Consider the following 144,179-nt stretch of genomic DNA (forward strand, 5'->3'; position numbering starts at 1 on the left):
AGATTGCAAATAAAACAGGTTTTCCCCTTTCTCTTTGGCCGAAAGCAGAGAGATTCAGGCGTGTCTGTCTCTGAGTCACTCGTGGGCCTGTTTCAGTCTTTCCTGAGGCTTTCTCAGTGTTTTTTCTCTTGTTTCTGGAGCCTGGCATGTTGCGGGTGTTTCCGTAACATTTTCTGGCAAACAGGGAAGTGGATGCTATAGAGGCTGAATGGGAGGACAGACAGGCTGATGGCTGACTAGGGAGCTTGGGGAGCTCAGGCTGGCCCGCAGGAATTCCTTGAACTCTCCCCTCCTTTAAACTTCCTGGAGGGAGGGGTGTGCCAGCCCTCACCCCACCCCACCCATGCCCCGGAGCAGTTTTTCCTGGTCTCAACCCCGAAGGGCAAGCAACAGCAGGCTGCCCAAACTGGAGAAAGCCAAACACTGGCTATTTGGGGCCAATAAAGCAAGCTATTCGATAGTTATGGGTTAAAAGGGTGTTTTTCCAGGTGAGGTCTCTTGGGAGAAGGACAACTAGCAAAATTTCCAAACCAAGTCCCAAATCCTGGGTGTTCACGTTCACAAAGCTGGAGCTCATAGAGATCAAGGTGGACGAGTGGTCAGCACTTAAAGAGGTGTCACTGGATATCAGGGGATTCTGGTGTCCAGGACTAGAAAAACCAGTTTGTTGAGATCTTGGGTCTGGGCAGAAGTTTATTTGCAGGTGAGAACACGCAGAATTAATACCAGTAGGAAACTAGGCTTCAGGCCAATGATTCACTGCCAGGGAAACAAAGCAGAAGAGAGAAACCACAGATCCCCGCAGGGCGGCTCCAGAAGGACTGGGGTCCAACCAGAGGGATGCTGGCTGGGGCCCCACTTCCCCACTGAGGGCTGTGGGCAGGGCAGGGCCCCCAGAGGCTGGTGGTCCAGGAGAGTTTTCCATCCTTGAATCTAGTATGTTAATTACCTCCTTCATCTTTGAACATTCCCATCCCATCGGTTCTTTCTTCCCCTGAATATCAACCTGCCCCAGGCCCTCTTATTGTAAAAGAAAGAGGAATCCTACATTGCTCTCACTTGACTACCAGCACTCATGTTCCCTTTTATTACCAAAATTTTTCAAAAAGGCATCTACACTCAGTGTCCCTCCTCCACCTTCCTTAATTCCTTAGAATATGACTTTCTTGGAGGCTTCTTAACTGGTATCGCTACTAAAGGTCACTATGACCTCTAAGTCCCCATTTGGGACTGGCCTCTGCTCAGCTCTCCTTATTGACTTTTTAAAGAAGACTTTTCCTATATATATATATATACATATGTATGTATATAAATACACATGTACACACACATATATATAATTTTAAAAAATACTGACATTTTGGTTCTTCAATTTTATTATTGGAGTATAATTGCTTTACAATGTTGTGTTAGTTTCTGCTGTGCAACAAACTGAACCAGCTTTATGTGTGCATACCTCCCCTTGATCCTGAGCGTCCCACCCCGCTGCCGCCCTCTAGGTTGTCACAGACGCTGAGCTGCTCCCTGAGCTACACAGCTGTTTCCTAGCAGCTATCTATTTCGCCCTCTCCTTTCCCTACTGTGTCCACAACTCCTTTTTCTATGTCTGTGTTCCTATTCCTGCCCTGCAAATAGGTTCATCTGTACCACTTTTCTAGATTCCACGTGTGCGGTGCTACGTCACTCAGTCGTGTCCGACTCTTGCGACCCCAAAGACTGTAGCCCGCCAGACTCCTCGGCCCATGGGATCCTCTGGGCAAGAATACTGCAGTGGGTTGCCATTTCCTCCTCCAGTCTAACTCTTTAGGACCCCATAGACTGTAGCCCTCCAGGCTGCTCTGTCCATGGAATTTTCTAGGCAAGAATACTGGAGTGGGTTGCCATTCCCTTCTCCAAGATTCCACATATATGCATTAATATGTGGGTTGTTGCACAGCCATGTCCAACTCTTTGCAACCCCATGAACTGTAGCCCACCAGGCTCCTTTGTCCATGGGTTTTCCAGGCAAGAATACTGCAGGGGAAAAAAAAAAAAGAATACTGCAGGGGGTTGCCATTTTCTCCTCCAGATATGTGTTAATATACAGTATTTGTTTTTGTCTTTCTGAAATTGCTACCAAAGGTCATGGTGACCTTTAAGTCCCCAATTTGGTCACCTTTGCTCAGTTCTCCTTTCTGACTTTTTGGTAGCATTTGACAATGGTAAGCATGGCTGTCACTTGAAATTGTTTTGTTTTTGACTGCAGGGGCATCTCAGCATCTTGAATTCCTGCCTCTGGGACTGTTCCTTCTGTTTCTTTCTTGGAGTAGTTTGTCTGCTCTGCGTACAGAAGGCAGACAGAACCTCCTGGGGTGAGTCTGCACTTAGCTGAGCTTCATCCCGTGCCTGGTGTTGTAAGCACCAGGAAAATGCAGGCCTGAGAGAAAAGAGCCTGCCCTCCCCGCCGCGAGCTGTGTTCCCACAGCTCCTCATGCACCTCCACTGTGGGCAGTGCTCGGCCCTGGATCTGTTACTGCAGAGTAGCCTGTTCCCTCTACAGACACGAGCATTCCACGAGCTTTCTGACTCACTCTGACCCCAGTGAGCGGCACTGGTGGGGTACTGGAGGTTCTCCTGTTGTTTGCTTGCTTATAGAAGGACCTTGGCCTGAGCAACCCAAGTGTGTGTGTTTCTAGGAGGCTGTGGCTCTCCAAGATGCAGGTTTGTTTTTCTAACTGCCTACTGGGCACAGTCACATAAATGTCTCAATGTCCCTAAGACCGAACTCATGGTTCAAAACGGTCATTCTCCCAGAAAGACTCAAGTTCGCAGCTGCTCTCCATTACATCTGACATGCAGCCGCCGGATCCGGGGGTGTTTTGCTTCCCTACAGCTCATCCAAACCACTTTTCTGTTCCCAGAACCTCTTCCCGGCTGAGGCCCTTCCACCTGGACTGACACGCAGGCCTCCTGACTGCTCTCCTCATTTTCTGACTCTCCATTCTCTGATCCAAGCACGTTGGGGCCAATCAACCTTGAACCGTTTTGGTTCTGTCACTTCTGTATCCTCAGTTAGTCATCAAATATAGTCTAGGTAGTAAGAAAATCTGCCTGCAAAGCAGGAGATGCAGGACAGATGGGTTTGATCCCAGGGTCAGAAAGATCCTCTGAAGGAGGAAATGACAACCCATTCCAGTATCCCTGCCTGGAGAATCCCATGGACTGAGGAGCCTGGCGGGATACAGTGCATAGGGTCCCAAGCAGCCGGACATGACTGAAGTGACTGAGCCCGCAGGTAGGCCTCAGGCCTCATGTCCCATCTCCCTGTCCCGTTCCTCTCCTTTCTCCACAGACAGCAGGCCTCTCACCTGGGTAACTTAGTCTTGGAAAACCCTCTCCCTAGCTTTCACCAGCTAAGTGCCATCTGCCCGAGGCCGCCTTCCCTGTAACCACGGTTCGAAACGGTCTTCTCTTCTCTGGTCTCCTAAGAAGAAGCCTTGTTTGTTCCTCCCCACACGAAGGAGTGGAGATACCGCAGTCTGTGTCATGTCTTCTCCTGAGGGCAGCGCTGTGTCCACAGCGCCCGGCACATTAGAGGAGATGGACGTTCATTTGCATGATTGAGTGAATCACTTTATGGAAACTTTTCTCCAGAGATCTGAGATTTTTCCACAGTTACCGTTACCAGCTCTTTCCACCCGAGATAGGTCTGTGATGGTTGGTCCTTATGGAAAAAAAGATTCCATTAGGATTAGGCTCTGTGTGCCAAGTATATACAATCTAAAGAATGAACCAAAGGGATGCAAATGTTTCTCAGACATGGGGGTTATTGAGGGCCAGTGAGAGGAAGGGGAGGGGAATTTTATGGGGACAGTGGAGCAGTTAAGACCTGTTTGGAAAGTTTTCTTGAGGACTGAGGTTTTACACTCACAGCACACCTGATTCCCTGTTGGGTCCTCGGTCTGATGCTGGATCAGCCTAGGAACGTACTTAGGAGTTCCTCCTGGCTTTCTTCTGAGTATCCTTGTTTCCTTTCCCCTTTTTTCTGTCCCTCAGCCCATCCTATAACCCATTTCTACAGAATCTTAGTTCCTGAACTCGATATTTCCCAGGAACTATTGTACAAGGCGGAGGATAAGAGAAGCAGCAGATCTTTTGCCAACAAGAGATGTTCTCAACCCTCTACAATCTGACATCATTCAGTCCTTCTGCCTCCTGGCTTCGAGGGAGCACAGGAGGTGTCCAGTGGGAAGCCCTGGCTGGATCAGAAGAGCCGTGGGGCAGGAGAGAAGACTGCCACCAGCCTGCATTTAGTGGAGTTTTATAGGTACTGATTAAACTCTTGTTAAAAAGCAATTACTAAGTGATTACACAACCTGTGGCTGAGCCCTTCCCAAGAGTGTGGTGTGAAGCCCACCTCATCAAGTCATCTAGGATCTTGCTAGAAATCTAGAATCTGAGGCCTCTTTCCCAGGCCTGAGTCAGAATCTGTATTTTAGCTCGATTCTATAATGATTTCCATTCACATCAAAGCTTAAGAAGCACTTTCATGGACATCTTATGCTGGGCTCTTAAAAATGTGTTCTGAGAGCTGGTATAGAGATGCAGCGACCAGTCACACTGCAGAGGCAGAGAGGAGGAGTCACAACTGAACCGCCCCATTTCCCCCAGTCCTCACAGGGTCGCCTCTCTTTCTGGCTCAAATCAAGGGGCAGTTGCGATTTGAGAGGCCACTGGAAAGGGAGCAATGGGGAGGAGGAGGGAGCGGAGGGGCCCTAAAGAGATGTCCGTGCTCCCGACTGCTGTTCTCACATTCTGTGGAATTGTTTTCAGCAGGTGAGGGTCCTCATCTGCTTTGAAGAAAGAATTCATTACAGTGACCAAGATTGCAGAGCAGACAAGGAGTTTATGAGAAGTACAGTACGTGTGATATAGTGCCCCAGCAAACTTGCCGAGTGAGACACACTCTGCAGGGGAAGCTTAGGTTATTAATACAGATTAGTCTTCCAGGATTTAGATGAGGAGAGTCCCTTGGACTGCAAGGAGATCCAACCAGTCCATTCTAAAGGAGATCAGCCCTGGGTGTTCTTTGGAAGGAATGATGCTGAAGCTGAAACTCCAGTACTTTGGCCACCTCATGTGAAGAGTTGACTCATTGGAAAAGACCCTGATGCTTGGAGGGATTGGGGGCAGGAGGAGAAGGGGACGACAGAGGATGAGATGGCTGGATGGCATCACCGACTCGATGGACGTGAGTTTGAGTGAACTCTGGGAGATGGTGATGGACAGGGAGGCGTGGCGTGCTGTGATTCATGGGGTCGCAGAGTCGGACAAGACTGAGCGACTGAACTGAACTGAACTGAACTGACTCCCTTTTTCCCTCCCCTATGATCGCCTTATCTATAATTTCTTATTTGGGCTTCCACTAGGCACCATCTTGAATCTTTCCAGAAACAAAACCCACAAGGGTGTGTGTGTCAAAACCACAATACTAATGATATTGTAATGATATTACGAAGAAACCAAGGTTACTAGAAGATGTCTTAAGACCCTTTCTGTGTATCTGTCAGTCTGGGAAATCCTCTCGACCACAAAATTGAGGCCGCTATGGAGGGCTGTTTTGTCTTTCACCCGATCAGGGTGCGTCATTCCCACTGATCCTTTATCTTAAAGGGCGAGCGTGAAACTGGCTGCGGAAGATTAACCTGAGTCTTATCTATCTGCTACTTTAGAATGACTCCTGCCATTTCCATGGGGCAGGTTAGGAGGGGGTCGAGGCAAGAAGCCAGTGTGAGGAGCTCTGGGTGTTTCCTAAAGGACAGCCAGCCTGACTGGTGCAAGAGAAAGGCGGCTCCAAACCTTGAAACAATTGAAATGTTGATCAAGAGATGAATGGATAACTAGATTGTGGTGTTGGAGAAGGAAATGGCAACCCACTCCAGTATTCCTGCCTGCAGAATCCCAGGAACAGAGGAGCCTGGTGGGCTGCTATCCATGAGGTCTCATAGAGTCCGACATGACTGTAGCAACTTAGCAGCAGGAGCAGATTGTGGTGTAGCCATATGGTGGAATCCTTTGTCTCTGTTTAGTTGCTCAGTCGTGTCCAACTCTTTGCATCACGCCAGGCTTGCCGGTCCTTCATCTCCCAGAACTTGCTCAAACTCATGTCCATTGAGTCAGTGATGCCATCCAACCATCTCCTTGCTGAGATGGAATGAATTTTTGATGCATGTGGGAACATGGATAAATCTTAAAATAATTTTTCTGAAAGTAGCAAGACCCTCCCCCACAAAAGAGCAATTTTGTATGATTGCATTTATGTAAAACTGTAAAAATGCAACTAACCTATAGAGACAGCAGGTTGGTGGTTCTTGAGACTGAGGGGCCAGCAAGGGCGGGAGGAGGGACTATGACGGCACAAGGAAAGCTTTGGGGCAACAGCTTCTCTGTCTCGATTCATGTGAGGGCTTCCTGATGTGGTTGTAGTTCAGTCGCTCGGTCGTGTCCGACCCTTGCGACCCCATGGACTGTAGCCCACCAGGCTCTCTGTTCATGGAATTTCCCGGACAAGAATACTGGAGCAGGACACGACTAACACTCAAGATGCCGCCGACAAGCTGACATTCCCATCCCGATGGGAGAAGAGAAGCAGTGGTGTGGCCCTTCAGGAGAGGCTGACTGGAAATGTGACATCGCGGGTGTTTATGCAGCCTGCTTAGAGACAGAGTCCATCTCTGGCTTTGTATTTTAAAATTTAAGGCACAATTGACATAGGGGAAAATTCATCCTCATGTAAAGTTCTGGTGGATTTTGAGGAATGTGTACAGTCGTGTAACCACCACCCTAAGCGGGACCTAAGCAGGGTCTAGAACCCTCCACCACGCCCAGAATCTCCCCACGCCACTTTGTAGTCAACCCCTCTCCTCACCCCCAGTCCCTGGCAACTACTGGCCTGTTTTCTGCCCCTAACGTTTTGCCTTTGCAAGACTCTCATGAAAATATCATAATAGAGGAAAAGCAGACATCATGTGGACTTTTGAGTCTGACTTCTTTCACTTAGTGTAATGGTTTTTTTTTCGTTTGTTTCCTCAGAATAATACTTTAACAATCTGAAAATCTGTTGTTTTGGTTTTAAGTCTTGCAAAAGGAGTGGCAAATCAAATGTTCATTCACTATCTCTGTGTGGGTATATGTCTCAGTGTGGACAAATGTCTATGTCTGTAGATACTTTTGCCTTTTATAGTCATTTTAACCCCACTTAATTGGTAAACTCTTATTATTTTCACAATGCTAAAACCTAAATTTATATTCTAAATCTAACACTCTCTTCTTCCAAACCTGCCTCTGTCTCTCCTGTAAGTCTGCTCCTCAGCCTCCATTAACGGTAGACCTTTGGAGACCACCAACATTCGTAGTTTGAGAAACCAGAGATGAATGCTGGATCTTAAGTCCCTATGACCTATATCAGAATAATGTTTTTGAGGGTCACTCCTGTTGTGGAATGTATTATTAAAAATATTCCTTACTGTTCATTGCTGAGTAAAAGTTCATTGTGTGGGTGCAGCATCGTCTATCCATTCCCAGTGAAAGGGCCCTTAATGCTGTTTCCAGCTTTGGGAAATTTTGAATAAGGCTACCATAAACATTCACATCAAGTTTGATATATGTCCATAGGTTTTTATTTCTGTTACGACTGGGGTGGTTGGGTCATGTTGGGTCATCACTGGGTATGTGTTTAACCTTATAAGGGACTGGCAGACTGATTTCTGAAATGGTTGTACCATTTTACATTCCCAACAGCAGTGTGTGAACATTCTGGTTGTTTCACATCCTCAGTTGGAGGATGGTTTCATCCTCAGTTGCGAAACCAACTGTTCTGCACTGGTAGTTGGTATCGTTGGTGTAGTTTGAGTGAGTGAGTGAAGTCGCTCAGTCGTGTCCGACTCTTTGCTACCCCGTGGACTGTAGCCCCCCAGGCTCCTCCGTCCATGGGATTCTCCAGGCTATTCTAATAGGTGGTGGTATCTCAGGGCGGCTTTACTTTGCTTTTCTCTAAGGACAAGGGGTACTGAGCATCTTGTCATGTGCTTGTTTGCCATCCATCTAGCTTTAAAAGGACCCATTCAAATGGTTTGCTCTAGCTTCATTCTCAGTGGTTGAGGTTGAGGCTCTATATAACAGGGCTCTCTTAGCTGTTGATACAAGCGGTTTTAGAAACTCAAAGTACAGCAGTGCACCCTGAGAAATAGGTGGGGAGGGGGAGAGTGGATCAGAAGGATCAGTGTCATGGCATTTAGATAAACTATAGAGGGAATGTGTTCTCAGTGGCTCTCCTGCATGGAGGAGGTCAGGTAGAGAAGAGGGCTGCCGGTTCTGTAGAGGAGGAAATGTACAATTAGCCTATGGACGGCAAGAAACACTGCTATTCTGGAAGTCAGCTCAGTGAGACTCCACTTCCTTGGACCTTTCTGGAGAAGTGGGAGGCAGAGTGATAAAGTGAGTGGTTAGGAATTACAAACACAAAATACAGACCTGCAAAAATGTGGCTAGAAAACTACACTGTATTCAGCCTCATGGTATTTAGCTTCTTGTCAAGGTCCCTAAAGACTCTTTCTGAGAGCTCTCTCCTCCTTGGTGGATTCGAGGTGATGGTTTGCTTCTCTGCTGAAGTAGAGACGTTCCCATGATTGCTGTGCATTTGCGTCCTAGCTTAGACTGCTCAAGAAACATCTCAGTGCGTTTCGGTTGAGGACCCAGGGTGTGAGGGGGCCACCGGGTGGCTTATTTCCCTGCTGTTCTGCCCAGCCCCACTTCCTGGGGCCTCAGTCTGCACAGACCCTCTGAGTCCTGGGATGGGGAGAAGGAACAAGCCACAGACAGCCCGGGGCATTGCTAAGGTGGGGCTGGAAACGTGGATTTAATTCACAGCAGGCAGGTAGCCTGGGCCAGGAGTGGATGCCTTCCATGAACATCTGTCCCCAAAGATCACCCCAGAGAGCAAGCGAGTCTGGGGCACATTCATCCACAACAGGGCCAAGAGAGGAGGCAGAGGGAATCTGTCCAAGTGGGATCTGCCTCGTGGAAGTGCAGCAGTGGCGCACCTTGCTCTGGGCACCAGGCACCCTCCTGCAGATGGCTGTGCTCTGGGCACCAGACGCCCTCCTGCAGATGGCTGTGCTCGTCCCGAGCCTGCAGGAAAGGGCCTGTGGTCATCCTTTTCATGTACCCTGTGCCTACAGCACCTGTTTAATGGCAACAGGACAGATAAGGCAGGAGGAGTGCCGGGAATCCCAGAGGCTGGCTCTCCCAGGAAGAAAACTTGAGAAGCTTATATGACTTTTGCTCTTCACAGAGCTGTTTAGAAGACAATCAGCGTTAAGCAACCAGCCCCCAGGCCAGGCCCCATAGGCCTAGTGGGTCACTTTCTTTGTTTTGCTCAGGAAAGCTGTCCCCATGAAGCAGTTAGGGGTTGGGACCTGGGCCAGAAATTACTTTCACTCTCATAATCCTATTCTGAAGGTTTATAGATTTTTTATTTGCAGGCTTAGAGACAACCTAGTCTCAAACATTTCTCTTTGCACAGTGAATAATTCCCTGCCCCCTCACTCCCCACTTCCTGACGCTGTCCTTCCTATAAACTCACATGAAAGAAGGCACATTCTTTCCCTTTTCTGGCTCTAACCACCTTAGAGATCAAAGGTGATTCTGTTCCTGATGATCTACTCCCTTTAACTGGATGGGTGGATTGACCCAGAGGATCACGTGTAACCGGGTTCCCTGACCCAGGGCATCAGCTGGTCATTCCCGTTTCACCAGAGAAAGATCATTATTAGAAAAGGCCTGGGGACTTCCCTGGTGGTCCAGTGGTTAAGAATCTACCCTGCAAGGCAGGGGATGTGGGTTTGAACCCTGATTATGGAACTAAGATCCCACATGGCAAGGAGCAACCAACCCACGTGCAGCAATTAGAGAGTCCGTGAGCCACAACCAAAAATGCACGTGATGCAGTGAAGACCTCGCCTACCACAACTGAGATCCCATGCAACCAAATAATAAATTAATACTGAAAAAAAAAGAGGCCTGGACCTGGGGCTTATTCCTCAAGGGGCCCTGGCTTCACACTGCAAAATCTTCCTTCTTCAGACCTACACAGCTTTGGCCCCTACTGTACTGGAGTCTCCAGCAGAGTCACTTGGGCGGAGAGTTGCTAGAGAATTTATTCTATAGAGGCTTCAAATATCAGCTCTTAATTGTTTAGGCATTGCTGCCACATGTAAGTTTAGTTCATTGATTCCTGTAACTATTTATTACGGTGTATTTGCTGTTGTCATTAATCATTTAGATTTACAAGTAAGTCTAAGTGATTAATAAATTCTTATGCATAGCTTGCCCAGCCCTGGAACCTGGAGAAATCATTATTACACATGTTCTCCCCTTAGATGCCCTTGAGCAGCGCTCTCACTGCACATACAAAATGGGAGTCCAAGGGCGGCTGCTTTGCTTTCTCTCACTTTTTTAAATTAGTTTTTATTGGAGTACAGTTGCTTTACAATGTTGTGTTAGTTTCTACTGTACAGCAAAGTGAATCAGCTGTGTGTACGCATATATCCCTTCTTTTTTGGATCTCCTTCCCATCCAGCTCACCACAGGGCACTGAGTAGAGTTCCCTGTGCCATGTAGGTTCTCATTAGGTGTCTACCTTATACAGAGTATCAATAGCATATGCACATATTAATCCCTGTCTCCCAATCCACCCCACCCCCCTTTCCCCTTGCGATCCACGTGTTTGTTCTCTTCATCTATGTCTCCGTTTCTGCTTTGTAAATAAGATTGTCTATACTAACTAGACACAGGTGGGAGGATGGGTGGTGTTTTTTTTTTTCCTTTCTGCTCCCAAAACAACTCATTTTCTGGTGTAGAGAATAACATAGAGCTAAATATTTCATTAGGAGAACACACACCAGGAACACATAAAGAACTTAATGTGGAGAGAGAAGAGGGAAGTTTTAAGGATTGGCAAGGAGGACCTTCCTACGAAAAATAATACACACCCATGGAAGAGAAATTATAAAATTCAGAGAAGCTAACTGGATAAAGTTAAAAAGTCACCCATTATCCCCTGATTCTGAGTTAATTACCATTTGCTCCAAGTGTGTATATTGGAATGTGATTATTTGCCCTTGCATAGCCATATGTGTGTTTACATAGTTTTTCTTTTACAAAAAGCATTCTGTGCATGTTTCATAACTTGCTTTTAAAAAATCAAATATGTCATGACAGTCTTGTCCTGTCAATATGTACTAAATAAGACATCACAGTATGGCTGTACCACAATTTCCTAATTAATTTCCTCCTAGGTATATCTTTTACATCAAACTAATCAGCCAACTCGGAGAAGGCAATGGCACCCCACTCCAGTATTCTTGCCTGGAAAATCCCATGGACGGAGGGGCCTGGTAGGCTGCAGTCCATGGGGTCGCTAGGAGTCGGACACGACTGAGTGACTTCACTTTCACTTTTCACTTTCCTGCATTGGAGAAGAAAATGGCAATCCACTCCAGTGTTCTTGCCTGGAGAATCCCAGGGACGGGGGTAGCCTGGTGGGCTGCCGTCTATGGGGTCGCACAGTCAGACACGACTGAAGCGACTTAGCAGCAGCAACAGCAATCAGCCAGCTAACAAGTTCTAAATGATTCTGGCTACAAAGTCCAGGAAAGAACTTAATGAACTAGAATGAAGTTAAGTACAATGCCATAGACTGGGGAAAATAACTAACCATGTGGAATAGGAGAAAGAACCATTGTGTAATATGCTGAGGACCTAACAAAAATTAGGCTGAGAATAACAGAAATCAGGTAATGGATCTAAAATAAATCTATGATGCCAAAGAAAAGTAGTTTTGAAACTGGAAGTTCTAATTCTTTTCTTAGGCAAGTTGCACAGCTTTTTTTGAACCTCAGTTTCTTAAATCTGTACAATAGGAATAATTGTGTCTATATCAAAGAGTAACTGCAAATGTAAAATGATTATAAAAGACCTGAAGAGTGCCTGTCATAGAAGAGGTATAAATAAAAATAATTTTAAAAATTAAAAAATAAATTTAAAATAATTTTTAGAGAAGAATAGAATAGATGCTGGAAATGTCTGCTTCCTGCATCACTTCCGGCCTTTGGGCTGTGCTGCTCTGCGGCACTGTTCGGGCAGGAGGGTGGCCCCCTGCGCTGTGAGCAGACGCCTGTGCTGCTGTGCTCTGATCACCCAGGGGCCTGTTGTAAAGGCAGTCAGAAGCTGATGATTTCCATGGAGATGATGTTTCAAGTTAAATACCACTTCTATGGATCTAAGGCCTTTATGAAATTTTTTCTACTGCTAGTCTAGTTGGCTGGACAGCGTGAGTGTGGTTCCCAGACAGCGGCATCAGCTGTGCCTGGGAACTTGTTAGAAATGCAAATTCTGACTCACTGAATCAGAAACTGTGGCGGTGGGCCCAGTGACCTGTGTTTTAACAAGCCCTCCTGGGGATTCTGATGTGTGCTCAAAGCTGAGAACCGCTAGTGCGGCAGGAGGCCCGGAAACCAAGAACCTCTAGGTCTAGAATATACTCTACCTCCCAATTCACTTTGAGACCTGGGGCAAGTTGCTTCCTTTCCTTAAACCTTCATTTTCCTCATCTGGAAAATGGGAAAATAACATCTCTTTGTGACCTCAAATGATTCTTTCATAGACTGAATGAACTTAGGCAGGTGAAAGATATACAAAAATATATCATATACTGGGTTGGCCAAAAAGTTCATTCAGGTTTTGCCAGAAAACCCCAAACAAATTTTTTGGCCAACCCAGTATAAATGGAAGGTATTCTGATTAGGCAGGGTGATGTATAAAACACCCCTATTTGATGACACACGGTCTTATTTTTATTGACCTTTCAAAGAAGAGTCTGTGACCTCCACGGGAAATCTCACTGGATGCTTTTACAACCCTCACAGCTTTTTCTCCTGTGTAACCTAAATCCCATGTGTGAGCTCCTTCAGCGTCTCAGAGATCAAGAAAGAAAGAAAGTCATCGAGCAAAGTAAAAAGCCCCTACACGGGAGAGGTACCCTTATTTGTTTTCGTGTCTTGGTCCTTGGTGAAGCTGGAGAACGGCAGGTCACCCCGTGGGACAAACCCTTCATCTCCATGAAGGCTGCTATTAAGTTGCTCCTCGCTTCACCTCTTTCCAGGCTGAAGAGGTCTGCTTTTTAGCCTCTGTTCAAAGGCTTCATCGTGCTCCCTTGGGTCATCTCTGCTTCTCTTCTCTAAGCCTTTGCCCTCTGCTACATATAGCAACAGCCTCTCAGGAAAGTGCTGTCCAGTCCCCTGAGTTCTGGAGCCTGGGATGTACACAGAACCCTGGTCCCCATTGGAGGGGATGCGGGGAGCATGGCCTCATGCCTCTAGTCACCTCCCTCCACGGACAGAGCACCACCCCAGTGCCTCCGAGGCAGGCTGCAGCTCCGGCAAGGCTCAGATGCGCTCCACTCTAACTTACCTAGTCATTCCTGTTTTCATTTTCATATTTCCTTGGTGTACCACCTTTTATTTGCACCCGATGGTCTTTTCTATTCTCCCAGTATCTTTAATTTCTCTAATAGAAAAATCAATTTAATATTTATATATGCATAGAAATTTAGAATATATATGCACAAAAAGAAGGGGAGGAGAAATGCTAGAATCTTAATAAGTAGTTAACTCTAGGGAATGAGATTACACATGATTTCATTTGCTTTCTTTTGCTTCTCTGGATATTTAAATTTTTCTATGATTGACACATTAATTGCTTAATATTTTGAAAAACAAAAAGACAAAATTGGAAAATTAACTCCTGCATGGGTACAGAGCAAAAAGAAGACAGAATATGCTTGCATTAAGGAAGGCTCTCTGCCCCACAGGAGTTTCCATTCCAGAAGGGTACAAAGCCATAGCATGGCCTATGGATCTGGCTTGTCCTAGATTGCCCTAGTTTTCACACTGAGACAAGCAAGCCGGGACAGCTGGTCACCTACCTCCAGCCCTCTCCTCTGCTGAACCACTGTGGCTGCCTGCCGGTGCCCACGAGGCATTTCTCTTACATGTCTCACTTTGCCAGCACTGCGAGGTTCCGCAAAGCTGGCCTCAGAGACAAGAAGCCTCAGGATCATCAGCCGTGTGTTTGGTTCCAGGGAGACTTAGCAGTAGGGGTAGGTGTAAAGGGTTCCCTACTGAGGCTGGGGAGTGTGAGCAAAACCTTCGGGCCATGATGGAAGATGAAGGTTCAGTGGGGGCGTCCTCGTGGCTGTGGAGGCTGCTGACAGTGTCTCTGTGAGGCTTCTGCAGAGGGTGAGGGCAGAGCAGGCCACTGGCCACAACTTCTTCCCCTGGACATGAATCACATGGGGACTTTTGTTAGCTGTGTTCCTCCCTTTGCTTTAAAGATGTTATATTTATCTTATCTAAAAATCTGAGTTTACAAAGGTTTCATTCTAAATCAATGGTTCTCAATCCTGGCTGCATAGGAAGATTACCTGAGAAACTTCTAGAATGCTCAGATCTCACCCTAGACTGGTTAAATCAGAATCTCTAAAAAGGGAACTTAGGGAATTTATACGTATATGTATAATATAATATAATATAAACATATATGCTATATAAAATAAAGCATAATATCTAAAGGACTTTTTATATATTACCTTGAGTATAAGTGAATTTATATAGACTTTATATACACAATAATATATAATCATATGTAATTAATATCTCATTATTATATTATAATACTATATAAAATTCCTTTAGATATTATATATCATTATAATACATACATTGTGTCATTATATTATGAAATCATGTCATCATCATATATAGTGACATAATATCAAAGGAATTTATATATAATTACATATACTATGTAATTATATATAATTAATATACCATATTATATCAATTATAATAGAACCTTATATAAAGCATTATATATAATTTCTCAGAAACTCATGTATATGTATGATTATACAACATATAAATGAAATTTATGTAACATTATAAACAATATAATACTAAATTATATATGATAGATAATATTTAATTATATATATGAATTCTTTAATATAAACTTACCTATTACCTGTCGTGACATTATACATAAATTCCTTTGTACATGCATTACATACATATTATATAGTATATATAGTTTTACTATGTATATAATAAATTCCTTACTTTTCCTTAGGCTCCTCCCTTCTTGGCTTCCCCTCTGCACTCACCATCGCTACCACAAAGCACTATCAGTACGTATGTATACACGTAATCTTCTCAGGGGAGTCCAGCCGTGATCAAGAGTCACTGATTCAGACGTTTAGGATGTGTGATAAGGGGATCCTGCAGGTCAAGTTCGCTGACTGAAGGACACGTGGGGGAAATGAGTCAGCAGATCCCAGGGCAGAGTGGGTAAGGCAGACAGGCAGGAAGGGGTGCAGGGAGATGAAATCTGTCTTGAAATTCAGGGAAATGACTCAGGAAAGGACTTGAGATTCTGGTCTAATGTTCAGGACTCCAGAAATCTTTCTCCAGGTGAACAGGAAGTGTCTTACCTCGTAGGCACTGCTGATGAATGAGAGGTCAGTGGTGTGGGCCGTGGACCCTGGAGTCAGAGCTTAGGCTAAAGGATCAGGTGAGAGGGGATGAAAATGAAGGGGAAGGATAACTGGCTACCACACCTGCCCAGGACTGAGATAAAAGGGCGCCGCGCTCTTGGAGGAAGAGTGAAGCGCCAGCTCAGCCTGCTCAGGGCACTCTTCCGGGGAGCGCTTGGATGAATTGCTGACCACTACTGTGGTTTGCTTTTATTTGCCACGCCCAGCCTCCGTCCAAAGCAGCTGCCCTGATCTGATGCTGCCTTGCTGGACGGTGCTGTGTTCCCCGCAGGTGTTTAGGAAACACAGAGGACAGCGAGGACTTCAGCTTTGGCCTGTGCTTTCCGCACTGGGCAGCCTGGGATTCAGATGGAGTTATCTGAGGGTCAGATGAGTGTTAGGGCAGGACGTGTAGACCTGCTAAAGAAATGAGCTGCACACGTGCTGGTTTTCTCTTTTCCTAAACGTTCTTAGCCAGGCTGTTGGGATACGAGCTGCAAAGGTGAGGCCGTCGGTGCCATGGAGAGAAGGACGCCTCTCTGACCCTCAGCTATCAGCTCAGAGACTCTAAGCCAGCGGGTCAAAGCAATGGCATCAAGAGCATCACCTAAGGATTTCTTAAAAATATAGATGCCAGGGCCCCACCTCTAGGGATCCCGACTTAGTTGGTTTGAGTTGGGATCCAAAGTATAACTTTATTTAAATATTCTCCAAGTGATCCTAAAGCATAGTCAGGGTGAAAGGCACTGATTTTAGCTTTGGCTGGGCAACTAAATAGGTGATAATCAGGAAGGGATGTAAAGGGGGGTTTCTAAAGAGGCTCAGAGGGCTGTTACCCTGGGACTGGTCCCGGTGCTGGTTTTTATCTTGCTCTTTTTGCCTGTTGATCTTTTCAGTTTTATAATTTTTTGGCTGTGTTGGGTCTTTGTTGTGTGGCATGTGGGCTTTCTCCAGTTATGGTGCTCGGGCTTAGCTGCATGGCATCTCGCTTCCCTGGTGGCTCAGTGGTAAAGAATCTGCCTGCCAATGCAAGAGACACGGGTTTGATCCCTGGGTTGGGAAGGTCCCCTGGAGAAGGAAATGGCAACCCACTCCAGTATTCTTGCCTGGAGAATCCCATGGAGGGAGGAGCCTGGCTGGGGTCACAAAAGAGCTGGACTTAGTGACTTAGGACAACTTAGTGACTAAACAGCAATAGTGCTTCGTGAGCGCCTCTGAAGTCTCTTTTCAGCTTTATTGAGGTATAACTGACAAATAAAATTGTAAGACACTTAAAGCATACAGAGTGATGATTTGATATACGTATACACTGTGAAAGGGTTCTCATCTAGTTAATTAACCATCTGTCATCTTCTATATTTATCTTGTGTGTGTGTGAGAGAGAGAGACAGGGAGCATTTCATTTGGCAAATTTCAATTATATAATACAGCGTAATCAGGTGTGACTCCTGATTAGGTGAAACCAATAAAGGTAATTGCATTTCCCTTGCAAGCGACTGATATAAAAATGGCAATACCTGTGAAAGGAAGTCAGCTGGGTGGTCTCTGGGAAAGGTTCCCAGAACTCAGAACATTCTCTGTACCAGTCTTCAGACTGTCGTGTGAGGTTTGATCCTGGGAGGAGATCTATGAGGGAACAAGTCTCAGGATCAACATCAACACCTTGAAGGTGGCAGAGCCCAGAGATGGGAGGAACTCGGTCCCGAGACTTGTTGAGACTGACTGAACCAACCAGCCCTGGACCTGCCTTATCTCCAGATTCTGAGTGTGAGATGTGAGATTCTCTTTATTCAAGCCGTTTGAGCTAGGTCTTCTGCTTGTTGAAGTCAAAAGCGTCCTAAATGATACATGTTATTTTAGCCATCTTAAAATTACTGTATTTTTATTTGTCTGCAGATATTTGTGTGTATATCTCATACATTCCTTGAGACAGAATCATGCTTTTTTCGTATTTTTTCAAACAGTTTCAGGTTCACAGCAAAATTAAGAAGGTACAAAGATTTCCTATACACTCCTGCCCTGACACGTGTATAGTCCCCACCCCCTACGCCCCACCTCCATTAGAAGATCTCCCATCAGAGTGGTACATCTGTTACAGGTGGAACAGTGTACCAACTGTACAACAACAAATAGGGAATCTACATGGACACATTATCATCCCTCAAAGACCATAGTTTACATCAGGGTTCACTCTTGGTGCTGAACATTTTATGGGTGTGTGTGTGTGTTATTCGTTCAGTCATATCTGACTCCAACCCCATGGACTGTGGCCTGCCAGGCTCCTCTGTCCACGGAATTCTCCAAGCAAAAATACTGAATTGGATTGCCTTTCCTTTCTCTGTGTTCCCTGATGGCTCAGAGGATAAAGCATCTTCCTGCCATGCGGGAGACTTGGGTTCGATCCCTGGGTTGGGAAGATCCCCTGGAGAAGGAAATGGCAACCCACTGCAGTATTCTTGCCGGGAAAATCCCATGGACGGAGGAGCCTGGCGGGCTACAGTCCATGGGATCGCAAAGAGTCCGACGTGACTGAGTGAGTTCACTTCACTTCACTTCCTTTCTGCAGGGACATTTCATGGGTTTAGACAAATGTAAATGACATAAGTCCACCATGATATTTAATAGTATCCTACAAAGTAGTTTCACTGATTTAAAATTTTCTGTGCTCTATGTATTCATCCCTCCCCCACTCAAACCTTGGCAACTACCAATCTTTTTACTGTCTCTATAGTTTTTTTTTTCCCAGAATGGCATAGAGTGGGAATCAAAGAGTATGTATAGCCTTTTCAGATTGGCTTCCTTTATTTAGTGATAAGCATTTAAGGTTCCTCCATGTCTCTTCATGGCTGAAGAGCTCATTTCCTTTTAGCACTCAATAATATTCCATTGTCTGGATATATCAGAGTTTATTTATCCATTCACCAGCTGAAGTACATCCTGATTGCTTCCAAGTTTGGGCAATTATGAATGAAGCTGCTAGAAACATCCATGTGCAGATTGCTCTGTGCACTTAAATTGTTTAACTCTTCCAGGTAAATACCAAGAAGCATGATTGCTGAATCACGTGGTAAGAAGGGTTTGTTTCATTTTGCAAGAAACTGTCTTCCAGAGTAGCTGTACCATTCTGCTTTCCCACCAGCAATCCAGGAGCCTTCCTGTTGCTCCACATCCTTGCCAGCACATGGTGCTGTCACTGTTCCAGATTTTGGTCATTCTAATAGGTGTGTAGTGGAGTCTCATTGCTACTTTCATCAGCATTTCTCTAATGACATATGTAGAGCCTCATTCCATGCACTTATTTGCCATCTGTGTATCTTCTTTGGTGAAGTGTCAAGGTCTTTGGCCCCTTTTTTAATTGAGCTGTTTGTTTTCTTATTGTTGAGTTTCATGAGTTCTTTGTATATTTTGGATGACAGTCCTTTAGCAGATCCTTTATCTTTTGTAAGTATTTTCTTTCAGTCTGGGTCTCGTCTGCTAATTCTCTTGAGATTGTCTTCAGAGTCATGGCATTTTATGTGGGATTTTTCCAAAGTCTTGAATGCGATGTGTTTGAGAAAACAAATGAATTATTTATTTCCATAAACATTAAGACTTACTTTGTGTCAAGCTTATGCTAATCACTGTGAACACTAGAATGAAAACAAGCTTGGAGCATTTTTGATTGTTCAAAACAAAAACAAGGCATTTCATCCTCTTAAAGAGAAAGTTGGTGTCTTATAAGGATGCGAGCAGATGGACCACTCACAGCTCAGTTTGTCTTCTCCTTGCCTCCAGCTTATCTGACTCACGTGGTCTCCTGTTTGTGCCTCTCTTTCTCTGCTTGTGAATTCTCCTTTCACTACCCACTCACCAAGAGATCACATGTCATTTAGTCCAGATTTCAGAAGGAAGAATTTTGATTAGCTTATGATCACCTTTACAGGGTCAAAGCCTTCAAGCCCACTACCTTCTGGGTCACGGGACAGCATTAGATCGCGTGTCCATTCGAGTGACAATGACGGTCTCTAAACAATACAATATTCTGATGTGTTGTCCTTGAAACTATAAGAGGAATTTAGGAGTGAAAGGCCCTGTGACCTGGATCTCTAAAAGGATGACTTAGAAATAACTCCAGGGACTTCTCTGATGGGCCAGCTCTGAAGACTTCACCTTCCTACTCGGGGGTATGGGTTCCACCCCTAGTCGGGAAGGTAGGATCCCACATGCCTCATGGCCAAAACACCAAAATATAAAAAACAGAAACAATACTGTAACAAGGTCAATAAAGACTTTAAAAAAGAAAGAAGGAAAATAAAGTTAGGCTCTCCGTCAGCAGTCTGATACCTTCCAGCAGCCCCTGTGTCTCTGCATCCTGCAGTGCTGTGACTGAGTGGGGCCCACGACTGCCCACCGCAGGTTTACTGCTGCTGCTAAGTCGCTTCAGTCGTGTCCGACTCTGTGCGACCCCATAGACGGCAGCCCACCAGGCTCCACCATCCCTGGGATTCTCCAGGCAAGAACACTGGAGTGGGTTGCCATTTCCTTCTCCAATGCATGAAAGTGAAAAGTGAAAGTGAGGTCGCTCAGTCGTGTCCGACTCTTCGACACCCCACGGACTGCAGCCCACCAGGCTCCTCCGTCCATGGGATTTTCCAGGCAAGAGTACTGGAGTGGGGTGCCATTGTCTTCTCCAAACACAGGTTTACAGCATGAAGTAAAATGGAATCAAAGTCTCTCTTTTAGAAAAATCAGCAACGATTCTTAACCTGTTTTGGGGAAAAGAAATAGAAACTGAATTATCAAAGCTGGAAGAAAAATGTGTTCCATAGGAACAAATCATCCACAGTGTTATCGTTTCTGAAGGACTAAAAATACTTGGAAATGTTAAATTAACTAGTTAAGATAAAAGCAATGTATGCGGCAATGTTGTCGTTTTTTTACAGTCAGATACTCCTGGACATGCAGTTATATTTCCAGAGAGGTGATCACATTGGCATGAACTTAACCAGGAAGCAGAGTTAACCTGATGGATTCAGTGTACATAATCACTTAAATGGAAGATTTTAATTTTTAAACAGGAAAACACAAGTGTGATTTCAGAATTACTAGGAGAAAATTCTTGGAAGAAAAAGATAACTTACCCTTATTAATTTGAAAACGACTCTAGAAAGAAATAGGGAGCGACACTTTCTGCCTCTTACTTATCTGCATTTTCTATTGTTTCTACAGTCAGAATGTATCACCTGAGGAAAACTTAAGTGTGGTATTTTATATATGAATTGTAAGCAATTAAAAGGAAAAGACAGCAATTTATCTGGTGTAGCAGCCAGCATGGCGCCATAAGTAAACAGAGGCTTTCCTTTCTAATGCCTTTGATGGTGACGATCTCCATTCCAGAGTTAGCACATGGAGATGACACAGACACCCTGGAAACACACTGGAGCCTATTTTGGTGCATTTGAATTTAGAATTGAAGTACTAAACCCATGTAGGTAGTGTCAGATGACGGTTGGTCATGTGAGCATTTTTGCGGTGACTTCACTATGTACTTAAATAGAAGATGGACAGCTGTGCAAGACACTATTTTCATCTGCCTCCAGTCTCGGGTAAGCAGTTTCATCTAGACTGTATCTAAGCACTCAGTCCCCAGTGAAAACCCACCAAAGTCAAATGTAGCCACTTAAAAAGCAACCCACTTTGTAATAGGAGCAGGAGGAATAAATGTGCTTTAAAAGACAGTGTTCTCTGAGGAGTGGGTTGACTGAATACCAGTCAGGCCATGTCACCGCTGCTCTTAACAATGTCCAGAGCTCCTCATCACTGACAGAATGCAGTTCTCTTCCCCACTCCATCTCCAGCCCTCGTCCCAACTTTTTCTCTAACCTTATCACCTCCCAACATCTCTTGATACACCCCACTTTCTGACCATCTGAGACTGCCCTTTCCTGAGCAAGCCTAGCATTTTCTGATCTCTGTATGTTAAAGTATTCGTCCTGTGAGTGTGACCAAGGACTGAGAGGGTAACAGGCAGGAAGGCCAGAGGTCTCCAAACGGAGGAAATAGGCTGCAAGTGTCAGACATTTTCATCTCTCTTAAGCGGCAGGAGGAAACAAACTAGCGATATATTTTTCCTTCTCTATACAAATTTAAAAGGAGGTTTCTCTTAAAATACTGTGTTGCCATAATGACACCTGGTTTCACCTGAAGTTAACTATTCTCAAACCTTGAGATAACCTATGCATTTTTTCTTATGGGAATGTTTGTCTTAAGCTATGTTAATGTACTATGCATTTACCCCAAACTCTGTCTTCAAGTTGGTTCTGCCTAATGGCTCAGAACCCACTTGACAAACCAGTATGCTATACTCAGATATTGTTCCCCTAATCTATGTAATATCTGTGTATAACATACTGGTTAGTCAAGTAGGCTCTGCCATTGTTCCCCTAATCTATGTAATGGAGAAGGAAATGGTAACCCACTCCAGAACTCTTGCCTAGAAAATTCCACGGATGGAGGAGCCTGGTGGGCTACAGTGTATGGAGTCATGAAGAGTCGGACACGACTGAGTGACTTCACGACTTCACGAATCTATATAAATGAAACTATTTGTATGGTAATCTGCCCTTCTACAAGATTCAAGTTAATCATGTTATGGCCCGGGATGAATCGTCTGGTGCCAAGACTATCCAAAAATGCATCTTATGGGTGAGGGGCCTGGTGCCATTCTGAGTTTTAAGACATTCCTTTCTTTCATTAACAGACTGTTAGTGACTCTATAACATCCAGCTGAAGACAAGCAGGGGGGTGCTCTTTCTGCCCCCTTCTGATGCCAATGTCAGAAGCTTTCTCTATCTCCTTTATACTTTAATAAAACTTTATTACACAAAAGCTCTGAGTGATCAAGCCTCATCTCTGGCCCCGGATTGAATTCTTCTCCTCCGGAGGCCAAGAATCCCAGCGTCTTTTCATTCAGCAACAACCTTTCAGGACCATGGTAAGGAGAAGACTCTGCAGCTATGTACTGACACTTGAATGATTTTCCATCAGTTTCCTCCAATCATTACTGCCAGGAATGGGGACCCTCCAGCCATGCCCTTCAATAGCAGCCCTGTTCCCTGAGGACAGCATGTGTTCACTGGACCATTTGGTTCCAGGAGGACTTGGGAGTGTCCCCCGGGTTCCACGAGAGTCAGATGAGCATGGAGGTAGAGCCCAGAGTCTGGATTCCAAGCCAAGGGACCTTGGGTTGGTCCCAGACTTCAAGTCCTGGACTTCTGCTTCTTCAGCTGACTCTGAGGAATCAGGATGCCTGCTCTGCTTCCCTCAGAGTTTGGGATGAAGAGTACATGGATGTGAAAACAGGCATTCACGTCTCAGTAAATCTCAACTCTCACGTTAGTTTAGCACAGGGGTTTTCAGCCTCAGGGCTGCTGACATCTCGGATGGCTGGACGATTCTTTGCGGGTGGGGCACTGGCCTGCATGGATATGTGCTTACTAGATGCCAGCAGCACCACCCAAAGTGTACGCTGCCAAATGTCCCTGGGGAGAAAGTGCCCTGGGGAGAGCACTGGGTGTAGGATGAGCTTTCAGAGCTGGGTTCTGGTCACACTTCCATCTTTCTCCCCATGCTGCTCCCTCAGCCCCGTCTGCAGGCTTTTGTGGTCATCAAATGAACAGACCTTGAAAAAATTCCACGTCCAATGCCTTCCCCCACTCTCAGTCAGCCTGTTATAAAGATGTTTTTGCAGTTATCCATGTGCAGACTTCGTAGCTTCTCTGGATTCTGTCCACAGAATCTCCCAGAAGAGAACATCATTTCCTGGGTGCTAAATTCAAAAACACTTCCTCTTTTCTAGTTCATCCTTCCATCTTTATTTACTAAACAATCCTACTTTTGACACACAATCTCCCTTAAAAATCCACATTTTTTTCCAACCTACCTGCAGACCTATTGTGGGTCTCTTTTTTTCCCTCACACATCGTTTTTGTTCTGTTTTTTAATATTAAGAAGGTAACACATGTATTACATTTTTTCCCAATAGTACCGAGATGTATTAAAGGAGCTCTGTCCCCTTGGCTTCCCCTCCTCCTCCTTGCCCCTCCCATCCAGCTTTCACCATCTCTCTCTAGTAAGGTGAAAAGTTGAAAGTGTTAGGCACTCAATTGTGTCCAACTCTGCGACTCTGTAAACTGTAGCCCACTAGGCTCTTCTGTTCATGGGATTCTCCAGGTAAGAATACTGGAGTGGGTTGTCATTCCCTTCTTCAGGGGATCTTCCTGACCCAGGAATTAAACCTGGGTCTCCCACATTGCAGGCAGACTCTTTGCCGTCTGAGCCATCAGGGAAGCCCCTTCTCTCTCCAGAGATAACTGTTAATTCCTGGTGGATCTTATCTTCTAGTGGCCTATCCAGAAGCATATTTTTTTCTTCACTGTTTTTTCAACATGCTAATGTTTGTATATGAAGATGATAAGATTTCTCTTATTCTGTCCCTAGCCAGACTAATTCTCCATCGCTGAAGATGGTCAAAGAGGAGGTTTTATTAGTGCTCTGCAGGTGTTGAAAACAGATTTCCTTCCTGCAAGAGCCCCACAGGAGCAGCCACCGAGCTCTGGAAACACCGGTGGCCCAACATGGCCAGGAGAACCCCTGCAGGTATTCACACCCTAACCGGCATGTTAAGACCTCCATTCTGTTCTGTTCCATTCTTTTTTTTTTTTTCCCAAAGAAGAAACACGTTTTGCAAAGGACCCTGATGAGAGAGCACGGACAGGTTTATGCAATAGCAAAAAAATAGCTACACCAGAGGAGGACAATTAGGCACGGTGTGACTGGAGCTCATTCCAGGGACTGTGCTGCTTTGAAAAGGCTCACGGATTAAATTCTTGGCTGGGAGACAGTAAGAATTATTTTGTTTCTGGTTCAGCAGCTTGTAACCATTTACAAACACAGGTGTCAGTGTGCAAAGGAAAGATTTTTTAAAATACCATTTGAATAAGGGCCATTTTTAGATTCTTTCTCTGATTCCTTTGTTTGTTCAGCACGTATCATCGGTTTTGGGCTGTCTTGTGGGGCAGAGTTTTGAGGAGGAGGAAGGCATCAAGTTGACTGAGTCATGGATACTGCTCTCTTTCAGGGAAGAAAGAGATTGTCTACATTATAAAATGCAAATATAATGTGAAAAAGGTCACGAGGGCGGCTAAGATGCTGCAGACGCTACCAATATACTTGTTTTCCGATGAAGACTGCCGTTAACAGTGTTTCTAGCACACCTAGATGTCCACGGACCAAGAAATCCAGAAAGGCCACGGGCGACAGCACAGCACAACTCAGCCGTGGACATCTGCCGGCTGCAGATGGAGCACGGGTCCCGCAGGTGGGGGTAGGAAGAGGAGACGGCGAGTTGAGTGTGGACAGCCCTGTCTTCACAGGCCTTATCCTTACTGTCTACAGGATGATGTGGCAGTCACATTTCTCCGCGCTTTCACGGTGCTGCCAGAAGCAGCTCTGATTTTCTTGTCTGACTTTTTCTGCTCAGGTCTGCCACTTGTGAATGAAGGATCTTAAGAGCTGTATTATTAGTCAGCTACTGCTGCACTGAAGCTCTGTGAAAGACAGCCCTAAATCTCTCTGCAGTTTACAATCCTAAACATTATGTCCTTGTTTGTGGTTCTCTCAGTCAGCTAAGATTTGGCTGATCCAGGCTGGGCCGGACAGGGTCCCAGGTTGCCAGTCTTGTTGCGGTCTGCTTCACATCACGGGGGTTATGATGTCAGATCACAGAAATGCAAGGTTCCAGGAACAAACATGAGCCGGCGAGCCGTACTGTGTGATGGCGCTCAGAGAATTCAGCCCACACTGTCTCTTCCACTCATGTTTTTTTTGGTCAGAGCAAGTCATACATGGCCTGGCTCAAGATCGGTAAGGCAGGGAGGTAAACAGTGCCTACGTGAGTGAGAGAGACTGCCAAGTCACAGGGCAAGGAGGAAATTCATGTCATTCAGAGACAGCATCCATAACTGGGAACAGTTATCTAATCAGCTATAAGGAGTTGCCATTTTCCTCAAAGAGCAAAACCTCACAGTGAGACCTAGAAGGAAGTAGCCTCTTTCCATGGACTGGAGTTGATGCCAGCCTGTGGTGCTGAAACCCGTGTCACTGCCCCTGTGTGGTTGGAGCTGAAATGGCCTTCACTGTAGAGACTTGATGAGTCTGGTCCCTGGCTTCAGATAAATTTTGGGCCTACTGCTTCACAGTCGGTGAAGGAAACGTGCCATCTTTCTTTGCGGAATTCTTGCCTGTTTATTTCCTTCCTCCTGCCCCAGACCCACAGTTGTCATGCTGCTCCAACCCGCTCGCTGATAGCTACTCCTGCTCGGCTGCCAGGCCGCTCTGGAGGCCCTCTGCCCTCCCCTCTCATCTGGCCCAGGGCTGTGATGCTGCCAATACTGGCTACAACTCTGGAGCTCAGTGATGGATGACAGGCTTGAGGGTGGGCTGAGGGGTTTGTTGCAGGGCCTGTCTTTAGACGTGGAGGCCTTTTTCTCCACTAAGAACCTTTATATGTGCCCACCCCCAAAAGAATCTCACAGACCCATAGGACACGATGCCAGGGTGATAGTGACTGTCTAGTCAGCCCACTGTTTCACAGATAAAGCCAATGAGACCAGAGAAGCGAGTTCCTGACAGAATGAAGACGGGGGCCTTGGACTTCGGCTTCTCAGTTTGGTGTACCCCTGGCGTCTCACCATGCCCATCCTTCCTCCATTTCATGCACACTGTGGCAGGATACTAGATGAAATTCCAAGAATAAGCGGTTGAGGAGCTCTGCACTCCATTTATACATCTGTCTAAAGACCCCACGACTAGCAAATTAGGCTACTATTTGGGCTAGGAAAAGGAGGACTCAGTTAAAATGCAAAGATAAAGGGTTAATTCTTCAATTTTGATCTTCTAAAGGCCTGAGGCGGAGAAGGCAATGGCACCCCACTCCAGTACTCTTGTGGAAAATCCGATGGATGGAGGAGCCTGGTGGGCTGCACTCCATGGTGTTACTAAGAGTTGGACACGACTGAGTGACTTCACTTTCACTTTTCACTTTCATGCATTGGAGAAGGAAATGGCAACCCACTCCAGTGTTCTTGCCTGGAGAATCCCAGGGATGGGGAGCCTGGTGGGCTGCGGTCTATGGGGTCGCACAGAGTCGGACACGACTGAAGCGACTTAGCAGCAGCAGCAGCAAAGGTCTGAGGAAGGAGATAGTCCTCCCTACCAACTCTGGCATTCCCAAGGCAATATCAGAGAAAACTAGAGGATGGATGGAGGGACCCGGAAACAACTGAACAGTGAAAGTTTCCATCGCTTAGTCATGTCCGACTTTTCGCAACCGCATGGATTGTAGCCTGCCAGGATCCTCTGTCCATGGAATTCTCCAAGCAAGAATAACGGAGTGGGTGGCCATTCTCTTCTCCAGGGGACTTTCCTGACCACAGGGACAGAATATGGGTCTCCTGCATTATAGGCAGATTCTTTATCATCTGAGCCACAGGGAAAACAACTGAAGCTAATCCTGAGTAACTGAGAAATCACTGAACCGCTGACAGGTTGCATTTGTGACTGTATTCAGTTTACCACGACCAGAACGGAAAGTCAAAACTGATGCTCTAATAGAAAAATAGAGCAAACTACCATCTTTCCATACCTGAGTTTGTGTCTATAGTCTGTTGGCAGGATAGTGGCATGAATGGCTGGTACTACAGGTGGAAGGAGGGGTGAACTGCCAGCTAATATCTGGAAAAAGATCTGGAAGGGTTTAAACATGGAATAATTTTGTTTTGCTTATATGCACTTAAAATTGTTCCACAATAAATGTATAATATATATAGTTTTTACTATAATTTAAAAATGTACTATTTCAATTTAAAAATAATTACCTCCCAGCCTCCCCTATTCTCTCCCACTGGATTCAAACACCCTCAATTTTTGCTTATTTTGGCATGACCCACATACCCTGGAACTGGAGTTGTTCCTCCTGATATCTTTCTTTATTCTGTTATAACTTGCCATCTTCCCCAAGCCTTTGTGCTTTTGCATTTTATAGTTTCGTGGGTGTTGGGACTTAGTTGGCCAGCACATCATCAACTGCAAATCTGGAAAGTCAAATTAAACAGGAAAACAAAAGAACCCACATTAAAGTCACTCATCTGTGTTTATCATGCTAAAGTGCAGTCTAATACAGATACTCTGTATTTGTTAATAATCTATGTCCTTCAAAAATATTTAAAGGGACTTAGAAAAAAAAGCTATCGGTATATGATCTGATCAAAGCTGAAACAACAGTGGGAGGAAGTCTGATTTCCTTTAACAGGCATGGAAGGCTGCAGATGAGTGAGATCAGGGCGGTCAGGTGGGGAGACCAACCAACCAGATCTTCTTAGTAGGTTCTGATGGGTATTGTGGGTTGGAGGGGAGGCTGTTTGACCAGTGTGGGGGCGGGGGAGGCTTCTGAGAAGGCAGTCTGGTGGAGATGCTTCCTAGACTAAGTTCTGGAGGATGAATCAGGGTTAGCCAGGGAAAGGGATGTTCCTGGAAGTGGTGAGGAAACCTAGGCTAATGGAAGTTCCACCCCCAAGCTTTACTTCTAGTTCCAGGCTTTTGGGCCAACAAAGTGAAACCAGAAAATAAGTCATGCTATTTATTTCTTACCGTGTGAGAAAGGGTACATAACTTTCAGGGAACAAAAATGAAACGCTATAATAGTGATTCTTTAGTTTTATCATGAATGAAAATGCCCCCAAACATCATTAAAATTGCAGAGTTCTGGACCTCAGCTCAGATTCAGTCATGCTGTTATGGGGTCCAAGGCTACATATTTTAACAAATTCCCCAAATGATTCTGGGGTATGTACCCTTTACCCCCAGTCCACCTAAAAAAATACTGCTGTAAAAGGAATTTTTTTATTCGCCTACTCATTCATTCATTTTTTCATTCAAAAACAAAACTATGAAGTACTGTCCTAAATGCAGGGGATAGACTACAGAACGAGGCAGAGAAGCTCCCTGCCCTCGGGGGGATGTTGGCCACTGGGATGGGACTCCTACCTCTTTGGGCCGGTCAGCCTCTTCTTCCTCGAGTGCTCCCCACAGGGCCATCCGGACTAGAGACCACAGGTCACTGTGGCTCCTAACTGCAATCCTTCTCAGTTTCCGTTGTGGTGACCAGACATCTGCTTAGGCCCTGGAGACTCTGTCGTGAAGGAGGTCCAGGCTGAGGCCGAGGGTGGAAGCTGCTAGAATCCCCCCATCCTGCAACAGCTCCTCCGAGCAACCAGCTGAAGGGTGAGTGACCAGGGGCAGCAGCCAGGATGCAGGGGCAGAGCCACCAAGGGTTCTGAAAACAGGTCAGTAGGAACCTGGTTGGGAGAACTCCCAGCTTCAATGGCACTGTGCTACAGACTGAATACTCGTGTCCCCCTCAAATTCAGATTTGAAGCCCTAACCTCCGATATCTATATTTTTGTCTCGGGGGGAAAGGTGATTAGGGTTAGTTAGGGCCATGAGGGTGGAGCCTTCCTAACAAGATCAGGGTCCTGTAAGAAGAGATGCCAGAGGGCTTGCTCTGTCTCAGTGCCATGTGAGAACACAGCTACAAACCAGAAAGAGGGTCTTCACCAGGACCCCACAGGCTGGCACCCCGATCCCAGCATTCCAGCCTCTGAACTCTCAGAAAATAGGTGTCTGTCGGTGGTATTTTGCAGGGCAGCTGGTGCTGACTATGACACAGAGGAAATGCAGTCAGCTGCTGTCCTGGCTGGAATTCCCGGCATGACCTGGGGTTCCACCCCAGCTCCAGCCCTAGTGCCTGCCCATTCATCTCTCTGGGTGCTTCTTTAGAACCTCCGACCTTAACCTGCACCACCCACTCAGTGGGCTTCAGAGTGATCTACAGGCCCCACCTGACGTGACTATTATTACATTGTGTGAGGGCCCGCTTCCTTTTTAAGCAGAGTGCACACCCTTAACTACCACCAGCTAGCACTGAGAGAAAGAGGGGCGCCCCAGAAAGTATGTGTAAGCATGTCAGTGTGTTTGTGTGTGTGTGAGCATGCATGTACACTTATGAGTATGTGACTGTGTCTGTGGGTGGGTGTTGAGAGTATACAGACCATGGCTAGGGTATATACATATACATACATATATATATTTTACATGAAAACAGAACTCAGACCCTACCTGTAGCAGCAATCCAAGAAGCCGAGCACTAATCCCTGTAACACTGGGTCTAATTTTTCCTCTGCTTCTGATTTAGGAGAAGCCAGATATGCATCTCTATTGGAGAAGGAAATGGCAACCCACTCCAGTGTTCTTGCCTGGAGAATCCCAGGGACGGGGGATCCTGGTGGGCTGCCGTCTATGGGGTCGCACAGAGTCGGACACGACTGAAGCAACTTACCAGCAGATATGCATCTCTAAGCAATGGCTGGAACCCATCAGTAGAACTGGCTTCTGGTACCCCATGCCAATGGCTCCCATCAGGGTACTGGAGCCTTTACGTTTTCCACTGTAGAGCTTTCCCCACTCCTCTACTAGACTTTGAGTCTCTGCCTACTGCAGGAGATGGTGGCTGACTCCCTGGCTGTCGCAAGCTCTCCATAAATGGCCTGTGCTTGTTTTCTGGTTGCTGCTGCTGCTGCTAAGTTGCTTCAGTCGTGTCCGACTCTGTGCGACCCCATAGATGGCCTCCCACCAGGCTCCCCTGTCCCTGGGATTCCCCAGGCAAGAACACTGGCGTGGGTTGCCATTTCCTTCTCCAATGCATGAAAGTGGAAAGTGAAAGTGGAGTCGCTCAGTCGTGTCCAACTCTTTGCAACCCCATGGACTGCAGCCTACCAGGCTCCTCCGTCCACAGGATTTTCCAGGTAAGAGCACCAGCGTGGGTTGTCGTTGCCTTCTCCGTGTTTTCTGGTTGGCCTTCCTGTATTTTCCACAGTGCGTGAGTGTGTTAAGCATGTGTATGAGGTGTGTCTGTGTGTTGGAGATGGTGAAGCTGGGGGATGGAGGGGAAAGTTGGGGTGGGGAGCCCTGCAGTCCCTGCAAGATAATCCCTTCTGGGATGTTCTTGAAAGGGGATGATCCCTTTCTGACTGGAGGGGTGGGGCAAGAGGGAGGGGAGGAGGAATTGGATGACAGTCACCTCAGAGAGTTGATTGTGAAAGCCAGACTCTTGCACAAAGTCATAAAGAGTGGCTCCAACCAGTAATGGTCTTCTCTTCCCACCCTCCTGAGCATAAGGAAGAACAGGGCATCTTCCAGGTACACTACCTCCTTTCTCTCCTCCCTCCCCTTCCCTGAAGGCTGCCAGCAGGCACACTGACCCCACCCCCGCCTGCAGGCCTTGCTCTGAGGCTCCCCGCTGCCTCACACCTACCTGCGACTGGGACCCTGACTTCCTGCCAGGAGGTGTCAGGATTTAATCTGAGGCCAGGTGGCCACTGCCAAAATGAATGGTTGGTAAAATTAGAACAAACGGAGGTAAATAGCCCTTTACCTCACACGCATCACCCTGGGATTTAACTGCAGTGAAGAGATCGCTGAGGTGCTGCAATTTTCTGATCAATGATGGTAATTTTCTCTCCCTTAAGATCAGCTTAATCACTCTGAGGGTCTTAGAGAGCACAGGGGTCAAAAGAAAATTACAGAGTGGTGCAGGGCTTCTCTGCAGCTTATTTTGCACATCGTTCCGAGTGATGCAGTGCTGTCTGCTCAGAAGCAACACGGGGGACCCTCAGAGAAACTGTGAGACACTCATAGGCGGTGTACACGCTGCAGAACAGGAGTCTGTGCTCTAGCTGCAGACAGACACCTGCCTCTGCAGACCTTCCTGCCAGACGAATCTTAAAATCAAAGAAACCAAGGCTTACACCTTGCCAACCACATGCCTCAAGTCTGAGATCCAAGATGGTTTTAATAGAGTGTAAATGGCAAAATGAACAGAACGTTCAGGCCCTGGGCCTTTTCTCTGGCACATACGCGGTGCAGCGGGAGAAACGCCTGCTCACACAGGAATGATTGCCCTCAGACTCGGTGCTAGAGGAGCTCAGAGCCAGCAGTCAAGGTTTTGATTAATAGGTCCTTGCCTGTTGTTTCCAAGTTGATCATCCAGTTTTGAATTCTTTTCTTCTGCTGTTTGTTCTAAATTGTTACCTAAAGCACAAAAGCATATTTTATCAAGACTTGACTTAACTTCTGGTTAAAAATATTAAAATGCATACTGTCAATCCATTAACACTCTGATTATTACATAAACCATCAACCTGTTTCTGTGGATAAGAACTGAGATAAACAGTGACCGTGGACAGGGAAGCGCAGCAATGCACTAAACGAAAAATGGCCAAGTCCGGGGCTGAGGAAGCCAGTCATTTGTGCGCTCACACCGACCCGGCCACTGCAGGTGGTACGGACCGGAAGTTGATGCCTCACGGTAAGCTGCAGGCAAAGGTTTAGAGGTGGGATGGGCGTCTGCAGCCTCGCTCTGTCTGCCTGTCTCTCTTGTACCACAGCAAACGTGATGATGAAATTCCATTCTTTTTCTGTTGTTGTTCTATGAACTTATTTCTCAAAAACAGTCTTACGATATTTGTGGAATAAAATACCCAATATTTATGTGGAATTCCATTCTGCAGTGCTTAGACCCTAGACCTAAACCAAAGAAAGGCCTTCAATAGAACACAAAACACCTAGCCTACTCTAATGGCTCTCGACACTGGTATAAACTGTCGTGTCTTTCCTGCAGTTTTTCATTCGGGTAGGCTTCCCACACCCCCTTCCAATCCAACTCAGTCTACTTTGTTTTGTTAGGTAGTTAGAATAGGAAAAAGGAGTCCAAAATGGCAGTGGCTAAAAGACAAAGAAAGGGAAAAGCCCGTGAAAAGGGAACAAAGGAAAAACCCACCTCACGCCTGGAGAGTGAGACCCTCAGGTGAAAAACCACGTCCCTTCTGGCTAGCCCTGCTTTGCACAGGGCAGGCTCAGGGCGTGGGAGGCAAAGCATATAAAAAGAGGGAGCCAAGATGGGTTGAGGCCTCTCCTCTGGGGTCAGCTGACCCTCACGCCTCAACATTCAGAAAACGAAGATCATGGCATCCAGTCCCATCACTTCATGGGTAATAGATGGGGAAACAGTGGAAACAGTGTCAGACTTTATTTTTCTGGGCTCCAAAATCACTGCAGGTGGTGACTGCAGCCATGAGATTAAAAGACGCTTACTCCTTGGAAGGAAAGTTATGACCAACCTAAATAGCATATTCAAAAGCAGAGACGTTACTTTGCCAACAAAGGTTCGTCTAGTCAAGGCTATGGTTTTTCCTGTGGTCATGTATGGATGTGAGAGTTGGACTGTGAAGAAGGCTGAGCGCCGAAGAATTGATGCTTTTGAACTGTGGTGTTGGAGAAGACTCTTGAGAGTCCCTTGGACTGCAAGGAGATCCAACCAGTCCATTCTGAAGGAGATCAGCCCTGGGATTTCTTTGGAAGGAATGATGCTAAAGCTGAAACTCCAGTACTTTGGCCACCTCATGCGAAGAGTTGACTCATTGGAAAAGACTCTGATGCTGGGAGGGATTGGGGGCAGGAGGAGAAGGGGACGACAGAGGATGAGATGGCTGGATGGCATCACTGACTCGATGGACGTGAGTCTCAGTGAACTCCGGGACAGGGAGGCCTGGCGTGCTGCAATTCATGGGGTCGCAAAGAGTCGGACATGACTGAGCGACTGATCTGATCTGATCTGACCCTCACGCCGCAAGGGTGTACTATCCTTTGCTTGCCGAATAAAACTCAGCTGTAACACTAGTCCACCATTTCCAATCTTTACTGTGGCAAAGGAACCAAGGAAATTACACACTCTCCCAACCGTTTGTTGTTAACAACCTCTGAGAAAATTGTCATTCAAGTATGAAGAAAGGTAAAATACAGATTTTTCCCCTCCTGAGAGCATATTCTACTTTGGAAATGGGCCTTTTAAAAGACTGTTTCTCTTTGACTATCTATCTAGCAATCAAGCTGTTTGGTATTTTCCCAAAGGAGTTGAAAATTGATGTCCATGCAAACAGCTGCACGTGGATGTTTCTGGCAGCCTTATGCCTAACTGCCAAAACTTGGAAGCAACCTCGATGTCCTTCAGTAGTGTGTGTGTGTGTGTGTGTGTGCCAAGTCACTACAGTCGTGCCTGACTGTGCGACCCTGTGGACTGTAGCCCGCCAGCCTCCTCTGTCCAAGGGGTTCTCCAGGCAAGAATACTGGAGTGGGCTGCCATGCCCTCCTCCAGGTCCTTCTAGTAGATGAATGGATAAATAAAGTGCAGTACCTGCAGCCAATGGGATATTATTCTGCACTAAAAGGAAATGAGTTATCAGGTCATGAAGAGACAAGGAGGAAGCTTAAATGCGTGTTACTAAATGAAAGAAGCCAGTCTGCAAAGGCTATCTACTTTGTGAGTCCAACTATCTGTCATTTTGGAAAAGGCAAAACTATGCCAACAATAAAAAGATCAGTAGTTTTCAGGGGTTGGGAGGGATGAACGCGTGGAGCACAGAGGATTTTTAGGGCAGAGAAACTACCCAATATGATACTATAATGAGAATACATGTCATTATTATATATCTGTCCAAACCAATAGAATATATGGCACCAAAAGTGAACCCTAAAGTGAACAATGGGGCTTGGTGTGGTTGTGATGTGTCGATGTAAATTTATCAAGTGAAACAAATGTACCACTCTGCAGGGATATTGAGAGTGGAGGAGGCGCTGCAGGTGTGGGGACTCGGGGTTTAGGGATAATCTCTGCCCTTTCCTCTTAACTTTGCTGTGGGCTTAAAACTGCTCTAAGAAATAGTCTTTATAAACAAAAAGCGAAACATGAAAAGATGATTTCTCTCTGGAGCAGCAGAGCACGCCCTTCAGGCATATAGTATACCTTTTCCTTCTAATGAGCTGTGGGCGTGGGGCATGCAGGACCCAGGACCCAGGGAGAAGGGTGTGGGTGACCCAAGAGAAGGGTTGGCCTGTTCCTGGCTGGGCACAGTTCCTGATGGCACAGGTGTCCCTGCTGAATGGGGTCCAGTGTGGTAGCCACCAGCCACAAAGAGTTACTTAAATTTACATGAATGAAAACAGAAACTGACAATTCAGGGCTCGCCAGCCCTATTTCGAGTGCTTAGCAACCTATGTAGCTAATGGCTCCTGTACTGGATCACACAGATTCAGAACATTTCCATCATCTCAGAAGGTTCTACTGGAGAGCGCAGCTCTAGACTCTAGGCAGAACGGGACACTGACTTGGGGATGGAGTAAAATCACAAACCCAGAAGGCGAGTGGTCCACGCCCCCCAGCCCCAGATCCTGAGTGACATCTGAGAGCAGGACACTGCTCCTACTGGGGCGATATCAAAAGGCGGGGTCCCACGCGGCCGGGGTGGGGAAAGGCCTTGCGAGGTGTGTTAACTGAATCAGTGCTTGAAGAGCAACTTCTCTTTTGCAACTCTTGCTGGTCTGACAGGCTCCTGCAGAATTACATCACTTCCTAAAAAACAGGCAAACACCTCTCCTTCAAGTTAGCACCGACCCAAACAAGCAGGAAACAGGAAATGTTCACGTTTCAGTGGGACTGAAACTTCGCGCAGCAGCATCACGATGCCGGGGCGCGCGCCCCCCGAGGCTCCGCGCGCCGCCCTTCTCCTCGCCGTGGTCCTCGCGGCCCTTGCCACCCGCCCGGCGCAGGGTAAGCACCCCTCGGCTTTCCACTCCCGGCGAGGAGGACGAGGAAGGCTTGTCTGGTACCCGAGGCTACAGAACTCTGCCGGGGAGCGTAACACTTAGAAAAACCTAAGCCTTACTGTGAAAAAAGTGGAGGAAAGTCTAGCTGTCTTTTTGTGGGGGGAGGAGGGAGGAGGGACTTGGCTTCGTTCTCTGCCGGCTGATCCAGCTGCAGTTCGCTCCTGGAATTTAAGCTCCCCGCAGTCTTTGTTTTCCAAGATGTAATTTACCGGTCCCAGTCATTTACCGGCTTTAATGGGCATATAAAGAAAATGACCAACTCTTTGGCAGTTCCTGGAAAAGACCGTTTCAATCAGCTGAAACAGAGAAATCATGAATTAACTTTTAGTAATGTGGGCTGAGAAGTCTGCTGGTTCCAAAAAGTCCTGGAAAAACTGGGCTATGGAAATTTAGGACTGGAAAGTAGACTAAAGAAACACCATAAGTTAAAAAAAAAAAAAGTAAGCAGGAAATTGTCTGAGGAATCCCCAGGCATCCATTCCAACTTGTAAGGGCTTTCATCAGCTTTCCTTTGATCTTGTTACCTTGGGAGAGATTTTCTTTGTGTTGATTGTGACTAATGAAGCTTTGGTTTTAAAAAGTTATGTGATTGTAGTGAATCAAAGGTATCAGAAAAGACAAAGTATTAAATCTCATAGTGTTGAGCTAAGAGAAGCATTTGACAGTTGCTACAACCAGCACAGTCACTCCCTGCTTCTTACCCTTGTGTGGATTCGCTCTTGGGTAAACGAACTGGTTGCAGGTGCTTCCCGTCAGTGGACACCTCCTGCTGCTAGCTTGGAACAGCATTGGACCCACAAGGAAGGTTCTCAAGCTGAGGTTCTTTAAATAGGATGTGGGGAGGAGCATCAGACACTACCTCACAGACAGATAACCTCCTGGAGATTAGAAGTCAGCACACAACCACCCCACCCTACCAATCTCCCTTTCCCTGGGTGTTCCCAGCGTGGTCTCTAGGGTTCCAGGTGGAGACTGGAAAGGCCAAGCATTCCAACTGGAGAGATATTTGGTTGAAATTGAGGGTCATGTTCAAAATGAGTTTGGTGGACGCTGTGCTTTTTAATGCATAAAGTTTTGGAGCAGGTGTGCTGTGCGCTTAGTCTCTCAGTGCTGTCCGAGTCTTTGTGACCCCATGGACTTAGCCCACCAGGCTCCTCTGTGCATGAGGATTCTCCAGGCAGGAATACTGTAGTGGGTTGCCATGCCCTCCGATGGGGGAATCTTCCCAACCCAGGGATCAAACCCAGGTCTCTCTCATCACAGGCAGATTCTTTACTGTCTGAGCCACTCCCTTCCCCATTTGGAGCAGGAAGGGAGCTTAAAGATGATGCTCAAACTGTACTGAGTGTTTAGCTGTGCTGGAGGTTCAGCTGTACTGGGGGTACAGATGAAGAAACTGAGAGGAGAAAGGTAAGACCCACCGCCAGTCAGCTTTTCTGACTTGGACTCCAGGGTCTTTCCTCTGCAGCCAGGGAATCCACCATGCCCTCTGCTAAAACCTCTGGACCACGTTCCTTTCCCTGACAGGCATCCCTCAGCACCCATGGGAGCAGGGCCCAGCTATCCTTCTTCCCCACTTTTAACTCTCACTGCTACCACACTTGCCTCAAACAGGCTCCTGAGAGTGATATTTAACCTTAGCTGAGTACTTTTCTTGAGCGCCTGAAAATGATGGAACCAAAGTGTCTGCAGTCCAGGAGCTGCCAAAGGACTAGTGAAGAGACTCAGTGCAAGGTCTCCCTCTGGGCTCTGTATGTGATCGTGGCCCTTCTCTTCACAGAGGTGGCTCCTCACTCGTGGCCCCTGGCCTCTCCCTGCAATCTCCTTTCCACAGCATCTCCTTGAGTCTCTCCTGCTCCCCCGCCGCAGCCCCAGTCACACGAAATGGAGCGTGTGTTCCAGGCCTCTGTGGCTTTGGCTGCAAGTGATGACAGGTTCCTTTTTTTTTTTTCTTACAAGTGGATGCCTGTGTACTCTTAAAAGGCTCAGACGGAATGTAGCCTCGTTGCTGGTGTCTGTCTCACTGCCCCTTCTGTGGCACCCTGCCTGTTGTGCCCCCATAGACCTGCTGCTGCTGCTGCTAACCACCTAGAATCATACCCAGGCCTCCCTCCAGGCTGTGAACACCTCCAGGGAAAAGAAAATTCCCTTTTGTTCATCTTTGATTTCCTCCAATCTTGTAAGGGGTCAGCATAAATTAGGAACCCGGTGGTTGTTGAGAAATACTGAAATCATCCTAGAGTGGGTGTGAGACTGGTCACTAAAACCGATGAGCTCCTGAAGGCAGGTAATGTTAGGATGTCAGGAGAAGGACGAGGTGAAAAGTTGCATTTGAGGGGAGCACGGGGCTTGTCTGGGTCAGCCTACCCTCACTGGGCCCTGTCTCCATTCTCAGTGCCTGAAAATGCAAAAATGCCCACTTGCAAGCAGCTGGATAAACCAGAGCTTATTACTTTGAGATTAGCCGAGGGAAAGGCTGTTCTTAATTAAGGACTGAATGAATATACATTGTAAAATTAAGTAAGATATATATCCTTTTGAGGGGCTTCCCTGTGGCTCAGTAGTAAAGACTTTGCCTGCCAGTACAGGAGACGTGGGTTCAATTCCTGGGTTGGGAGGATCCCCTGGAGAAGGAAATGGCAGCCCCCTCCAGTATTCTTGCCTGGAGAATTCCATGGACAGAGGAGCCTGGTGGCTACAGTCTATGGGGTTGCAAAGAATCAGGCACAACTTAGTGACTAAACAGCAACAACATATTCTTTTGGGCTAACGGTGTCTGAGTGTCACATGCGTGCATGCTAAGTCGCTTCAGTTTTGTCCAGGTGATCTTCCCGACCCAAGGATTAAACGGGCTTCTCTTGTGCTTCCTGCATTGCAGACAGGTTCTTTACTGCTAGTACCACCTGGGAAGCCAAGTGTCATAGTTACATCTAAGTATTTCCTTGAATTCTTCAAAAACTATCACGGAGGTGTTTGGTAGAAGACTGCAGTCTACCAAACAGGCTGATTCCTCTTTGCAAGCATAATCCAGGTTTATCTCACATCAAAGGTGCGACATTATCTAATACCTGCCGTTACCTGAGACCAGCACCATTGCTGCTGAGTCAGCATCTTTGAATCTTTTGCTTTATATAGCTATAGAGCCTGGTACAGAATGGATTACTGTCTCAAGAGAAGTCATCCACTTAGAAGTCACCAGGGGAGAAATGAGAAAACAGCTTTTCTGGGATTTTGACCAAACAGATGAGAACAGTTACAGAATAGCTCTGGGCCTAGGGATCTTGGCCAGTGTCGGATGCTAAGAAAGCTCAGAACGAAGGCAGCGTTCTGCCTGCGGGAGGAAGGGCCACCTTGTTCCTAATCCTGTGTCCTGCCAGTGTCAGCGTAACACTGTCAGAAAGTTCAGAGCAACTTCCCAGATACCGCTGCTAAAAGCAGAGTGGTCTCTGGAAAAAAAGAACTGAGAGGCATGAGGCAGGAAGAAGGCAGCTATAAATGTTTTGATGGCCAAAGTTAAACACTGGGTTTGATGGAGAGGACTGGGAGGTTTTCTGGGCTGTTTCAGAAGAGTAAAGATCATGTAATGATTGGATGAACCTTGAGAAGGGGAGAAAGAATAGAAGAAAGTTCTAGTTGCATAAATGAAACTAAACTTTCTGAAACTGCTCTTGTTTCAATGACTGTGGGGCTGCCATGTGCTATTTCCTGGGACAGTCCCCGTACTAATAATGATGATGGCCAACAGAGATAGCGCTCAGTATATGCCTGTTCTGAACACTGTACATGTACCAGCTCATTTGATTCCTTTAATGAATGTTATCTAGTGGGTACTATTATTGCTGTTTTTCAGAGGAGAAAACTGAGGCACAGAGGGGTTAAATGACTTGCCCGAGGTCACACAGCTAAGTAGTGTATCTGAATAAGATTTAGCCTCATGAGTCCATGCTCTAACAAGATGCCATGTTGCCTCTGGTTTTGAGGCTCTGCCAGGCTGTGTGTGTAACTTTCAGGTTTGGAGAAATCTGTCTCTGGTGCCTTCCTGCCTGTAGGTGCGTCACATCAGCTGTTGGCTGGGCTCTAAGACTGTCACACTTGTGGCCGTGTGTGTTTGGTTGGACTGGAGGCGGGCTCACAGGAAAAGGGACAGAGGAGTTGGGTTGAACTTTGGCCTGTGGAGGGGAAGGGAGGGGCCGAAAGGTACAGGGTCAGCAACAGAGAATCAGAAGTGAGTACAGTTAAGACCAGAAGCGGGAAAAACAGAATGTTGAAGTCACCGGGTAAGAGGCTGCAGGGTGTGGGAAGCAGGGAGAGGAAGCACAGCCTTCATCAGGCGTCAGGCCGAGTCACTGTGGGAGAAACCTGCTGAGATCTGACTCCCAGGATCAACCAGCCCTCGGGGGCAAAGAGAGGAAAAGCAGGCCGAGAGAGATTGATTAAGGCTTAAAGTCCTGTGTCTGAAGGCAGACCCAGGAGACCAGAGGAGGGCAAGACCTTGGCTGGGATGGGCCCAGTTCTGTAAAGCAACAACGCAGCCTGTGATCTGCCTGCCTGTGTGTGCTTTGCACCACCCTCAGCTGCTGGCAAGGGTGTGGAGAAGCAGGAGCCCTGCGCCGCCCGTGGGAGGGCAGATTAATGCAGTCATCTCCTGTCGCCTGCTGCTGAAGCTTTTCATTCCAAGAAAATTTGAGAATATAGAATATTCATAAATATATGTGTATATCTATAGTCTTGGTTTTATTTTTTCTTTATGTTCTTTATTCCTTCTTTTATGTCTTTTAAACATATTATTAACTATTTGACCATTTCTGTCTGAAGTTTATGTAGATCAAATCTTGTATCTGTCGACTCCCATCATGATGGAAATCTGGGGGGCCCTGAGGGCAAAACCCAGCACGCAGAGTTGGGCCCACCCTATTTAACAGAACTTCAACTTTTCTGATACATCATCAAGCTACTGTAAATACTTTCCCAGCACAACCACAGTCCTGTCACCACAAAATACGGTTTGGAAAAACTCGGACAGGGATGTGCACGGGGCTTGAAGAGAGTGGGAGCTTGGACCTGAGGCTTAAACCCCAGCCCTGGGGTGTGGAGGGAGCAGCCCCCAGGGGTCGGCCTCCAAGAGCTGTGTGAGGTGCCAAAAGCTCGTTAAAGGGGCAAGCCAGTAACCAGAAGCAGGTGACCAAAGTGAGCAAAGAGACTGCCAAGGAGCACGAAGCAGACAGAACCAAATTCACAGCCGGGTCATGGGCCAGGGGTCCACAGTGTCAGGATGATGGTGAGGTCAGCCTAGGGGAAGCACTCCTGACTTTGACCTTTGCCAGAATCATTGCAGCTGCTTTTCTTTTTTTCTTTATTTTTTACAACCATGACCTGGTGTTTAAGCTTTAACTTTTGACCCAGTGGGTGGACTGGAACCCCTAAAAGCACTATAGAACCTCTGATATCCCTCTGGGGTTCTGGAAAGTCCTCGTAGGTAGGTAGGTATGGCTGTGAATTTAAATTTCCCCTACAAGCTGTTGTTTTGCTTTATCCATGTTTTCTGGGCCCTGGGGATTGCCTTGCTTTTTTGTGATTTCTTTATACATTCAAGAAATTTCTTATATAGTCAGTCCCCTACGTACAAACCTTCAAGTTGCAAACTTTCAAAGACGCAAACTTGTGTTCTGTCATCATCAGGCATGAGTGAAATTGCAGCTTGCTCTCCATCTCCTGCTGCTGACAATCCTTCAGCTCTACCATCTTCCACCTCCTCTCCCTCCTCAAATCTGCCGTTCACTTGATACCAGCTCCTGTATGCCAGCTATTGTACTGTAATGTGAGATTAAAACCGTTTTCTTTATTCTGTGTTTGGTTTTTATGTATTATTTGTGTGAGAAAATATTATAAACCTATTACAGTAAGTGCTATATAGCTGTTTGTGTTAGTTGGGTACCTCAGCTAACTTTGTTGGACTTATGAACAAATAGGACTTATCAATGTGCTATTGTCAATGAACAAGAACGCTCTTGTTCATATGTAGGGGACTTACTGTATTTCATTTGTATCTCTAGGTGTTGCATATTGGGAGAATTTTTCAGGTTACTTACTATATGAGATTATTGGAAATGGAAACTTTTCTATACAACCATTCTAGAGAACTATTTGGAAACATTTAGCCAACTGAAGATGTTCATACCCTTACAGCTTCAACAGTCCTCTCCTACGCATATACCCCAGACCACTCACAAGTGTAGAGCAAAGAAGTTGGCTAAGATGCGGAGTGTAGCCTTGTTGGTAAAAATGGAAAAACAGAAACAATCTCAATATCTATTAACAAAAGAAAAATATGAAGAACTTGATATAGAATGAGATTATCATAGAGTAGGTAAATTTAATAAACTGTAGCCAAATGTATAAAGATAAATCAGTCTCAAATGTACTGTTGACCAAAAAAAAAAGGAAAGTTGCAGATTATTATGCACAGAATAATTATATTTCTTTAAAGTTTTAAAAACACTCCAAATTCTGCTTCTATGGCTTAGGGACACAGGCATATTTGAAAAGTATGGGATTGATACAGGCTGACTTGAGGAGAGTAGTTAACTTGAATGAGATCAGGGGAAGGAGGGCTCCAACGATCTACAATGTTGTGTTCCTTTCAGAAAAAGCATGGTGGTCCGGGGTCAGCAAACCAGGCCTCATGGCCCCAGTTCAGCTGTCTTCCTGTTTTTTTCCAACCCTCGAGCTAAGGCTGGTTTTTAATGGTTATATAAAAACAGATAATAGCCTCTATTTGGCCTCTTGGCCCACAAGGTCTAAAACCTTCACTCTCTGGCCCACTAAGAAAAAGTTTGCCAACCCCTGTTCTCGTCATTATGGGGAAATAGAAGAGAATCGGGGTGGGTCCCCTGTTATTTGTTATACTTGTTTCTGTTCTCTTCGGTAGGTGAATGTTCATCATGAAAAGTGAGTTCTTTTCCAGTTCTCCTGGGTCCCTGCTGGCTGTCTGCCCTCTTTTCTTTCCATGGCTTCCAGTCTCTTTGAAAGACAGCCAGCACGTCTTCATTTTCTCCCTCTTCATTCATCTTTCAGCCCCCTGTGATCCGGCTGCCACGGCAAGCACAACACTCAGCCGCTCTGCCCGAGTCAGCAGTGCCTCCTGAGAGCTGAACCCAAACGGCCCGTTTCCGTCTTTATCTTCGGTTTCTCTCTGTAGCCCTTAACGTAATTAATCAGTTATTGAAACCCTCCTCTTCCTTGGCTCTTATGAGGTCATTTTCTTCTTGGTCTCCTGTGAGTCTGGTTGTTCCTTTCAGGTTTGGGGTTGAGATCTTTCTCTTCCACCTGTTCCTTTCATCTTTTTCTTTTCTCTTCTTACTCTTTCCATCATTTCAGGGCCATGTCTTCCATTTTCTTGGCTTCCATCTCAGTCCTTGGCTGATGACTTGCCCCGTATCACTTCCAGTCAGGTCTGAAGGCCCAGCCCCAGTCCTGCATCTTGATCATCTATCCTCCTTGGAGATGTCCCAGGGGCCTTGGGCTCAGCCTGGCCAAAACAGAACTCTTTCTCTACTCCCTGCTGGTTTAAGCCCTTCTTAGCTCTCACCTAGGGTACGTCATCAACTTCTTAACTAGTCTTCTTGGCTTTGTCTCCTCTCCAACTGCATTTCATATAACCTCCAGAATGATGGTTCTCTAACAAAAATGTGATGATTTTTCTCTTGTACTTACCCCTTCAGTGGTTTTGCGTTTCCTTTGGATAGATTCCAGTCTCCCTGGCATCATCACAAGGCCCTTTATAAGCTTGTGCCGAGCTCCTTTCCTGCTGGCCCTTCCCACTGCACATCCCGTGATACATGTACTTGAATGTGCCAAGCTCTGTTGGGCCATGGAGTCTTTCCACGGGGGCATTTCCAGCTGCAATGCCTTTGCAGCCATCATTGCTTGACGAATCCTGAGATTCAATTCAGTGATCACTTCCTCTGTGAAGATCTCCTGAATCCCCCACCCCTAATGCAATGAGTGTCTTCCCCTCCCGAGTCCTCATGACGTTCTGTACCCAAACCTGTTGCAGCTTTTATGAAACTGTCATGTGACTATTAATTTGGATGCCGTTGTCCCTGCTTACCCACCGCTTCCCCGGGAAATGGTCTCATTCACCTTTATGTCCCAGAATAGGGCCTGGTGCCTAGCAGGGACATGAATGACGTGAAATTTATTCAGTCGCCCAAGACATACTTGTGTTTCTGACAAAGTTATAATCATTTCAGTAATACAATGTGGTGAAAACTGGATGCATGTGATTTTTTTGTTAATCCAGTTTTATTCTAAAATGTTAACTCTCTCAAATCATTTGGTCCGGGAATCGTTCAGTTCTGGCTCCTCACACCAAACAGGCCACAGCCATTCCTCCTCCTCCTGCGGAGAAAGCTTCATGGCTGCATCCGTGAGTAGTTCCGAGAACGCCTTCTGTCCACCTCCCTCTCAGAATATGGAGGGAAGTTCAGGAGAGAAGCATTGAGTGGCATGACAATTTGCAGAAAATCCAAGTAGTTTTAGAAGTACTTTTGAAAAAAAAATGGAGAATATAAGTTTCGTAGACATGAAATTTCAAGCCAGTAAGAACTGATTTGAAAACTTGAAAAAAAAAATTTGTAACATAAAAAGGATGGAAGAGTCTGCCTCAGGTGCTGAGGACATCACAGAAGGACTTCCTGAGAAGTTAAAGAGGTGGTTGGAAAGGAGAGCTATCCACCAGAGTAGGGTCTGATGGGTGGTAGTATTTTTTTTTCCCATAAAACAAAACCAATTAATCTAGTTTGTTTTAGAAATCTGATTTTTTTCTATATTTCTTTATTTTATATAAATTAAAACCATCTTTATTATTTCCTATTTCCCCATTCCATTGTGGTTTTCAGAAACAGGAGTCCAGCAATTAATAGGGTTTGCTGATTCCCCCCCTCCCCCCGACATCACTGTTTATTAATTTAAAATCTATTTATTCTTTTCTAAAAATTATGCTTATTTGTCTATGATTAAGATGGCTAGCCTAGTGGTAAAAAAATGCACCTGCACTGCAGGAGATCTGGATTCAGTCCCTGGGTTGGGAAGATCCCTGGTGAAGGGCATGGCACCCCACTGCAGTACTCTTGCCTGGAGAATCCCATGGACAGATGAGCCTGGCAGGCTACAGTCCAGGTGGTCGCACAGAGTTGGACACGACTGAAGTGACTTCACTTTCACTTTCATGCATTGGAGAAGGAACTGGCAACCCAGTCCAGTGTTCTTGCCTGGAGAATCCCAGGGGCGGGAGAGCCTGGTGGGCTGCTGTTTATGGGGTCGCACAGAGTTGGACATGACTGAACTGACTTAGCAGCAGCAGTAGCAGCAGAAGCGACTTAACAAGCATGCAAGATGGCCAGAAGGCTTCCCAGGTGGCGCTCGTGGTAAAGAACCCACCTGCCAATGCAGGAGACAAAAGAGACTCTGGTTTGATGCCTGGGTTGGGAAGATCCCCAGGAGGAGGGCACAGCAACCCACTCCAGTATTCTTGCCTGGAGAATCCCATGGACAGAGGAGCCTGGCGGGCTATAGTCCATGGGGTCGCATAGAAATGAACATGACTGAGGCGACTTAGCTTGCATGCACGCAAGATGGCCAGATTTAGCAAATAATATAAAACACTCAGATAGATATAAATTTTAAATCAACAAAAAAATTTTAGTATAACTATACCCCATGTAATTTATTGTAAGTATACATATAAATATTACATATTTTTAAAAAATTATTTGTTGTTTACCTGATATTCAAATTTAACAGATGTCCCATATTTTATCTAGTAACTCTATTTATGATTAGATGATCTTTTGCCAAGCAAAGACTACTCCTATTTTGGAGCATCGCTAAACCCAGAGACATATTGACTATGTAGCCAGTTAACAAATACTAGAAGAATATTTAAACTGAGTCCTAGATCAGTCATTTAAATAACAAGGAATTATCACTATAAAAAAAATAATTAAAACAAACAAAAAAATCTTGGTGATAAAGTAGAAGAAATCAGGACTACAAGGGTGGATCCACTTTAAAGCATATTTTGATGTAATTAGTCTCATTAAAAACAAATTGAGAAAAAAGTCATGGGGTATATTAATAAATGCAGAAAGGATGTGGACAGAAGAGAGTGAGGCTAGCACATCAGAAGGTCAACCAGCAGTGTTAAAACTCTGAGGGGGCTTCTCTGGTGGCTCTGTATAAAGAACCCATTTACCAGTGCGGGAGACACGGGTTCGATCCCTGGTCTGGGAAGATCCCTCATCCACAGAGCAACTAAGCCTGTGTGCTCCAGAGCCCAGGGGTCACAGCTTCTGAAGCCTGCCTGCCCTGGAGCCCGTGCTCCGAAACCAAAGAAGCCACCGCAGTGAAAAGCTGTGGCACCACCAGAAACAGTAGCCCCTGCTCTCTGCAACCAGAGAAAAGCCCACGCGACAACAAAGACCCAGCACAGCCGAAAATAAATCAATAAGATTCTAAGAAAAGACGGGTAGAATTGTCATAAAAATAGTACTTATGACCAACCTGAATACTTTTCCATCACTTAAGAATCTTTTTAAAATTTTTAAAAATACTTTTCACACTGCTATATATAAAATGGGTTATAAGGACCTACTGTAGAGCACAGGGAACTCTGCTCTGTATAACCTATATGGGAAAAAAAATCTGTAATGCTCTGTAATAACCTTTATGGGAAAGAAATCTGAAAAAGAGTGGGTATATGTCCATGGATAACTGACCCACTCTGCCGTACACCTAAAACTAACACAGCATTGTAAATCAACCATGCTATGCTATGCTAAGTCACTTCAGTCGTGTCCGACTCTGTGTGACCCCATAGACGGCAGCCCACCAGGTTCCCCGGCCCCTGGGATTCTCCAGGCAAGAACACTGGAGTGGGTATTCTGCCACTAACCTTCGCTGATTTTGCACTGAGTCTGTTCAACCAACTTTTTATTCTTCTTCAAGCATAATGTCAGAAAAAACATCCTGAGTGAATATTTTCACTTATTAAAAGTTGTCCAGTATGTAGTGAACAGAGCTTACAGAGGAATTAAGAGTCCCTCCACCCCTAGTCCTGCTCCCCAGAGAGGGTTCAGTCACTCGGACTTTATGGGGGGAACCCTAAGACACACCTGATTCCAAAGCCAAAGCCAACCAACAGAAAGAAAACCCCAAAAGCTAGAAATGTGAAATCTCATTATTAGAGGTTCTTGTCTTTTCACTCAGTTCCTCTCAATTCCCAGTGTTTTCTTTTTTTAAATTCAGATGCGTTTCTGAGAAAACTGCTGTAGATCCCTTTTCTGTCTCTGACTAAGAACACACTGTGCGTGTTCCTGGAAGGGGGTTGATTGAAGAAGAAGATATCCAACTCTTGATAAAAAGGCGTGATGCCTGTCTAGCACTTTGCCTCCAACTCATCTGGCCTTTCTCCTAAACAACTATTCAATAAACGGCAGCCACCCGGCAGACAGGGCTCCCTGTGCTGCAGAGAGATGGGGGGGCGATGGTGGAGGAGACAGCCAATAAACGAACAAGTACAGGGGAGAAATCACATCAGATAATAAACAGTTCACAGTACTATTTCAAAACCAAGTGAACTGGAGAAGGGACTTGCCCTTGAGAACGTGCCCCATGCTCCCACTGGCATGGTGTCCCAGGGCAGCCTCTGGTCCACGCCAGAGCCCTGACATCAAGGATGTGGTCCGTCTGCTTGGCATCAGTAACCCCTGCATCAGCATAGCCATCCTCCCCCGCAGCCTGGCTGGGGCCTGGGGTGTCTGGTAATGTTGTTTGTTCCTGTTTTATTCCCATTTTGCCCCTGACCACATCACAGTCAGATGTCACAGATGCTGAACAACTGATTAAAAAAAAAATAGACTGTTTGACAAGTACATACACAGGTATTTTTATTGTTAAGGTATAGTTGATTTCAGTTCAGTTCAGTTCAGTTGCTCAGTCATGTCCAACTCTCCGTGACCCCATGAATCACAGCACGCCAGGCCTCCCTGTCTATCACCAACTCCCGGAGTTCACTCAAACTCACGTGCATCGAGGCAGTGATGCCATCCAGCCATCTCATCCTCTGTTGTCCCCTTCTCCTCCTGCCCCCAATCCCTCCCAGCATCAGAGTCTTTTCCAATGAGTCAACTCTTTGCATGAGGTGGCCAAAGTATTGGAGTTTCAGCTTTAGCATCAGTCCTTCCAAAGTAATCCCAGGGCTGATCTCCTTCAGAATGGACTGGTTGGATCTCCTTGCAGTCCAAGGGACTCTCAAGAGTCTTCTCCAACACCACAGTTCAAAAGCATCAATTCTTCAGCACTCAGCTTTCTTCACAGTCCAACTCTCACATCCATACATGACCACTGGAAAAACCATAGCCTTGACTAGACGGACCTTTGTTGGCAAACTAATGTCTCTGCTTTTGAATATGCTATCTAGGTTGGTCGTAACTTTCCTTCCAAGGAGTAAGCATCTTTTAATTTCATGGCTGCAGTCACCATCTGCAGTGATTTTGGAGCCCCCAAAAATAAAGTTTGACACTGTTTCCACTGCTCCCCCATCTATTTCCCATGAAGTGATGGGACTGGATGCCATGATCTTAGTTTTCTGAATGTTGAGCTTTAAGCCAACTTTTTCACTCTCCTCTTTCACTTTTATCAAAAGGCTTTTTATTTCCTCTTCACTTTCTGCCATAAGGGTGGTGTCATCTGCATATCTGAGGTTATTGATATTTTTCCTGGCAATCTTGATTCCAGCTTGTGCTTCTTCTAGCCCAGTGTTTCTCATGATGTACTGTGCATATAAGTTAAATAAGCAGAGGGACAATATACAGCCTTGATGTACTTCTTTTCCTATTTGGAACCAGTCTGTTGTTCCATGTCCAGTTCTAACTGTTGCTTCCTGACCTGCATATAGGTTTCTCAAGAGGCAGGTCAGGTGGTCTGGTATTCCCATCTCTTTCAGAATTTTCCACAGTTTATTGTGATGCACACAGTTAAAGGCTTTGGCATAGTCAGTAAAGCAGAAATAGATGTTTTTCTGGAGTCGATTTACATTATTGTATTAGTTTTAGGTGTACAGCATAATGGTTCAGTATTTTTATAGATTATACTCCAAGTTATTACAAGATAATGGGCTTCCCTGATAGCTCAGTTGGTAAAGAATCTGCCTGCAATGCAGGAGACCCCAATTGGATTCCTGGATTAGGAAGATCCACTGGAGAAGGGATGGGCTACCCACTCCAGTATTCTTGGCCTTCCCTGTGGCTCAGCTGGTAAAGAATCTGCCTGCTGCTGGAGACTTGGGTTTGATCTCTAGGTTGGGAAGATCCCCTGGAGAAGAGAAAGGCTACCCACTCCAGTATTCTGGCCTGGAGAATTTCATGGACTGTATAGTCTATAGGGTCGCAAAGAGTTGGACACGACTGAGCCACTTTCCCTTTCTTCACTTTCAGTGGCTGTGATTCCCTGTGTTGTACAATATGTCTGTACTGCTGATCTATTTTATACAGTAGTCTGCCTCTCTTAGCCCCGTATCTCTAATCTGTCTCTCCCCACTTCGGTCTCCTCACTGTAACCACTAGTTTGTTTTCTGTATCTGTAAATCTATTTCTGTTCAGATTCCACGTATAAGCGATATCATACAGCACTCTCGTCTGACTTATCTCATTACGCATCATATTCTCTCGGCCCATCCATGCTGCCGCAGAAGGCGGAATTTCATGCTTTCACGGCTGAGTGGCACCCCACTGTCTACATGTCCCGCATCTTCACCTGTTCGTCTGTTGATGGACACTTGGGTTGCTTCCATATCTTGGCTGTTGTAAGTAGTGCTGCTGTGACGATTGGGATACATGCATCTTTTTAAATTAGTATTTTCTGAATATATACCCAGAGTATATATTGGATATATATATATATAGTATATGCTGGATCACATGGGAGTTCTATTTTTAGTTTTTTGAGAATATTTCATATTGTTCTGCACAGTGGCTGCATCAACGTATGTTCCCACCAACAGTGTAGGAGGGTTCCCTTTTCTCCACACCCTCGTCAACATTTGTTATTTGTAGATTTTTTGATGATGGCCATACTGACAGGTGTGAGGTAGTATCTCACTGTGGTTTTGATTAGCATTTCCTTATAATTAGTGATACTGAGCATCTTTTCTTGTGCCTGTTGGTCATTGTACGTCTTCTTTGGAAACATATCTTCAGGTCCACTGCCCATTTTCTGATTGGGTTATTTGTTTTTTTGATATTGAGTTGTGTGAGCTGTTTATATATTTTGGATATTAATCTCTTGTCAGTCATATCATTTGCAAATATTTTTGCACATTCTGTAGATTGTCTTTGTTTTGTAGGTGGTTTCCTTTGCTGTGCAAAAACTTTTCAGTAATTAGGTCCTATTTGTTTATTTCTTTTGCCTTGAGAGACAGATCTAAAAATATATTGTGGTGTATTCTGAAATCTGGGAGGGTTTGCTTCCAGCTTTGTTCTTTTTCTTCAGGATTTCTTTCATGATTCTGGGTCTTTTATGGTTCCATATGAATTGTAGGATTAGTTGTTCTAGTTCTGTGAAAAATGTCATGGGTATTTTGATAGGAATTGCATTAAACCTGTAGATTATTTTGGGTAGTGTGGCCATTTTAATAGTATTAATTCTTCCAATCCAAGAGTATGGGATGTCTTTCCATTTTTTTGTATCGTCTTCAATTTCTTTCATCAGTGTTTTATAGTTTTCAGTGTATAGGTCTTTCACCTCCTTGGTTAAGTTTATTCCAAGGTATTTAATTCTTTCTGATACAATTTTAAACAGGATTTTAGAAAACTTTCTGTTTCTGATAGTTCATTATTAGTGTATAGAAATACAACAGTTTTCTATATATTCATCTTGTATCCTGAAACTTTGCTGAATTAATTCATTAGTTCTAATAGTTTGGAGCTGGAGGCTTTAGGGTTTTTATATAAAGTATCATGTGATCTGCAAGTAGTGACAGTTTTATTCTTTCCTTCCAATTTCAATGCCAGAGTACACCTTATTAATTTTGCTCCCAAAGACGTCTTTCTCTGTAGGGTTCTCCAGTCATCTTTGAAGCGAATAGACTGTCTTCATGAATAACAGCAAATTAAAGTTAATTGAATTATGATTTAACTCAGTAATTTTCAGCCCAGCATAAATACTTAATGGACTCACCTAGGGAGCTTTAATAACATACCATTGCCCAGGCCACGACCTCGGATGTCCTCGGGAACCGGTTTTGAGTGGACCTTAAACAGCACCAGGCGCTGTCAGTGTGCAGAGCGCCGTGAGTTGCCATGGGTGTGACTGATACCTAAACGCAACCCCATGAGGTTGTCTGCGCCACTCAAACCATGGTTCTCAAGGTATGGCCCCTAGACCAGTAGCATGAGCGTTTTATTAGAGGTGAAAGTTCCTGGTCCCATCCCAGACCTGCTGAATCAGAAGCTCTGGGGACAATGTCTAGCCGTGAGTGTTGGGGGGTGGGGGCACCCTCCTGGTGATTCTGGTACACGCTGATGTAGGTGGACTGCTGTGTGGGTAGTCCAGCGGTTACTTTTGCTTGAGGTGAGGTTTTAAGCTCCGGCATGATCTCTCGTTAATGCCTCGAAGTCACATAATAAGGCATGATTGTCACAGCTCTCTCTAGTATATCCAGGCCAGAGGCTCTCAGAGGGTCAAGGCTTCAGCGATGCTTTTTAAACAATCATGTTCTTATGACACAGTGGGCAGCTGCTGGGAGCTGGGAATCCACTCCCTATCCCGATTCTCCTCCGGTTCACCAAGAAGGAACATAGAGAAAGAGGTTGTAGGCTGGGGAAGGTCAGGAGTGGACAGGGTTTGGAGCCATGGTCCTCAAGCTTGGCTGCACATTGGAGTCTGTAAAGGATTCTGAGACCTGGGTTCAGACCGAATACCACAGGTATTCGGATGTACTGACTAGGGCTGGGCTGAAAGGTCCCCAGGTGACTAATACTCAGCCGAGGCTGAGAAGCTGGAGGGTGTCTCAGTTTGGTTTGATCCTGCCTTCCTACGAATCTGGCTCTTTTCCATAGACAGAGGTACAGGGTTAATGGAAAGTGGGTAGGCTTCTTTGGCTTGGTTTTCTTGAGCATCCTGAAATCCTAAATCAAGTTTCTCCACCGAGCAGGACAGCATTTGACTACCTGATACCTGCTCTGTGGGTGTGTGTGTGAGTGTGTGGGTGTGTGTTTCATTTCACTACCTGAATTATAAGATGGTTTCAACCATCTGCGTGTTGGAATCAATGTAAGTGAAAGAATGGGGCATCTGACAGAGGTCCAGTATGCTTCTGACATTCTGAGTTTAATAATATTCTCTCACCAGTGTTATATTTTACGTTGTAATACGAGTGTGCCAACCTTTCAGTGGCTATATAACACTTTCGTTTAAACTTTAAACATGAGAGCTTGATTGTGCATTTGTTCCACTTTCAAAAGGAGAAGTTAGTGAGTTTGCTTCACCAGGAAGCAGAGTCACTTCCACTTGGGGACAAGGTGTGGGGCTGCAACAAGGGGGCGAGGTGCCTGCTTGGTTGCCGAGCTGCCAGGCTCACCTCGGGCATTTCCTCCCTTTGCCCACGTATGAGGATCCCCCCCAGAGTCCTCACCGGATGTCTGAGACACACATCCCAGCTGTGTTTGTATGGATATTATAGTCTTTTGTGACTCTGTGCACTGTCCAGTTATCTGGTAATTTTAAGATTAAAAGTAAAATGAATATTGCAGCTTAATTTCATTGCTTGAATGACCATTCCCATCACCTCCTGTTAATGCTCCATTTTGTGAGGAGAGAGAGAGATGGTGAAAAGATCGCTCTGGGGAGGCTTTGCATGGGAGGCCCCTGGAAGAGGAGAGTCCTAGCAGACCTGCGTTGAGTCCCACCCCCTCCCCCGCCCCCAGCGCTGGCCAGGTTCAAGGTCACATCCGCAGCCCTGCCCACAGCCCTTCTGGTTTCAACAGTAAGTCCGGTTCTTTCTTCCGCTTTCTTCTCTTCTGCACTTTGCCGGCGGCTGCCACTATCCCTTCTCAGGCTTGAACCTCTTTTTTTTCTGCAGCTTCTTCAGTTTTACACTCTGCCCCCACCCCCAGGCCACACCCCTTTTTTCTGAAATACGTCCTCTTGTAGATAGAAAGACAATAATAAAATAGAGAAGTTATACCGGACAGATGAGTCTCCTGGGGAACAGAGAACAGATCAGTCTAGAATGGGAAAACAGACTGGGCGGAGGATGAATAGCGACCTTCCAAGGCCAGTGTGAAGGAGGCCCCTGTGGGACACACAGCATCTCGCAGCTGGGATGCCTGTACCCTTCGTGTGATCACTGTGGGGTGGGCTGGGCTGGTGGCCCCCTTTGGGGCCTTTTAGGAAAGGTACAACTGGAGGAGAAAGAGGCTCTTTCCAGGCCCCACGATGCAAGAAGACATCCATCCAGTCGGCGCTCAGCACAGGAACCGGCCCTGTACATTATGCAGGCGACGCGCTGCAGACTCACTTCCAGAAAGAGTGTGGGTTCGTCCATAGTGGAGGTGGACCTCTGAGTTTCTAAAATGTTGTACTTTTACCAAGAAGCATGGGATGGGAGGATGGCTTCCACAGGAACTCACCACTGACGGTTATGGGCCTGACCTAGTGTTTCCTAGAAAAGGCAAGGTGCAGGGGGCTGTCTGGGCCACACGGTGATCCACTGGTTTAGGAGCTGCTCTCAGCCCGCAGGTCACAGGGGGAACCGCTGTCATGCTTGGGAGAAATTCCCAACCTGCCCTCCTTGGCTCCACTCCCGCCCTGCTCTTGTGACCTCGGGATCCTCTCTGGTCTCCACCTCTGTCCCCCGTGTGACTTACTCCTGGCTAGGGACTTGATCGGAGAAGGCAATGGCACCCCACTCCAGTACTCTTGCCTGGAAAATCCCATGGATGGAGGAGCCTGGTAGGCTGCAGTCCATGGGGTCGCTAAGTGTTGGGCACGACTGAGCAACTTCACTTTCACTTTTCACTTTCATGCATTGGAGAAGGAAATGGCAACCCACTCCAGTGTTCTTGCCTGGAGAATCCCAGGGACAGAGGAGCCTAGTGGGCTGCCGTCTATGGGGTCACACAGAGTCGGACACGACTGAAGCGACTTAGCAGCAGCAGGGACTTGATACGTGGCCCGCCCCAGGTTTTCAGCTCCGCCTTTGAGGACATTTGATGCTCTTGGCACAAACTCTTGGGCTGATCCCCAATGTTTTCAACTTTCCCATCAGAGATGCCCTGGGTACCAGCCCTTCCCCAGTGTAGTTTCTGCCAGTCCTCATTGTGTGGGCACTGGGCTGGTGTTGTTGTGGAGTAGATGTTAGGGCAGACCCCCAAGAGTAGTTTGGCGCTGCACGCTCGCCCTCTCCCCACTCTGGAGATGGTGCTGCACACGAGCAAACTGGCAGGTGTGCTGGTGTGACTGTGGCCATGGGAAACACAAACTTCCAAACAAAGAAAGGACCTGAGTCCCCGTCAACAGGAATAGATGGCGATACAGCAAATAATGGGAGGAAAAGGCAACTCTCTAGATACAGACATGGAATAATCCTCAAAATCTAATTTTAAGTGGAAAAAAAAAAAAAAAAAACAAGGGGCAGCACACTATATAACGTTTGCTACCATTTGTGTTAAAAAAGGAAACAGGAAATGATACTTATACTAGTATATGCAGAGAGTTTTCTGGAAGGCGGCAGGAAAGAGTGGTTACCTCTGGGGAAAACTGAGGAAAGGGTGTCGTGAAGCGTCCTCTCTCAACTTAGCGCTGTGTTTGCAGCGCCTGTCAAAAAGTCAAACTGAAGACAAGATAAATGCTTCCGAATCAACACAGAGATGTGGAACTAGAGGGGAACTTGGGGAGATAGAGACGAGCCTAGAACATTTAGCCAATCCTTAGTTGTACAGATTAGAACATTTAGCCATTAAGGGGATTTACCAAATCCCCATAATTGCTGAGTGAGTAGAGCCCCACGGTCATGGGCAACCGTGCTCAAGGGTGGGCAGCCTCACAGCCCTGTGGGTCACCTGCACTCCTGCGTTCACAGACGCACTGTCTACAGTGACCAAGACGTGGAGACAGCCTCGACGCCCATCGCTGATGAGTGCATAAAGAAGACATGGAACATCACTCAGGCACGAAAAAGAAGATGCCATTTTCAGCAGCATAAGTGAACCTATAATGAAGATTATTTATTGCCTTAAGTGAAATAAATCAGAGAGAGGAAGACAAATATTTTATAATATCACTTACACATGGACTCTAAAATATGACACACATGGACCTACGTACAAAGAGAAACAGACACAGACTTATGTGCCAAGGGTTATGGTTGCACAGGCTTATGGTTGCCAAGGGTTATGGTTGCACAGGCTTATGGTTGCCAAGGGGGAGAAGGGGAGGGGAGGGAAGGAAGGATTGGGAGTTTGGGATTAACAGATGCAAACCATTATACATAGAATGGATAAACAGTAAAGTCCTACTACATTGAATATCCAATTATAAGCCATAATGGAAAAGAATATTCAGTTAAATTCAGTTCAGTCGCTCAGTCATGTCCGACTCTTTGCAACCCCATGGACCACAGCACGCCAGGCCTCCCTGCCCATCACCAACTCCCGGAGTTTACTCAAACTCATGTCCATTGAGTCAGTGATGCCATCCAACCATCTCATCCTTTGTTGTCCCCTTCTCCTCCCGCCTTCAATCTTGCCCAGCATCAGGGTCTTTTCAAATGAGTCAGTTCTTCACATCAGGTAGCCAAAGTATTGGAATTTCAGCTTCAACATCAGTCCTTCCAATGAATACTCAGGACTGATTTCCTTTACGATGGACTGGGTTGGATCTCCTTGCAGTCCAAGGGACTCTCAAGAGTCTTCTCTAACACCACAGTTCAAAAGCATCAGTTCTTCAGTGCTCAGCTTTCTTCACAGTCCAACTCTCACATTCATACATGACTACTGGAAAAACCATAGGCTTGACTAGATGGACCTTTGTTGGCAAAGTAATGTCTCTGCTTTTTAATATGCTATCTAGGTTGGTCATAGCTTGTCTTCCAAGGAGCAAGTGTCTTAATTTCATGGCTGCAGTCACCATCTGCAGTGATTTTGGAGTCCCACCCCCCACCAAAAAAAAAAGGTCTGTCACTGTTTTCATTGTTTCCCCATCTATTTCCCATGAAGTGATGGGACTGGATGCCATGATCTTAGTTTTGTGAATGTTGAACTTTAAGCCAACTTTTTCACTCTCCTCTTTCACTTTCATCAAGAGGCTTTTTAGTTCTTTGCTTTCTGCCATAAGCGTGATATCATCTGTGTATCTGAGGTTATTGATATTTCTTCCAGCAATCTTGATTCCAGCTTATGCTTCATGCAGCCCAGCATTTCTCATGACGTACTCTGCATATAAGTTAAATAAGCACAGTGACAGTATATAGCCTTGATTTACTCTTTTCTCGGTTTGGAACCAGTCTGTTGTTCCATGTCCAGTTCTAACTGTTGCTTCTTGACCTGCATACAGGTTTCTCAGGAGGCAAGTCAGATGGTCTGGTATTCCCATCTCTTTCAGAATTTTCCACAGTTGGTCATGATCCACACAGTCAAAGGCTTTGGCATAATCAATAAAGCAGAAGTAGATGTTTTTCTGGAACTCTCTTGCTTTTTCGATGATCCAATGGCAATTTGATCTCTGGCTTCTCTGCCTAAATCCAGCTTGAACACAGTTGATGTACTGATGAAGCCTGGCTTGGAAAATTTTGAGCATTACTTTGCTAGCATTTGAGATGAGTCTAATTGGGCAGTAGTTTAAGTATTCTTTGGCATTGCCTTTCTTTGGGATTGCAATGAAAACCGACCTTTTCCAGTCCTATGGCCACTGCTGAATTTTCCAAATTTGCTGGATTCTGAGTGCAGCACTTCACAGCATCATCTTTTAGGATTTGAAATAGCTCAACTGGAATTCCATTACCTCCACTACCTTTGTTTGAGGTGATGCTTCCTAAGGCCTACTTGACTTCACATTCAAGGCTGTCTGGCTCTAGGTGAGTGATCACACCATTGTGGTTATCTGGGTTGTGAAGATATTTTTTGTAAGTTCTTCTGTGTATTCTTGCCACCTCTTCTTAATATCTTCTGTTTCTGTTAGGTCCATACCATTTCTGTCCTTTATTGAGCCCGTCTTTGCATGAAATGTTCCCTTGGTATCTCTAATTTTCTTGAAGAGATCTCTAGTCTTTCCCATTCTATTGTTTTCCTCTGTTTCTTCGCTTTGATCACTGAGGAAGGCTTTCTTATCTCTCCTTGCTATTCTTTGTACTTCAATAACAGTTTTTTAAAAAATCCTGTGTATCAGTAGAACTGCCAGTTATCAGGGTTATGCCATAGGGCGAGACATTTGAGACTGTTTCTTTGTTTGTATTGTGAACAATGAACTTGGGAAGATTGTTAGATGGTGCGTATTTATCCTGGTACCAGAATACTCTATCAACATCTAATAAATGACTGTTATTTATTATTTGAAGCTATCACAGTATTGTTTGGGGAGGGAAGGGTATAAGGAAGGTTGTCACAGGCGTGTGTGAAGATGAAGACTTGCAGGGTAAAGAAAAAGCACACACGGAGAACCCTTGACTCATTTATTTAAACAATCACTAAAGAATCAGAGAGAGTAAATGATGGTTAAATGGAGAACATGTTAGAGTGTGTGTGAGGGGTGCTGGGGAGAAAATTTCACTCCAGAACGTCACTAAGAGCCACTTGTCACCAGCTCTGTCACTTGTGCTAAGAAAGAAATGTGCACAAGCCAGGACCATCTGTGAGCGTCTCCATTTCTCTTTCATGCCTGATTGTCCAACAGCCTCATGATTCTTGCTAGCTTATTTTTTTTCCAGTTCTGTCCTCTTCTGGGGCAGGTGTGACTGAGAGTGCTGTGTGTTCTACTGGGAACTAGTCCACCTTCCGTGGAGAGGCTGGAAGGATCCTGTCCTCTGGGCAGTTCTGCTCACAGCCGCCTGGCCCTGGGAGCGCAGTGAGAGCCCTCCCTCCCTCTTTGTGCCAGAAATCTGCCTTCGTGTGGGCTGAGGGGCAAGAACGTGAGGCTCCCTCTCTTGGTCACCACTTCATCATTTGTAATCATCCCATTCCTGCCTGATGGGAAGGAAAGTACCATGTGAGGTTCCAAGCTCAAGTTCTTCTATCGGCCCTCCGGGGTTTAAATCTTCACTCCTCCACGATAACTTTGTGGGTATGGGCTAGTTGTGTAACCTCCCTGCCGCAGCTGCTATCTGAAAAAGTGATGGGAACAAAATGAGATAATCTGGCACAAGGCAGAGCATAAGACTTGGCTCTCAGTAAATTACTTGTAAAAGTTAGCATGAAATAGTAGCAGTAGCAATAGCAATGGCAGAAGTAAATAAACAAAAGAAATAAGAAGGAGGTCTGGGTATTGGAGGAAGGTCCTCATCACCAACCACATGTGTGTATGTGCCACTGTCCCTGTGGCCCACCATTTCCCTCGCAGCATATTGTCTTTGCTGGCCTAGGTTACCAATGAAGAATGATGTTTGATTCGATAGTTCTGCGAGCAGAGTGATATGTCAAATCTTTTAACAAATACATTATTGACTTACCTTATTTCAAAGACATAAATGTAGAATGAGGTCGCTTAACCGTGAGGACAGAAGTCAATAAATGGTAGATATTTTTTGAGTCCTGCTTTTGGTGTATACACATGAGGAATACCAGTTACTTAGCAGTTTGTAATTGATTCTGATTGTTTGGGGTGGCATTGACTGATATGATTACCAAGTGGATCCCCTGGTCGTGGAGAAATTGAAGTGTTTATATAGCTGAAAAATTAGACTGTGATCAAACAAATATTTTTATATTTGACATGTGGAGAGCTAAGGCCTAAGCTGGCCATGCTGTGGCCCGTCGGTCATTCTCTGGGAGGTGGCCTAACCTGCAGTACTGAGCGTAGCTTCAGGCAGTGGACATCTTCATTTGAAGAGTATCTTTCACCTTAGGAAGAACTTTCATATAAATTATCTCATTGTTGTAGCCTCAGCTAATATGCTCTTTTTCACAATTGGTTCCCACCTGAATGATAGGCAACGCTGTAGTACCACGATGGGAGGAAAACCTGACTGTGGTCACGACAGAGCCAGGCGAGGAAGGATTTTTTCAAATAATCCCCTAGCTACTAGTCCTTTCCTGTCCTGTGATGAACCAAAGGATGGTTTTCCAGCACAATCCAAAGTCCCAACAGAATAAACCTATTAATAGGGCAGGTTCTAAAGAGTCATATTATTCAGTAAATTTAAATGTTGGTGCAGTTTCCTTAGTTTTTAAGGGAACATCCCCTTGAGAATTTCACTTTACAAGAAAAATACACATGGTATTTTTAAAAACATTTATTTGTTGATTTTTGTCCGTGTTGGGTCTTTGCTCCCGCAAGGGCTTTCTCTAGCTGCGGAGAGCAGGGACTACACTCTCTAGTTGCGGTGCACAGGTTTCTCATGGGCGGCTTCTCTTGTTGGGGAGCACAGGCTCTAGGGCATGAGGGCATCAGTAGCCGTGGAAGTGGGCTCAACAGTTGCATCACCAGGGCTCTAGAGTACAGGCTCAGGAGTTGCGGCTTAGTTGCTCCTTGACATGTGAGAGACTTCCTGGATCAGGGATCAAACCCATGTCTCCTGCATCTAGGAGAAGGCAGTGGCACCCCACTCCAGTACTCTTGCCTGGAAAATCCCATGGATGGAGGAGCCTGGTATGCTACAGTCCATGGGGTCGCTAAGAGTCGGACACGACTGAACGACTTCACTTTCACTTTTCACTTTCAGGCATTGGAGAAGGAAATGGCAACCCACTCCAGTGTTCTTGCCTGGAGAATCCCAGGGACGGGGGAGCCTGGTGGGCTGCTGTCTCTGGGGTCGCACAGAGTCGGACACGACTGAAGCGACTTAGCAGCAGCATAGCATATCCTGGAATATTGTGCTAGATACTGCAAAGCTTCTCAATGCCCTTTGCTGAAGTGCATCTGAACTGCCTGCCTTTGTGGGAGGTTTATCTCTGGGTTCTGGTTCCATGTTGAATGTACTCCCAGCTTGAGCTCCATTTATGTTCGATCAATACTCTGTGTCATGCTGAACTGGAAGACCAAATCCAGTGGATCAAGTTTCTTGCTGGATGCATGGAGGGTAAGTTTCAGATCATTGAAAACATACCGTACTAGCTTGGTCTCCATGACAGTCTCAATTTTGTTTGTGTTCCCACAGGAGAGGAGGACACAGAACTGTCAGGAGACGCGCTCCCAGGCACAGGAGTCCTGGATGAAGAGTCAGAGGCTCTAAGCACACTTGCTTCAGTGACCACAGAACCTTACATCACCAATATAAATGTTACCCTGATTGAGGAAGACACAGAGCACTTAGAGTTTATATTAATGGTGTTGATCCCAGTGCTTTTACTGTCTCTCCTACTTCTATCAGCGATACTCCTTGTAATATACCACAAAAGAAAAAGGAATAAACAAGGTAAATATTTTGCCCGTTCTCATTTCTAGACAACTGCTCCATGTGTTCATGAATAATTGATAAAACAATACTTTCTGCTTCCACACAGAGCCCTCTAGCCAAGGATCTCAGAGTGTTTTACAGACACGTGAGTATTATTCTAACACCTGCCTGGAGATGGGATGGGGTGGGAAAAGAAACTGAGATGTTTTTAAGTGAAGCAACTACATAAAATAATGAGTGATGACTTGTTTCAGTGACATTTTCCAGAGTTTAGAAATGTCATATACCTTTCTATTTAAAAACAGAAAGAGAGAATGCCTTCAGCCTAAACTGAAAATTGAAATACACAGCTTCCATCTCTGTATCTAACCTGGTGAGGGCCTTGTGTAATTTGGGCCAGTGTTGGTCAGTGTACCCAGTTGTGGATGTGACTGGTGATAGAGGCAAAGTCTGATGCTATAAGGAGCAATATTGCATAGGAACCTGGAATGTTAGGTCCATGAATCAAGGTAAATTGGAAGTGGTCAGACAGGAGATGGCTAGAGTGAATGTTGACATTTTAGGAATCAGCGAACTAAAATGGACTGGAATGGGTGAATTTAACTCAGATGACCATTATATTTACTACTGTGGGCAAGAATCCCTTAGAAGAAATGGAGTAGCCATCATAGTCAACGAAAGAGTCTGAAATGCAGTACTTGGGTGCAATCTCAAAAACGACAGAATGATCTCTGTTCATTTCCAAGGCAAACCATTGAATATCATGGTAATCCAAGTCTATGTCCTGACCAGAGGAGCCTGGTAGGCTACAGTCCATGGGATCACAAAGAGTTGGACACGACTGAGCGACTTCACTTTCATGCCCCGACCAGTAATGCTGAAGAAGCTGAAGTGGAACGGTTCTATGAAGACCTAAAAGACCTTCTAGAACTAACACCCAAAAAAGATGTCCTTTTCATTATAGGGGACTGGAATGCAAAAGTAGGAAGTCAAGAAACACTTGGAGTAACAGGCAAATTTGCCCTTGGAGTACAGAATGAAGCAGGGCAAAGGCTAATAGAATTTTGCCAAGATAACGCACTGGTCAGAGCAAACACCCTCTTCCAACAACACAAGAGAAGACTCTAAACATGGACATTACCAGATAGTCAATACTGAAATCAGATTGGTTATATCCTTTGCAGTCAAAGATGGAGAAGCTCTATACAGTCAGCAAAACAAGACTGGGAGCTGACTGTGGCTCAGATCATGAACTCCTTACTGCAAAATTCAGACTTAAATTGAAGAAAGTAGGGAAAACCACTAGCCCATTCAGATATGACCTAAATCAAATCCCTTACGATTATACAGTGGAAGTGAGAAATAGACTGAAGGGATTAGATCTGATATAATGCCTGAAGAACTATGGACAGAGATTCATGACATTGTACAGAAGACAGGGATCAAGACCATCCCCAAGAAAAAGCAATGCAAAAAAGCAAAATGGCTGTCTCAGGAGGTCTTAACAAATAGCTGAGAAAAGAAGAGAAGCAAAAAGCAAAGGAGAAATGGAAAGATATACCCATTTGAATGCAGAGTTCCAAAGAATAGCAAGGAGAGATAAGAAAGCCTTCCTCAGTGATCAGTGCAAAGAAATAGAGGAAAACAATAGAATGGGAAAGACTAGAGATCTCTTCAAGAAAATTAGAGATACCAAGGGAACATTTCATGCAAAGAAGGGCTCAATACAGGACAGAAATGGTATGGACCTAACAGAAACAGAAGATATTAAGAAGAGGTGGCAAGAATACATAGAACTGTACAAAAAAGATCTTCACGACCAAGATAATCACGAAGGTGTGATCACTCACCTAGAGCCAGACATCCTGGAATGTGAAGTCAAGTGGGCCTTAAGAAGCATCACTACAAACAAAGCTAGCGGAGGTGATGGAATTCCAGTTGAGCTATTTCAAATCCTAAAAGATGATGCTGTGAAAGTGCTGCACTCAATATGCCAGCAAATTTGGAAAACTCAGCAGTGGCCACAGGACTGGAAAAGGTCAGTTTTCATTCCAATCCCAAAGAAAGGCAATGCTAAAGAATGTTCAGCATGAAAAAAAAAAAAAAAATGTTCAAACTACTGCACAATTGCACTCATCTCACACGCTAGTAAAGTAATGCTCAAAATTCTCCAAGCCAGGCTTCAACAGTACATGAACTGTGAACTTCCACATGTTCAAGCTGGATTTAGAAAAGGCAGAGGAATCAGAGGTCAAATAGCCAAAATCCGTTGGATCATCAAAAAACCAAGAGAGTTCCAGAAAAACATCTACTTCTGCTTTATTGACTAGACCAAAGCTTTTGACTGTGTGGATCATGACAAACTGGAAAATTCTGAAAGAGATGGTAATACCAGACCACCTGACCTGCCTCTTGAGAAATCTATATGCATGTCAGGAAGCAACAGTTAGAACTGGACATGGAACAACAGACTGGTTCCAAATAGGGAAAGGAGTACGTCAAGGCTGTATATTGTCACTCTGCTTATTTAACTTATATGCACAGTACCTCATGAGAAACGCTGGGCTGCATGAAGCATAAGCTGGAGTCAAGATTGCCGGGAGAAATATCAATAACCTCAGATATGCAGATGACACCACGCTTATGGCAGAAAGTGAGGAGGAACTAAAAAGCCTCTTGATGAAAGTGAAAGAGGAGAGTGAAAAAGTTAGCTTAAAGCTCAACATTCAGAAAACTAAGATCATGTCATCCAGTCCCATCACTTCATGGCAAATAGATGGGGAAACAGTGGAAATAGTGACAGACTTTATTTTTTTGGGCTCCAGAATCACTGCAAATGGTGACTGCAGCCATGAAATTAAGACACTTGCTCCTTGGAAGACAAGCTATGACCAACCTAGATAGCATATTAAAAAGCAGAGGTATTACTTTGCCAACAAAGGTCCATCTAGTCAAAGCTATGGTTTTTCCAGTAGTCATGTATGGATGTGAGAGTTGGACTATAAAGAAAGCTGAGTGCCGAAAAATTGATGCTTTTGAACTGTGGTGTTGGAGAAGACTCTTGAGAGTCCCTTGGACTGCAAGGAGATCTAACCAGTCCATCCTAAAGGAAATCAGTCCTGAGTATTCATTGGAAGCTGAAACTCTAATACTTTGGCCACCTGATGTGAAGAACTGACTCATTTGAAAAGACCAGATTGAAGGCAGGAGGAGATTGAGCAAGATTGAAGGCAGGAGGAGAAGGGGACGACAGAGGATGAGATGGTTGGATGGCATCACTGACTCAATGGACATGAGTTTGAGTAAACTCCAGGAGTTCGTGATGGGCAGGGAGGCCTGGCCTGCTGCAGTCCATGGGGTTGCAAAGAGTCGGACACCACTGAGCAACTGAACTGAACTGAACTGGTCAGTATAACACTTTCTGACCTTTGGAGGAGACGGTCAGGCTGGTGAAGCCTGACTGGGGGCCTGGTAGCCAGGCTGGCATCCTGGAGTCATCACCATGAGAAGAGGATTCTTCCTTCCGTATTTTGTCACAGGTACTGTTTTCTCTACCATGCCACACACCCATTTGATCTTGAAAAGGCCATGGTTCTTAGTCCTATGAAAGCTATGCTAACTTTTAAAATGAAATTCCTAATCGGCTAAAGATATAAATAGTAAACCAATAGTAAATAGTAAACCATCAGTAGTAAACCAATCTGATAGATCATTCCCTGGGTCAGTGATACACTCTGAGAAGATTCACTTCCAATGCCAGGATTTTCAAATACAAGTTTTAGGATGGTTCTGAGTCCAAAGCCAACTTGGGTTCTTTTGGCTAATGCTGCTAAAAATGACTCCAATTAGATTTTCAAGTTGAAGCCTTTAGGCATTCCAAAAATCACTCAAGGTTGATAAGATGTATATTTATACGTGCATACAAAACTCACTTTTTGTCTTTCACATCCACTAACAGGCGACCCCTGTCTTTGAGGGCATGCCTTAGGCCTGCAGGTCCCCACCCCATCCTTGTACCAGGAGAAGCTTTAAGCTCGTGCAGAGCTGTAAATGGTCGTTTTCCATTATGCCAACAGGTAGGGCAAACGTGAACTGGGAAGGAAGCACTGACGTACATTACCTTTCATGGCAAGGATGATGTAATAGATTCCAAGAAAGTAGGAAATACACATTTCTCCACTGCTTGCAATTTCAGGGTGACCTAATAACAGCGATCACGTGGGAGCTCTTTTGTAAGGCAGAGAAAAAGAAAAAGCAAACAGAGATGCCTGGATCTTTTTTTTTTTCAAATTAAGGAAAGTAGGACTTCCCAGGTGGTCCAGTGGCTAAGACTCCATGCTCCCAATGCACGGGGCCCTGGTTCGATCCCCGGTCAGGGAATTAGAGCCCCATGCTGTAACTAAGACCCAGCACAGCCAAATAAAAACAAAAACAAAAAATAAAGTAGGGAAAGTAGAATTTCCTGCCCAAACCGTAGGCTACAGCTGGTCTTACCTAACAGAGTCCTGGGGTTGGGGGAGTTTGGGGTTGACTAGTCAAATGGTCATGCTCTAAGGCACTAAATCCAGAAAGGGATTTTTCACTGAACTTCATCTCGAGTCGCTCAAGATTCAAAAGCCATTCACAAGTAAGCACTGACCTTGGACAGGGTCCGGGTGTTTGTGCCGCTCCCTTCCCTAAGGCCTCGGTACCTGGTTGATGCTTTGACTTCTGTCTGGAATTTCCTTCTTGGCTGCTTGGCAGACTGCCGCCCCAGTCTACAATGCGCAGTTCTAAGGTTTTTATGAAGAGCTGGGTACTCAGACCCCAGGCAAAATTAATCACCCCCTCTTGACTGTGTTCACACTTACTTTGCACAGTCGTGGACACTGTCATCGGCTGGTGACTTGCCTTTTTCTGGGCCTCTCTTTCTTATTAGGTGATGTTCTCTTTAAGGTCCGAAAGAACCAGGAACTTGTCTTACTCGTCTTGTGGAGTAGTGTGGCAGGAAGGTTATAGGCACAGATTCTGGAATATTCTGCTTAATTGGCTTTTCTATTTCCTCGTTTTGTAACCTCTGGTTCAGTTTACTCATCTGTTAAATGGGCAAAACTCAGTACCACCTCGTAGAGTTGTTGGGAGAATTAAGTGGATTCATTTATGTAAAGCAGTTAGGAAAAAACGGTACCGGCATATTTTAAGTGGAAGCTAATTATTTTTACCCCTTTATCTCGCAGAGTGCCTTGCCCAACACATTACTAGCTGCTCAATACATGTGTATTGCAGAGATGAGTTGATGAAAGAATGTGAGAACTTTTTTTAGAGAACACATTCTCAGAGGTAAAAGTAAACTTGCGCATTATTCTTAACACAAATTGGCACATTGTTTTTAATTTAAATGAGCCTCACCTTAAGAAAACACAAATGGAAAACTTAGAATTTCAAAGCAGTTGCTTATCACCAAAGTTCTAGGTCAAGAGAGCTGTATTTGAATATCTTCTTTTACTCACCATTCCTTTAATATAGATACAGATGGTTAACGATGAACCTCTCTTCAGACAGCTAAAACATTCACAAACATTGCCCACCAAAATCCACCCATTCATATTTAACATTATAATACAAGGCAGTAAAAGGAGACTATTAAAATGAACAGAATTTGATTTAAATATATTTTTTATTTATCTTTCCAGGAAAAATAAAACTGTCATACTGGGTCAGACCAGCATGTTGTTTGGAAAGTTCTCAAAGGAACATTTTGTGGCAGGTCAGAGAGGATGTCGTGTGCTTAAGCATAGACTACAGCGTGATGTATTCTTCTGCACCAAGAAATGTCTTGAAATTTGACAGCTGGGGAGCATTTGGCCAACATTTTTGGAAAGAATACTTCACCTGCAGGGGAATTACCCTTTTTTCTTTGGCCCCGCCTGTTCCGTGTCCAGGAAAAGGGAAGGCTATGGAGTGACTCAGTGTACAATGGCCCTTCTCCCCAGACTCGCAGGCATTAGATCTGCAGTTGTTATTATTTAATATTTATTAGGTGTCTTGATGGGCTGCCTCTCTGGGAAAGAGCTGCAGGGGAAACAGCTGGCAGTAAAGCATCGCTTTAAACAGGCTGTGGCTCCAGGACACCTGGCTCGGCTCACTCTCCAGAAAGACACTCGCGTTGAGCACGGAAGCCAGATAAGCAAGATGGTCTCCTGCTGCGCTCCGGCCCCGGCCCCGCCCTGCGCTGCTCCCGTCGGCTGCGCAGGGAGGGCAGCCGGGAGGGGGACCCGGGGGCCAAAGGGGCGTCCTGTGGGAGGAGGAGGTGTCCTGACGGAGGAGGGCAGGAAATGGCAGGGCTGTAGGAGGCAAAATGGAATCAAGTGCAGGTGGGGGGCTGTGTGAGAGCCTCGGGGGCGCACAGGGAGTAGGTGGCTGTTAATAAAGAGACGAAGCCAGGTGGAGTGGAGCGGGCAGGGCTTGATTGCCGGGGACGGGTAATTGGTCTCCCTCCCGGTTTAATGCTCTGCTCGGGGGCGCCCTCCCAGATGTTTTCACGTTGCCATGGCGGCCGGGGCAGGGGTAATGGCCGTGGAGCAGGGGAGATGAAGCCACAGGAGGCTTTTTGCTCTGTTTGAATACTGATTACAGGAGCTTCGCATTCGGTGCATCTGGAGCACTTTTGTAATGGGTTTTTAAACTTTTCCATCATCTGCACGCAGGTCTAGCTCCAGCTCACAGAGAAGCCTGCAGGCATCCAGATTAGAAAGATAAATCCACCCCCTCGAGGGTCGGGCTGTGGGGCTGTTTGTTCTGAAAGAAATTAGTAAGGGGCTATTAAGCAGGGAAAGAGGGGGAGCAGGGAGGCGGTAGTGACAAAACAGGGGCATTTTTGTGGGTCACCTGTGAAGGAGGTTCGGTATAGGAGCTTTATTTATAGTAAAATCCTTTAAGGAAAGAGCCTGTAAATGTTAGATGAAAAATGCATGTATATAACAATAAGGTGAACATCCCTCCCTTTCCCAGTCTAAGTGTCCAGAGGAGTCGGGTGTCTGCAGGAAGCTTCAGATACTTGCCCAAGAGTGGGAGGACACACGCTACAGCCCCTCCAAGGGAAGCAGTGATGGCGTGAAACTGGCAACGGTGCCCAGCTTCCTGGGGTTAGTGGTGCCATTAAAGCTTGCCAGCCCACAGGAAATTACAGCGGCTCCTGGCTGCCAGGAGCTCGGTTCCAGGTGTCTGCTGGCTGTGCTGCCTCGCTGGGGGCCTCCCCTCTGCCCACCAGACAAAGGAGGCCTCTGATGGCTGAGAATCAAGACCATTTGACTATTCAGTGGATCTCTGTAAAGCAGTGTGCTTCTCAGTGGTTTTTCACATCATAAGAGGTGCAGTGGGGCTGTGCTGTCCACTCATTGGCCATCACTGCCTCGTTTCTCTGGGTGCATCTGTTCCCCTGCCAAGCAAAAGAGAGGCTGAACTGGGGCACTGGGCTCTAATTCTTGCCACATGTTCATCTGGAATCTGATCCACAAACAAGCCATTTTGCAGACTGTCACCTGACGCATCTCAACTGAAGCAACCAACAGCAAGCTTGTCGGAAGTTTCACTATTATGAGATGCTAAATCCAAAACATTGGGCACGAATTTAAACCCAGAGTTGGACGATCCAGATGAAGACCTGTTCATTTATTCAGTTCACATGGGGTGTTTGTCGGGTACAGTGCAAGCTGAATGAGGGGAGATGTTGCAGTGAACAAGGCAGACATGATCCTGCCCTTTGGGAGCTATGTATGGTCTAGTAGGAGAGACAGACAATGAAGAGTTAACCAGAGAACCTGATTGAAGGCAAATTGTGGCGGACACTATGAAGGGGCAAAGAGAAGCTGAGCTGGCAAAGATGCGCCCTGTTTCAGACAGAGGAGATGGAGGAGGCCTCTCTGAGGAAAGCTGATGTAATGGGGCAAAGGACTCTTGTGCCTGCCATACAGAAAGCCAGGCTCTGACAGTGGGAGTCTGCAGCAAAGGAAGGGTTTATTACAGGTTGCCATGAAAGTGGGCAGGAGAGAAGCCTCAGATCCACTCCAATTTGGTGGTTGAGTTTGGGGTGTTTTTAAAGGAGAAGAGCAAAGAGGCTGCCATTAATCATCAACTGTGACATTTCTTAATCATGATTTTGGGAGTCAGGATGTCTCTGGTTTATGATTCTCTGGCCAGGTGGGCCATGGCTGGGGGTCCGTGAGCTTCTCTTGTCCTGGAGAGACAACCTGAGTTTGTGCTTTAATGATGACATATTCACAGCCATTTTAGTCATCGGACGCTGGTTGATTAATGTTCAGTTAGCCCAGGATTGAGGTCAGAGGGAACAAGAAAGGAAGAGAAATTAATCAACTGGCAGGGGTCCTTCTGTCTTGGGGGGTTGGTTTCACCGAGACCAGAAGGCTGTGAGGGGTACAGCCGTACAAAGAGCAGGGGTGAGAGGAGGGTACCGAGGGGAGCCTGGGATGGATGTCCTGCATCCTACTCCGTGACAGGGGGACCGGGTCACAGAGTTCAGTTTGCTGTGTCACAAGGAGATGAGAGAGCAGTTGTTTAAATGCTCTCAGAGGATCACTAGACCTAAAAGAAAGATTTCACATAGACGGGACCTCATTTCAAAATGGCAATCTGCCCTTGATTGACGTAGAAGTTAACTATAGCCCCTTTCAAAACGTAATCTCTTGGAAGTCATTTCCGCGCTTTGTAGAGGAGATTTCAGCTGATGTGGAAATAAAAAGTTGTTACACATACTGAACACTAACATGACTTTTATATTTACTATCTTTTAGATGAACTGGGAAGTGAAAACGTGAAAGTGTAAGTCCCCCCCACCCCCAGCCCGTGTCCAGTTCAGCTTTGGGGTGGACCACGATGTTGGCGGGGGGCGGGTGGTGGTGAGCAGATCAAAGGGCCAGATTTTCAGGAGTTCTGGTTTTGACAGCCCTGGCGGGGCCTTCCTGCTTCCCGAACCCCAAGAAAATGTGCTGGAGTCCCACACCTCACCACAGGACAGGGGATCTGATGGGGGAGAAGGTCCTCTGTTCAGAAAAGAACCTTTTTCTGACTGCTATCAATTCCAAATGCATCGGTGATTGAGTATTCTGACTCTGGGTGTATTTCAAGGACATAAGTTCATTTATTCTGATTAAAAAATTTATCACCAGGGACGAGATTTTAGTTGGTATTAAAGGAGGGGAACCCTAGTAGAAGCCCGGAGTTTATATGTTGAGAAGAAGATCCTGGTGGGGAGTGGGGCAGGAAGAGGAATGGAGGTGGCAGGAGGGGATGGGGAGAGAGGATTCTGCCTGGAGGAGAGGCCTGGGGCGCTGTCACCGTCTCTCTGTCTCCCCCCACACTCCCCTGTGCTTGTTTGGACCCTAGGCCGGCCTCCTCTGCAGGGGCAGCCAGTGGATCAGAGCAGGTGGGCCGCTCCCCCAATCCTACCTACATTAACTGGGGCCTCTTCCTTCCCCAAGGAGAGCTGAACCCCAGCCCGGGAGGGCCCTGGATTTCTGAGCACAAGGGCTCCATTTCTTCTAGGCAGGAAAGCCTGGAAAGGGAAGGGCGAGGTGGTGAAAGTGGCCCGTCCATCAGCCTCCTGACCTGGAGTGCTGATCAAAAACCCCCAAAGATGGGGAAGTGAAATTGAGCAAGGCTAAAATAAAATGCTAAATGTGGCAACTCCTTGGAGGAGCCTCAGACTCATCTCAGTACCTTCAGGGGAGCCAGCTCTCCTGGGCTTCCTCTCAGCCCATCATCAGTAATGGACGAAGGTATATTTTCGTTTTTGCTTTTTAGTTTGGTCCTCTTGAATAGAGCAAACGCCTAGATTACCCTAGAGCTTAAGATGTTGAATCAAGTTCACCTTCCTCACAGTCAACAGCCTAGGCTGTCCTCAAACAAAATTTAGCACATCACAAAACATGTTGGTTTTGTCTTTTGTTTTGTCTTTCCAACAAGCTCTTGACTTTCTCTCTCTAGCCCTATTTTTGAGGAAGACACACCCTCTGTGATGGAAATAGAAATGGAAGAGCTTGATAAATGGATGAACAGCATGAACCGAAACGGTATGTGGTGTGGAATAACCGAAGGTGGCTTTTTCTGTGCTCTGGTAAGAGGAGGCTGCCCCCTCTTCATAACTATGCCCTTGGATCCTGGGTGGGACCCTGTGAGCCCACCTACCTTACTTCCAGCACATGCAAGGAGTTAGCTGGGGCCTGACCATCCCCAAATACATAGTTTAATTATTGCATCAGTTGTTGCCACTTAGTGTATTTTTGCACATGTTTTTCAAGTGGACTTTTTCAAGAAGAAAATGGACTGTGTTTTTTTTTCAAGTGAGGAAATCTCTTGAGACCAAACTCTCTGGAAAAAGTTAGCATCCGGCATTACCGGAAGTATTATAGAGTTTAGAGACCTGTGATTTTAATGTGTGTATAGATGTAAAACTTTATCAGATATAGTTTACATAGATCTGAGCTATAGGCACTAGCCATTAACTTAAAATTTTAAAAACTTAAAGTTTAAAGCTTCATACCTTAGTCACTTTAGCCACCTGTGTCTAATGGCTATTATATTAGACTGTGCAAATCTAGAACGCTCCCTTTATTGTAGAAAGTGCTATTGGACTTTGCTAGCAGAGATAGTAATATGAATATCCCATTATAACTTAATTTCCAGTTGATATCTGACAGTAATTGTAGTATGTGTTCCTTGCTGGTGGTGGTTTAGTGCTAAATCATGTCTGACTCTTGCAACTCCATGGACTGTAGCCCACCAGGTTCCTCTGTCCGTGGGGTTTCCCAGGCAAGAATACTGGAGTCGGTAGCTATTTCCTTTGCCAGGAGATCTTCCAGACCCAGGGGTCGAACCCTGGTCTCCTGCATTGCAGGCAGATTCTTTCCCACTGAGCCACCAGGGAAGCCCATACTTTTTATTAAATCAATATTTGGACTTAAAAATGATGACAGCTGTTTTTTTTTTTTCCTATTTTTAATTTCTCTAAAAAATCAATACATTATCTTACTGCTCGTGTTAAATTAATACAATCCACTATTTATATTATCATACCACTTGCTTTTGTTTTGTTTTTTTTAAACATTTATCTAAAAAAAAACAAAAAACAAAAAACCCGGGGATCTGTCAGATTCAACAATGAACAATGGAGTTCTCAAAAACCAGATACTCGTTATCGGAATTTTTGTACCAGAGGCTCATCAAGGTGAATATTCCAAAAGATGAAAACTACTTAACTAACATGGACAATTTTGGGGAAGAATGGCTTGATAAAGCATTTGAGGATAGGGGTGAGTCACTGAGATAATCCTTAGAGTAGTTTCCTTTTGTGGCTTTTAGTTTATAAAAGTAATGTACATACACAGCAGAATTTGGAAAATGAAAAAAAAAAAGGTAGAATGAAGAAAAAATTTCTACCACCCAAGATAATCTCAATATTTTGGTGTATTTCCTTTTTTGTGGCTGAGATAATTGTAATTCAAGTCATGGTCCTGTTACAATCACTAAAACCATTTCCATTTGACAACTAAAGAAGAGAGTTGTTTGGACACATCGGTGATAGATCCAGCAGATTTCCCTCCCTTGAAAACAGCAGACATGTAACGGGAGAAAATTCTGATGGCTTTAAGAAAGTCGGTTGTTCCCCACTTTACCTGCTTCTTGCTCCTGACTGAAGTCATTCTGCAGGCACAGCAGAACCTCGGTGAAGCTGTTTTATTCCAGCGTCTACCCTGAACTGTGCAGATTCTAGTCTTTGGAGCCCCTGGGGGGTTGTTCAGCAGCTGAACAGCCAAGCAGTGATGAATTGTGCCCTTTTCCGCTGAGGCCAGAGACATGCTGAAGTCTTGCATCTGCACCATTAGTGTTTTTTCCATTTCAAGAGCCTTGCCATGATTAATCTTTTAACCTCTGAAATTCCCTGGTGAGGCTATTTCTGCACAAGTAATGGGTCAGAGAGATATGATGTTCAACGGCACAAGTCTTGTGGATAAAAAGTAGAATTTCAGTGACTAATAATGAGCCCGGTTTTCTTCTGTCCTAGCTGACTATGAATGTTTACCTACTTTAGAGGAAGAAAAGGAACCAAACCTCAACAACCCAAGGTACTTCTTATTTCTACCACATATGCGAGTGGGGGAGGGGGGTTGGAGGCCACAGCTGAGGACTTTCACTCCCCTTCTCTGTGCCTATAAATTTTATGTGACTATTTTCATGGCCGTACATTGGTGTCTTGTGGAGAAATGGAAGTGTGGGTTATGGAAAACAGAAAAGTACAAAGTAAATATCTTAGTGATTCTTTATCTTTAGAAATAAATTAGTACGTATGTTTTCTTGCCCTTCTAAAGAGACACTGTTGAGTAGGCTTCTGCTTTAGTCCTAAAAGTTCCTGGTTATAACAAACTGCAGGTTTGTTTATCTTGGATGAATAGATGTTTGGTCAGGAAAACAGATGGAGGTGACAATCTCAGCAGGGTAACTGAACAAGAGTGGGTAAAAATGAACATATAACAAACGAAAGAAAAGAAATCCCCTTTAGGTTGGATCGTTCTTAGTGTTAGTGGCTCAGTAGTGTCCAACTCTTTGTGACCCCGAGGACTGTAGTCCCCCGGGCTCCTCTCTCCTCGGGATTCTCCAGGTAAGAATACTGGCTGCTGCTGCTAAGTCGCTTCAGTCGTGTCCGACTCTGTGCGACGCCGTAGACGGCAGCCCACCAGGCTCCTCCGTCCCTGGGATTCTCCAAGCAAGAACCCTGGAGTGGGTTGACAGTTCCTTCTCCAGTGCGTGAAAGTGAAAAGTGAAAGTGAAGTCGCTCAGTCGTGTCCGACTCTTAGTGACCACGTGGACTGCAGCCTACCAGGATCCTCTGTCCATGGGATTTTCCAGGCAAGAGTACTGGAGTGGGGTGCCATCGCCTTCTCCAGTGGGTTGCTATTCCCTCCTTCAAGGGATCTTCCTGGCTGAGGGATCAAACCCATGTCTTCCACATTGCAGGTGGATTCTTTACCATCTGAGCCACCAGGGGAGAGAAATTAAATGAGAATTTTAGAACTCTAATATTGTGGCCACCTGATGCGAAGAACTGACTCACTGGTAAAGACCCTGATGTTCGGAAAGATTGAAGGCAGGAGGAGAAGGGGACGACAGAGGATGAGATGGTTGGATGGCATCACCAACTCAATGGACGTGAGTTTAAGTAAACTCCGTGTGTTGGTGATGGACAGGGAAGCCTGGCGTGCTGCAGTCCATGGCGTCACAGAGTCAGACAAGACTGAGCGACTGAACTGAACTGAACTGAACAAAAACCCATATTCTGTTCTACCACTAGGTGGCTCTGCTTGATAGAAAATTTTAGTGCACCAGGGCAGGCGTGTTCTTCAGCCTGCCACAATTTTGTTTAAATTGTATTATCTTTTGTGAGGATAGAAATGATCATGTTTGGGTGTTTTTGATCAGAGAATTGTCAGTCAGGACTTGGGCCGTGCTGGTAGGAAATAGGATTGATGATTCAGCAAGTCAGGGACTTGCTCTGTAGAGCACGGCTGTGATTTGGTGGGGCGGGGGTGCTGAATTGTTGATGGGGTGACTCTAAGATGACCAGTGAGCAGGGAACTTGACTGAGCGCATAACTGAGATGTCAGACTTCCATAAGAATAAATTTTCAAAGCAGCATAAATACCCACCCCGTCTCCCTCCAGGTTAACCAGAGAGCCTACACTAGTCACCTGAATTGGGTCCAGAGTGTAGTTACTTTTCATAAGCAGTTCCTGAAGCCAGCATGTTGCAGGGAAAGACTGGTTACTAGACAGTGATTGAGGCAGTCAGATGTTTGACTTGTTCTGCTTCTTCTGCTAAACCTTGCCTGGGAAGTCAGGCCACCACAGTCTTAGTGGGTCAAACCTCCGCCCTAATGCAGAATCTACATCTTGTTGTAGATGTCAGTTATTGTTACCTCTGTAGGTGCTTGCATATTAAAACTCATCACTGGTTCAGGAAAGAGTTTATCCTATTTAAATGAGTTATCAGACATTAACAAGCAGATGAAAGAAAATACACTAGTGAGATTATCACAAAGCACATTACCAAGAAATATTTTCCTTGCATTTTTACCTAAAATGAACATCTATGTGTGTCCAGTATAGGGCCCAGATCACCATTAAACCCCTGTAAGTATCTTATTATTGAATCTCTGATGGGCACCCTCTAAAGATGTGAAATGTCATTGGTTTTTATATACCTGCCTCTTGTTCTTTGAAATTATTGGCAACAGAGGAGAGACTTAATGTTAGAAATTGTATGATGGTAAAAGCTTTTTAGAAGTAACACTTCTTTGAAATATTGAGAGGCTGGTCTCCTAAATAAGTTCTACCACATTTCACCTGTAAGGCAAAAAGCCTTAACCTATTTGGAGAGCTGGTTTATACTCAATTATTGTTTTTAAAGGGAATGTCTACATTCCTCTGCTGGTCCAGTGCTTTCTGTTTTAATTCACAAGACAGCTGTCAGGCCATCACTTCATTCTTTCTTGATGAAGCCAGGACCAGAGTTATAGACCGAAAGTGGCAAGTCCCCAGTCTTTGGTGTTGGAGACACTGTCTGATTACTCCAAAGGGTATCTTGATATTGCAAAGCAAATTTAGTTTTTATTCACTAAAACTCATAAGAGTGCAAAGCACTTAGAACAAACCTTGGTACAAAATTAGCTCTGAGTTAATATTAGTTATTCTTAATTATTATTAAAAAGTTAGAATTGATGTACATAAACACGTTGCCTTTTGGGTTAATGAGCTTGTGTTCCAAGGTCGAGGCTCATCTACTAAGCATTATTTTTGCCCCTGGTTCCCCTGGGGACTTCTTTTTGGAGCTTGCCAATCCTGAGAAATCATGAATTTATTTAATCCCCTAGGAAAGATCTGGAGACTAAGTTCCCCGTCCACTATCAGCATAGGTCCCATTCATGTCGATGATTTCAGAATAGCCATCTTAGAAGTTTGGAGGGTCTGAAAGGGTACATATTTTGGATTATCTCATAGTTTGTATAATCTTTCTTTTCCATCATGATTTTATTTACATCTCTCTTTTTTTTAAGTTGTCTTCATTACATTGATAATTGATGAAACATTTATTTGGAATTTCTAATCCAGGACAGAAAAAGGTCCTTTTTTTCTCTGACACGTTGTGAATCATTAGAGATATAGGTGGCAAGTGCATTGATCTTTGGGCTTAGATCAGACAGGTGGTTTTAAGACCTGCTTTGGATGCTCATTTGTTCTTTGTACTGAGACAAGTAACCTGAATTTTGTAAGGTTCGATCTTCCCATCTTGAAAAATGGATATAATGCCACCTATCCTCCTAGTTTCACAGGATCTTACGAGATAAAAAAACATTTTGGAAGTTTCAAAGCACCATGCAAATGAAATGATTTCTTTTATGCTCTGGCAATAGTTCTCTCCATCCTTTCCAGTCAGCTTTTTTTTTTTTTATTCGTCTATTTTGAGCAAATTTAGGTTCACAGCAAAATCCAGCAGAAGTACAGAGAAATCCCATACACCCTGGTCCCCACATACACAGCCCTCCCCACTGTTGACACCCCCACCAGAGTGGGACCTTTCTTACAGTTAGCCTCTTTTGAGACACCATTACCTCCAAAGTTCCCCAGTGGTTTCTTCCTTTACCATCTAAGCAATACCCAGGTGATTCTACTGCTTCAGAAAATGCAGTTCAGTTCAGTTCAGTTGCTCAGTCGTGTCCAGCTCTTTGCGACCCCATGAATCGCAGCACGCCAGGCCTCCCTGTCCATCACCAACTCCCGGAGTTTACCCAAACTCATGTCCATTGAGTCAGTGATGCCATCCAACCATCTCATCCTCTGTCGTCCCCTTCTCCCCCTGCCCTCAATCTTGCCCAATATCAGGGTCTTTTCAAATGAGTCAGTTCTTCGCATTAGGTGGCCAAAGTATTGGAGTTTCAACTTCAGCATCAGTCCTTCCAATGAACACTCAGGACTGGTCTCCTTTAGGATGGACTGGTTGGATTTCCTTGCAGTCCAAGGGACTCTCAAGAGTCTTCTCCAACATCACAGTTCTAAAGCATCAATTTTTCAGCATTCAGCTTTCTTTATAGTCCAATTCTCACATCCATACGTGACTACTGGAAAAACCATAGCCTTGACTAGACGGACCTTTGTTGGCAAAGTAATGTCTCTGCTTTTGAATATGCTATCTAGGTTGGTCATAACTTTCCTTCCAAGGAGTAAACGTCTTTTAATTTCATGGCTGCAGTCACCATCTGCAGTGATTTTGTAGCCCAGAAAAATAAAGTCTGACACTGTTTGCACTCTTTCCCCATCTATTTGCCATGAAGTGATGGGACTGGATGCCATGATCTTCGTTTTCTGAATGTTGAGCTTTAAGCCAACTTTTTCACTCTCATCTTTCACGTTCTTCAAGAGGCTCTTTAGTCCTTCTTCACTTCCTGCCATAAGGGTGGTGTTATCTGCATATCTGAGGTTATTGGTATTTCTCCCGGCAATCTTGATTCCAGCTTGTGCTTCCTCCAGCCCAGCGTTTCTCATGATGTACTCTGCAGTAAGTCCCCCACATAAGAACAAGTTCCATGCCAAGAGTGCGTTCATAAGTCCAGTTTTTGTTCATAAGTCCAACAAGTTAGCCTGGATACCCAACTAACACAATCACCTATATGCCACTGCTTTTGCGTTTGCTTCCGGACATCCTAGGCCTGACATAAAGATCCTGTACACTGTACTCTACATGGTCCTGTACAAGAAGTGCACAAAAGCACAGCCTCCTATAGAGGTTGCACGTACATGACAGTATGCACTAGATATGTGAACTGACTTATGTGATTAGACATTTGAACATGTGCTCGCATCTTTGAAAGTTTGCATCTTGAAGCTTTGTATGTAGGGGATTTGCTGTATATAGAAATCACTGGAGATTGAAGTGAATGGAAAGCACACTTTTCCATCCTGCTTAGATTAGCAGGAGGATGAGCAACTAAGACTTCGGGAGTCCATGTACTTGATGCTAGGGAGGCACCCTGACACGGAGCCTCTGTTATCCATAAAGTCCACTGTGCTCCTGGGAAAAAGGAGTTGATCTGGTCACCGTCCTACACTTAATGCAGTACCTTGTGCATTAAAGACTTTAACCCTTCAGCCTTCCCTTGTTTGGGTCCATAATCTCAGGCCTTTCAGAGCTTTTCCCGTTACTTTGCCTTGTCCTCCCTGAGTGGACATTTTTTTAAGCTGTGGAATCTAAAATTTCGCACAGGATTTTGGTAAGGGCCGCTGCTGCTGCTGCTGAGTCGCTTCAGTCGTGTCCGACTCTGTGCGACCCCATAGAGAGATGTACAAAGTATAATGGGAATTTTGCAGTATGGTTTTCATGTTTTCAAAAAAATCAGTGGGTAAAAACAGCAAAGGAATTGCGGGGGAAGGAGGATTCTAGCTCCTTATTTCCCACCTTAGCATGTTCTCCTGGAGTTCATACTTGTTATGTGCCAGGCCATGTACAAGGAACTGGGAACAGCGTCAGTGGAACAGTGTCCAAGGGGTGGGCAGGGCAGAGCAGAGGTCTATGCTGGAGTTGAAGAGAATTTCATCACTGACATTGCTCAGCCTTGCCAGTGCACGGTGAAAACACAAACAGATCCACTGAGTTGGTTTTATTGTTTAAACTCTCTGTAAAGAGTTCACTCCCTTATTGTCTACCCCCATCCTTACCATACCTTTTTTTTTTTTTAAACTTTACAATATTGTATTGGTTTTGCCAAATATCGAAATGAATCCGCCACAGGTATACATGTGTTCCCCATCCTGAACCCTCCTCCCTCCTCCCTCCCCTACCAAACCCTTTTGAATACCTCTGGATAGTGGCAAAAGCAAGATAGAATTCCTTTCATCCTGGTGCTTTTAGTCTGGGCAGCCTCTTCCTTCTTTATGAGGCCTTTGTAACCAGACAATTTCCTGAAAGCTCGGTGTTTCTGTCTCTGTAATCTTAAGTGAATAATCACAGAGAAGGAATTGCAAATATTAGCCAAGTGCCTGTCTTCTTTCCCTTTATGCCTGTTGGCCACAGTGATGATTTTACGTTGAGTAACAGCATTGGGAAGGATTAGGGGGAAATTAGATTTGGTTTCATCCAAGCAGATTTATAATTTTGAAATTACAATAATAACAAAATAATGAGAAATTTATTCTGGATGCCAGATGCCTAGGTACTACTTCCTAGGAAATTAACTAAGTCAGAAGGGGTAAGTAACAATATTGTGGTTTTGAAATAATTCTGTTATTCATTTTATGATTCATGTCAGCTCAATAATGTTGCAAAAATGTATCACTTCAGTATTTCTCAGGAAAATCCAGGTTAGCTTAATAGAGAACTTTTTAAATTTTCCCTGTTTCTTCCCTTCTCTTTGTTTTCCTTTCTTCTTTCTTTCTTTTTTTTTTTTTTTTTGAGAAAGTACAATCATGGATGTAGTTTTTCACAATATATTTATTGAGTACCTAATATTTGCCTGGCACAGTCCACATCATGCCAAGACAACCAGCTAAAAATGAAATAATCCATTTGAATAAACCTGGAACTTAGATTAAGTAATTTGTCCAAGTTTACCCAGGAAGTTTATGATGAAGCTCTAACTAGAGAAGAATTTCTTTGAAAATTGCATTTTCATTTTCTTTGATTAGTTAAAAGAGATGTTCCAAAAATGAAAAGACAAATTAGAGGTTTTTTTTTTAAAGAACCTTTAGCAGCAAGAAAGCCAGCCACCACGAGACTGATCTATGAAAGTCTTTGGTGGCCAATGAATCCGTCATGCAGTGCAGTCATTGACAAGACTGAACCATGAATTGCAAGAAAGCAGCAGTTTTGTGTGAACTCTTTTGGGCTCTCCACTGCAGTAAATCTCTGTGGCCACTTCCAATTACTTTATGGGTTTCTTTTCTCTTTTTCTCTCTAGTCCCAAAAGTCATTTAAAAGTCAACAAGTATTAAACGTTAAGTATATTAAGTGCCAACTGATTTCCCTCAAATCCAAGCTAAGTACCATGAGGGGTTCAAAGCAGCAGTTTATAATCCTGCAGTATGCTAACCTCAAATGACACGGCTAACCTGCAGCGGTGTGTGTGTATGTGCATCTTATACGTGTGTGTGGTGGGTGAGAGGAGATGTACTAAATTCAATCAACCACAGCCTTGCTTGAACAGTAGCCCAGATTGTGTCTACACTGTGGGCATGATCTATGTGTCTTGGACCAGTTCTAGGTCTGGCTCTGATGTCAGCCAGATGCGTGTCTCTATAATTCCACCCTGGGCCAAGCCTCTTATGGGAAGGAGTAGGGACGTGCTACTGATGAAAAGGAAGAGAGCATGAGCTAACTGTTACATGATTTCCTGCTAAATTGAACTCTGCTGCTGCTGCTGCTAAGTTGCTTCAGTCGTGTCCGAAAATTGAACTCTGGACTCCCTCAACCAAATGAGAGAGCATCATAACTCGAGAAAGGTTTAGCATAGGTTTATTGCATCTTGGGAGATAGAACATTGGCTGCTGTCAGAAAGAGGGACTGTTACAAGATAAACTGGTCAGAAGGGCAGAGATGGCTTAACAGATCCTGACTGCAATGAAGGGACAGTTAGGAAACGAGGTGTCAGAACTGTGCTTCCTCATTTGACTGGTGGCGTTCCATTAAATGCTTTCTTAAAAATCACCAGATGATGCTTTTTAGTCAATTCAATTGGTTTGTAGAGTTTGGAGGCCTGTTACCATACAGCTTTTGGGAAAGCTGTCCCACATTCTTAAAATACCTATCTAACACTCCGAGAAAAATCACTCACTCATGCTGCTGTCACAGATAAGTGACTAAAACCATACGAATTACCATCAAGGCAAGCAATAGAGGTTTGAAGCAGGATCACTGGTTTTGTCTGTTGCAATTCCGTGGCAGTCTGCCAAGATATTTTTAACAGGGAACTCTAGGATTTGCCAGAACTGAAAACGCCTGGGCTGATTCGATCGTTTCACAGAGATGATAAATAGCCACAAAAACAGCAGGGAACACATTTAAAGGAATGAGCAGGAGAGAGAATAATGCCTCCAGGCTCGGGGGTGGGTGGGGGCCAGGTCCAGGTTGCTGACGCGCTAACAGGCTGGATGGCTCTCACACCACCTGCAGCAGTCCCGTGTGAGAGTTGTGACCCTAGGAATGACCTGATGCCCCGCAGCTGAAGCAACTTGTATCCCCGCTGGGACTGTCTCTGGTGTGGCGCGCCTGGAACGCTGTCACAGTGCCCAGATCCATAAGCACGTAAGCTCCACATGTAAATATCACGCATGGAGTCTCGTGCTCTCTGATGCTTTAAATGAATGGGTTCTAGTTGGTAGACAGTCTCACATGCTAAGTCTACATGATCCTTGTAGAGTGTTCTAAGCAAACGACATTGAAGTACATTCTCTTCAGAAATTGCAAGTTTGGGGGCTTCCCTGGTGGCTCAGTGGTAAAGAACCTTCTTGTCAATGCAGGAGACACAGGTCCAAATCCTGGTCTGAGAAGACCCCACATGCTGCAAAGTAACTAAATCAGTGTGCCACAACTCCTGAGCCTGTACTCTGGAGCTTGTGAGCCGTAACGACTAACCCTGAGTGCCACAACTGCTGAAACCCTTTGCTCTGTAGCCCATGCTCTGCAACGAGAGGAGCCATTGCAGTGAGAAGCCCATGCACTGCAGCTGGAGAGTAGCCCCTGCTTGCCACAGTTAGAGAAAAACCCCGACAGCAATGAAGGCCAGCAAAACCCAAATAAGTAAATAAGATAAAATTATGTTTTCAAAAAAGAAACTGAGTTTGTTTTGGAGGATAGTTTCTTAAAGCCTTTGGATATGTGAAACAATGTTCGAGGTCAGGTTTAATGGACGAACATTCACTAGTGTAGAATCTTCACCATCAGAACATAGATTCCTGTGTCTGGAGGTCAGGCCCTTGGTATTGAGCTTTACCTACATTTCCTCATTGATTTTTTCCCAATACCCTGCTAAGGTACATGGTATTATTAGGTATGTTTTGCACACGAGATGAGATCACAAAATTTGAGCTGAGGAACGTTGGCTTGCCCAAGGTCACACAGCCAAGGAAGTGTCTGAGCCCTGATTCAAGCTCTGGTCACCTGACCCTGTGCTCCAAAAGCCCCCGTGAGCATTGGCTCAACCAGGAAAGAGGCCCACGAAGAGGAATCCCCTGCAAGTTTAATCAAAAGATGTATGGGGTACTAGAAAAAGAAAGTGTTCAGATTTTTATGGAGGAACATAAAAGATTTAAACAAATAGAGACATACTGTGTCTGAATGAAAGACTCAACATTAAAAAAATTTACATTTAGATTCAACTTAGTGTCTTAAAGAGCCCAATGGGCATTTCATCTGGAAGGATACTTGGGCACAAATAGCCAGGGTAATTCTAAAAGAAGAAAAAAGAACAATCCTGTATAGGTGGGTGGATTTGCAGGGAAAATGTCCAATAGTTAAAACTGTGTACACTCAGAGCTAAATAAGAAGTTTTAGTGGAATAGAGTATTCAAAACAGCCTCAAGTATATGTAAACATTTAATATGCTCTAAAAGTAGTGAATCATAGCAAGTGGAGTATTCAATAACTAGTCTTAAGACAACTGACTGACATTTGGAGGGAAATTTTAGAACTCACACTTTAGATTAAAATAGACTTCAGGTAAGTTTAAATGTGAAAAAGAAAGGAAAACTTCAGAAAAATTATAGATAAATATTACTATAATTGTAAAGTGAGGACTGGCTAAAAAGTCAGAAACTGTACCAGAAAGGAATAGACTTAACTACATTTAAAAAAACATGAATAAATATGTCAAAATTGCAAAAACAGAATTTAACATACTTAAACTTTCCCGGCTCTTTGAATGACATTACTTTAAGATAAACAGATATGCTCAATGCTCTTTGTTTCTGTAGCCAGTCTTTTTAAAAATCATAAAGATTACTTTTTGAAAAATTTTTAAAAAGCACAATAAATAAAAGTAGGAGGAAAAAGACAAACTAGGAAAAAGCATGTGCAGTATGTGTGATGAAGAAAAATGACTGCTATTGCTAATACATAAATCAATAAGAAGGCAATTATCCCATATGAGCAAAGAATGGTAATAAGCAATTTGGCAGAAGAAGAAGTTAAAATTACCAACAGAGCCTTGAAAAAAATCTTTAGTCTTCCTAGTAACAGAAAAAAGTAACACAGGAGGACATTAAGGTAAATATTATATTATTTTCACCTATTAAGTTTACAAAACTGAAAATAATAATATTAGAGAGAATGTTGGGGAAAGGATATTTCCCTAAAGGAAAGTGTCAGGAGAAGGTAAATTTTTAGGGAAGGGGGTTGACAGTGAACTGGTTAAGCTCTAAAACTGCATACATTTTAACCTAGAAATTCCTCTTAGATGTTTATACAAGGCTAACAACTGGAAGCATGCAAAGATGTAGCAATTTTTATAATAAATGAAAACTGAAAATTGGAAATAGCTTAAATGTTTAACAATAAGAATATGCCTAATTTTTTTTTAATCTAGTGTGCTCTGTAGTCACGAAAAGATATTGTATATTTATTAGCCAGGAAAGAGGTCTATAGATGAATGAGAGTGAAAAAAAGCAGATTATATTTCAATATGCATAATATGATTCCATTTTTGTATAAAAGTATGTATATCATTTGGAGAAGGCAATGGCATCCCACTCCAGTACTTTTGCCTAGAAAATCCCATGGACGGAGGAGCCTGGTAGGCTGCAGTCCATGGGGTTGTGAAGAGTCGGACACGACTGAGCAGATTCACTTTCACTTTTCACTTTCATGCATTGGAGAAGGAAATGGCAACCCACTCCAGTGTTCTTGCCTGGAGAATCCCAGGGACAGGGAAGCCTGGTGGGCTGACGTCTATGGGGCCGCACAGAGTCGGACACAACTGAAGCGACTTAGCAGCAGCATGTATATCATTATCACAGAAAGAATTTTGAAAAGTAAACACCAAAATGTTAACTGTAATGAGATTGTTAGTACTTTTATATTGTTTATTTGTACTGTCTATTTTCAACAATGAATATGGATTGGTTTTATAGTAATAGTTATAACAATATAATTAATTTCAAAAATCACTTTTCTTGTAACTGCTGGACACAGATCAGTCTTGTGGACAAAGAGGGATTGTGCCCCTTGCTGTACAGCCTTGTGTTTTGGTCTGCTTAGAGTAGCTGAAATGTCAAGATAAGGCGCAAAAGAAAAACATGCAATCCAGAGACTTATGCTCTGTAGAGATGAACTCCTGGATCTTAGAAATATTATCTTGCTACCACCCAATTTCCAAGAAATGAGGTCTCCTTGCCTAGTTTAAGAGGTGTGCAGGGTGACTTGTGAAATGGGTGTCACGTCTGCTCTTCGGATAAAGAATGTCTTCATTTTCAATCGGGTTTCCATGAAATAAGTCTTTCTACAGAAGTTGTCCTTTTCTCCACGTCCACCTTCCCCCTTCTTTCCCATCGATCAGCCCTCCTGGTCACAGGCTTCTTCCCTGCCTTCACTACACAGACGCAGACACAAGTAGACATGTCTTCCCTTCCCTTTCTTGGTTAGGTCTGTGTATCCATCTGTCTGTCTGTCTGTCATCTAACAAGTTGCCCCTTGTTAGATGGGGCCCTTCCACTGACCTTTTGGAAGCACCTGGTGAGCACTGAACAGGTGAGCATTGAGGTGGGAGCCTGGGGAGCCCGATCGTTCGCAGCCTCCCACACCTCTGAACAAAGGCGCCACCGGCTCCTGACGGTCACTGTGCAGACACAGGTCACTTCAAGTAGAGACATGCTAGGATTTGGTTGAAGGGACACAAAAGTTAGAAAAAGAAGGGGTGAGGAGGTCGAATGGTCTGCTTTCCAGGAGACTTGGGTGGAAGCATGGTCTCACTGGGAAAGAGCCGCAGAGCCAGATATGTGGCCAAGGTAGCCACGTTAGAATCACAGGCAGAAATGCGCCTGCCGGTACGGCCATGTGCAGATACCACGTCCATCGCTTACGCCTGCTCACACCCAAGACGCCTGGTGATTGAATTCTAAATGGCACAGAGAAGGCCCCTCCAGATCCTCTGTGGATGTGAGCAAAACGGGCTTTTGAAACCATGCCAGGACCACAAGCTCTGAGAGAAAATAACACATGGAAATTTTTTTTCTAAAGGAAGAAAAAGGCAGTTTGGCATCTATTCATAGAAATGGGATTAGATTTAATTAAAGGGGGAACCCCAGCTCCATCTGGTTCTCTCTGTGTCAGCCCTGGGGAGGGATATTACTGCAAGAGCTAGGGATTATGTCTTGGCTTTTCTAGATTTCCTCCTCAGGGTTCAAATATAAAATCCAAACCGACCTTTGTTTGGGAAATTGTAATCTGGACACCGTTGGCTCCCTGACTGTCTATACTCTCTTGAGTCACCTCCATAGCTGAGTGACCAGCTCTCAGGAACTTCTTGGAAATATACTGTTGTTCTCTTTTTCACAGTGACAATGAATCCTGAAACTGAATGGTGCTAATGCTTTCCAAGAGAAGCAGCCCCGGAGGAAGCCCGCTGGGCCTGCCAACAGAGGATGAAGAGGATCCGAATTTAATTAACTTCAAATCAATGTAAACACAAGAACCTTTTGCTGTTGCTTCCAACGCCCACTCTTCCGTCGCCCAATGCATCACCTTTACTTGGAAGAATGCTTGATTGAGAAGTGCTGGGCAAAGGCCTGGATGCCATCCATCGCTGAGGGTGGGGGAGCCACGAGGTGCAGTCAGCGCTCATCACGGGGTGTTCCCTCTGCTCAGCCGACCTCTAGGGACTGGACTACCACTCTGGCTATGCTGAGTCCCTGTTACCTTTCTGCTTCATTCCTTGAGTACAAAACTGGACACTCTTATCTCTGGTTTCCTTCTGGGTCACTTTATGACCTAAATAGCTGGATAATTTCTTCTGATTAGTCAAGTCTTCTGATAGGTCAGTCACGTTCAGCAGGAACTTTGCTCAAGGTGAGTTATGTCATGGAAAAGACAGCAAACAAAGCAAGTGTTTCAATGTGTACGCCATCCCAGGGGGGTGGTAAGCTTGTTCCTGCCTGCCGTGAGACGCAGCGTGAGATACACAGTCAAAGGGATGCTGTTTGGTGACGTGTGGACTGTAAGTTGGCCAGGTGACAGAGAAATGGGAATTTTCCATGAAAGAGCGACTGTTTTCCTTCTCAGCTAAAATCAGCTGCTTGTTTCCACTTCCCCATGGCTCTTCCTTGTCCTCGCCACACCTCCCTGGCGTGTGGTGTGTGGGTAGATGGGAGCAGCTGGGCCTCTTCCGTCACCTTCTGTGTCCTGGAGATCTTTAAGGTCATCTGGAACAAACAGAACGGCATTAGGCTCTCTCTGTGTGGGTGGCGGGGACCTCTCCTCGCACTCAGGACCTCTCCTGCGCCCGGGACAGGTCTGGTGTGCTCAGCGCCACTCCCCAGGAGGCCAACACCCGTCCATCAGAGATGACATTCTACGTGATACTGTTGACATCCTCCTGCTAGAAGTGACGGCGCAAAATCAGAGGGGCCTATTTATCACTCCCACTCACGTAAAATCAATCTCCATTTAATCCTTAATTTTCCACTTCTGACCTTTAAAGCAATCGAGCAAATTAGGACTCCTCAGCTCTTCCACAGCACCCAATATTTTATTCCAGGAAAGAAACAAAGAATGAAAATGGTCTTTTACTCCCCACCCATAAACTGAGGCGGGGGTGGCGTGAGGTGGTTGAGGGTCACCAAACATTTGCTGCTGAATTTGGGGTCTTGTGTTTGAAAGGCCGCCGTAACGCATGACACATTCAGAATCCCTTACCTTCTGAACTGTGCCCACAATTTTAAAGGCAGAATTCCAGGCTACGGAGATCTTTCTGCTCCACCGAAAAATAGAACTATCTGGCTGTGTTTAACCACTGCTCTTACGCCATCCTGGGACTGTGCAGAGCTTTGGCAAAAAAACAGTCTTCATGGTACAGAACCACAACAGATGTCTGTTGTATTCTTTTTAGCACATCCGAATACGGCATTTTTGTTTTGCATGTTTTCTAAAGTCTTTTTCTGATGTGAACCATTTTTCAAAGTCTTTAGTGAATTTGTTACAATATTGCTTCTGTTTTATGCTTTCGGCTGGGGGGCATGGTTGGCCAAGAGGCATGTGAAATCTTAGTTCCCAACCAGGGATCAAACCCGCAACCCCTGCGTTGGAAGGCAAAGTCTTAACCACTGGACTGCCAGGGAAGCCCCCTGTTTTGCATATTCGTATTCAACTTGTGGTCCACAGTGACTCTCGGATATTTATGCCAGAATTGCCATTTTACCAAATCGTCATTTCAGCCTGTTTCATTTCTTTGTTTCTCATCAACATGTTGACTCTCTGAAGAGTCTCTTCTCTAGCTAGCTGTGTAAGATTTTTGCTGAACGCTTAGGTAGGCAAACATCACCCAACCCTATCAAATAATGGATGTTGGCAGTTCAGAGAAGGACAGGGGTTCTTGGAATCTCACTTGATGAAGCAGTATTTCATAATATGGTAAAAATATTCTTATTCAATATGTGAAATTACTTCAAATTCCAGAAGAAGCCAGCTTCAGCAATATATCATTGAATTTATATCTGAAAAATGTACTAACCCCTCTAATTGCACAATGTGCAAAGCACTTTAAAAAATATAGTTTATTCTGGCAAGATATGTTAGTATGGGTCAGAGCAGCCAAGGGTCGCTTCTAGTGCTCTGTATATTTTATTTACTATCCAATCAAAAGGCATAGGTTATGGTCCTTCTGAGAACTGTTTTTTAACCCAAACTAAATTTTTATGTTTTAGATTATTGTTAGTAAAAATCTTAATAATTTGCCCTAATTAGGTGGCCAATTAGAGCATAATGTGGCTTTAGAATATTTTCAAGATGTTTACATGTTATTGCAGTTTTGAACACGTTAAGCAAGTTAGGTTAACAACGTTGCCTCGTTGAACTCCTCAGGAAACTTGTGGTAATAAACGTATGAAAACCTCAGTCTAAACTTGGTGGCGTGACTCCTTTCTCTGGGAAGGTCATTGTTGTCCAAACACTGAGCACACAGCTCACGTCAGTCTTGACATCCAAGAGGTGATGGGCACCTCTCATCACCCTCCCAGCTCTGACAATGTAGAGGGGCACTTTAAAAAATACATCTGTCTATTTGTTTGTTTTGGTTGTTTAAACTCTCAGTTTTCACCATCTCTGGAAGAAGGCCCTTATGTTGAGTAAACATAAAGTGTACACATTAGTTTCAACTCTATCAGAATTGTACAAATTCTGAATATAGTAGAGTGAGAAGATGTAGCTTCACACTGGGAAGATGGCTAAAATCCTCACTGTGAGGAAAACCCTGACCTTTCTACTGAAGTACATTCACACATGCTGCTTTTTCACACTCAGGATGAAATCTGGGTTTTCCATTTAGATCTACAATAAGCAATCCAGAGTAGCTTCATAGACTATATTTCTTCTATCTTCAGTCAGTTCAGTCACTCAGTTGTGTCCGACTCTTTGCGACCCCATGAATCGTAGCACACCAGGCCTCCCTGTCCATCACCAACTCCCAGAGTTCACTCAAACTCACATCCATCGAGTCGGTGATGCCATCCAGCCATCTCATCCTCTGTCGTCCCCTTTTCCTCCGCCCCCAATCCCTCCCAGCAGCAGAGTCTTTTCCAATGAGTCAACTCTTCGCATGAGGTGGCCAAAGTACTGGAGTTTCAGCTTTAGCATCATTCCTTCCAAAGAAATCCAGGGCTGATCTCCTTCAGAATGGACTGGTTGAATCTCCTTGCAGTCCAAGGGACTCTCAAGAGTCTTCTCCAACACCACAGTTCAAAAGCATCAATTCTTCAGTGCTCAGCTTTCTTCTATCTTATGATAACCAGAAGATCATGGTATATTAATGTGGCATGGAAGTAATCAAATTGGTTGTTAATAATTACATAACCCTACCAACCAATTGCCTGAATGATTTATTTTTTTGAACAGCTCTTTGACACTGTCTTGTCTGACACCTTAATTTTACTTTCCTCTTAGTCCTTTTGGGGGTGGTTATTTTAAAATATCTGGTGGGAGGTTTCTGGTTTGTTTTGGTTTTTGTCCTTTTCTAAATAATATATCATGTTCATGAGATAGCAATACATACAAGTATATAAAATAAACCTTTTTAATCAACTCAATAGATGCTCTAAGCCCTTTTTGAAATTATATTTTAAGAAGTTAAATTCTTAAAGCAAAGTGTTAACAGTCACATGAAGGCTTTAACTCATTGTTCTACAAGATTAGAAATATATGTTGAACTATTTATGACAAGCAAAGGCGGATGGGGCCCCTTGCCAATTGGACTCCAGGTGGAGAAGGCTCAGTTAATCATCCTCCTTCGTTCCCATCACATCATTATCACTGGCCTTTGTTGTCTGCATGCTGAGTTGCGTTAGTCGCGTCCAACTCTTTGCAACCCCATGGACTGTAGCCCACCAGGCTCCTCTGTCCATGGGATTCTCCAGGCAAAAATACTGGAGTGGGTTGCCCTTTCCTACTCCAGAGGATCTTCCTGACCCAGGGATCCAACCCATGTCTCCTGTGTTTCCTGCATTGCAGGCGGATCCTTTACCCCCTGAGCCACGTGGGAAGCCAAGTTATAGGTAAATAATTGGACTTTTTTTTAACAAAAAGCCTATTTACATTTTTTACTTCTTTGGTCTGCATGGACTCAGTTAATAGTCTCTAGATACTTCAAACAGTAAGTGCTGTCTTTTCCAGTGTAAAGACCAGTAGAGATTGATCTTCTGTATTCCTCTGACTTAGGTGAAATCCCTGAAATTACAAATAACTAAGGAACGTGGGAAAATTGCTTGTTTAATAAATGTCATTTTTCAGGAAGAGCAGGAATGGTAGTGATTCAACAAGTTAAAAAACAATCTGATAGACTAGCAATAATTACGGAGAAGGCAATGGCAACCCACTCCAGTACTCTTGCCTGGAAAATCCCATGGACAGAGGAGCCTGGTAGGCTGCAGTCCATGGGGTCGCTAAGGGTTGGACATGACTGAAGCGACTTAGCTCTCACTTTTCACTTTCATGCATTGGGGAAGGAAATGGCAACCCACTCCAGTGTTCTTGCCTGGAGAATCCCAGGGACAGGGGAGTCTGGTGGGCTGCAGTCTATAGGGTCGTACAGAGTCAGATATGACTGATGAGACTTAGCAGCAGCAGCAGCAGCAGGAATAATTAATATATGTGTATCCTGCTTTTAAAATTAAAAATGAGATTAATGTAAAAAAAATTCTGTTGGATGCTCTCACAAGCCGTGTAAAGTATTTTCTCAAGAGGTCAATAAGATCATCATATACCATATTTATCAGTTGGCATTTGTCCCAGCAATATGTAAGTTCTACCTTGTAAGCCTCATATAAGAAATGGACCCATTACTACTGAACAGAACTGATTTGCAAAGCTATCAAGGTTTTACAACTGATTGAGGGTTTCAGGCTTTTTCTCCCACTTTGCATGCTGAGAATGATATTTTATAATATTTTTTCATTATGGCTTTACAAACATCAGGTATACATAGTTAAATATGTATGTATAGGTTATTCTACCCTCAGCTGCATAGTTTTTGATAAAAATAAGTACATACGTGTGTATAATCCAAATTGCTCATTTAGCAGTGATATACTGAGAAGTATTTCTAAATTTAATTGAAAAGCACAACAAGATAGAAGGAAAGACTATTTTCTATTTTAATTTCTATATAATTAATGTATACCAATATTTAGAATAAACATTTATTTACAATGAGATATTTACTAAAATGTTGATGACTAAATGTAAAGAGGTGAATTATGCCTCTTTCTAAAGGAAAATCCTTTTAACTTCTATGACTATTAAAAAGGATTCTTACCTTCATAATCATATTCTTTTCCTCCGTATACCTCTTAAAATAAAGGAAGCCATATCAATTCAAAAAGTTCTTATAGTCTTGAACCCATTTTACCTGAAATTGTCTAGACTAAAAATTAACTGGATTCTCTGAGTATCTAAAAGGTATTATCATACACTTTTGTCTTTTTCTTTCTGACAAAATATTTTTAAATTGAAAGTTTATCTATGGGAATGTAATTTTTAAGAGAGTATTTTTAGTAAAAATGGAGAAATTCTAGAGATAAAACCGTCTGTTTTTCCTGATTGCTCACTTTTCTTCATCCCTTTAATTCTACTTGTGACAGAGCGGGGCTGACTGGCAGGTTTATAATATGTAGATAACATGAAGACTTCCTTGAATGAAGGTGCATTCTTGCAGGTCACAAAAACTAGTCAGTACGTTGACAAATGCTGAGCAAAGGTTGCTCCTCATGGTCTCACCCAAAGTAAGACATGGTCAGTTATGACATTGCTGCTAAGTCTCTTCAGTCGTGTCCGACTCTGTATGACCCCATAGACGGCAGCCCACCAGGCTCCTCCGTCCATGGGATTTTCCAGGCAAGAGTACTGGAGTGGGTTGCCATTGCCTCAGCCTCTAAAGTTGGCTGGCATGTGAATTTCCAATCTGCTTTAACCAAAATGACTGAGCAGCTAAAGTGGTGGGACAGATCAGCCTGGAAATGACTTGGCCCCAAAGAGCACACAGTTTCACGGAGTTAGGGAAAGGATGCTAAGAGAGAACATACCAGCTTGACTCTGTACTCCTTTATGTGTGAAGGAAAAAAAAAAAAGATCTTGTCAAAAATAATTTTATTCATCTGTAGAATTAGAGGCTGGACTTAATTCCTCCCTGATACACAGGTGCCTCAGCTCTGGGATTCTCTTCTTTGCCCTCTGGGCAGGGGGTTTCATGGAGAAAAGAAATATAAGTTTTATTAACAAAAGAGTAAATACTTTATTTAAGGTGATGATACAAGTGCAAAATATGAATTGTTTCTTCTCCAGCCAGCACTGAATGTCGGTGAAGCCAGCTTAGCTGTTTGTTTTGAAACTCTGTGGATCTGTTCAGAAATGTCCCCATCTTGTTCCAAGTGGTGACTGGTAACTTTTCACCAGGTACAAGTGTACCTGACCCTGCTCCATCCCAGATGGCCCTCCATCCTTCCTATGTGCTTATACTGCCCAGCTTCCACCTCAGCGATCTGGGATAGGTATCCCTGAGGAAGCAATCACACAGACTTACGTCAAGATGTGTGTTCTGAGCAGGGCTGAAATGAGCAAGGAGAACTCAGTGGGCTGAGGAAGGCGGCGGGGGACGGAATGTGAGGGAGTTCTTAGGAAGTTCTCTGGTTAAAGAGGAGAAACCAAGAATAGTGGTGAGGATCAAAAGGGCAAGAGAGAAAACCAAAACAACCCAGACAACAGAAGGGCAGGAGAGGAGTCACAGTCTGGGACACAGATGGGAGGCCGCCGTCGGAAGCGGGCCGGAAGGGGTGGGGTGAGGCGAAGGGTCCGGGTGAGCCCACGGTGACCCCGCAGCTGCCTCTGCTGACCCCGGAAGTGCAGAGCAGTGGCCGGCCTGGCCTGACGCGGGGACCACTCCCTTCGTCAGAGCTGCCCATCCTGCCTGCTGAGCTGGGAACTCCGGTTCCAGGGAGACAGCATCCACAGCGGACCCTGGAAGAGGGCTCGTGTTCTCGCCGCGCGGGGCGCGTCCCCTGACTTCTGTCAGAGCTGACGGGCCAGCTGGGGGAGGCGGCAGGTCACCTGCGTCTCTGCCCAGATCAAGAGTGGTGACCTGAGGAGGGGACAGGGTAGGGCCCAGAAATAAATGAAGATGCTTCTCCTGGAAAGAAAGAAAGATACTTTTCCTAGTTTCCTTAAATGCTGGTGTGTTTGTTTAAGTGAGACTCTTGGTTCCAGTAAGAAGTCCCACTCAGAGCAAGAAGCAGAGGGACTCCAGATCCAAACTGGGGAAAGGCAGGAAGACAGGCCAGTGTTGCTGCGATGAGGCACACCAGCAGGGGGCTCCAGCACATCCAGGCTTCTAGTTTCCTGACTTTGCTTCATTCTGAGGCTAACTTTCTCTACAGCTAGTGGCTCCAGGGCTCATCCTTCCATTTTTACCATCAGAGAAGAAGGGAGTCTCTTTCCTTGCATCTGATTAAGAAAAGTCCTCTAGAAGGAATTAGACTGGACCGCTGGAGTTTTATGTCTAACCTTGTGAAAATGGGAGTTGGAACTGACTGGGATGGACAATTTTTCTCTTATGGGGCCTGGAGTGTGTGCATGTGTGCATGTACCGGTTGGTTGGTTGAATGAGTGGATGAGTAGGGGGGTGGTTGACTAGTGACTTGATTGGTTGGGGAAAAGAGGATGTGGGGGGAGGCAGTTTCCAAGGGGAATCCGAGTTCTGTGACCAGACCGGGGCATTCCAGCCCAGCCAAGGACGCGGTTCTTCACCACTGTTGTGTTCCTCTTTCCTGATCCACTTAACCATGCAGAGTGAGAGCTCCAGAACCATCCAGGTTCTCAGGATGGGATTTACTGATGCTTTTCACGTTCTTTGGGCATTTAAAATATTTTCTAAATGTTTTGCAGCAAATATCCATTGCCTTTAAAATATAAGGTTTTGTTTTTTAAAGAACAGAATGGGTAAGTTTTCAGTAATCAAGGCAGAAATATTAAGAACCAAAATATAGAAAAATCCTAATTTTAGGTTGATGTTCTTGCAGTATGTCTTTTGAAACTTAGTTGTAAAGCTGACAATATATTTAGGTGTACGTGACCAGGACTATTTCTTTTCTAGGTAGGAGAAAGGATACTGAAAAACATACAAACATAAAAAGTAAGAGGCCCTCAAAGCTTTGCTCCATAAGCAGAATATATAGATTTTTATACATGTAATGCAGGCAGTTTATTTTACCCCTTTCTCTTCAGAGACAATGAGAGAAGCAGGAAATCTGGAAATCTGTTGTGGATGAAGTCACTGTTTATGACAGGATGAGAGAGGGTTAAAGATGTTGTCAGGACCCTGATAAACTAAACGAGAATAAGACAGAACAGGAAATATCTTCGCTCCCCATAATGCGTAATATCTAATTACTCAGGTTCTTTTCATTTTCTTGCCCTAAGGATCATTTAACATTAAGGAAGATTTTTGCATAAAGAGCAAAACTATTTTGCATTTAAAATTCTCTTTCTCATGTCCTTTTGTCACTGTCCAATTTTCCACAGTGAATACACGCAGCTTTGACAGAGGAAAAAGCTACTGAAAATAAAGTCCAGTTAAAATCTGCTTTCTAAGAAAGAAGTGAGAAGAGGGCTGGGGTGCACCTCGGTGGGATGTTCATGGGGTGACTCCCTAGAGACAGCCAGCAGGAGCGAGTTCTCCTTAAAAGGGCAGGCACACTTACCAGCTCCTGTTGGAGAGTTTAGAAGGGTCAGTGAGAGGGGAAGCCAGTCAGAAATTTTGGACAGAGGAAATATTGGAAGTCTTCCCTGAAGATGCCACTGGGATTCATTTATTCAGCAAACATGTATTGAGTGTCTATTATGAGAGGGTAGGTAGAGCGGCAAGATGAGGCCCAGAGCCGCTGGAGCCAACTGCCTGGGTTGGAACGCTGGCCGTGTGCCTCTGGGCAGGCCACTTAGCGTCCCTGCGCTCTGTCGCTTCATGAGACTTTGGGAAGACCGCACTAGTTGATCCATATGAGTGCTCTGAACGGTGAATGCCTGCTGTTGAGTGTTAAGAATTGTGTATTGCTGGCTGGTACACTTATGGTCTCTGTCCTTAAGGAGGAGGCTGAAACAACACAAACCAGAAGTCTATGAAGCAAGATGAAAGACCTGCCAGGTTCATTTTGTCAGGTCACAGAATTGCTGGGAGGCTCCCCAGCTGAATAGCTTGTACAAAATCGTGCTGCCCAGGGCTCCTGCCCCAGGCACCCTTTTGTAGGTCACTGGGTCACAGAAGGCAGGTCTCATGAAGGGCGTTTCATTCTAAGTCAGCATGACAGGGTGATGATGAAGACTTTTACTGAGCATTTCCTCTGTAACAGGTACTTTTCTAAGCGTACGTGGGAGTTAACTCCCTCACCTGCTCAGGCAGGTATGTTATTACCCCCATTTTACAGACGGCACAGAAAGAGGAGATAACTTGCTCGTGGTCACACAGGTGGTATATGGTAGAGCTGGGGTTTGAACCCAGGTCATCCATCTCCAAAATTAGCCTGTATGTCACCATGGTCACCCTGTAGATGTACCGTTTTTATTGACTTCATAGGAATTTTGCAAGTGTGACGCTGGCTGCTATTTGCCCACTTCCTTGAGTTTCATTCATCTGTTCCTTCAGCTGACGTTCACTGAGCTCCTTGCTCTAAGTGGGGCACAGTGTGACCTATTAGGTGCAGAACAGAAGCCAGAATCCTCCCATCAAGCTGTTTCAGGAGATAAGGCTTGTGCCCAAAGGCGGAAAGTGACGTGTTTCTGGTGAGGAGCAGCGGATGAGGGCTCAGGGACACAGGAGCAAAGATGGTTTGGGGATGGCAGAGCAGGAAACACCTCAGCTCACTCAGAGCAGAATCTTGAAGGACAGAAGGTTTTGACAGATGGTCATTCAAGAACACGTCATTGCAGTCAATGAGAATTTCTTGGTTTGACAAATGTATCATGGTCATGCATCATTTCCTCATGTGGAAGCTCTTTATAGTATCTTTGCAACTTTTCTGAAAGTTGAAGTTTTTTCCAAACTAAAAAGAAAGTTATTTAAAAAGTAATAGCAGTAGATTATGAAAGTGTATAATAAGTTTTTGGATACATTAAATGTCCATTGAATACCGTTTACACATGAGACAGTGAATTTCCATATGATACATTCCATATGATACATTTCCATATGATACGTTTGCAGAGCAGTGCCAAGATTACATCTGTACTGTAACATTTTAATCAACATATAGCAAACTATGACTTTGAATGTATGACTACTAACTTGCCAAATTAACACCACACAATTTTACCTATCAGGCAGTAATATCTATACTAACTTCATAATTATTTAAATGTCCTAGTAAAATCTTCATGTTGACTTATCAAATTATTTTTCATTTTTGTTTAAAAGCACATTTTGCATCTTCAGTGTATTATATCCCATACATTATCATATAGGCAATCTTAGGAGTATGTAACAACTTAGATATAATGGGTGTTTAATAAATACTTAAATTTAATAAATAGGCTGAGTCAGTTTTAAAAAGTTCAGAAAGAGAAGCAGGTACTAGGGAGCATGTGTTGCAGCAGAAGGAATTAAGAGAAGATCTAGGAAGGACACCACCAGCATGGCCAGGTCAGTGTCCTCCCTTTCTTTGCCTTTAAAACCCTGTGGATGGCTTCCTGTGAGAATGAGGCTCTAAGTCCTCGTCATGCCTGCTTCCTGCCTTGCCTCTTGGGTCCCTTGAGGTTTCTAGTGCCTCAGCCAACAGCCTTCTTTCCACTCGTGGACTAGAGGCTGCTCTTTCTTCCCCGGGGCCCCATCCCCTTCCCTGCTCATTGTCACATTAGGTCCCATGCATCCTTCAGGTTTCAGCTCAGTTGAAACCTTCCCTGGCCCCAGCTCTGTGTTGTCAGCACACTTTTTTTTTGGTAGCACTTGCTTGTTGGTGTGATCAGTCAACTAACGCTTGCTTTGATGATAAGCACCTTGAGAACAGATAAATGCTTGCCCTTGATTGTACACATCATAAGAACAGATAAATATCTGTTTGACTTACTCTCGTACCCCAGCACTGAGCATCTCTTGAGATAATATGCCCTCAAAACATGAGATCAGTGAATGGAGAAACTACCAGATTTGATAATTGATTAAGAGGAATGCAGGCTTTTGAACACTAAAGACAGAAAAAGTGGAGCTGCCATCTGCTATGAAAGGGAGCACAGGATAAAAGGCTTCCAGGAGTCACTTATGAACCCAGAATTGTACATATTGATTTGGAGGGCCTGAAGGTCATGAATCTGTTCAGCAGGACATAGCAAATTTAACACTTAAGGGAAATAATACAGCTAAGGAAAGACAGAAAAGGATGAAGAGTTTGTAGGTATATTAGTGAGAATTAGTTTAGAACAGCAAGTAACTCCAAAAGAATAGCAAAAAAATCCAAAAGATAGAGACTTAAACTTGTAAGGACTTCTTTTTGTCTCCCCTAAAAGAGTCTGTAGGCAGGAAGTCCCAGGCTGTTCTGGTGGCTGCATGGTCCCTGGGCCTGCCTTCTCCCTCTCTTCTCTGTGCCACTGTTCTTAGTGTGTGGATTCGATCCTCAAAGTTGCCTTTGGCTCCAGATGTCTGCTGGGGCTCCAGTCATCAAAGCTGTCTTTCTGGCAGCAGGAAGGAAGGAGGAGGAGGTGAAACAGACACCCCTGAAAGCCCAATCCACTTCCGTCTCACTGGCCAAAGCTTAGACAAGAGGTGACTCTTGCTTTAAGTTAAGCTGGGGATGTAGCCTTTGAGATGTGTGCATTGCTACCTTGAAGAAAGTCTATTTACTAAGAATAATAATGCTTCTCAGGTGAGTGAGGGCTGATTGTACCACAGCCTGGAGGAGACAGTCGAGAGAAATGTGGTTTCATAAATACTCCCCCTGCTGAAAGGCACAAGTCTCCAGTAACAGAGGTATGGGATGTTAGCACAACAGGGAAACTCGGGAATCACCTGGTCAGTACTCGCATATTGCTGTTGCAGAGACTTGACCCCAAGAGATGAGGAGACTTAGCCAACATCACACAGCAAGTGGAAGGCAGGGCTGGGCAGAACCAGAGTTCCTGGAGGAAGTCAGGGAACATTAGACAGGGAGTTTGTGGCAGCTCCATCTGAACCCACCCGAATAAGGGCTCACTTTACACAATTTCACAGTCACTCAAGGGAGACCTGGTAGAGGGTGGGCTTGGATCTGCATCTCAGCTGTGTGACCTTCTCTGAGCCTCAGACCCTCTGCTGTGTGAAGGCAGAATGGCACACGCAGGCACCCCATAATTGGTAGTCATTACTATTGTTATCATTAGAAAGCAATAAATCTTTTTGGAATCATGGAATGAATTGGTGAACAAATAAAACATGAATGAATGAAATGAGAACAGCCAGCCAGCCCTCTGAGATGATTTCACTGTAAAGCTGGATGGGTAGCTCCTCACGAATGAGTGAAATTAGTTGGATGGTTCGCTGTCCATCTGAGACATCTCAAGTGTAAAGCTGGGTAGGGAGCGTCTTGTGTGCCCCAGCTCCCCACTCCATCCTTCCGGTTCTCCATGTCTGTCCCCCCGCCGTCTGTGTGCCTTTGGGTCCACTGCAGCCTGCCTGCCAAACCGGGCCGTGCCCCTTGTGACACTGATCCCCTTCCAAACACACCAGTCCTATAAAGGCTGCCTCCACACCTTGATTTAATTTTCCTGTTTTCGCCTTCACATTATCTCCTCTCCCACTATTTCATCTTCACCTCAACCCCCTCTCCCACTCATCGGGCAATATATTTTGAGTGTTTCCATGGGGCTGAGCTCAGGATTGTGGGCCAGTATAAAGAAGACACCAGTCACAGACTCTGGCCTTGAATTATTTCCAGTATGATGACAAATGCCTCTCAGACGTCGTGACTTGGAGGTAAGATGCAGACACCTGTACTGTAGCTGTGTCTTCCTCACCATCCCCCTTCATCGCTGACATTTCTCAACTCTGTCTTGATCTGTTTGCCGCTTAACACCGTTTAGTGTTATCATTAGTAATTCTTATCAAACTTAAAATGCTGGGAAATAGTTATATTTGTGGTCTTTTCTTTTCTATGTTAAGAAAAAAACAAACAAACACTTCAATTCAATATCAACACTCCAGGTAAAATAGCATTAAATTACCAGGTGAAACATGCAACACCCAGAAACACTGTTAAGTGAGATCCTCATTAAAATTAATTTGTTTTCATTGAGCATATACCGGATTGGAGTTTTATTTGGAAACACAGAATTTATATCTGTTATAAAATATGGCAATAAGTCTCCTGTGGCTGTAGCCAGGACTGTGTGCCAGCTGGAGCGGAAGCAGAACTCTGGTGTTAGCTTGTCTGGGGAGGCTTCGCATCCAGAGAGCCCGAAGCCCTCTCTGTGGCGAGAACAGCCCGAGTTTGCTCTCCCACCACTTCTGCATCTACCACTAACTAGCTGGATGACTCTGGGACAGCCGCTTCACTTCCCTGGCCTCAGTGTCCCCATCTGCAATCTCAAGACCCTAGATTCAACCATTTCCAAGTCAGCATTTCTCTCACTAAACAGTGCGCAAAAAGCATCTGAGCAGCTGCTTAAAAATTCCAAGTCCAGAGTCTTCATCCCTGAGGGGGTTTGGGCCCAGGAATCAGGGGTTTTAATAAGCATCCCAGATTATTTTCCAGGGGTTAGTCTGAGGGCCATGCTTCGGAATCCACTGTAAGCTCTTACTGAGATCCAGCACTTCAGTGTGCTGGGTCTTCCTCAAAAGCATATTTCAAATAAATTCTCAAAGAAGAAGGAAGAGAAGACGGAGGAAGAAAAATGAAAGGGAATAAGAGAGGCCCCTATCATCCCTGAAAAGGAGCTCTGAAGCGCAGGCGGCGTGGTCCCGGGCTGAATGCTCCCCTCCCCGCCACGCACTGCGGGGGCTTCATCAGAGGGGGCCTCTTACATTACCTACTGTTCCCACACCGCTCCGACAATGGGGTCTGCTTTGACATACTGGACATTTTTAGCAGCCCCTCACAGTGCCAAGCGATTCCCCCAAGACTTGAGGAGATAATAGCACAAGTGAGGCATGACCAACTGAGTCCAGGGAGAGGAGGTGTCTTCAGTGTTTCACCAGGAGGAAAACACAGGCATGAGTCCCTTGGCACCCAGGAGCAACCACCTTCAAAGACCAGCTCCCTTCATCAAGGATCTGAGAGGCAGCAGCTGCTGCTGCTGCTGCTAAGTCGCTTCAGTCATATCTGACTCTGTGCGACCCCATAGACAGCAGCCCACCAGGCTCCCCCGTCCCTGGGATTCTCCAGGCAAGAACTCTGGAGTGGGTTGCCATTGCCTTCTCCAATGCATGAAAGTGAAAAGTGAAAGTGAAGTCGCTCAGTCGTGTCCGACTCTTCGCAACCCCATGGACTGCAGCCTACCAGGCTCCTCCATCCATGGGATTTTCCAGGCAAGAGTACTGGAGTGGGTTTCCAATGCCTTCTCCAGAGAGGCAGTGGGGAGAGACCTAATTTCCCTTAACGAGGTCTTCTCATTGCTGAACTAGGGTGATAGGTACCACCAGGCACTTTGGGGCATTTAAATCAGGAACTGCTTAGAACAAGCGTGGAAATAACAACAGTGGCTAGAACTCACTTTATGCCAGGGAAAATTCTAAGTAATCTACCTGCACTAACTCATGTAAGCCTTTCAGCAACCCCCTGCAAGAGGAATTATGACTGTGGTCATTTTCCAGAGATGGAGGGTCATGGCTACGAAACGGAAGACCCGGGATTCCAGGTAGGGCAGTCCGGCCTTGCAGCTGAAGTTCCCCACTTGGCTCTGCCCCTGTTCTGAGGAGTCTCAGCTCTCCCTCGCTGTAGCTCGTGACCCCAAGAGCTCCCTTTCTCAGCTTGCTCATCCTCATCTCTTTTCCCCATCTCATTTCTGTTCTGCAGGAGGACTTCGCAGAGGGAGGACCAATCAAAGAGGAGTCCGTGCTCGGGAGGATAACAGAGGGCAGCCTCGTACCCTCCTTGGCAGCAAACATTCAGAAATCTGGGGCAAGCAGAGTCTGGTGCCTAGAGAAAATACAGGAGCAACACAGCCTTGAGGATCAGACTCTTCGGGGTCCTGATATTAACACATAATTGCAAGAAAAGGTGGTGCAAGCCCCTCTCCAACCCTCTCCACTCGGCTCAGTCACCTTCAGAGTGAAGGTCTAGTTCATTTTCTTTTGAGGGTTGTACTTTTTTTTCCCCCTAAGTAGGCTCTTCTTAGTCTTTGGGTGATTAGATGAAAAAGATAAAATGCCTCGTGCATGTAAAGTTTCCTCCCACAGGAGGTGAGTGGCTGGGAGAGAGCCTCTGTAATGATGAGTCACTGGCTGGATTTGAAACATCTACAAAGATGCACAGGGTGAAGACTCAGGAAATAACCAGCTGACTGGCACTTCTGAACCCAGTTTCTACCACGGATTAGCTTTCCTAATTTTTTTTCCTCGTCGTTTTTCACTGCTGTGGCGCAAAGCAGCAGCCCGCTCACCAGCCTCATTAAAATGCAGATCTATACTTCCTCCTCTACCTGGAGTCCTGGGAGCCAGACTCCGCACAGAGGGGAGAAATGAGAGCAGGGCTAAAGAGGAACATATAAAAAATAAATGAGCCATTCATAAAAGTGAGTATTATTACCAAAAGGAGCCGTCTGCCAACATCTCTGTGTGTATATTAACTCTGGATGCTGAGCTCTGTAACAACACGGAATTAAGCCAATGCATCATCTTTTTCGCAGTTGCTCACTTGATCTACTATTAACTTTAAACAAACCAATTGTGAAATGAACGCTTGGCTCTGCCATAATGATGATGAGGCTTCACCCGGTACTATTTTTTATAATGTAAGCTTGAAAATTGTGAAAATAAATTCAGCTGTGCTTAGTACACGCTCACAGTTCTGCAAAGAAGCCAGACATTCGGATCAGGTTGGGGGTGGGGGTGGCCTTGTTTCACTCAAACAGCTTTATGAAGTCATTTGCACACATTCTAAAAACTGACTTTATTTTTCTTTAACTTAGCATATCTTTCCCTGAAAATCCTATATGCCAATATGTTGGGCTTTTTGCTGTCTCCATGAGCAACTGCAGATGGCTTTTTTTTCTTCACACTGAAAGATGTGCATGTTCGATGCCTGTCTTTTCTTCTAAGGCCTGTGAATCTACTGAGGTAAAAGTAGCAAAGAATCCCACCAAGAGCCTTCTTGTCATCAGCAAGGTCCCCAAGACAGTCTGAGCACCTGTTTCTTTTAATTTTTTTAAAAAATGTTTTTTACTACAGTATCGTTGCTTTGGGGCTTCCCAGATGGCGCAATGGTAAAGAATCTGCCTGCAATGCAGGAGACACAAGAGACTGGGGTTTCATCCCTGGGTCTGAAAGACACTCTAGGGAAGGCAATGGCAACCCACTCCAGCATTCTTGCCTGGAGAATCCCATGGACAGAGGAGCCTGGCGGGCTACAGTCCATGCTGTTGCAGAGAGTCGGAGACGACTGAGCAACAGGATGTATGAACGTGGTTGCTTTACAATGCTGCGGTAGTTTCTGCTACACAGCAGAATGATTCAGCTATACGTACACATGCATCCCCTCTTTTCTGGATTTCCTTCCCATTCAGGTCACCACAGAGCACTGAGTGGCGTTCCCTGTCTGAGCACCTACTTCTTACGCAGCTGAATGAGTCTTTTATTGCTCTTTGCTTCTCACAGTTGGAGCTGGGCTCAGGCCCCTCTGGCGAGCTGTGACTCTGAAGGAATAACAACAACTGACCCCCACCCGTGGCTGGTGGAATCAGGGTGGTGACTCTGCAGGCACCCCTTGTACATCTCTGCGGGCTACAAGCTCGCGTCTGTCACCTGCAGTTCTGAGAACAGTCCGCTACAGACGCTGGCCGGAAGGGTCATTATGGTCACTGATGTCCTCACCATCTGGAATGGTCATAGTTGTCAGGATCTGAGCTGACTCACCGTGCTGAGGAGTCGGTTCGCTCATGGCACCTCCAACCAGGAGGGGCGAAGTTGCTTAGTGCTGCCACAGGAAGCAAATGCCCGCCAGATGAAAAGGAGGGGCCGCTGATCTGCTCTTGCCTGTTTGAAAATAAAGTGGCTTGGTATCTCCTGCTCAGCTGCATCTAATAACAGGCCATACTTCCTGCCAGGAGCTGGGCTGTGTCCATGGGCAGAGGACCTGTCCTTCCTCTCTGTGGTGCCCTGAGGAGCTGCAATTCCCTGGTGGAGACTGAAGCAGTCTGGTGTGGAGAGGCTGCACAAACAGATGAGGATACGATTTTTTATGCAACACCCGCCCTGCCGCATTTGCCCTTAGCTTGTTCTGTGCAAATCCTGCCCTCACCAGAGACACCTGGTGGCTGGCACACTCGGGCCCTGCGGAAAGCCCCATCAGCAGCTGGATGCTCTGAGGGGGTCACTCATCCTGAACTTCAGCTCTTACCTCCTGGCCACCCTTGATTTGGGACTTCCAACCTCCAGAGTTGTGAGCAAACACACTCAGTCTGTGGGCATTTGTATGGCAGCCCTAGGAAACTAAGCCCATGGGGGACCCTCAGATCTTACATGTCATGAGAAGCAGCCGGCAGACCAGAGCCCAGTGGACTCTCCTTATGACTGAGGCTTTCGTCAGCTCCTCCTTGAGATGCGGCACCAAATATCCTTAGAGTCTGTGCTATAAAATATGAAGTTTTCATCTCGGGGGGGTTGATTTCTTTGAATCAACTCCTTCTGTCACCATCAAGGATCCTGAGTCTAGGCTGAAATCTCACCTCTGTCCTCTCCAGGTTGGGGGGAGCAGGCATGCCATGACAATTTCTCCTGGAGGAGACAGTGCAGGGCGTCTTTTTACATCATTTCCTGTTCATTGCCACGTGGTGGCCACACCATCCTCTTCTCTGCTCGTCTTTCCAGCCTCCTTTTCTCCTTGGTCTTGCCTTCTGCAGGCGCTTGCTCATTTCACCCGCGATCCTGAGGACCCTGTTGTGAGGAAATCCACCAGCATCCTTAAAAGAAAAGTGAACACTGAAGTAGCATTTACACGTTATCCAATAAGCTCATTTAATCCTTACAACTAACCTGTTGCATGCCCCTTTCATAGACAATGAAATTGAGGCCCAGAGCAGCTAACCTGCCCAAGGTCACGACCATTGAATGACAGAGGAAGACATAAATCCACAAAGTCTGACTCAAGAGTCCTATGCGTAACTCTGGGATAAACTACTTCCAAGGTGGGCAGCAGAGGAAAAAGTGCCACTGGAGCTGGTGCCCATATGCTGCCTTCTCCTTCCCACACTCACCAGCCCTTTGGGACCGTCCCACTTGAGACCAGAGCACGCCCTCATCATGTACAACTCCCCCTTGACCCAGAAGACACGCGAAGCTATCTGTAATTTCTTACAGCCACGGCCATGAGTGAGCTAAAATTAAGCCTAAATGGAAGCTGCAGAGAGTGATTCAGGATCTGCTGGCTCCCAGAACAAGCCTTGCCACCCGGCGCCCAGGTGGCCCCTGCAGTGGAAGCCACCTCACTCCTTCCCCCAGAGGGGCGGGGCTGCAGAATACGCCTAAATGTCTGAATATGTCTCAATATGTCTCATGAGAAGAAGGGGCTGCCCTTCCTGTCTGTCCACGCTGTCCTCCCACTTCTGGCTCCTTCCTGAGGACCAGCCTCCTTCCCTGGCAATGACCAATTCCCCTCCCCACCCATGCCAAGAAAAGTCCTCTCTTTATCCCCCAGGATAGAGTCTTACCCCATGTTCTCAACAAGACCCCTGTCCTGACACAACACAGTAAACCCAGCATCAAACATCCTCTGTACAATGGAGGGGGCAGGTTCTGGCCGTTGGGACTGTCACTTCCTGACCCTGGAACCTGTCAACACAGACACACTTTTACTCTACTAGCCATTTACTCCCTGCTATAATCAAAATGACATTCCTTTAAAGAAAGAAGATGAAAGGAGCTAAGTTTACTTGAGTGAGTATAAGGAACATTGGGCTTCCTGGGTGGTGCTACTGGTAAAGAACCTGCCCGTCAATGCAGGAGTTGCAAGAGACCCAGGTTCGATCCCTGGGTTGGGAAGATCCCCTGGAGGAGGAAATGGCAACCCACTCCAGGATTTTAGCCTGGAAAATCCCATGGACAGAGGAGCCTGGCGGGCTATGGTCTATAGGGTTGCAAAGAGTTGGCCACGACTGAAGCAACTTCATGGGAAATAGATGGAGAAACAGTGGAAACAGTGTCAGACTTTATTATTTGGGCTCCAAAATCACTGCGGTGACTGCAGCCATGAAATTAAAAGTTATGACCAACCTAGATAGCATATTCAAAAGCAGAGACATTACTTTGCCAACAAAGGTCAGTCTAGTCAAGGCTATGGTTTTCCCTGTGGTCATGTATGGATGTGAGAGTTGGACTGTGAAGAAAGCTGAGCGCCGAAGAATTGATGCTTTTGAACTGTGGTGTTGGAAAAGACTCTTGAGAGTCCCTTGGACTGCAAGGAGATCTAACCAGTCCATTCTGAAGGAGATCAGCCCTGGGATTACTTTGGAAGGACTGATGCTAAAGCTGAAACTCCAATACTTTGGCCACCTCATGCGAAGAGTTGACTCATTGGAAAAGACTCTGATGCTGGGAGGGATTGGGGGCAGGAGGAGAAGGGGACGACAGAGGATGAGATGGCTGGATGGCATCACTGACTTGATGGACGTGAGTGTCAGTGAAGTTCAGGAGTTGGTGATGGACAGGGAGGCCTGGCGTGCTGCGATTCATGGGGTAGCAAAGAGTCGGACACGACTGAGCAACTGAACTGAAGCAACTTAGCTCATAAGGAATGTTTATTTCTTGCTTCAGGTGTTCCTGGCCACAGGGGACTCACGGTGGTGTCCAGTCAGCCCCAAACCCTTAGGAAATGAAACTGCCAGTGACGCTGCAGTGAAAGTCATCGCTTGGCTTCTGGGAAGCTGTCCCGACCCTAATTGCTGTATTTCATTTGTTCCCTACTGCCAAAAACGAGATCTGATTTCTGCCTGTGCCAATGACTCCAGTTGTTAACTCGATGCCAGGGTGTGGCACATTTGAAAATTACTGCAAATTCAGTGACGGCTCGGTGCTGTGCACACTGCAGAAGTGAAAGTATGGTTTTTGCTTTGGGAAAATCTGCAGAACACTTTCTTAAACCACTGCCTGCTGTGAAAGGGAGGGTTTTGTTCCTCCCCCAGTAGAAACCAATTTCTGATTTTGACATAAACAGAAGCTGTATGTTATGTGCTGAAAATGAAGTTATCTATTTTTTAAATCACTTCTGGTTCAAAAAAGCAACTTGCTATCATGATCATGATCGTAGTTTAAGATCAAGTTCTTCAAAAGACAAATAAGATTTTTTCCAAATGTTATCACACTGAAATATTAAACATTAGAATCTCAATTTATCAACAGTTCATACTCAGGGTATTAGGAAAGCAACCGACTCAGTTATAGGGCAGCCTCTAGCAGAATCTAGAAAGATGCTTAGGAAATGAGGGTTATTGGTTTTTAAGTTAAGGAAGGAAACTTAGGGATTCAAGTCTTATCTTAAAGATGAAGGGGACGGACTTCCCTGTGGTCCAGTGGTTAGGACTGTGTTCCCACTGCAAGGGGCAGAAGTTCAATTCCTGGTTGGGAACTAAGATCCTGAATGCTGCCAGATGTGGCCACTAAATAAATAAAAATAAAAACTGATGCGAAAAACCTCCACAAAACACCATGATGAACAACAGCAAAAAAAGAAGAAGAAAAAAAAAAATCCAACAACGAAGAAGGTGGGAGAACTTCTCTGCTGGCCCATTGGTTAAGACTCTGCACTTCCAAAGCAAGGGATGTGGGTTTGATCCCTGGTTGAGGAACTAAGATCACATATGCTTCATGTCATGACCAAACAATTAAAATTAAAAAAAAAAAAAAGATGAAGGGGAAAAAAGGTTTGCAGGTAAATTTGGGGAAAGTTGTCAGTCCCCAGAAGGGGTGCTTTCCAGCCCTGTGGAGTGTTCGCATCTGGCGGCCTGTGCTGTGCTCAGGACTGCGGGCTACTGATATTTTTGGTGTCTGACCTGAACCAAATGCCACAGGGCTGCCCCGGTGTTTTTCACACCTCCCTTGCACCTCGCTCCTGTCCAGCTCACTTCAGGATGGAAGTATTTCATTTTTTAAAACCTCAGGGTTGACTGGCTGTACTCACCTCGTCAGCCACACCCCTACTGTCTCACCAGCCCCAGGGAAAGCTAGTGCTCACAGCATCCGTTCTTCTTTGCTTGCTTTCTCTCTTGTTTTCCTTCTATCTTATACCTAATTATATCCCTCTGAACCTCTGGCTGGTTTCATTTTAGCCCATCTACTAAGATAAGAACCAGAAAGTCTTACCATCAAGTTTCTGAACTTAAAAAGGCTCTTAAGTTTGCCAAAAGCTACCCAAAAGATGACCTTCACCACATCATCCTTATAGATTTCCTCTATCCCTTCTCTAGATCATGCGTTTTAAAAGGGATCAATTTGGGCAGAAAAAGAATTGATCCTGTATTCATTTAGGCAAAAGAAATCAGGCATTTAACTTTGAGACCAAATTTCTTTAATAAAATAGAGCTGAAATTTACTTTCATACATCAATAAACAATATAAAACAAACCAAAAGTGATTATCTGGGGAGGATCAAGGGGAAGGCCCTCCTGTAGAGAGATCCTTGTACATTGTTTATATCAACATAAAGTTCAATCAGCACTCTAGTTCTGAAACACTATTATAAATAGTTTTATTGTAAATATAATAACTACCCATTATAAAAAAAATGAATTTGGATATCAAAAACAAACAAGAACAACACAAAAACATTCAGGAGACCTGAATTTGAAGCTTAACCCTGCTGTTACACAGCAGTGTGAATTCAAAGTTGTCATTTGAACTCTCCTGCACCACATTCCACTCCAGTCCTCTTGCCTGAAGAATCCCATGGACGCAGGAGCCTGGTGGGCTGCAGTCCATGGGGTCGCTAAGAGTTGGACACGACTGAGCAATTTCCCTTTCACTTTTCACTTTCATGCATTGGAGAAGGAAATGGCAACCCACTCCATTGTTCTTGCCTGGAGAATCCCAGGGACGGGGGAGCCTGGTGGGCTGCCGTCTAGAGGGTCGAACAGAGTTGGACATGACTGAAGCGACTCAGCAGCAGTAGCAACAGCACCACATTTCCTCATTGGTAATATGGAACTCACAAACTAAATCGTTTTTAATTTGCTGAGATCTTGGATGCTCTCTAGGGCAGCAAAATACATTTTCTCTCCTTTTTGTAGATGAAGAAATTGAAAACAAGGGAAATTAAATGAATTGCCTGAAACTATCACCCCAAAGGACTGAGAATAAAAATGAGATGATAAGCAAAGAATATATCATAACATCTAATACTCTGAATTTATAGTTTTCTTTGGCACAATATTGGGGAGCATAAGGCCTATTTTTCTTAGCTGCCTTTCACTCCCCACTTCTCTCTGAACACCACTTAAATTTGCAGCCATTGTCTGCCTGGAGGGACAAGGCAAGCTGGTAATGCTATTGTATTAATAGCTGTCTCATATGGCTTTTAATGTTACATTTCAGGACAGCTGGATTGGTATACCTCAGAAAATATAGTACAAGAACTATTGCAAATTCAGCAACTTTTGGAAGTATGATGGTTGCCTGCTGGTAGCTTCTCAATCTTAGCCTTTTATGACTGCTGTAGTATCTCGAACATAACAAGGTTAGGGTGCAAAAAGACTGTGCCTGGAGATAAATGGACAAGATGCTGCCAGCTTGGAAGATAATTTCTTGGTATGAAAATCATTCCCTGTTCTCCCTTCCTAAAAAGCTGATCATTTGGAAGGCAACCCAATACAAAGCAAAGTTAATTTAGAAAAGTGCATGTGAATGAAATGTGATTTATTTTCAAATATCTTCATTTCAGTATACTTTAGTTATTTTAGGTAAAACATGTCGGTCCAAATTCCTAAAGTGGACCTAGAACTGCACTGGTTCAGGGCTGCAAACAAGAGATCCAGTTGCCAGAGGTTTGTGTTGGACTTTGGACCAACAGCATTAGAATCACTGGGATACTTCTTTAAAATTAAGGTTTTCTACTTCTGTTTCATTGACTATGCCAAAGCCTTTGACTATGTGGATTACAACAAACTGTGGAAAATTCTCAAAGATGGGAATACCAGGCCACCTTACCTGCCTCCTGAGAAATCTGTATGCAGGTCAAGAAGCAACAATTAGAACCGGATATGGAACAATGGACTGATTCAGAATTGGAAAAGGAGTACAAGGCTGTATATTGTCATCCTGCTTATTTAACTTCTGTAGAGAGTACATCATGCAAAGTGCCAGTCTGGATGAATCACAAGCTGGAATCAAGATTGCCATGAGAAATATCAACAACCTTGGATATGCAGATGATATCACTTTAATGGCAGAAAGTGAAGAGGAACTAAAGAGACTCTTCATGAAGGTGAAAGAGGAAAGTGGGAAAAGGTGGCTTAAAACTCAACATTCACAAAACAAAGATCATGGCATTCAGTCCCATCACTTCATGGCAAACAGATGGGGGAAAAGTGGAAACAGTGACAGATTTTATTTTCCTGGGCCCAAAATCACTGCAGATGGTGACCGCAGCCACAAAATTAAAAGACACTTGCTCCTTGGAAGAGAAGCTATGACAAACCTAGACAGCATATTAAAAAAACAGAGACATCACTTTGCTGACAAGGGTCCATCTGGTCAAAGTGATAGTTTGTTCAGTAGTCATGTATGGATATGAGAGTTGGACCATAAAGAAGGCTGAGCACTGAAGAATTCATGCTTTCAAACTGTGGTGCTGGAGAAGTCTTTTGAGAGTCCCTTGGACTGCAAAGAGATGAAACCAGTCAATCCTAAAGGAAATCAGTCCTGAATATTCATTGGAAGGACAGATGCTGGAGCTGCTGCTGCTGCTGCTAAGTCGCTTCGGTCATGTCCAACTCTGTGCGACCCCATAGATGGCAGCCCACCAGGCTCCGCCATCCCTGGGATTCTCCAGGCAAGAACACTGGAGTGGGTTGCCATTTCCTTCTCCAATGTATGAAAGTGAAAAGTGAAAGTGAAGTCGCTCAGTCGTGTCCGACTCTAGCAACCCCATGGACTGCAGCGTACCAGGCTCCTCCATCCATGGGATTTTCTAGGCAAGAGTACTGGAGTGGGGTGCCATTGCCTTCTCCGATCCTGGAGCTCAAGAAGCGATACTTTGGCCACCTGATGCGAAGAGCCGACTCATTAGAAAAGACTCTGATGCTGAGAAAGGTTGAGGGCAAGAGAAGAAGGGGATGATAGAGGATGAGATGGTTGGATGGCATCACTGACTCAATGGACATGATTTTGAGGAGGTTCCAGGAGATAGTGAAAGACAGGGAAGCCTGGTGTGCTGCAGTTCATGGGGTCACAGAGTTGGGCACGACTTTGTGACTGAACAACAAGAACTAGGTTTTTTGGAATCAACCAAAGTGGAGTGGAGCGTGGTCATCTGTGCAGTTCTAAATGTCCAGGGACTTGTCAGTAGCTAGTAGCCATAGGCCCAGGTATTCTTTGAGAGGTATTCAGTTGTTTCAGAACTAAAGTGGAGACAGTTTGTAGTAAAAGTTTCCGTTCAGTTCAGTCGCTCAGTCGTGTCTGACTCTTTGCGACCCCATGGACTGCAGCATGCTAGGCATCCCTGTCCATCACCAACCCTCAGAGTCCACCCAAACCCATGTCCATCGAGTCAATGATGCCATCCAACCATCTCATCCTCTGTTGTCCCCTTCTCCTCCTGCCCCCAATCCCTCCCAGCATCAGGGTCTTTTCCAATGATTCAGCTCTTCGCATCAGGTGGCCAAAGTATTGGAGTTTCAGCCTCAACATCAGTCCTTCCAATGGAAACCCAGGACTGATCTCCTTTCGGATGGACTGGTTGGATCTCCTTGCAGTCCAAGGGATTCTCAAGAGTCTTCTCCAACACCACAGTTCAAAAGCATCAACTCTTTGGCACTCAGCTTTCTTTATAGTCCCACTCACATCCATAAAGGACCACTGGAAAAACCATAGCCTTGACTAAATGGACCTTTGTTGGCAAAGTAATATCTCTGCTTTTTAATATGCTGTCTAGGTTGTTCATAACTTTCCTTCCAAGGAGTAAGCGTCTTTTAATTTCATTGCTGCAATCGCCATCTGCAGTGATTTTGGAGCCCAGAAAAATAAAGTCTATCTCTTGGAACCCACTCAAACTCATGTCCATTGAGTCGGTGATGCCATCCAACCATCTCATCCTCTATCATCCCCTTCTTCTCTTGCCCTCAACCTTTCTCAGCATCACAGTCTTTTCTAATGAGTCGGCTCTTTGCATCAGGTGGCCAAAGTATTGGTTCTTTAGCTCCAGTGTGGTTCTTTAGCCACTGTTTCCACTGTTTCCCCATCCATTTGCCATGAAGTGATGGGACTGGATGCCATGATCTTCTTTTTCTGAATGTGGAGCTTTAAGCCAACTTTTTCACTCTCTTTCACATTCATCAAGAGGCTCTTTAGTTCTTCACTTTCTGCCATAAGGGTGGTGTCATCTGCATATCTGAGGTTATTGATATTTCTCCTGGCAATCTTGATTCCAGCTTGTGCTTCTTCCAGCCCAGCGTTTCTCATGATGTACTCTGCATCATGCTTAAGTTAAAAAAGTTAAATAAGCAGGGTGACAGTATACAGCCTTGATGTACATCTTTTCCTATTTGGAACGAGTCTATTGTTCCATGTCCAGTTCTAACTGTTGCTTCCTGACCTGCATACAGATTTCTCAAGAGGCAGGTCAGGTGGTCTGGTATGCCCATCTCTTTCAGAATTTTCCACATTTCAGTTCAGTTCCACATTTAGTGAAAGTCAAATCTGGCAGGGAATAGATGTCACACTCAAGCTGAGTAATTTGAAGAAAAATTAATAAAGAGAAGAATTACCAAAACATGAGTAGGGTGTAGGGAAGCCCACCAGACGTGATGCAGAACCCAAGTCTAGCAACAGCAGGGATCCTAGAGGGTGAAGAATAGAGAGTGTTCCTGGAACAGGGGGTAGCTCTGTGGACAGGACCGCCAGACAGGATCTGTAGCCTTCAGAAAGGATGCACGCCGTGCACAGCCATGCCCACAGCAGCATGATTCACTGCAGCCAAAAGGCAGAAACAACTCACATGCCCAACAACAGATGAGTGGGTCAATAAAACGCGGGATAGCCAGACAGTGGAATACTATTCAACTTTAAAAAAGGAATGAAATTCCAGTACATGCTGTGGCAGGCATGAACCTTGAAGACATTTTGCTGCGTGAGAGTGTGAGATAAGCCAGACACAAAAGGACAAACACTGGATGATTCCCCTTCTAAGACTTACCTAAAGGAAGCAAATTCATTGATATGAAAAGTAGAATAAAGGTTACCAAGGGGAGGGTATGATGAAGAGTTATTGCTTAATGAGTATGGAATTTGTGTTTGATGAACAAGTTCTTGAAATATATAATAGTGACGGTATAGCGTGAACGCACTTAATATCACTGAATTTTACAACTACAAATGGTTAGAAAGGAAAACGGTATGTGTTTTTTTTTATTATTATTATCAGAGTTTAAAGACTGCAGATAAAATTTTTAAAAAGGATGCAGCCAACCCATAGCAATTCTTCAAGAAGCAGACAAGGGGATAAAGATGCAAATACTTTCTTCTTTCACCCTCCAGTCATGGCCAGACTCATTTTGAATCCTACTAGAACGCATACAGCAAGAGATCTTGTTGATGGGATGAGAAGTCTGCAGCCTTAAAGGAAGCTAGTTGGGTCCTGTCACTCGGTCAGCTCTCCCCTAGAGGAAGCAGCAACCCCCCTGTGCTGTGCGCACTAAGTCACTTCAGTTGTGTCTGACTCTGTGACCCTACGGACTGTAGAGTCTGTCAATGGGGATCCTCCAGGTAAGAATACTGGAGTGGGTTGCCATGCCTTCCCCCAGGGGATTTTCCCATCCCAGGGGTCGAACCCACATCTCATGTCTCCTGCATCGACAGGCAGGTTCTTTTCCACTAGAGCCACTTGGGAAGCCCCTAAGCCTAACCCTAACCTAACCTAACCCTCGTAGTAGTCGTTTGGTTGCTAGGTCGTGTCTGACTCTTGCAACCCCACGGACTGTAGCCTGTCAGGCTCCTCTGTCCATGGGATTTTCCAGGCAAGAATCCTGGAGTGGGTTGCATTTCCTTCTCCAGGGGATCTTCCTGACCCAGGAATTGAACCCGGGTCTCCTGCACTGCAGGATTCTTTACCAATTGAGCTATGAGGGAAGCCCAACCTAACCCATAGGGTTACTATGTCAAAAAAGTGTTGAATGAGAAAAACTGATGACAGGTGTTTTTTCCCTGATCCAGAAACCACGGCACACAACCAGTTATCACAATGGTGTGTCTTCCAATTTACCCAGAAAACATTTGTTTAAATGCCATGATGTTCATTTCTATCCTTTGATCTAGAAATTCCACTTCTAGGAATCTACCTGAAAGAAATAATCAGAAAGTAGACTAAAAATTACATAGGCGATTCACTGAAAAATCTTACATCATCACACAAAAAAAGGAGCTTATAGCTTATATTGAGCTTATAGCTTAGCCGGTAAAGAATCTGCCTGTGATGCAGAGACCCCAGTTCGAATCCTGGATTAGGAAGACCCCCTGGAGAAGGGAAAGGCTCCCCACTCCAGTACTCTGGCCTGGAGAATTCCATGGGCTGATATCCATGGGGTCACAAAGAGTCAGACACGTCTGAGCCACTTTCACACACAAGCATTCAGCACGCACAGTATTCTATTAGATGAGACAGCAGGCAGGCTACCAACTGAGTACAGGCTGTGACGCTAGCTCTGTAAGAGGCTGCAGAGTACACTAAAATATTTGAATGGCTATCTTCAAATGGATTAAAAATGATTCTTTTCTTTTTCAAGGTTTCCTATTTTTCAACATTTCTGTATTGAACATGATTTACTTTGATAATCAAGAAAAACCAACATTTTTTTTTAATGCTCATGTCTGCCTCACATGATAAATATTCCCAATACAGAGACCTACAGAATCTCCTCTGCCATCTTGTATAAAAGGCATTGATTATCTGCTAGCTGCCCATTAATTGAAGGGAGGCAGCCAGGCGGAGGGCAGCCACGTCGTGTGTGGCTGAGGGTGCAGCCCCCTTGGAAGGCATACTGCTAAACAATGGAAGTCTATCTCCTGCAAGAAATTGTTTCTGCTGGCTGTGCGAACGTCAGGCTGCAGCCTGCCCCTGGAGAGGCAGTGCATTACTATGTATTTGTACAATCAGCAGAGCCAATGCATGAATGCTCACGGTGGTGGATTTTACAAGCTACTCACGATGGGCCTCTGCATCTATGGTTAAAGAAAACCATACCTCAAAGTAAATTTAGCCTATTGTGAGTCCTTCTTATTTTAGGCTTTGCCATTTTGAAAGGGTATCGTTTCCCCCAGGAGAAAATGCTCTTTGTGTGAAATGACTTCGTAGACATGAAATTACAATATATTACCCTCCATTTGGTACAGCCCAGCCTACCTTTTATACTTTGTTGAACCACTTCTCATCCTTGCACCACTGATACTCTGGGGACAGCAGCTTTGGGAGGCCCACACCATGGACAGTTGGCAGGCCCCAAGGCTTCAGAGGTCCTCCCAGGAGAGAGGCCCTCCCACGGGGCCGAGGCCCTGCTGAGCCCGCCCAGGGCTTGGCCTCCACACTCAAGACTGCCGCTGGTGGCCCGGCCATGTCAGTATCTGGTGATGGAGAGGCCTCTCCACCTGTCTGCTGCTGGCTTGGGACCAAGTCACCGCACACAGCCAGCAGCAGGTGGTAAGAGTTTTTAACCCCCACCGACAGTGCTGCCTTCAAACTGAAACTTAGTGAAATCCCCCAACTTTTCATCTGCCTTCCCTCAAGTATCATTTGCTGTCAACTTTACCCTTCAAATCATCCTTTGGAATTGCGCCATTTTAACCAGCCAAATTAATTTTGCCATTAGTGAAATCAATAAAACATTGTAAAACATTCCTCTTGGAACTTTAAATTTGGCTTTAAACTTTTTCCAGTTTTATTGAGAAATAAATTGTCATGCATTACCATATGAAGTTTAAGGCTTACAGCATGATGGTTTGATTTACATATATTGCAAAACGATTACCACCATAGGTTTGGCTAACATCCATCTTCTCATATAGATACAATTGAAAGAAATGAGCAGAAAGGGAAACATTTCTCCTTGTGATAACTTGGGATTTATTCTCTTAACAGTTTTTCTATGTATCACATAGCAGTGTTATAGTCACCATGTTGTACATTGCAAAATTTTAAAATTACAATACAAAAATAAACCATTTGAAAAAAGTCATGCTTAGCCAATTAGGTAGGCAGAGCAAAAAAAAAGAAAAAAAAATATTGTGAAGTTTTTTGACACACTGCTTGGTCACATCCCCAAAGATTCTGACCTAGTAGGTCTTAAGTGGAAACTGTACATCTGTATTTTGAAAATGCTCCACTTAAGAGGCATTGCATTAAGAATGATTGGAAGAAATGAGGCAATTCTAATAGTATTTATTGTTAGTAGAATATCTTATGAAGGATGGTATTTTTTTTTTCCTTTTACACTTGGTTGCATCCAGACAAAAAATGTTTACTCACTGCTGTTCTCAGCTCCAGACTACTGACTCAAGGTTTGAGCGAGGGCCAAGAAGACAACCACCTCTACATGAAGTCGAGGGATTGTCCTCCTACATGATCATGTCTTCCAAAACTGAGCAGCTCACTTTGCCCACAATTTTCCAAGTTATGGCTCAAAGCTCCCCAATCTCAAGCCAGAATGAGAGGGAATTCATATTTCTTAATGATTAATACGGCATTCTTTCCAGGGAGAATTAAGTGTGAGTGTAAATAATTTGGCCAAGGATAAAAAAGATGAAGACAGACATATCTGAAGATGCCTGAAGTTGCAGAAGGTAATACTGTAATTGCATCCGACTAAAGAGTCGGACACGACTGAAGCGACTTAGCAAAAGCAGCAGCAGCAAACATAATGTATCTATTCACAGAGAGGAAAATATAACTTTTAAAATCTGTATGGAGCAAAAACTGAATTTCTTTTTTTTCTTTTAAATTCTATCCTACACGATGTGGGAAACCAGAGTTCCATCCCTGGATCAGGAAGATCCACTGGAGAAGGGAATGGCTACCCACTCCAGTATTCTTGGGTGGAGAATTCCATGGACTGCAGAGCCTGGGAGGCTACATTCCATGGCTTTGCAAAGAGTCGGACACAACTGAACACCTTTCACTCACTCATGTAAATGTATTATACTCCCGAAGTTATCGAAACAGTATCAGAGAAAGCCAGAAAGGGGTACAGGGCTGCATTTTTTATGCACATAATCAGAGTTCTGAAAAAATTGTTATATGACCAGGTCAGGTGGCAAATGTTCAGTTAACACAAAAGAAAGTGTTGCAATCAAAGAATCATTCCTCTATGAACTTAAAAATACAGAGAGGTAATTGTGTGTTACTATTACTTCATGGCCAATGATTCCATCTGTCTGGATTGAGCCCTAGGGAAAGGTCTTGATAGTGCCTGCTGTGAAGGAAGGACCAGATTTATTTTCAAGGAAAGGACACAGATTCATTTTCAAGCAGCAACGCTTTCACAAACAATGATGCTTTGTGGGCTCTCTGCAAATACAAAGTGATCCATACAGAAGAAGTTGAGGATTTATACTCCCAGAAAAGGAGATACTATCAACGTGAATGAGTCCTTCACAGTGTCTCTGGTGGTTTTGGATTTCTGTCCCTGATCTTACTGGGGACTTCGCAGGTGGCACTAGTGGTAAAGAGCCCACCTGCCAATGCAGGAGACGTGAGACACAAGCGTGTGATCCCCGGGTTGGGATGATCCCCTGGCAACCCACTCCAGTACTCTTGCGTAGAGAATCCCACGGACAGAGGAGCCTGACGGGCTACAGTCCATGGGGTCACAAAGAGTCAGATATGACTGAAGTGACTGCAGTATTAGCATCTTATTAGGGACAGGTCACCCACTCCAGTGTTCTTGCCTGGAGAATCCCAGGGACAGGGGAGCCTGGTGGGCTGCCATCTATGGGGTTGCACAGAGTTGGACACGACTGAAGCGACTTAGCAGCAGCAGCAGCAGCAGCAGGGATAGGTCAGAAGGCTAGACTTCCAAACAAAATCTGGGATGAAATAATAGTAACAGCCAGACAAGAAATTCCCTTGAAGGGACTTCCCTGGCAGTCCAGTGGTTAAGACTTCTTCGCCTTCTACTTCAAGGAGAGCAGGTCTGATCCCTGATCAGGGAGCTAAGATCACACACGCCTTGTGGCCACAAAAAGGACTGTACGAATCCAATAAAGACTTTAGAAAAATGGTCCACATCAAAAAATCTTAAAAAAAAAACCACACACACAAACCACTTATTCTAAAAAAAATATTTGCTGAAGATAAGACCAATTGAGATGAAGTCCAGAGCAGAGTTATCCTGCTGGCCTGCTCTGGGGTACCGCTCTGCTCTGGGGTACTGCCCTGCTCTGGGGTACTGCCCTGCAAGCCCGCCACTGCTGTCTGGGAGGTCATGTTTAAGTCTCTGAGCATCTGCCCCAGATCTTTCCAGAGAAAGGATTGCTAAGTAGGAGCAGGATGACCGCATTGCTCACACTTGAACTCTACGCGATGAGCACATCTGTCCTCATATAAAGCGCAGCAAGGCCAGCGCTAACTGACATGCGGAGGCAGCTCGCCCGGGGGGCAGCAAGCCGGGAGCCCGGCAGGAGCGCAGGGCTGGCCCACCGTCTGCCTGAGACACGCTTCGCCGCCTGGGGCAGGGAGTGTCTCCCCTGAGATCTTGGGTAACTTGTCTATAATAGAGGCCTTGAGATCGAGGTTTTCCAGAAGCCCTGGGGTCCCAGGAAATGCCCCAGGCCACCTCAGGGGTTGGACGCAGGCCAGACTGGGCCAGTGCCTACAGGGCCTTGCCTCTCTCTCAAGCAGGGCATCCCTGGTGGTGTCCTTTATATATTGAGTTCTAAGGAAGACAGATTTTAAAGGTGTGAAAACCACAGGACCAGCAAAGCTTCCCATTCTTTGCTTACAAAAAGACAAAGAGGAATTTGATTATGTTTCAGAAGTGTGGACTCTGAGGACTTCCCTGGCGGTTCAGTGGCTAAGACTCTGCACTTTCAATGCAGGGGGCACAGGTTTGATCCCTGCCCAGGGAACTAAGATCCCACATGCCACAAAGGGAAAGGGAAAGGGAAGTCGCTCAGTCGTGTCTGACTCTTCGTGACCCCACGGACTGCAGCCCATCAGGCTCCCCTGTCCCTAGGATTCTCCAGGGAAGAACACTGGAGTGGGTTGCCATTTCCTTCTCCAATGCATGAAAGTGGAAAGTGAAAGTGGAGTCGCTCAGTGGTGTCCAACTCTAGCGACCCCATGGAGTGCAGCCTACCAGGCTCCTCCGTCCATGATTTTCCAGGCAAGAGTGCTGGAGTGGGGTGCCATCGCCTTCCACGCATTAGAATGTTATTATGTGGCAAATCAAACCGTACAGGGCACATGCCACAAGGCACAGCCAAAAACAGAAAAAGAAGAAGCATGGACTCTGGGGCCCCTTGCTTGGGCTCAACCCTCATCTCTTCTGTCTGGAGCTGGGTGCCTCGGTTTCCTCATCCATGACATGTGTCCTTGCCTCACAGGATTCTCGTGAGAATTAGATGAGGTAACATGTACGAAGCCCTCAGAACAGTGCCCAGCACAGAACAAGTGTTTCTTATTATCCTTGGCCCCAGTTAGCAGTGAGCTTCTGCGCCAGCATCGTTAATAAGGCCACAAAAGGAAACTCAGAAGAGCTCTCTCATTCCATGGAAAGGTGCTTGGGAGCATAATTGGATTGGCTGAAAGTGCCTTTTTAAATGATACTGTTGGTTTCTGAATCACATTTAGGAAGAAAAGCAGAACAGAAGGTGATAAATTCCTTCATGGGAGAGCTTGGCAGGAGAGGCAGATGCGACTGTAAAGTTAATTGGTGGCTGGGAGGTGGAAGCTGGGCTGAGGAGGGGTGTCAGCGTGAGCTGGTTCCTCTCCCGCTCTGCTTTACGGTGATTAATTCATTAGAGATTCTGAAAGGCTGTGCTTGGGTGGCGGCTGGCCTGTCTTTGCCCAGACAAGGATGATGTCAGCCTGTAGTTTATGGACTTCTGCAATCCTCTGGAGGATTCCGGGAGCTTATAGAGCGTCTCCAGGCTGCCGGCCAGCACTCTGAAAACTAAAAGCCCACTTGGATCTTGTGCATCCTGGCTTGCATGTCTCTAGCAGGATTTTTGTTGTTGCTCTGTGTACAAGCACGGGGGCATGAGAAGCCACCTGCAAAGTTCCTACATAAGACTCATTCTTCTAGCGCCGCTGGCTGGCCAAGAACTCGGTCCGTTTCTCAAACTCTCCTCTCGTTCAAAAAGATATGGAATGGAATGGGCTAACACAACAGGAACAGATGGAATTTATGAAACAATTTCAGATTGTAAAATGTATCATTATTTTATGTACCATTGAGAAAGAAACAAATACCTGCTAATTAAACTCTGACACAAGCTTAAAAAAATCGGTTTGGAAATGCTCCTTTAGACATACTCAGACCCAGATTTCTTTAAAAAGTCACATGTTATTCTTGTGCATATATAAAAAGAAAAATAGCAGGTTAGCATGTTCCTAAAACTTTTTTGCCTACAGAGTCTTCTGAATCACTTTTTAATCCTCAATCAACAATATCTGTGTTTCTTCATGTAACGTCACCCTCTGTGTGGTCGGGAGCCATGGTTATGTAGAATGCTACTGTCAAATCATAGAGGGAATTTCTGAAGACATTGTAAGTGGCCTGGGGACTCAGCATAGGTGGTGACAACCAGGCACACCTCTCAATTGAGATGCCCCATGAACAGCTGTGACAGGTTTGTGCTTGTGCCAGCAAAGACAGCTTCTTCACCACTGCCACAAGGTACACCCCAACTGAAAGAATCTTTAGATGTGAGAAAATGTGCATCTTGGGATTCATGAAGCTAGTAATAAAGGTTTACACTTGTTTCTTTAATATGATGAAGGAAGCTTTATTCATTATTGAAAAACTGCACATCATCCTATTCGTGAAAAGGTATATAGTCAATTTTAGGCCTTTCTCAAAAGCTCCAGGCAGGGTATGCTGGAGGATCTGCAGACTCCAGAGACGAGAGCCAGTCTTGGCAGAGGACAGCGTGATGCTTTACATTCGCCTGAAGTGTCTTCCAGTTGGTCCATGAAGAAGGCCGAGCGCTGAAGAATTGATACTTTCAAATTGTGGTGCTGGAGGACTCTTGAGAGTCCCCTGGACTGCAAGGAGATCAAACCAGTCAATCCAAAAGAAAATCAACCTGATTATTCATTGGAAGGACTACTGCTGAAGCTGAAGCTCCCATACTTTGGCCACCTGATGCGAAGAGCAGACTCATTGGAAAAGACTCTGATTCTGAGAAAGACTGAAGGCAAAAGGAGAAGGGGACGACAGAGGATGAGATGGTTAGATAGCATCACTCACTCAATGGACAGGACTTTGAACAAATTCTGGGAGATGATGAAGGATAGGGAAGCCAGTCATGCTGCAGTCCATGGGATCACAAAGAGCCGGACGTGACTTAGCGACTGAACAACAACAAAAGCGTCTTCCCCGTCAGTAAGAGTCGTTTATTTGTGTGATGGTGTTGCTATTTGCTGTGAAATATAAATAGCCTTAAAAAGGTCATTCAGTGTTCCTCCTGCCTGATTGATGATTTCTCCCTTCCAGGGTGGATCTTGCCTGAGGTTTATTTAAAGGAGCTGATCTTTATTTATTTATTTATTTTTGCCTATCTTTTTAAAAAGGAAAATCTCTGAATGTTTCAATGACATAAGACTAGATCACAAAGCACCATATATTTTATCATTCCATACAAGCAAAACGTCCAGGATAGGAAAATCTATAGAGACAGAATGTTGATAAGCAGTAGCCAGGGGCTGGAGGAAGAAGGGGGTGGGAGTGATAGTTAATGGGCACAGGGTTTCTTTTTGGAGAGATAAAACTGTTCTAAAATTAGATGGTGGGGATGATAGAACAACCCTGTAAATATACTAAAAACACTGAATTGTACACTTTAAATAGGTGAATTGTATAGTATGTGAATTATATCTCAAAGGAATTTTTATTGAAGTATAGTTGATTTCAATCAACTATTCGGGGCTTCCCTGGTGGCTCAGAGGGTAAAGTGTCTGCCTGCGGGAGACCCGGATTCAGTCCTTGGGTTAGGGAAGATCCCCTGGAGAAGGAAATGACAACCCATTCCAGTACTCTTGCCTGGAGAATCCCATGGACAGAGGAGCCTGGTGGGCTACAGTCCATGGGGTCGCAAAGAGTCGGACACGACTGAGCGACTTCACTGTCACTTTCCATAGCTGATTCACAACACTGTGTTAGTTTCAAGCATATAGCGAAGTGACTCAGTTTTATATATACATGTATATGTATACACACACACACACACACTTATATACTATTTCAAATTCGTTCCCCTTATAAGGTATTGCACTATTGAGTATGGTTCATTGTGCTATACAATAAGGCTTTCAACAAAGAATTTTTTTAAAACACTAAACAGAATGAGCTCTCTATATATTAAATAACCTAAACAGAAGTTCTTTTACACATATCCCAGTGATATTGTTTAATAAAAGTTTAGAATTATTTCGTTCAAAGCAATTCAGTAGACTCAACAAGGCACTCTCTTATGGGCTGTGGCACAGAGGAGTTGATCTCTCCTTTGAGGAACCACAACCAAGGAGAGGCAGGAGAGACACATGAATCACTCTGGAGGACAGAGGAAATAGTGCTGAGAGGTTCTCAGGGGGGTTCCATGTGAGCTCGGGATTTGACTTGGCCTCAGAGGCACTGGACTTGGATAGGTAGGTATGGGGGGAGGGAACATACGTGGAGCAGAGAAATGTCTGAAGTCCTTTGCCGCTGAGAGAGACTTCCTTGTAAACAGGCCCACAAGAGGATCTCTGGGTGAGTTTAGGAGTCGAGGAGCCACAGAAAGTAAGGGTGGGTAGAGTCAAGCCAGAGAAGGTTCTGGGTCTGAGGGGGAGAATGCTGTCTGCAGGATTAGACCACGGAGCGCTGTGACCCAATCAGGAGACTTGAGCAGGTCACTCAGCTGGTTGCCAGGACAGACCATGAAGTCCAGTCCAGTGTCCTGACTTTCACCTCAGTCACCAGTCCTCGGAATGAATGGCGATACCTTCAGAGCCATCCCCAGCAGTGGCGACCAGTGGTCTGGAGAGGCTGCAACCTGGTGAACAAACACAGTCTTTGAAAAGATAAAAGATGAACGTCAGGGAGGTGGCAAAGTAAGAACCTGCCATTGGTCCTTTTCCTTATTTCTTCAACCCCTCTCTTTAGGATCATTGCTCCATTCACATCCAGTTCTGCAAGTGTGGAATAAAGCTCACCTTGACAGGAACAAGGCCCTCCTACTCCTGTTCTCTAGGGGAGGGGTCTCCAACCTCTGGGATCTAATGCCAGAGGATCTGAGGTGGAGCTGATATAATGACAGAAACAAAATGTGCAATAAGTGTAATGTGCTTGAATCATCCTGAAACCATGCCCTCACCCCCATGCATGGAAAAATTGTCTTTCATGAAACTGGTCCCTGGTGCCAAAAAGTTGTGGACCGCACAGAGTCTAAGGGATGGTGCTGACATGGCCTGCCGACTCTGGAACCTCAATTGCATTAAAATTGGCATCGTGGAGGACAGTTTCTTTCTTTAACAAAGCCTCAGGTTGTTTTTTTTTTTTTAATTCAGTTCTTTTATAAAGACCTCCCCCCACAATAAGTTGAGATTGATTGAGCTCATACTCTGGCAACTAACAATATAGAGGTAACCAAATACTCAACCCAATGGTTGACACAAATAGTTGACCCAATCAAAATGTGTAGGAACATACAAAAATATCCCGAACGGTTCTGGGGTTAACTTTAAATCCCTCCTTGGGGAGGATCACACTGAGGTCACTGTGTCTGTGACCTGGCAGCCTCTTCTCCTTTTCTTGCCCTGGATGTTTTCATTAAGTAATCCCTGACCAGGCTTCATGCCGTTCCTCATCCGTGCTTGTCATTGTCAAAATGGTTATTTCCTTGCACGAAGACGTTTCATTAATTTTCTTTTTCCACCTGCAGTTGCCCAAAGTGCTCCTTTAAGAGCAGAATCTCTGTCAGCCGTATTTCTGTCATGGGCCAGTAAGCCTACGTGTGGAGCAGAAGGCAAGTGTTTCCTCCGGCAGCACACGCACCGCAAGAGCCTGCAGGGCCACCTGTTATCCAGGAAATTCTCCTCTGCCCCTCGTTCGCGGCTCATTCTCTGCTCTGTGTTCAGCTGTTCCCCTGAGCTCTCAGAGAAGCAGAGAGGATGTTTACAACTTCTAGTTTTAGTCCTACCTTAAAACAAATCTCCTCTCCTGCTCAGATGTCCCTGAAGGGTGAGAACAGCCTGGGTTTGCTCTTGGCCTGCCCTTTGTAGGCTCCGCTCAGCTCGTGTTCTTGGTCTGGACGTCTTTGCTCCCTGGGGTGACAGCTTTTCGTGCACCACACACAGGCACACGCGCCCTTCTGCTGTGGGGATTATTTCATTTAAACGGAAGGCTGAGAAAGACAAATATCATACGATATTGCTTACATGTGGAATTTAAAAAAACAGTGAAAATAGTGCATTTATTTATAAGACAGAAATAGAGTCACAGATGTAGAAAATGAACCTATGATTACGTGGAGGGGGAACGGGGAGGGATAAATTGGGGGATAGGATTGTCGTATACACACTACTATATATAAAATAGGTAATTAACAAGGGCCCATGGTAGAGCACAGGGAACTCTACTCAATACTCTGTAATGACCTATATGAGAAAAGAATCCAAAAAACCAGTGCGTGTATCTATGTGTGTGACGGATTCACTTTGTTGTACCACAGAAACAAACACAGCTTTGTAAATCAACTACACTCCAATAAAAAAAGGAAAAGTTGAGAGGCTCTGGAAGGCCCGCTTGGTGTCTCAGCCCAGCGTTCCCCAGCCTCAGTGTTGAATCTGACCGATTTCCTTCCTTCACCAGTCTCTGTGTGCCTGCTCAGTCACTTCAGTCGTGTCCGGCTTTCTGAGACCCTGTGGACTGAAGCCCACCAGGCTCCTCTGTCTATGGGATTCTCCAGGCAAGAATACTGGAGTAGGTTGCCATGCTCTTCTCCAGGGGATCTTCCTGACCCAAACCTGCGTCTTCCTGAATCAAACCCACGTCTCTTATGTCTCCGGCAATGGTAGGCAGGTTCTTGATAACTAGCACCGCCTGGGAAGCCACTCCTGCGTATAGCAGATACATGCTAATCTACTGCTATTACCACAGATACCTAATTCATTCAAGTGGTAAATATATCCCTGTCCATTTCTACCATAATAATGGACAATCAAAATTTTGCACACTTATTTCTATTAAATAAAAGAATAGTGTAGAGTTCCATCATGTCACTTACTGAAGACTGCTTTCCTTCAAACTATTCAAATAGACTGGCTAATTCACACTATGTGATTTTTAAATTGCTTACCAATTTCTCAAAACAAAGGAATTCAAACCAGATTTTGTTTTTATTTTATTTTTTGCTTTACATCGCTTTTTATTTCAAAAGCTCTTTACTAACACAGACTAATCTTTACAACATTCAAGGGAGTTATAAACCAGACGTTTGTAGAAAATGCATTCTTCATAAACCAGGAAAGGATCCTCAACTCTGAGAGAATCCCAGATGTTTGGATATTTTATCTCAATCCATTCCTGTCACTTGTCAGATCAAATGATTTCTTTTTTACGACTGATAATGGACCAAGAGCAGCCTTGGCTAACACCTTTCTGGACATTATCTCTTCCCATAAGCACCAGCAGAGGAGAGTTCTGAATCCTTACGGACAGTCATGCGCTTTGTTGTTAATTTTGGTTGCCCTGGGTCTTCATTGCTTTGCGTGGTCTTGGTTGCAGTGTGTGGGATCTAGTTCCCCCATCAAGGATCAAACCTGGGGCCCTGCACTGGGAGCTTGGAGTCTTACCCACTGGACCACCAGGTGAGTCCCCTTTCGTGAGCTTTGATCGACTCTTCAGTGACCATTTCCACCAACATTCTTGATCTTCAATTAAACATTCCCAACAAATATACAAATCAACAACTCTGTCGCCTTGCAGGTTAGTTTGTGGCGAGCACTGTTACTTAAAATCATCTTAGTGACTTACAGTCTCAAACAATTATACATCTAAGGGCTCCAAACAGTGGAGACTTCTAAACATCTTTGGAAGTTTAAACAGTCCTCCCTACCTATTGTATAGCACAGCGAACTGTATTCAGTGCTTTGTGGTAACATAGATGGGAAGGGAATCCAAGAAAGAGGGGATGGATGTATATGTATAACCGACTCACTTTGTTATAGTTCAGTTCAGTTCAGATCAGTCGCTCAGTTGTGTCTGACTCTTTGCAACCCCATGGACTGCAGCACGTCAGGCCTCCCTGTCCATCACCATCTCCTGGAGTTCATTCAAACTCACGTCCATCGAGTCGGTGATGCCAGCCAGCCATCTCATCCTCTGTCGTCCCCTTTGCCTCCTGCCCCCAATCCCTCCTAGCATCAGAGTCTTTTCAAATGAGTCAGCTCTTCACATCAGGTGGCCAAAGGATTGGAGTTTCAGCTTCAATATCATTCCTTCCAAAGAAATCCCAGGGCTGATCTCCTTCAGAATGGACTGGTTGGATCTCCTTGCAGTCCAAGGGACTCTCAAGAGTCTTCTCCAACAGCAGAAACTAATACAACATTGTAAAACAACTATACTCCAATAAAATTTTTTAAAAATAGCCTTCCCCTGTTCACATTTTATACATTGTTCTTTCAAAAAATATTAACATGCTATTAACTACTGAAAAGATAGGTGACAGAATTAGCTGATGGTCCATAAGCGGATGAGGAGAAAATGCACAGTTAAATATGGTATAAATGGGAAGGTGCAGTGGGATACTAACGGTGTGTGTGTGTGTAGAGGGAGGCCTCTCAGAAGAGGTCGCCCTGAAGCTGAGGACTGAAGAATGAACAGAAGGTACACAAGCCCAGTAGAGGCGCAGTGTCCCAAGCAGAAGGAGCAGCAAGTGCAAGGCCTCGAAGCAGAAAAGGGGTTGCATATTTAGTTAGAGAAAGGACTTCAGTGAGGCTGACAGCAGGAGAACAAGTGGATAACATAGGAAAGGGGAAGAGGCCAGGTAACGTAGGCCATGAAAGAAGTCTACGTTTTAGTGGAAACCTGATTCTTTATGGTTTCCAAATGGTCGTGTATCATAATTAGATCTGTGTTTTTAAGAAATTACTCTGGGGACTTCCCTGGTGGTCCAGTGGTTTAAGAACCTGCCTTGCGATGCTGTGGATGCCGTTTCAATCCCTGATCAGGGAACTGAGATCCTTCATGTCGTGGGGCAACCAAGTTCACAACTACTGAGCCCAAGTGCCACAGCTAAGGCCCCACACAGCCGAAAACAAGTCAGCGAGTCACTCTTTCAGCAGGAAGCAAGAGTGGGAACAGGGAAGTCAGGACGCTGTTCCAGTGATCCAGGAAAGAGCAGAGAATGACTTACAGCTGGAGAGAAATTGCTGAAGATGAGAAATAGTCAAGGAAGGAGAAATGGCAGCTTTCTTTGAAAGTGAGAGAAAGGAGAAGGGAGGGGGAAGGTCTAAGCGCATTTTTGATTTAGTATCTGAAGGAGGGTGGTCCCGCTCAATGAGATGGAGGGGAATGAGGAGAGGGAGCGTTCTGGGTGGGCATTGGGTTGAGTCAAGAGTTCTATTTGGGAGATGCTGAGTTGGAGGTGTCCGTGAGGAAAGTTTTGAATTCTTAAGGGCTGACGTGCTCTAAGATTCATCTGTAATTATTTCTACCAGCATATTCAATCTTCAGTTAAACAAGGGAAATAGAAAGGAGGCAGTTTGATTAGTCAGGTGAATGTATGGGAGCTTCGAGGAGAGGATTGGGGAAGTATTTAAACCATGGAAATCGATGACCTGCCCTAGGGAGAGGATATTGAAAAAATTAGGGCTCCAAATTGAACCTTGGAAAACTCCAACCTTTAAAGAGGAGGAGAGAGAGAGAGAGATTGGGAGTTTAGGTTTGACATGTGTACACTGCTATATTTAAAATAGATAACCAACAAGGATCTACTGCATAGCACAGGGAACTCTGATCAATACTATGTAACAACCTAAATGGGAAAATAATTTGAAAAAGAATAGGTACGTGTGTCGGAAAAGGCAATGGCACCCCACTCCAGTACTCTTGCCTGGAAAATCCCATGGATGGAGGAGCCTGGCGGGCTGCCGTCTATGGGGTCGCACAGAGTTGGACACGACTGAAGCGACTTAGCAGCAGCAGCAGATACATGTGTATGCATAGTTGAATCACTTTGTTGTACACCGGAAAATAATGCAACATTGTTCATCAACTGCACTCCAATATAAAATAAAAATAAAATAAAAATGAAGAGAAGTCATCAAAGAAGCCTGAGGAAGGGTGGCTGGAGAAGTAGGAGGGGCCCCAGGAGGATGTGGAGTCAGGAGAGTGTTTGAGAAGGAGGAGTCAATCCCTCATGTCAAAAGGAGAAATGTTAATGATGTGGTAGAACCTGAAGCCACATGGAAAGCTGGGACAACCCAAAGGCCCAGTGCTTCTAATTGCTCTGTTTAGTCTAGCTGTGTATAAAGTTTAGTTTACGAACTAAAATTCCACTGACAGCACCAGTCCAAAAGTCAAGCACAGCCTCTACGGTCCTGTAGGATCCAGCATTCCTGGAAGGAAAGAGGAATAGAAGAGTTCAGGCAGAACTTGTGACATAAAGGATTTGGCAGTGTATTAATATGTAGTAAATTTCAGTCAACAGATCAAAGAACAGGTTTTTGTTCAAGTGGGTGGATTTATTTATTGTTAAATATTTCTGCACAGTATCTCTGTATAAACACACTATGTGTGCAACTATATTCGAACTATTCACGTGGGAGGTAATGTTCAAAACTGAAGTTTTGTTCCAGTTATGGCATTTATATGGTTTTTAAAAAAATTATAATGTTTATATTGCTATTATATTATCTTCTTCTAAAAGAATAAAAAAATGTATTTCATGTGACAAGGAAAGAAAGGAACTCAGGTTTCTGTACTTTCTGCTCAACGGCTACATGTTTTTGAGTAGATGAGCACTCTTTAGGCCAGACAGAGGATGCCCCTAAGCCACATCCAGAGGCAGTGCAGGGGGGCCAGTAACAGGTATTTTTCATTAAGTGTGTGCAATTCCTTCCCCACTGTTCCTTCAGTATTAGTAAATAACCAGTATGTCACTCTAAAATCTAGTTCTCATCTTATTCCCTACCTTCTTCTTGGTGACGAGATCAGAGTTGGCTCTCAAGGCTGAATTACTTCCCTGCCTCATTTCCCTCTGGGACACGTGGTCCCGGGGGTCTGTTTCTCCGCGGGGCAGGCCCGCCGTGGCCTCCCTGGCCGTTGTCCAAGCCCCAGCTGTACTGGCTGCCGGCGGAAGTCCAGGGGAGCTGTTGCCTTAATGTTATCAGCTAATACTTTGTTACTTCATTACTGGCACCCTCCTGCCATGAGCCAGCAGAAAGAATCTCGATTTAGTTCCTGAGGTCAAAGGTGGGGCGGAGCCAGGGAAGAGGAGGGGCAGAAGGAACGCAGATCAATTGTCTCTGACACCTCTCAGCCCGGTGCTTACTGAGGGCAATCGCAACATCCGTTTTTACTAAGCATTTGCTGTGAACTCTGAGTGGGTGGTCACTGTGTCCGTTGCCGACCAAGTTCTTAAAGCAAGCCACTGCGGTTCTCAATTATGAGAGGCGAAACAGTATCAGGATAGGTGTCTTTCTGAAATACCAATAACCTTAAGAAAAGTAATAAAAATTACCCTGCTTTTGTAAAATTCAGAAAACTTACACTATGTTCCTCTGAACCCCATGGAAAACCTTTTACACATTCTACCCATTCAATTAGAGGAATTGACAAAATAAGAGGCAGAGAGCTTTCAGATTAAAATATATCTCAAGAACCTTTTCCATGCTCCAGTGTAGAAATTATTCACTGACTTCTAGACAAAATCTCCCTCCTTTACCTTTACAAAACTGTTTAAAACATCTTTTTTACCACGCTAGTCAAATTGTTATTTCTTATTCCTTATTTTTAAACCTGTTTTATTGTAGAACCAGCTACTTCTCTCAGTTATTGTGACATCCATTTATATTTGAAAGAATATAACCTAAGATCAGGCAATAATGATGCTATTTTGAAAGGTTGTTCATGTATTTGCATTGAGAAAAGACACATTTTTCAAATGGCATATTCAAAATGCGTGTAAATATCTTTAAGAAGCCACTCCATTATGACATTACACATTCCCTTTCTTTAATAACTTGATTTTTAAAGCTCATTCCTTTTCCATTACATCTTTTAATGCTCTTTGTACAAAAGGTTCTCAGAAGGACACAGAGAAAAAAACACTTTTAAAGAAAGATAACAAGATGTTGCATAAAAAGAGTGGCATGAAAGCAAGTGGCTTAGAATCTAGAGACCGAGATTAAGCCCTTCTGAGCCTCAATTTCCCCTTCTGTATAACGAGGTAATAACAATACCCACCTCCTAGAGTTGTCACAAAGAGTGTAATAGATGCAGCTATTATAACTAGGAAGTTGTAAGATTATGCTCCAATTGGGAGTTTAAGGATAACTCAGACTTATAGGGTTGTACATGTATTTTTTGATTCTGTGACAAATTCACACGAGGTGTTTTACTTTACAAGACATGAGACAAATTTCAAAGCCTTTGCACAGAAAGAAATCTGACCAAAGTCTTCTTAAAAGAAACATACATTTATTAATTCAGGAAATATTTATTGAAACCTACTATAAAGCAAGTATTGGGCTAGGTACTGGGGAGTGAGCTAAATAGTTTCTGCTTTCATTGAACTTGGACTCATGGAGGACATTGTGATTAATCAAATAAGCAACAATAAATAACAGAGTCTATAATAAAAGCTATGAAGAAATAATCTGATTTTTTTTAAATCATGGAGAATAGAACAGATGTTGAAGAATTACATTTTGGAAGTGTAATTTTGCCATTTCTCAAGCTCAATCTCTTTCAAAACTGACAGTTACGATGTTAGTACTTGGGCTCCCTTGTGGGTGGTGTTATTTGTTAAGATAAACTGTACCAAATACATCTTACAGTTTTAAAACTGGGTTAAAATATGAAATCATTAAAATGGCAAAAGATGAACCTCTGAAGCTGCAGTTTCATGTCATCACCAAGCACACATTTTCAAGGGGCAAGAAGCTCTGGACAGGAAGCCTGGCTCGGGGCTGGGCAGTGGAGGCATTAGCAAGGGTGGTCAAGGTTAGCAAAGCACTGATCAGGCCCCTCTCTCAGGACACCGCCCTGAGTCAGAGCAGCAGAGGGAGCGGGACAGGGCCAGAAGGACTGGGTCGTGACACTCAGGAGAGTTTTCATTTGTATTCAAAGGATGTATTTAGAAGGTCTCTGAGTATATTTCTAAAAGTAGGTCATGACCCATTAGTGGGTCACAGAATAAATGTAGTGGGTACTTACCAGCATTTAAAAATGTGAAATAGAAGAAAAGTAAGACAGAAAATGTCAGTGCACTGCTTTGTCTGTAGCAAGGGTGAGGTGGTCTGTGTTTTAGGGTGTATGCATGTACTAAGTGGGCTCTGGGGCCCAGAGACTGTTCAGTGGAAGGAATTCCCTGGGGAACATCCTGCCCCTACTCTTCTCAGGAGACACTCCTGGTTAAGTTCCAGTCCCCTCCCAAGCAAGCAGGGCAGGGACAGGGGCCACTGGGCGGAGCTCCTGCCCAGACTGCGTTGCAGGGATCAGGCCAAACTAAAGATGGCCCCTGGGTGTGGGGCTGGCCTGCAAAGGAATGATCCAGGAGAGGTGTCCCAGGAAAGCAAATGAAGTAGAGACGAAGCATAAGACAAAGCTGCCCCTCCCTGGATGGGAAGGGAAAGTATAGGTTGGATTGCTATTTGGTGGATTTGACCCACAAAACTGGCCCTCAAGCTCCTCTGTCCTTGGGATTCTCCATCAAGAACACTGGAGTGGGTTGCCACGCTCTCCACCAGGGGATTTTCCTGACCCAGGGATTGAACCTGCTTTTCTGTCGATAAAGGACAGAAATGGTATGGACCTAACAGAAGCAGAAGATATTAAGAAGTGGTGGCAGGAATACACAGAAGAACTGTACAAAAAAGATCTTCATGACCAAGATAATCGTGATGGTGTGATCACTCATCTAGAGGCAGACATCCTGGAATGTGAAGTCAAGTGGGCCTTAGAAAGCATCACTACGAACAAAGCTAGTGGAGGTGATGGAATTCCAGTTGAGCTATTTCAAATCCTGAAGGATGATGCTGTGAAAGTGCTGCACTCAATATGCCAGCAAATTTGGAAAACTCAGCAGTGGCCACAGGATTGGAAAAGGTCAGTTTTCATTCCAATCCCAAAGAAAGGCAATGCCAAAGAATGCTCAAACTACCATACAATTACACTCATCTCACACGCTAGTAAAGAAATGCTCAAAATTCTCCAAGCCAGGCTTCAGCAATACGTGAACCGTGAACTTCCAGATGTTCAAGCTGGTTTTAGAAAAGGCAGAGAAACTAGAGATCAAATTGCCAACATCCACTGGCTCATGGAAAAAGGAAGAGAGTTCCAGAAAAAGTATCTATTTCTGCTTTATTGACTATGCCAAAGCTTTGACTGTGTGGATCACAATAAACTGTGGAAAATTCTGAAAGAGGCAGACCACCTGACCTGCCTCTTAAGAAACCTATATGCAGATCAGGAAGCAACAGTTAGAACTGGACATGGAACAACACACTGGTTCCAAATAGGACAAGGAGTACGTCAAGGTTGTCACCCTGCTTATTCAACTTATATGCAGAGTACATTATGAGAAATGCTGGGCTGGAAGAAGCACAAGCTGGAATCAAGATTGCCAGGAGAAATATCAATAACTTCAGATATGCAGATGACACCACCCTTATGGCAGAAAGTGAAGAGGAACTCAAAAGCCTCTTGATGAAAGTAAAAGAGGAGAGTGAAAAAGTTGGCTTAAAGCTCAATATTCAGAAAACGAAGATCATGGCATCTGGTCCCATCACTTCATGGGAAATAGATGGGGAAGCAGTTGAAACAGTGTCAGACTTTACTTTTTTTGAGTTCCAAAATCACTGCAGATGGTGATTGCAGCCATGAAATTAAGAGACACTTACTCCTTGGATGGAAAGGTATGACCAACCTAGATAGCATATTCAAAAGCAGAGATATTACTTTGCCAACAAGGTCCGTCTAGTCAAGGCTATGGTTTTTCCAGTGGTCATATATGGATGTGAGAGTTGGACTGTGAAGGAAGCTGAGCGCTGAAGAATTGATGCTTTTGAACTGTGGTGTTGAAGAAGACTCTTGAGAGTCCCTTGGACTGCAAGGAGATCCAACCAGTCCATCCTAAAGGAGATCAGCCCTGGGTGTTCTTTGGAAGGAATGATGCTAAAGCTGAAACTCCAGTACTCTGGCCACCTCATGCGAAGAGTTGACTTATTGGAAGAAACTCTGATGCTGGGAGGGATTGGGGGCAGGAGGAGATGGGGACGACAGAGGATGAGATGGCTGGATGGCATCACCAACTCAATGGATGTGAATTTGAGTGAACTCCAGGAGTTGGTGATGGACAGGGAGGCCTGGCGTGCTGCAATTCATGGGGTCGCAAAGAGTCGGACACGACTGAGCGACTGAACTGGATTGAACTGACCTGCGTTGGCATGTAGATTCTTTACCACTGACGCACCAGGGAGCCCAGCAGTCCCATGGACAGGCTAACAGATGGGTTGGCTGGGCCTTAGAGAGGTCTTCTGAGGACACTGTTTCCTTTAGGACTCACCTAAAATGGGAAAGGTGCTGATAACAGAGACAATGGGGAACAGGATTAAACGGAGACTCATGTCCATATTTTCTTTGCTGGGCTCTTGGCCCTTGAGCAACTGCTCTGGGCACCTGTCAGCTGCCTGTAACTGAAGCCTTTGTGTTTGAAACAAAGTAGGCTTAGAGGGAGCTTCCTTCTCTCCTCAGACCTTTATGACTAAGACTGTTTTCCAAATACTGTAAATGTTTTCGGTTTTATTTCCTCACTTGATAAGATATTTCTTTCACTGTAGTTTTTTTTTTTTTTTTTTTTAAGTGAATTTATATGAGAACTTTCCCAGAAGGATAAAGGGGACATGTCTTATAACTTCAGCTCTTTCCCACATTGTTTTTGGATGACAGAGAGAATTCTCAAAGAAAAGGAATGGAGAGCTGGTCTTTCTTAGAGTATTCTGAAGAGAATTCCTTGAGGACAAAAGGGGAGGAAGGGTCAAGGGGTGATCTGTGGGAGTTTGGCAGACAGCGTGGTCACTTTCTGCTCAAAGTTATCAGCTGGTGGAGCGGCGGGGAGAGAAGAGGCTCACCCCTGGGATGTGGCCTGATAAGGCTCTACCGCAGTCAAGAAAGATGCCAGCTTTCCCGCGGGCTGGCCGGAGCGGCGAGGCCCAGGGCTGGTTATCTGCAGAGGCTCAGAGAGGAGGGGATCTCCATCCGGGGACCAGGCAGGAGGCAGAAACCTTCAAGAGGGAGAGCGCAGAGATCAGGATCACAGTTCTTTTCTTTAAGAAAATTGTGTTGTTGTTGGAGTATAGTTGATTCATAACGTTGTGTTAGTTTATTCTGTTCGGCAAAGTGAATCAGGTGTATATACCCGCTGTTAGATTCCTTTCGTATATAGGCCACTGCAGAGTATGGAGCATTGCTCCCTGTGCCCACAGTAGGCCCTTCTTAGTGATCTGTTTAGTTGTGTGTATGCTGCTAAGTCACGTCAGTCGTGTCCGACTCTGTGCGACCCCATAGACGGCAGCCCACCAGGCTCCCCCGTCCCTGGGATTCTCCAAGCAAGAACACTGGAGTGGGTTGCCATTTCCTTCTTCAACAGTTGTGTGTGTAGGTCAGTCCCAATCTCCCCATTCATCACTCCCCTCTGCTTTCCTCTCTGGTAATCACAGATTTGTTTTCTACGCCTGAGGGTCACATTTCTTTGAAATAATCCACCCTGTACTTACTACTTCAGCCTAAGTCTCTGGCCCACACTTCAGGAATGTGAGTTCTTCCACAAGCTTTTCTTGATCAAGTCCAAAGGCCTCTCTACTTCACATGTAGAGAAGGAGAGGGAGAGGGATGTTCTTTAAATTTCTAACATGAAGCTTTTATGGTGCAGAAAAAGTGTGTGCCTAGAAATAAGACAGACTGGGGTAGCATTTTTAAAAATTCTCAGCACAGACTAGCTCTGAGCCCTTGGGTAAGTTAGGAAACTCGAAGAGCTGCAGTTTCTTAACCTAAAAATAGGAATCTGTAGGGTTGTTGTGAGGATTACACAAGATAAAGTTTACCAAGTGCAAGGCCATTGCTAGGCACTTGATAAATGAAGTCAGTATGTATGTTTCTGTTCCAAGAAGCAGTTAAAGGACAACCACAGCAGAGTTTGCAACTCTTCTAGGACACCAGTGTTGATCATACCATAAACATTTGGGGCACAATTACAGAACTTATAATTCAAGATAGGGGCTCTTAAAAAGGCTTTTATGAAAGTGTTGCATGGAGTTGCTTAGACAATATTGTTAAAATTCCATGTCAAAATCAAAGGAAATGTATCCAGTTTTAATTTTGGAGTGAGTCTCAAGTCTGAGAATTACCTAAGCCCTCTGCACTTCTGCTGTTTAACTTTCATGTTTTATTTAATTTTGGCTTCTTTAGTACCATTAATGTGAGCAAGGTTTGGAACAAGGACTTAACAATTATAGACATTTTAGAGTCCGAGCTAAAACATACCTTGGGGATCATCCAGTCTAGTATTTTCCAGATGTTACTCATTCAAAAATAACATGTCACCATTTTATGACTATTTTTATCATTTACTTAGTATTTTTCTTTCTATTCACTGACTTCAGTATCTACTTTAACCAGTAATATTCATAAACATCATGTGTTTTGAAAGTTAGTAAATAAATACGTAACTTGGAGCAATTATTCACCTATCACCTAAAATCATCTGTTCTACACCCGGTGACCAATTGGGTAAACACTGATCCATGCACTATTCACTTCATAGATGAGAAAACTGAGACCCAAGAGCCAGGGTGTTGGGGGGGGGAGGGATGTTGGTTTGCCCTGAGTGTCTCTGTGATTGCAACTCCAATAAAAGTCTTGATGCGATGAAGAATTTTGTAATTAAAAACCATGTAAGTATCTCATTTAGACCAACTCTCCTTTCTTACTCCCTAAGATCTATGAGAATAGGCAAAATAAGGATTGGCTTTAGTGAAAGAGAAAGCATGACTTAATATATATAACCCTTGCAGAAATCATGGAGGTGGGTCAGTGGATAGAGAATTGGATCTGTAACTTGTTTCTCTCTGTAAACAACTTTGAAAATCATCTGAACACACGACTCATCTGAAAAGCTGAAAGACACGTCCCGTCTTTGCTTATACCTGTCGATGGAGTTTATTCTTACTGACCAGATTCAGGTCAGCAGTACTGGCCTCCTCCTGACCCTGAACGCCTTGTTCATTGAAGCCCAAGTGTTACTCCCTGTTTGCACCATTGTACCTTGTGAGGGAAGGTATTTCTATTCTCCAGAGAGTGAACAATAAGCTACTGTATGTTTGGTCTCTAGAGTTCATTTCTTCATGTTTTCATTAGTTTTATTCATAAGATTCTATTAGAGTCAATTGTTAAATTTCTGGAAACGTCCCCAACAAAGGACAAAAAGGTTCTTCTATAAAACAAGAACAGCCCATCCCCTGCCCAGACTTGAAGGACCATAAATTAGTGTAATAAATTGCAGAATATAAGCAAGTAACTTTTCTTCTTACTCTCCTAGGGGCCTGGGATTTGTGAGTCCACATCTGAAAGTAGGTCAGTGGCATATTTTAAAAAATTCTCCTAAATACATACAAGTTGAAGTTCACTGCTTTGAAAAATTGTAGTCCCATCTAGTTTATCAGAGCCCATTATGTTCATTTTGATGGATTCATGTTATTATACATAACCTGAAATAATTGAAATGACTCTCATTTAAGCGTTAATAATACCTTGTCTGAGATATTCCTCTGTTTTAAAAGTTCTCTCTCCACTTCCACGGTTTATGGTCAGAAGAACAGTCTTCAATTTACTCTCCAGGTTTCACCTGATGCAATTCCATTGAAGAGCCACGTTTTTCTAGTGTTTTGAAGATCCTAGAATCCCTTCCTCTCTATTTTGAATTCAAGGGAGCATTTGAATATAAATATATTTTAATTCATTATCACAAAAAGCATATAATCCAAAAAGGTACAACATTTGAGAGTATGCCTGATTATATAATTTCTAGCCAAAAACATAAAGGGAAGTACACCACTTAGTATTTATTAAGAATTAAGTATTCATGGGGGGTTAGTCACTGACAAAGACAGAAACACATGCAATTCTATGTTAAGTGAGAAATTTGAGCATATTCATTAAGGAGCAAGCTTTAATCTTTTATGAATTATACAATTTAAATAAAGCAACATGGGGGTAAATTACAATACAGTGAAGAAAAGAGGCAATTTTAGGGAATTATAATGTATTGAAAACACATGCCAAATACTTCCCTCTGTACTGATGAAGGGGATCAAGTCCTATTCCATCTGAGCTTCACATTGGTTTTCCATTCTACATTCTAGCAAAGTCCGAAAGAAAGCTGCGTAAGGAGGCAGGGATGGAAATGTGGCAGAAATATTTGTTTCATAGCACAATGGATGTTTATCTTATTTTAAATTAAATCTCCCCTGACAGCTGCTTAATGGCCCTCGTGCACTCCCCCTTTTCACTTCTCTTTTGTAATTTTTGCCCACAGCATTCCCCTTAAACTGCTAGAATGGTTTTTGCTGTTCTTTGAATTTTTGAAAACAAATGGCCAACATCTCTCTAACGTGCTGGCGGAGTGTTCCGAGAACAGTTATTAGCCCCTCTCTTACACATCAATGCCTAGTTCATTCCATGAACCTCAAGACGATTTCCCAACTGCTTGATTGCTTTTAGCACTTTTCCCTGCAAACTCAGAAACCAGCTGCCACTCCTTTTATACCCTTAAACTGAGGTGGGAGTGTGTAAAATGATGCAGGGTCTAGTGGAAGGGCCCCAGCCCGCCCCACTGCACCAGGGGGACTGAGGGGCCTCCAGGGGCCCGGCCCCGACTGGACGGCAGCCCCAGCCAACGGCACCTGCAGAGCCCCTCTTGCAGGCACACCCGCCAGGCTATGTCAGCCCTTGTCACTTGCATTTAAAAACAAAACAGGGGAGACTTCTGACTTGGAATCAAGAATCGTGCTCTGACGGTGCCCTTGTGAACTGAGTAATTTTAAATAAGCAATAAGGGAACATTACAATAAAGTAAAGAAAACAGGCTGTTTGGGTCATTCATGGGAAATAGATGGGGAAACAGTGGAAACAGTGTCAGACTTTATTTTTTTGGGCTCCAAAATCACTGCAGATGGTGACTGCAGCCATGAAATTAAAAGACGCTTACTCCTTGGAAGGAAAGTTATGACCAACCCAGACAGCATATTCAAAAGCAGAGACATTACTTTGCCAACAAAGGTCCATCTAGTCAAGGCTATGTTTTTCCAGTGGTCATGTATGGATGTGAGAGTTGGACTGTGAAGAAGGCTGAGCACTGAAGAATTGATGCTTTTGAACTGTGGTGTTGGAGAAGACTCTTGAGAGTCCCTTGGACTGCAAGGAGATCCAACCAGTCCATCCTAAAGGAGATCAGCCCTGGGGTTTCTTTGGAAGGACTGATGCTAAAGCTGAAACTCCAGTACTTTGGCCACCTCATGCGAAGAGTTGACTCATTGGAAAAGACTCTGATGCTGGGAGGGATTGGGGGCAAGAGGAGAAGGGGACGACAGAGGATGACATGGCTGGATGGCATCACTGACTCGATGGACGTGAGTCTGAGTGAACTCCAGGAGTTGGTGATGGACAGGGAGGCCTGGCGTGCTGTGATTCATGGGGTCGCAAAGAGTCGGACACAACTGAGTGACTGAACTGAACTGAACTGAATGTATTGGAAGCACGTGGAAAAAACTTCCCTCGATGCTGATTATGGAATCACATCTCTCTGGTCATGCTTCTGGTCCCCTGAGCTGGATGTGCTTTTCGTTCACTCCTCGGACCCTCACTGGACCCTTGGACCCCAAGCTCTGCCTTCTCGCCGACTCAGGATCCGTAGTTTCAATAGCTGGTTTGCCTGCCCAGAGGTCCCAGTTTGGATTCACTCTAGATCAGTCATATGCTTCACTCTGCTTCCTCCCGCATGCGGCCCCTTTTATGGTCTTCTAAGCTTGATCAGGAGAAGGCAATGGCACCCCACTCCAGTCCTCTTGCCTGGAAAATCCCATGGGCAGAGGAGCCTGGTAGGCTGCAGTCCATGGGGTCACGAAGAGTCGGACACGACTAAGTGACTTCACTTTCACTTCACTTTCACTTCACTTTCACTCTTAGAGACCCCATGGACTGCAGCCTACCAGGCTCCTCCATCCATGGGATTTTCCAGGCAAGAGTACTGGAGTGGAGTGCCATTGCCTTCTCTGATGTTACAGTATACTAACGCATATATGTGGAATTTAGAAAGATGGTAATGATAACCCTGTGTGCGAGACAGCAAAAGAGACACAGATGTATAGAACAGTCTTTTGGACTCTGTGGGAGAGGGCGAGGGCAGGATGATATGGGAGAAGGGCATTGAAACATGTGAATTATCACATGTGAAACAGATCGCCAGTCCAGGTTGGATGCATGATACAGGGTGCGCGGGGCTGGTGCACCGGGATGACCCAGAGGGATGGGATGGGGAGGGAGGTGGGAGGGGGGGTGCAGGATAGGGAACACGTGTACACCTGTGGCAGATTCATGTCAGTGTATGGCAAAACCAATACAATATTGTAAAGTAAAATAAATAAATTAATTTTTAAAAAATTAAAAAAAAAGTATGTGATGTTATTACATGAGAATTGCCATTTTGTATTGTGCCCTCCTTTCTTCTGTTCAGTAAATACTACTGAACTCCCCCTCACCAAATAAAGAATGCAAAGAAAGTATATTGATTCTAGTGCTTACTGGGGCAGGGATGGACAGGCAGTGGCTTAAAAGCCATATCATGAAGATAAGCAAGAACTTCTTCACACGCAGTTCACAAGGGCACCAGACCAGGATTTCCCAGCACCCTGATTTACTCACCCTCCTGTCATCAGCATGGCCCAGATCACACTGACTAAAATAAGTCACGTTCACTCTGACACCCAGTAAGTCCACTTTGAAGAACAGGCTCCAACGAGAAAGAAAAATAATTTTAATTATTTAATAATTAATTATTTCATTTTATAATAATTACACCAATTAGTCACATTTTAGGGGTCAACCCAACCCATGAATTATCCCTTCTTCTCAAGGAACTCCTCCACCCCCCACCCACAGGGGCCCTGGCATCCATCTCTGTATTGGATAAACTCACCTCCTGATCAACCAGATGGATTTAATGCAAGCTAGGATATGGAACTGGGAAGCAGAATACAGGTCAGTCTTTGTAGATGGTCAGGGTGGTAAAATGAAGTGGGCCATGATATAATTCTATTCCTCTATAAGGAGAGATAATCAGGGTAGGAGAAAGAAGAATGAAGCAGATTCATCAAGAAATGTGGAGATAAACAAAGAACAGACTGACAGCTTTCTGGCTTCTTCCAGACGCCCGAACTGCATTTTTTCCCTTTGACTCCATGACACACCCCTCATCTTTATAATAACCCTTTCAACATAAAGTGGCTTGAATCACTTTTTGTTGCTTATAACCAGAGTCTTAACTGAGACACAACAATAAAAAATCAGAAGCAACCCAACCCCAAATAAGAGAATTATTAACTGAGTTACTATCTGGCATATAACTGAGTGTATTTTAAAGTGATGAGGTTTCAAATTGTCTATGTGAAAAAATGCAGGCCATGAAGCAAAATGAACATACTGTTTGCAACTCTTGAATTGTAGATTTAGTCAACAAAGACTGGAAGAGTATACAAAGCTATGTAAACACTAAGTGTATAGGATTTCTTGAAACACTGTTTATACAATATCTTTTAAATAAAATTTAGACCACTGGCAATCTGAAATAGTGATTTAATATCCTGTTTCAAATCTTTCCCAGAATATTCATTATTCTAATCTCAATACGTTCAATCAGTCTTCACCTAAAACATGGAAGTTTTTATTGAGTCTTTTCTCCAAGGAACCTTTTATTGGGAAATGGTATTTAGAAGTAACAATTCTGGGTGTGTTTTAAACTCATCCTTGCTGTCTTTTATTTATTTATTTATTGGGTTTTGTTTTTTTTTTTTTTTCAATCTTGCTTTTAAATAGAGAATGGAATAAAAGTGAGTTGAGTGGAATTGGAGAAACTGGTTAGGAGGTAGTGTGGTAATCTACTTGAACTACCAATAACAAAAAATTAGGGCTCCTTGCAGAATAAGCTGTTTACAAGTCTGGGGCAAGAAATATGAAAGATTAGCCTGGAACATCTTGCCATACCAGTAACAGTGAAGCAACTAAGACTTCTGAGGACATGTCAAAAGGACTCAGGGGTCAACTCGAAGCCCACTGGCCCCATGTGGGACAGTCATATGCTGATAAAAAGAAGTGTAAGATATTGAAACAGATCAAGGTGAAACCTATGATGATACATTTTAAAAAACCAAAACTTTTGAAGAATATTAAATGACAACCTACATCAGATCAGATCAGATCAGTTGTGTCCTACTCTTTGAGACCCCATGAATTGCAGCACGCCAGGCTTCCCTGTCCATCACCAACTCCCAGAGTTCACTGAGACTCACGTCCATCGAGTCAGTGATGCCATCCAGCCATCTCACCCTCTGTCATCCCCTTTTCCTCCTGCCCCCAATCCCTCCCAGCATCAGAGTCTTTTCCAATGAGTCAACTCTTCGCATGAGGTGGCCAAAGTACTGGAGTTTCAGCTTTAGCATCATTCCTTCCAAAGAAACCCCAGGGCTGATCTTCAGAATGGACTGGTTGGATCTCCTTGCAGTCCAAGGGACTCTCAAGAGTCTTCTCCAACACCACAGTTCAAAAGTATCAATTCTTCAGCGCTCAGCCTTCTTCATAGTCCAACTCTCACATCCATACATGACCACAGGAAAAACCATAGCCTTGACTAGATGGACCTTTGTTGGCAAAGTAATGTCTCTGCTTTTGAATATGCTATCTAGGTTGGTCATAACTTTCCTTCCAAGGAGTAAGCGTCTTTTAATTTCATGTCTGCAGTCACCATCTGTAGTGATTTTGGAGCCCAGAAAAATAAAGTCTGACGCTGTTTCCACTGTTTCCCCATCTATTTCCCATGAAGTGGTGGGACCGGATGCCATGATCTTCGTTTTCTGAATGTTGAGCTTTAAGCCAACTTTTTCACTCTCCACTTTCACTTTCATCAAGAGGCTTTTGAGTTCCTCTTCACTTTCTGCCATAAGGGTGGTGTCATCTGCATATCTGAGGCTATTGACATTTCTCCTGGCAATCTTGATTCCAGCTTGTGTTTCTTCCAGTCCAGCGTTGAAACTAAAAACTAATGCCATATGTGTTAACACCAAAAGAAATACTTAGGTATAAATTTAACAAAATATGTTCAAGATCTATATAAGCAAAACTACAAAACTCTGATGAATGAAATGAAAGATCTAAATTAAGAGGGAGACATTCTACTTTCATGGACAGGAAGACCCAATGTTTTCAAGAAGACTCACGATGGCAGTTTTTCTCAAACTATAGATTCAACAAAATCCCAACGAAAATCTAAACCAGATATTTTGTGAATATGAACAAACTGATTTTAAAGTTTATATCTTTTTGATATTAATGAACCCACTCATTATTTTGAAAACTGATTTCCAGTAATGATATACAGATATGAGATTTGATCCATAAAGAAGGTTGAATGCCAAAGAATTAATGCTTCTGACTTGTAGTGCTGGGGAAGACTCTTGAGAATATCCTGGATGGCAAGGAAGCTCCAATACTTTGTCCACCTGATGTGAAGTGCTGACTCATTGGAAAAGACCCTGATGCTAGGAAAGATTGAAGGCAAAAGGAGAAGGCGGCAGCAGAGGATCGGATGGTTAGATAGCATCACCAACTTGATGGACATGCTGCTAAGCTGCTAAGTCACATCAGTCGTGTCTGACTCTGCAACCCCATAGATGGCAGCCCACCAGGCTCCCATCCCTGGGATTCTCCAGGCAAGAATACTGGAGTGGGTTGCCATTTCCTTCTCCAGACAGACATGAATTTGAGCAAACTCCAGGAGATCCTGGAGGACAGAGGAATCTGGTGGGCTATATAGCCCATGAGGTCTCAAAGAGTCAGACACGACTTAGCAACTGAATGACAATAAAATAAAGGGAAAGAGTAAAGCAAAAATAAAAGTAAGTAAGATATGCCACTTTCCACATTTAAACCTTTCAGTTGTTTCAAACTGTACTTTAAATAAAAGCCAACCTGTAAAGGCTGTGCTTGATCTATCGTCTAACCATATGCATCATTTAGCATCTTGCTTGTGATGTTCCAGCTGTAATAATCCTCAAACAAACCCTGTTTTTTCCTCATGCTTCATATCCCCACTTACCTTTTCAGAAGGACTTTCCCTGATAATCTTTGCAAAAAAAAACCTAATTTTTTTCTCCCTGCTGCTGCTGCTGCTGCTAAGTCGCTTCAGTCATGTCCGACTCTGTGCGATCCCATAGATGGCAGCCCACCAGGCTCCCCCGTCCCTGGGATTCTCCAGGCAAAAACACTGGAGTGGGTTGCCATTTCCTTCTCCAACGCGTGAAAGTGAAAAGTGAAAGTGAAGTCGCTCAGTCATGTCAGACTCGTAGCGACCCCATGGACCAATTTTTGTTTGTTCACTTGTTTTTGCTTGTTCCTGTCAGTAAACTGTAAGTTTCAAGAGGGGCAGAATGCCTTATTACTGCCCAGGACCTAATACATACAGGCACTCCATAATTATTTGTGGAAAAAGTGGATGAAGTTATCCATCAAAGTGAGACTTGGTGGCTGAAAAATTGGTGAAAATATCAAATCATGGAGCGTGACTGTGAGGGCTCTGAGAGGGTAGAAGCATCAAGGTCTACACATATGCAAAAGCCAGGAGAGGACTGGAAATAAAGAGAAATGTGATTTTTTTGTATTTAAAAACCAGATAGGATCACCTTAGGCTTTTGCGGTATGCTAAATTTTAAAAATTGTAAATACTACTTAAAATTAAAGGTAGTAGAATTCCTGCGCTTTAGCCTCTTTATTCTCAATTAACTACTCCCATATTACAGATAATAACTAATAGGCCCTTTTTATTATGCACTTGGCTGTAGCACTGGGACAAAAACTCCCAAGAACTTTTATTACAGCATCTGATTTTTGACATATCCTAATGTAAGCTTATGTGTACGTACAGAAAGCGCATCGTGGTTCTGTGTTGTGACTTGGCAGTATGGTGTGGGTGTGCGTGTGTGTAAAAGGACACAGGACATGGTAAGGAGATTCTTGGTCTCAGAGCAATGTGAAGCTGCTGCGAGATTTCCAACAGGGAAGTGACATGTCTGATCCCGATTTTAAAAAGTATTCTGGCCACCAAAGATACTGTACAGACATTATTTCTGCACCAGTGAGGATACAAATGCTAAGGACTGAATCCCAACTCAAATCAGCACCATCATTCTCAACCATGTGTCAGGAAAACTCACGTAAGTGAGAAGTATAAGGGCTTTAGGTAGGGCTACATCCAGGGATCTGGAGGATGTCCTCAGACCTTTTTAAAAAATTAATTCTGTTTCTCTTTGTATGTTGCCGCCTTCCTCCCCTCTGCCCTAAGGATCCAGTCAGCGGAGGGTAGAGCTGCCAATAATCCGAGGTCATCCAAAAGGAGGAGTGTCTGCCTGCCTGCACTCCGGGGCTTCCCAGGCAGTGCTAGTGGTAAAGAACCCGCTGCCGATGCAGGCTGTTGTGAGGAAAGTGGGTTCAGTCTTGGGTTGGGAAGATCCCCCGGAGGAGGAAATGGCAACCCGCTCCAGTGTTCTTGCCTGGAGAGTCCCATGGACAGAGGAGCCTGGTGGGCTGCAGTCCATGGGGTTGCAAAGAGTCAAATACGACTGAAGCAACTTAGTGGGCACCTTCACTTTGGAAAAGTCCAGGAAATGACTCAAATTGGTCAGACAAGAAAAACGTATCCTTCCTCTGACTGATTACCATGCCCGGGGGGTGTCATATGGTCACTAGACCAAGCTGGGTCATATGCTCACCAGTTGGCAGAGATGAGGTTGCGTCATCACAAGGCACATTCCCACCAGGATCACACAGGATTGAGAATGATTGTCCAAAGAAAAGAAGTGCTGTTATCAGAAGGAGATTGGTAAGAAAAGGACGGGAAATAACTCTAAACTATAGCTGCATTGAGTTGAAAAATGTTCTACCATATGTATATTTCATCCATTCAAAATTTTCCCTTCAAACTATCATTTGCTAAGTTTTATGGGCTTCCCCGGTGGCTCAGAGGATAAAGCATCTGCCTGTAATGCAGGAGACCCAGGTTCGATCCCTGGGTTGGGAAGATCCCCTGGAGACGGAAACGGCAACCCACTCCAGTATTCTTGCCTGGAGAATCCCATGGACAGAGGAGCCTGGTGGGCTACAGTCGATGGGGTTGCAAAGAGTCGGACACGAGTGAGCAACTTCACTATCTTTCTTTCTTTCTTTCTTTATGCATTCAGTCAGTTCAGTTGCTCAGTTGGGTCTGATACTTTGAGACCCCATGGACTGCAGCATGCC

The 144,179-nt window shown here is 44.6% G+C and overlaps 1 protein-coding gene, 1 long non-coding RNA gene and 1 other non-coding gene across 7 annotated transcripts; 2 read left to right on the forward strand and 1 right to left on the reverse strand.

The window, feature by feature from the left end:
- Nucleotides 1-16,360: 16,360 nt before the first annotated feature.
- On the reverse strand, nt 16,361-37,044 carry LOC104974562 (uncharacterized). The gene is made up of 5 exons (XR_812202.4): nt 36,145-37,044; nt 28,712-31,813; nt 27,620-27,759; nt 27,312-27,412; nt 16,361-20,373 (listed from the first exon to the last, which is right to left on the reverse strand). It is a non-coding gene; the product is annotated as an uncharacterized lncRNA (long non-coding RNA).
- Nucleotides 35,129-87,188, forward strand: TMEM154 (transmembrane protein 154). 5 transcript variants are annotated; one of them, XM_002694322.6, is made up of 7 exons: nt 35,135-35,387; nt 59,811-60,068; nt 60,157-60,195; nt 68,840-68,867; nt 70,032-70,117; nt 72,109-72,169; nt 84,636-87,188. In XM_002694322.6, the coding sequence occupies exons 1-7, from the start codon at nt 35,300-35,302 to the stop codon at nt 84,649-84,651; spliced, it is 576 nt and encodes a 191-aa protein (XP_002694368.1). In that variant the 5' UTR covers nt 35,135-35,299; the 3' UTR covers nt 84,652-87,188. The 5 variants fall into 5 exon arrangements, with proteins under 5 accessions (XP_059732206.1, XP_002694368.1, XP_059732205.1 ...); XM_059876224.1 differs by lacking the exon at nt 35,135-35,387 and adding an exon at nt 59,334-59,732; XM_059876225.1 differs by lacking the exons at nt 35,135-35,387; nt 72,109-72,169 and adding an exon at nt 59,327-59,732.
- Nucleotides 87,189-143,889: 56,701 nt separating this feature from the next.
- On the forward strand, nt 143,890-143,962 carry TRNAY-GUA (transfer RNA tyrosine (anticodon GUA)). Its single transcript has one exon. It is a non-coding gene; the product is annotated as a tRNA-Tyr (tRNA).
- The last annotated feature ends 217 nt before the right edge of the window (nt 143,963-144,179 follow it).

Source organism: Bos taurus, chromosome 17, assembly GCF_002263795.3.
Source record: "Bos taurus isolate L1 Dominette 01449 registration number 42190680 breed Hereford chromosome 17, ARS-UCD2.0, whole genome shotgun sequence".
NCBI lineage: Eukaryota > Metazoa > Chordata > Mammalia > Artiodactyla > Bovidae > Bos > Bos taurus.

What these genes read in the sequence shown, in the direction of transcription:
- TMEM154 (XM_059876222.1), top strand. Translation starts at nt 59,627, where the DNA reads ATGTACTCCCAGCTTGAGCTCCATTTATGTTCGATCAATACTCTGTGT. An exon ending in AAGAAAAAGGAATAAACAAG is followed by an intron (nt 60,069 to 60,156) that starts GTAAATATTTTG and finishes GCTTCCACACAG; the next exon opens with AGCCCTCTAGCCAAGGATCT. An exon ending in GGAAGTGAAAACGTGAAAGT is followed by an intron (nt 68,868 to 70,031) that starts GTAAGTCCCCCC and finishes TTCTCTCTCTAG; the next exon opens with CCCTATTTTTGAGGAAGACA.